Source organism: Phyllostomus hastatus, unplaced genomic scaffold (assembly GCF_019186645.2).
Source record: "Phyllostomus hastatus isolate PE091 unplaced genomic scaffold, TTU_PhHast_1.1 phas_scaffold_442, whole genome shotgun sequence".
Taxonomy (NCBI): domain Eukaryota; kingdom Metazoa; phylum Chordata; class Mammalia; order Chiroptera; family Phyllostomidae; genus Phyllostomus; species Phyllostomus hastatus.
In genome coordinates, this window is record NW_025334030.1 from 5,677,118 (window position 1) to 5,793,965 (window position 116,848).

Below are 116,848 nucleotides of genomic sequence, written 5' to 3' on the forward strand. Positions count from 1 at the left end.
AGTAGACACCTAGGCCCTACCTGGATGCAGAGAGGCTGCGCTCCATCCACTCCTGCATTGCAGAGGCTGTCCACAGGTACTGAGAGGTACCCCAACACCAAAGTTAGAGTTAGACTGCTCACCCCACCCCACCCCACCCCACCCCACAGCTGAGACCAGCAGGCCAAGTGTGTGATGCCCCACCCTCCAGACACAAGGCTCCATTCCCTGAATCCTGGCTCAGGCCTGACCCCAAACTCCAGAATGTTCAAGCTCCTGAAGCCCATTTCCCTTCCCTGATGGAGGGCAGGGCACTCTGGAGACCCTGCATGAGAGGGGGTTCAGGGTAGGTGGGCCTAGAGGCTGCCACAGAAGCAGCCATAAGGCAGAGGTCCAGGCCCCCCACCGTCCCGGGAGAGTCAAGCAGCCAGGAGGCAGAGGCAGGATAATGCTGGGCCCTGGAGTGCCCACCTGATGGACCAACATGGTCTGGGTGTCAAGCAGGCAGGGGAAGGGGCTGAAGCTGCGGGGTCAGGCCTTCCTTCCACAACACACGTTGCTGCCGAGACCCCATTCCTGGGGCCTGGCCCACAACCCACAGGTGCTGGCTTCAGATGCCTCTGAGGTTGGAGAAGCTCCCAGTTGACTGGCTACATAAGGCACAAGGGAAGGGAAGGGGTCTGGGGGACAGGCCAGGACAGTTCAGCCCCAGTCCACACCTCTGCATGACCTGAGGCTTTCCCAGCACACTATTCACTTGCTCTGCATCCAGCTTTTGCCAGGCCCCATCCTGTTGCCTGTGACTGCCCGAAGGCAGATAGCTCAGGAGTCACTATCTTTGAGCTTTCTGTGAAAGCTCCTGGGGTGGAAACAAACACGGGCTTTGGGCACTAAAACTAGTACAGACACCCAAACCCACTGCTCAGCTGACCTGGCCCTGAAGCCCCTGGAGAGGGCAGCCTGCCACACCTCCTGGGAGAGTCCAGAGGTGCCTGCTGCAGGTGTAGATGGGAAGGGGACACCCAGGAGATGGCCCAGGACCTGATGCCCCACACCTTGGAGGCACTAAATGGAGAGGCCTCACTACAACTCCAGACTCTCATTGGCCAGCTGGCCCTTTCGGACCCAGCCTGGCCACCCAGTTCCAGCCAGTACCAGCTGGGCTCCTTCATGAGCTGCAGGTACCCACCCCCACCGACAGGGGCCAGGCTTTGGTGACCTGCCTCTTCTAAGGCCTCCCCCAAAGTCACTAAGTTATCACAACCTCCTGACCCTACCGGAACCCCTCTTCCACCTGGCTGGGCCATATGTGTACATGGCACAGAGACTGCTAGCAGTGAGAAGAGCTTCCTGACGTGGCTTACAAGGAGTCAAAATGCCTGCTCAAAGCTCCTGGGGAGCCCACATGACCTCCAGCGCAACCCTAGCTATCTCTGACCCCTTTGGTGTGCGGGATCACCAGTCTCCAAGGGCAGGCACTGCAGAGGTTATCAGGCCCACAGAGGAAGAAGGCATAGGGAACATTCTACTGTGACACGAGTATGCTCTCAAAATGAGAGCAGCCCCACACCGTCAACAGGTGGCCCTCAGCACTGGGAGGAAAGGGAGGGGGGCTCAGGACACTGGCCAGAGCCCACCAGATACCTATGGGCTCTGCCAAAAGCCCTGCCAGAGGAGCCCTGCCCCACCCCTTCTATCAAACCTGGACCGAAGACCTCCTGAGGTCTCCCAAAGCCCCTGCTCCCACCCCTAAGTCCCCATGGCCGCAGCAGGTTTGCTTCAGGGGCTGGGAAGGAGAGAAGGCCGGAAGCCTCCAGAGTTTTATTTTCTCATGTTTCTTCCAAACACATTCTGCTGATCTCCAAAATGGCAAAAGCCAAGATGCTTAAATGTTGAAGCTCAGAGCTGATAACCAAAGTCAATAATATTTAGAAACAAATTTGATTAAATTCATAAGTGAATAAATCAGCTTTTAGATTCTACATAAAATGTGTTACACAATACAACATATAGATGATGTATTGTAGAATTGTACAGCTGAAGCCTATATAACTTTATTAACCAATGTCACCCCAATAAATTCAATAAAAGGTACTAATTTTTTAAAAAAAGATAAAAGACAGTGTGTTAAAATTTATATACATACCAAATTATATTTAGAGCATTAAAAAAAAGCGGAGGAGGCTGTCAGTCCAGCTGGTTATTTCCCCACCCTCCTCTCTTCATGGTAAGGACACTGGCTTGACCCCTCCCAACAAGAGTATGAGTGCTGCCCTGGGCAAATGCTTTGGATTCAGGGCCTCTGATAGTTGGCCCAGGATGTATGGGGCTCCAACACGCTGCCAGAGCCTTCTCACAGATATCCATGTGCTATGGGCCTGGACCACCAAAGCCACACCATCCCCAATGCCAACCCTCTCAGCCTCTTCACTGCTGCAGAACCAAGGCTGCCCTTCTGTTCTGCTTACTCCTCCATGCCTGGCCTTGGCAGATGTGACAGTGATACAGAGAATTTAACTTGCTCTAAAAGTCCCACAATGCCTGCCATCAAATCTAAATCCAAAGGGAGGACCCAAACCCAGTGTGACTTAGCCTGCTGTCACTCCCCCCGCCACCCCAACAAGGTGGTGCTTCAGTGGAAGAGAACCAGGGGGCAGGCTACTCTTCCCAGGCCTCATTTGTCCCAGACTCCTCAGATACCCTTCAGCACAGGGTGAGGTGGTAGGGGCACATTTGACATTGCTGGGACCAGCCAAAGGGACTGAAGGGAAAAGAGTCGCCATCATTGGATGGGAACACCAAATGGAACAGAGAGTGATGACTTGCAGAGCACGCCCACAGCACCATTCATCAACTTCGAGTCACCAAGGCTGTCTTTTCCACTGACATCTAATCTGTCTTCAAATCACATTGGTTCCTTCCTCCAAATACACCACTTCGGATCTCTTCTTCTCTTCCTTTGCTGAACCTACTTGTACAGACAATGTCTGGGGTTGGGTGTACATTCCTTCCTCCCGCTATAATCAGGGAGCAAGGGTTGCTTGCCTGATACGGGGTGGGGCTTGGGGATTGAAGGGAGGGGATGGAGGGGAGGGGCCGTATGCAGTAGGCACAGAGGTGAACACAACCCAAAAACCCGTCCCTCTCAGCGCTGAGATTTACTCCGACAGCCTGCTGGCTGGATAGGAGCCTCTAGACTCTCGTCCCTACTCCTGACTTTTCCAGGAGGTTCTGACAGTGCCTCCCAGCCTACACCATCCATTGACGGTGGGGGGAGGAATGAAGCCTCGGCCTGTATGTTGTACTTCTTCAATGTCCCCCGCCTCTCACCAGCACCGCTGAACTCCACCTTCCTAGCCCCAGCTTGCAAGCTTCCCTTCACTTCTTCCAAGGAGCCTCTGCGCCTTTGCATCTGCTGTTCCCTCGGCCGGCGCGTCCTTCCACTCTGTTCTCAACTGCATTCACCTCCTCAGAAACGCCTTTTCTTCTGCACCTGACTTCCACCTTGCCTTTCGCCCTCCGTTCTGGACGCAATGCCTCCTGTCTTGTGCACTCCGCCAGTGCAGGAGCCGCATCATCTATCTACACGGTCAACACCCACACCACGCGCGATTTTTTAAAATCCTCACCGGAGGTTAAGGTCATTGATTCTAGAGAGAGGAAAGGAGGAAGGGAGGAGGGAAATGGGAGGGAGGGAGTGAGAGGGCGGCGAAGGGAGAGTGAGAAGTCCTGGGCTGCGTTAACCCCATCGGCGCCGGCCCATCATCTGCCCATGTGGCGCGGCCCTCTGACCCTAACAAGCATTTTATCTGTAGGCCCCACGAAGCGTGTAGCCAGCCCGGGGCGGCCCAAGACACCACTCCAGGGAGGGTGACAGAGGAAGTACCACCGCCAAGGCGTTCCACAAACGGCCCTGGCCTTTTAACACTCTGAGCGCTCGTGCCCATTGGCTAAAGCGCTTGCGTCATCGCTGCTCGCCGAACGGCGGCGTCTTCCCGCTCCCTAATCCTGACGACTGAGCAGCGCCGACCTCAGCGGCTGAGGAGAGCGGGAGGAGGTCGCGGTGGCGGGAAGATGTAAGTGAGGGAATCCGACACCATCCGAGCTTCGGGGGGCGCACTACGGAATCGGCTGGGCGCATGGTAGGGCTGGCGCGCTCTCTGGCCCCGCGGTGAGGACAGCGGCCTGGTTGCGCAGCGCGGGAACTGAGAAGAAAGAGTGTGGCCCGGGGTGGGCAGAGTGGGAGGATCCGAGGCCGCGGCCCGGAAGTAGTCGGGGCTGCGGCGGGCGGAAGGGCGGCCTCGCTTCGCCCGCTCTGCGGCAGGCCCAGCTAGGCCCGCGGAACTTGGAACAGCCGTGAGCGCGGCCCCTTCCTTCAGGACCCTCTCACCGGGCTGGAGACCCAGGCCTGCAACCCTGGGCCCTGCCCTGGAAGCGCTCGCGGTCCGGCGCCTGGACTGAGGAGTTGTGAGTGGACGGGGACGACGAGGTTGCGTGCGGGGCCTGTGCCCCTGTGGGTGCAGAATTGCTTTGTGGGATACCCTGGAAGACCGACTAATCCTCTCCTCGGGGCCATTAATTCAAAACATTAACTTCACGAACGTTTACCGGGCTCCTATGTGCCGTTCTCGGTGCTAGCTAGCCCTTGGGTATACGACCACTGAGAAATGGAGTTCAGTTTGACGGGTTACCCGAGAAGGGAAGGGTAAAGGCGAGGAGAGACTTGGCTTTTTCTATCTTTGTTATTTTTGCATGAATTTTTGCCTAAAATGTACTTTTAAATGGGGAAGGTGCTCTGAAGATTTGAGCTGAACGCCATCTACTCGAGATTTAACTAATTGTTTTCTCCTCTCTCTGGCTGTTGGACGCGCACTTTCCGGAGGATGGGGGAGGTAACCAAAGTCCTGTGCTGTTACCTGAACTTGTGTGAGCAGAGAACCTCAACCTTTGCTTTTTAGCATTTGGCCACACCCAACAAAGTGTTTGTTTATTCTGTGACTTTTAATTTTTAGTGTTGAAGAATAACTGTTGGTACTTCTTTTCACAAAGTACACTCAGGTAGATCTTTAGAACTGGGATGGGGTCCAGGAATCTGCACTCTAGGTCAATAAGGTAGCCATTGGCCACATCCTGCTATTTAACACTTGAAATACACCTAGCCCAAATTTGAGGTGTTTGAAAGACTCAGTGGGGTGGAGGTAAATATTTTACTCATCAGTTTTATGCTGATTGTTGAAAAGGTAATACTTGGGATGTAATGTGTTAAATACATTACTAAAAGTTAACTTCGCTGTTAACTTCTACTTTCTGTAATGTGGCTACTAGAAAATTTTAGGATATGTTTGGAGCTGGGACTCTGAATTGGGCAGTGTTGCTCCTGGTGATCCTGATGGGGGCTGTCGAGAGACCTCATTTGAGCATTCCAGAATAGATGGATGACTGGGTACAAGAGTATATGGGAAAAAAATCTCTAAACGTGGAGAAACAGCCTTTTCTTGTAACACGAGCACACATTTACTGAGCGTTAACTAGGTGCCAAGTCTTTCATGGGTTAATTTGATTGGTGTCCTTGATAACCATGAGGGATAGGAACTATAACTGTCACCATAGTACTGGTGAGAAATTGAGGTTCAGAAAGGTTAAGTGGCTTATCAAAGGTCACATAGCAAAGCTAACTCCCGCATACTGACTCCACAGTTCTTAACCATGATCAGTGGTTGTCCAAGGATGCTAAACTTATCCAGTATTGCCAGCTCGGTGTTTATAATAACCTTGTTTTAAGGCAAAACATCTTAAAGGTTTTACAGCCCTGGAAAACAGGAGCATAGGTGATATTCTGCTCTCTTCCATTCTGATTTGATTGTCCAGGGCCAAGCAGTATTTCTTGAGCCGGGACATTATTTGCCTTTTGCATACCTGCACACACATGGAAACGATCTCAATTGGTATGCTGTGTCCAAGTTACTTACAGGCTATCAGAAAAGGTGGAATACAGGTAGTTAAGACTAACAGCTTGAGATCTTTGCTTACAATTCAAGCAAATTGTATAAAATCTCACTGAAATTACTGAGGCAGCAGTCCCCAGGAAACAGGGCACATAATGAATTAGTAGTTTGTTCTTGAGTAATATTTTCTAATGACTACTTACTGAGCACATGCTGCAGTCCAAGCACTTTGCTAAACCGTTACCTGCAGTATCTCATCCAATTCCAGTGTCTACTTCCCACCCTATCCCCCAGCATTTTATTTTTGAAAGAATATAAAAATACGGAAAAGGTGAAGGAATTGTACAGTGAATACTCACATTACTACCACCTAGATTTTATAAGTCACATTTCTGCTTTATCTTGTATGTAGCCCCACCCATCAATCTTATTTTTCCTTGTATTTCAGAGTAATTTGAATGTTTTGGTATACTTCCCCATAACACTGCCATATGCATATCATTAACTAAAGTCCAGTATTTAAGGAAATGACTACTTTTTAATATATTTTGCTGCTTTTAAAATGTTCATATGAGATATTTTTATCTGTTTATGGTCGGGTAGTAAACATTTGATGCTGGTACCAGTCACTTTTAAAGTAGTTTTTGCTTCTTGTCACATATTGTCAAAGTATCATATTAGGAAATTACAGCAGTAAAACAAGATTTAAACCTATCAGGACAGCCACATTTATTTTGGTTTTTCTCTGTTCTGCATGCACGTGCTGCTGTAGTATTTCTAAGGGACCATAGAGGGCTCAGCATCGTATTTATAAGTGAAAAATGGGTACTATGCCACCCGTAAAATACCAGTGACAAGCACCACCATCATTTCCTTAAGAAAAAGACAAGCTGAGGTGACGAGTCTACTGTGTGTCCTGTGGAGACGGTATCCTCCCTGAGGAAGTGGTGAAGATCCCTAAGTGTTCCTGGCTTTGTGGATGCTCACTCGCTGCTGTGACCCTTGTCGCCATCTTATCTGCTCAGCTTTTGCATATAAAGTAGCTTTGTTGCCTTGCCAATTTGTTCATTCTTTAAATCTTTTTATCTTGTTATTAGGCTGCACTTTGGCGTAAATTGCAATCGATTAGGGATCGTTTCTCAGACTCAAGTTAGAAGTGAGAGTTCAGATAAGTGAGGCCACCATTGCTGCTTTGAACACCTCAGAAGGGGAGAATGGATTTATCAGGAGTGAAAAAGAAGAGCTTGCTAGGAGTCAAAGAAAATAATAAAAAGTCCAGCACTAGGTAATCCTGTCAGATTCTTCTAGTGCTATTTTGGGGGTGCTTGTTGCTAGGGACCCTCAGAAAGGGGAAGATTGGAAATGTCTTACGTTCTACAGTGAAAGTATCCCAAGCCACAGATCATTTTGCTCTGTAATGGTCTGGGATCACTGTAGCTACTTGAATCCCCTTTTTTGAGTTGTGCTATTGTTTCAGGGTTCAGTCAAAGGGGCATGTGATCTCATACTCTTCCTTACCGTCCAGGGCTCCTTCTCCTTCCAAACGCAAAGACCGCTCTGATGAGAAGTCCAAGGATCGCTCTAAAGATAAAGGGGTCACCAAGGAGTCGAGCGAGAAGGATCGTGGCAGGGATAAAACTCGCAAGAGGCGCAGCGCTTCCAGTGGTAGCAGCAGCACCAGGTGGGGCTGGCAGGATAGAGTGTTGAGAGGCCTCACGTCCCTTTTGCAGAGCCCAGAAAGTGCTCTGTCGTCTTAATTATGTAAGAAGGAAACACTCTCAGATTGTTAATCAGGATTCTAATTGCGGCAGACTGGTTTGGGTTTGCTGTGGTTATATTATAGAAGCTGGTGTTTGTGTTGTTTTCTTTCTTTGAGATGTTGAGGAATGGGACATCTTGGGGTATATTTTTCTCTAAAATACTTTTTATTCAGAATTGTATTTGGATTGCCCTAGCCCAGAACTTGTTTGTTCTTCCATTGAAAACCAGTCTCAATCAGTCAGTCAGTAGTCACCTTTCAAGCTGAGTTGGTGGCTCTGACTTGCCAGGCTCCTCTCTACCTTTCTGTAGGCAGTGCTTCTGTGTCTGTAGGAAGCAGCTCATTCTTCCTTTCCTGTCACTGCATGATGCGAGTGCTGTTTTCCTTCCTCACCTAGAGCTTTGGCTTGAGGGTGTGGTGGTAAATGTTTCCCCACTGAAGCAAGTAGTGCCGCTCGGAAATACGAGGACAGCTGTTTTCTCTTGGGAGCATGTGCAAGCTTGTCTGTGCTGTGAAGAAATGCTGCTCCCACTGGTTGTTGTCTGTGACCCCTTCCATCTCACCCCCAGGTCTCGGTCCAGCTCTACCTCCAGCTCGGGCTCCAGCACCAGCACTGGCTCGAGCAGCGGCTCTAGCTCCTCGTCTGCATCAAGCCGCTCGGGAAGTTCAAGCACATCCCGTAGCTCCAGCTCCAGCAGCTCCTCTGGCTCTCCAAGTCCTTCTCGGCGCAGACATGACAATAGGCGGCGTTCCCGCTCCAAGTAAGTTCCCCTCCAGCACTGCTTCTCACCAAAACTTGTGAATTATCTGTGAACTTCAGTTTACAAACTGGTTTCCATAAAGTTGCTGTAGTTATTATAAAAGTAGGCCAAAAAAAGGAATCTCTCTGTCCCAATAGTATTTCTGAGTCAGGGATGATATGCATAAAGCAGTAGGAAAGGCTTCCTTATAGAAAACTCATATTCACAGTTAATATCCCCACTTAAAAAAATGAATCAACTAACTTGACAGAAATTAATTGGTTTTGGTGTGTGTGTGTGGTTTTTTTTGTTTTGTTTTGTTTCTAACTATCAGATCCAAACCACCCAAAAGAGATGAAAAGGAAAGGAAAAGGCGGAGCCCTTCTCCTAAACCCACCAAAGTACACATCGGGAGACTTACCAGGAATGTGACCAAGGTGAGGAGTCCCAGATCTCTCCAGGGAACCAAGTGATGGTGTCTTTGGATGTAGCTTTTTGGAGGACTTACTTGATGATGCATGATTCGAGTAGTGCACTGATTAATTCCTTTTAATGAAGTACACGTGTGTCTAGGAGATTTACCCCCAAATGCCAAAGTTGTAGTTATGTGGTGAATTCTCTTTGACTCTTACAAGTGACTGGTGCTTAAGCATAAGAGTGACCCTTCTTTTTCTTTAGGATCACATCATGGAGATATTCTCCACCTATGGGAAAATTAAAATGATTGACATGCCTGTAGAAAGAATGCACCCCCATCTATCTAAAGGCTACGCGTATGTGGAGTTTGAGAATCCAGATGAAGCCGAGAAGGCACTGAAGCACATGGATGGAGGTGGGTGGCCCTGCCAGCACTCCTCTATACTCCCTTTGTCCCCTCTCCAAGACCAGGTACCAACCACATGTCAGGACGCTTTTTTAAAAGATTTTATTTCTTTTTATTTTTAGAGGAGAAAGAAGAAAGAAACGTCAATGTGTGATTGCCTCTCGTGCGCCCCCCTACTAGGGACCTGGCCCACACAAAGGCATGTGCCCTGACTTGGAATTGAACCAGTGATCTCTTGCTTCTCAGCCCAGAATTCAGTCCACTGAGTCACACCAGCCAGACATGTAGCAACCTTTAGAATGGATTTCCAACCTGGCTACACATCAAAATCTCCTTGAGGCTGATTCAGGATTATAATTATTCAGTGGTGTGTTTACCAAAAACACGTTTTATGGAACATTTATTTATTTATTTATTTTTAATTCAGCCCTGGCTGGGGTGGCTCAGGGGATTGAGTGCCAGCCTGTCAGGAGTTGCTGGTTCTATTCCTGGTCAGGGCACATGCCTGGGTTGTAGCCTGGGCCCTAGCTGGGAGCATGTGGGAGGCAGCCAATTGATGTATCTCCCACACATTGTTGTTTCTCTCCCTACTTTCTCCCTCCCTTCCTCTCTCTAAAAATAAGTAAAATCCTTTTAAAAAAAATTCTTGGGAAAAAATTCAGTAGATACGAATATATTAGCATATTAAGAATTTTCAGCCCTAGCTGGTGTGGCTCAGTAAATTGAGCATGGGCCTGTGAACGAACTAATTGGTCGCCAGTTGGATTCCTGGTTGGGGTACATGCCTGGGTTGCAGGCCAGGTCCCTGGTTTTAGGGGTGTGTGAGAGGCAACCACACACTGATGTTTCTCCCTCTTTTCCTCCTTTCCTTCCCCTCTCTCTAAAAATAAATAATTTTTTTTTAAGAATTTTCAATCTGTTTAAAGTTTTTAAGGATCGAATTTTTTTAACAGGATATTATGAATATAATGGAGCCATTTGGCTTTTATATGGGAATGTTTCCTTTAATCCTCTCTGAGAGTCAGTTTCTGTTTTTGCTGACATTTTAGCATTTTTAGGATTCCTTTGCTGAATTCACAAATTTTACCCGTTTCCTAAAAGCTGCTTATGGTGACATTTGTAGCTGTTTAGTATTGGGCAGAATGGTTTGAGTGTTTGTGAATGGTTTCAGGTGGTGATTTATTTATTTTTTTTCCATATTGTAAGCAGTATTTTACATAGTTATTCTTTTAATTTTTATTGACTATTTTAGAAATTATGCATTCATTTGGTGTGTGTTTTTTTTTTAATTGATTTGAGAGGAACATCAGTTCTATTTATGCATTCATTGGTTGCTTGTATTCTTTAATAGTTACTTTAATTTTATGTATTTTAGAGAGAGAAACATTACTTATGCAATCATTGGTTTTTGTTTTTTGTTGTTTTTTTTGTTTTGTTTTGTTTTTATCAATTTGTGAGAAACATTGATTTATTCTACTTATTTATGCATTCATTGGTTGTGGGGATCAAACCCACAACCTCAGCAAATCAGGACAATGCTCAAACCCAGTGAACCCGGCCAGGGCCAGATGGCCAATATTTGTTTTGTCTTTAAGTCAGTATTTGAAGGAACATGTAAGTTGTTCTTGCCCCAGCTCACTGCTGCTGTAGTCCAGGCACCTGGGGCCAAGAGCCAGGACTGCCCACAGCACTGTGTGGACTGCCAGGCTGATTAGGGAGGAAAATTTGAGCACCCCAGAACCTCAGCATCTTCGAAGGCCTCATTATACGCTTGATAAATAGCCTAACAGTATATAGTTGCCCTTGGGCCTTGGTAGAATTTAGATACTACAAAATTTTCCTTAATATTTAGCTAACTCTGTTTTAATCTATTAATATCCATCTGAACTGTTTTGGGGAAGTTTAGGATAAACTCCAGTTCATCACTGTGAAACACATCAGCTTTTGGCTTTGTTGAATCACATTTTTTTATTAGGAGTAGAGATCATCAATCATGTTTGACAGAGTCTGAGCACTTGCTAAAAATTTAGAAGACTTGGACACATTCCAGGTGTACCCAATTATAAACATTCCACATTTTCTTGAGATTCTGGTGGGCTTGTGTGTGTCCCCATATTGTGCTATGCACCATCAAATGGAGCAAGTCCACATTATCTCCAGAGGGAAAATAAAAAGGCCTGGCCTTTACTGGCAGCTGGCCGGAAGGTGGATTCATCTCTGTTGTTTTATAACTGGTGCCATGAGTTCCCTAACTGGGGTGGGCTTTGGCAGTGATCCAGGGTCAGCTTCGGCTACAGATATTTTGGCCTTTTGAGTCTCTTCTGAACACGTGCCCTCATGTCTCAGTTATCCCTTCAGTAAGTACCTTTGAAATTTCCTTGAACATAGGAGCTAAAAAGATCAAAGAGCCCTCTGCTCTTTGGGGAAACACAGGGGGCTGTGCTTGGTCCCCAGAGCAGTCCCTAGGCTAAAGTTGGCACATATGCTTCCCTGGGGTTCCTGGGTCTGCGTCTCAGTTTTCTTTGGTCTTGTTTCACTGAAGTCCTGCAGGCTTCTCTGGCCTTCTTCCTGAGCTCTCTCTGGGACACTTTTCCAGAGACAAACTCATAAGATAAACTTGACATCTCATGAACCTCATCTCATTTTGTCCACCCATCCTTGAGATGTTCTGCCTCCTAAACTCCGCATCTCAGGAGATCATGGCTTATCCAAGATCTGGTGCTGATCATCTTCCCTTCCCCACCCCCTACCCGATCCGTCACCTAGTTCTGCTGATTTGACATCCCATCCCTTGAGATGGGTTTTACCCTATCTTTGTTCTTGTGAACCCCTCTCTAATGGGTCTCCCTGCTCTTGCCTGTTTCCTTCCCATTATTCTTGAGAAGGAAGCTTAAGTGTTAGTGCCACAGTCCAGCTCAGGGCTAGGGCACAAATCTTCCCCTCACCTTAGCAGACACTAACGCGTTCTTTGGGTGTTGACTTGGATGGCACTTTCTCTGAGAGGCAATCCCAGTGCATCAAGGTTGAGGTGACTTGATCTTTTTTCAACAGGACAAATTGATGGCCAGGAAATCACTGCCACCGCTGTGCTGGCCCCCTGGCCTAGGCCACCCCCCAGGCGATTCAGCCCTCCCAGGAGAATGCTGCCACCACCTCCCATGTGGCGCCGGTCTCCCCCACGGATGAGGAGAAGGTGAGTCAGTTTGGAGTCTCACAGGGGGCTTGCTGATTGGGGCTAGTTTGGGTTTGTTTTATTTACAACACAATGTGACAGTGATGGCTTTGGGATCTTAATTCAGCCCCACGTGCTCTCATGCGCACGCATGCCATGATGGCAGTGTTGGCATGGGGAGGCCTTCAGAGTTCATGTTCATTACAGTTGGGGAAAGGAAGAGAAAGGCAACTGCTGGAGTGGGGGACCAGCAGAAGGTGTGGCCCTGCTGGTTGTAGCAGAACTCCAGAATATCAGTTTCTTTTTCAAGGGTTCTATGTCAGTCCCATCCAAAGGGAGCTACCCTGACAGAGTGCTGAACCAGGAAACTACAGAATTGTTCTAGGAAGAAGCCAGCCTTAACCCTGTGATCCATGATGTAGAGCTGCTTCCATGGCATGTGCTTCAGTGTCTGATGTATTTTTTTCCTCTTCCCACAGGTCACGCTCCCCACGGCGCAGGTCCCCCGTGCGTCGGCGATCCCGCTCCCCCGGCCGGCGCCGCCACCGGAGCCGCTCCAGCTCCAATTCCTCCCGATAAGCAAGCCACTGAAGCTCTGCCCCATAACTTATATCCCATCCAATTCAGTTCTGTCACTTTTCTAGCCGAAGGAGAGTCAGTAGGAAACAAATTCTCACTCAGGGGCAGGCTTCAAAGGCAGCATTGAGACGTTTTCCTCTGAAGGCCAAGTTCAGCTGCAGAACTGTTATTGGGTTGGGGTTGTGCCTATGAAGATGCCCTCCAGTTTCCTGGCTAGAAAGTTCCCATGTTTCCAGTCCCTGAGAGTCAGTTCAGTGGCTAAGCCAGCAGGAACAAGCAGGATTCCAGCTGGCAGTATCACCCCAGGCTGGGAGCACAATTTTTCATTCCGCTGATGACCCAGGGTCAGTCTGGTAGCCTGAGGATCCTTTAGGAAAGGGCATGCTTTTGTGCAGCTGCCATTCCTATTGACCTGGCTCTGCTCGAGTCTTGACCTCTAGGGTCACACAACCCATTAGTTGCTGTAAATGGTTCTGTTCTCATACACTCATGTACTGATACACTCACACCCCACATCTCCTTTCTCTGAAATTGGTGAGCAAGTTGAAAACTGACTCTGTAGGGTCATTGTACCCCACCTCCACCTTCTTTGTAGTGGTCTTTGGGGTTACCTTGGGAACATGTACATTGCTTTTTTGGCTTTTATTGTACAGTCAGTACTATAAATTTTCTGTTTTGAGTTTTTTTGTAACTTTGTAGCATTTTGTTGTGTAGAGTAAAAGAATTGTGTTGAATAAACCTAGGATTAGAATGCAGAGTGTGGGCTCACTGCCTCCTTCCTATCCATTGGCCTTAAAGATAGCTATTGTGCGGGAACTAACATATGGCTGCCTGAGAGCTGAGTTTTTGTTTCATTTTCAAAGTCACACCTCCAAAATCAACCAAGAGACCACCAAGTGTTGGGTTGCTCCTGCATATAGACAAATAGAAGAAAGATGTTTTATCACCTTTATTTTTCCTCCTTAAAATTTGGTTTGTTGCATGAGGAAGACTTGGAAACACTTAGGGTGTTAAAAGTTGAATTTGTCTAACATTGTGCTTGGTGGTACTGTGCCCAGTGTTCAAAACAAAGACCAGGTGCACCCTGGCTGGTGTGGCTCAGTGGATTGAGTACCAGCTTGCAAACCAAAGGATCACTGGTTCAATTCCCAGTCAGGGCACATGCCTGGGTTGTAGGCCAGGTCCCCAGTAGGGGGCATGCAAAAGGCAACCACATACTGCTCTTTCTCTCCCTTTATCTCTTGCCCTCTCTAAAAATAAAAAATATTTTAAACAAAAAGACCTTGTGCTTTCAGGCAATACAAAGACTGCCTATGCCTCCACCTCATTCCCTCTGTCCGGGTGGGTGACCACCTTTATTTGTTTCTATCTTTTCAGTGTTTCTCCTTTCCCTTGAGGTAGCAACTGTGGTCATGTCCGTAGTGACTGCCTTTTGCCATCTGCAGCAAGTGTGCTGATGCACGGGGCTTTCGGGGAAGGCTGATACTCTGTTTAGTCACCTAGCTATGCTGGGCCCCATACCTGTCATTCAACTACCAGCCTCAATTTATTTTCCCACCACAGGCAGGAGGAAGAGCTCACACTTGCAGCACCTAGCCCCCATCTGCATTTCCTCTATAGTATCCTTTTCATTAGGGATGGCAGAATTTGAGAAATAGCAAAAAAAAAAAAGGCATGGAAAGCTTGCCAACCTGTGGGCGCTGCTGTGGGTGAAGGGATGAAGTGCGAGTCTGTCCTGGGCAGGCTGCCCACTGCCATGCCTTACTACCCTTCACCTCGCAGCCCCAGTGTCCTCCGCGAAGTCCATTGCACTTGGTAAGCTCCGACCTCCAGGAGGAGTGGCCTGAGAATTTGCACCCCGATTGACCTCGTGGGAGGTGGGGCGGGACCTTGGCCAACAAGCCCAGCTAATACTGAGGCAGGGGGCGTGGCCACCTACCCCCGCCCCTACAAGGAGGCCGCACCCTAGCGCGGCACCGGAACGGGTCTGGTCAAGATGGCGCTGATGGCTGGAATGCGCGTCCCGGCGCGAGCTGTGTTCCGCCCTTGTGCGTGACCTCAGGCGGGCGGACTGGGTGGGGGCACTCTGGGGGTGAGCAAGGGTAGCGAACTAAGGGACCCCATGCTGCCGTTTCTCAGGGACCTGGCTCCCGGGTCGGGCCTTCGGGCGGACAGAGGCGGCGGCCAGAGGTGGTGTAGGCGCACGAAGCTTTGGAAGTCAGCGGGTGCTGGTGGAACCTGACCCGGCCGCCGGTAAGCATACCCCCTGGCCTCGCCCTCTGGAGCACTGGCCTCCCACACACCGAGCCTCGCCCCCTACGTGAATCCGGAACGGATTCAGAGGTTCAGCGAAGGTGCCGCCACCTGGCCAGTCAGAATTACCAAACATCCTGAGCTCACCTGTGCCCACTGCCTTGGACTAGGAAAGGCGAAATTAAATAATGCCCCGTGGTACTGGCAACAGAGCGCGTTCTGTAATGCAGTAAGTTGTATTATTTGTTCTTCCCTAGACCTGGAATCCAGCCTCATGTAAAAGCTATTTTGCGTTTCCAAAGACCACGAGAAAAAGTTTTAAAAGTCAGTTTCTGTTGCTTTGACTGGTGTGGCTCAGGTGGTTGGGCATGGGACTTGCAAAGCGAAAGATCTCGAGTACTATTCCCGATCAGGTCACATGCCGGGGCCGCCCGTTAGGTCTCCTGCTAGAGCGCGTGGCAGTGTCAACTGATTGCTGTTTCTCTCTGTCCCTCCTTCCCTTTCCCTGTCTCTAAAGAAATAAAATCTTTAAAGTCAGTTTCTGTTGAGTTCAGAACTTAATGGTCATCAATCTAGGTGTTAGTTTAAATGGGTTTTCCCACCAGTTCATTATAAAGATAAAAATGTTTGTTCAACCCTGGCTGGTGTAGTTCAGTGGACTGAGCGTAGGCCTGCGAACCATAGGGTGGAGGTTCGATTTCCAGTCAGGGCAAGTGCCTGGGTTGTTGCTCGGGGGTCTCTGGCCAGCAGTGACCACGGAACGCTGTGGATGGCTCGATGATAAACACGCGAGAAAAAACATGCACAGAGACAAACTAGTTTCTGTGGGGAAGTAGGGACGAAATGGCTACCCCCCCTAGTGGGGAGCGCGCCGATTTACCATCCATACCTGCTTTTATTGGGCTCATTTTGCATAATAATTCAGGTAAAATACAGTACTCATTAGGGGAAAGTAAGGAACTATAGAAAACAAAGAACTCTGCCAGTCTATTTTGAGTTGGGGTCAAAAAGCTGTAAGACTTTGAGAAACAAACTAACTTCCTCCTTGGACCCCTCTCATTCAACTGAGAGCATTCTAAACAAAGAAGGTTTCACAGTAATTTACATGTCCTTTCTTGGCCTGATCACCCCGGGGAATCCGCCCTTTTCAGCACAAAGCTGCACCACCCTGTCATTGTTTCAGGCTTAGGTGGAGCAAGGGAACTAAGGCAACCGGGAGACAAGGAGGTTTTCTCCCAGACGCTGAGAACTCAGGCTATGTCAAAGCCGAGGAGAAAGGGTCCATCACCCCCTTTTGCTGCAGCCCCCCCAAGTCCTTCTTTTGGGGGGCCTCCCAAAGTGATCGTGCCTGTCTCAGGTCATTCCCCCGTGGGGAATCTTACCCGTCTTTGGCTAACCGACCAAGCTTTTTGGGGTTCAGTTATGAATAAAGCAGCAGAAGCAGCATTCCTGCCAGGGAGATAAGCTTTTGTCTCCTTGCTGGCTTACGGTTCTACACATTGATGTTTCTCTCCCTCTCTTTCTCCCTTTTACCCCTCTCTCTAGAAATAAATAAATAAAATAAAAAATCAACCAACAAATGCATAAATAAGTAGAACAACAAATAGATGTTTCTCTTCTCCCTCTCTAAAATCAATAAATTTTAAAAAATGTTTTAATGGTAAATTTTATGTTATACAAGTAAGTTTTAAAAAGTATCATTGAGACAATTTTTTTACCAAAGTGCTTTCCCACCCTGCCACAGAAGAACTCGCTAGCTTCGTTGGCTTGGTCAAGTTGGTCAAGAAAGTCAAGTTTGGGGTCAGAAAGCCAGATCTGGTTCTGTCCTCACTGTCAGACCCAGTTAGTGTTCAGGAATCTTGATGCCTGAGTGAAGTAACAGAGTAAAAGTACTTTAAAAATGTTTCTTATGTAAATGCTGTTAGTGAAGCTGATTTTAGATTTCATTCAACTAACATTTATTTTAGTACTCATCGTGTGCCAGGGGTGTTGTTACTTAGCTCCGATAACTGATTACTTACTGTTAACCTCAGACACTGATTGCCTCCAGTTCCACATTCCTGCAATTCCTTTTTGTTGACTCATGGTAGCCTTCAGGCTCTTAACCTTTCCCCCAGTGTCCCCAATTCTGCCCCTCCAGGCTCCACTGAAATCCAAGGTCACTTCTTAAACTTCCTTCCAAACTTCTGGAAGATTCTTTTTTTAGATTTTATGTACTTATTTTTAGAGAGAGGAGAAGGGAGGGAGAGAAACATCAATATGTGAGATACATGAATCAGTTGCTTCTCATGCTCAACCCACTGAGCAAACCACCCAGGGCCCTGTGTTTGTTTCTACCTAATACAGGGCCCTGTATTAGGTAGAGCTGCTTGTCTCCCAGATTAGGTAGAGTGACCTGATGTAGTAGGTGTCCTGTAGGGTCCAGTGGCACAGCCAAGCTAGGTGTCCAAGACGTGCCCACCATGTGGGCTGTGTATTCCCTCCTGTTGTAGTTGAGCCTTGATCATTGTTGGCACATCCACGGTCAGCCACTGACGGTGTTCTGTCCAGGGTTGTACAGCATAAGCTGCAAAGAGATCTGCAGATGGCTGCTACTTGTACAGCGCTTGGAGGTGCCCAGGTGAGACTAAACTGTGAACCAAGGCCAGCTGCTGCTAGTGTTAGGCCTGGGGCTACTTAGCAAGATGTACAGGACTTGGTCAAGACAGATGCTACTTGTTTGAGAGAATTTAAGAAAATCAGAAGCATGGACCAAGAACAGCCATTCATATGGAAAAGCCCCTGGAAACAGCTTGGGTGGGCTCAATTGTTGGGTGGGGCAGGACCTCAGGGCATCAAGTGGGTGGACAAACAGTGTAAGTCAGGTTAATGGAGTCTCAGATATTGACCCTGCATGTAAGCTTTTTGGCCCTATTGAGGGAGAGCTCAGAAAAGGAAAAAAGGCCTCTGCCAGCACATTTGTCTAGGAAAATGCCACCCCCCAGCACTTGCTCCGATGCTGAACAATTCAGTTCGTCCCCTTATGTTTCTGATGCCTTTCAGTTGCTGCTCCCACGCCAGAGCTCAGGGAGTGAGTCCAAGTAAGTCTGTGCTTGAGCCCTTTAAGAGGAACTGTCGGAGACTCCAATAATACCTGTTTTCCATGGCCTCCATCCCAACTGGTTTTTACAGCCAGAAGTTGTAGGGACTTCTCTTCCTGGGCTGGGGAGCCTAGTTTGGGGCTAGGATCCCCTGCTCCTGAGATTTCCTTCCTTATTTTTATCTGCCACATATGGGTGGAGGACCAGTCCCTCCTACTAGTCTCAATTTGGTTTCCTCTTTAATTCTGTAGTTGGTTTCTACTTTAAATCTGTAGTTCTAAGACTCTCATTCAGCTTGATTTCTGATAGTTCTGAATGATGGTTGTTTTATAGTTTAGTTGTAATTTTGATGTGGTGTGCAAGGAGGCAAGCTGTGTTTACTTATGCTTTCATCTTAACCCAAAGTCTCTACCCAAACTTCTGGAAGTTTTGATTGCTTTTTATGTGTACATGTACGTACCTGTAGCCAGGTAATAATTACTTCTTCCTCCTAAATTAAAGGCCTCAAAATAGCCCATCGCCTTCAGGACTTAGTTTTCCTAGAGAATGTTGTTTTGTTTTTTAGTATATTTTATTAATTATGTTATTACCGTTGCCCCAATTTTACCCCCCTTTGCTCCCCTCCACCTGGTACCTTCTTTCCTTTCAGCAGTGCCCCCTTAACTCATGCCCATCAGTCATGCATATAAGTTCTTTGGCTTCTCCATTTCCTATACTATTCTTAACCTCCCCCCATCTATTTTGTACCTACCATTTATGCTTTTTAATTCCTGCACCTCTTCCCCCATCCTCCCCCTTCCCTCTCCCAGCTGATAACCAATGGTTCTGTTCCTGTTCTGTTTGCTTACTTTGTTGGGTTTTGTTGTTGTTGTTGTTGTTGTTGTTGTTGTTGTTTTATTCAGTTGTGGATAGTTTTGAATTTATTGCCTTTTTAATGTTCATAGTTTTGATTATCTTCTTTTTCTTAAATAAGTTCTGTTAACATTTCCTATAATAATGGCTTGGTGAGGATGAACTCCTTTTCTTTATGTTGTCTGGGAAACACTTTATCTGCCCTTCCACTCTAAGTGATAGCTTTGCTCGATAGAGGAATCTAGGTTGTAGGACCTTGCTTTTCATCACTTTGAATACTTCTTGCCAGTCCCTTCTTGCCTGTAAAGTTTCTTTTGAGAAATCAGTTGATACTCTTATGGGCACTCCTTTGTAGGTGTAACTCTCTTGCTTTTCTCTTGTTGCTTTTAAGATTCTCTTGAACCTTTGGCATTTTAATTATGATGCATCTTGGTGGGGTCCTCTTTGGGTCCATCTTGTTTGGGACTCTCTGCTTTCTGGACTTGTATGTCTGTTTCCTTCACCAAATTAGGGAAGTTTCCTTTCATTATTTTTTCAAATGGATTTCCAATTCCTTGCTCTTCCTCTTCTTCTGGCACCCCTATGGTTTGGATATTGGCATGTTTGGAGATGTCCCAGAGTCGTCTTATACTATCCTCAGGGTTTTGTTTGTTTGTTTGTTTTTGTTTTGTTTTTGAATTCTTGTTTCTTCTTTCTGTTCTGGTTGAATGTTTATTTCTTCCTTATGTTCGAAATCATTGATTTGAATCCTGGCTTCCTTCCCTTCACTGTTGGTTCCCTGTATATTTTTCTTTATTTCACTTAGTATAACTAACCTTCATTTCTTCCTTTCCATTGTCGCTGTACTCAATGAGTTCTTAGAGCACCCTAATCAGGAGTGTTTTAAACTCAGCATCTGACAGGTTGCTTATCTCCCTTTAATTTAGTTCTTTTTCTGGGGTTTTGTTCTGTTCTTTCATTTGGGCCATATTTCTTTGTCTCCTTGATTTGGCAGCCTCCCTGTGTTTGTTTCTGTGTATTCGGTAGAGCTCCTTTGACTTCCTGTAAAAGGCACCTATAAATTGTGTGCGGTGGAGCCTTAGATAATCGTCAGGGTAGGGCAACCACTTCACCGCTTTGTGCTCTGTGGGGGGAGGGCTCAGAAAGGGGACTGTGCCTGCCTTCTGGGGGTTTGCCCAGCACTCACCCCATTTCCAGTCACTTCACCACTCTCTGTGCCACTGACGCCTTTCCATCTGCTGCCTTGGTGTTAAATCCCAGAGTGTGTGGGTTTGCATATGTTTTGAGACCATGCACGTCCTTAAGTGGAGTTTCCTGAAAATCCAGCAGTTTCTTCCACCACCCCAACCCCCACTGTTTTGTTTTTTTTTTTTTTTTTTCAGTCAGAAGTTCTGGTGATTTATCTTCCAGGCACTGGAACCCTGGGATGTGCAGTCTGGCCTGGGGCTGGAATTGCTGGCTCCCGTGGAACCCCTCCTGATTTTTGCCCACCACATGTGAATGTGGGACCACCTATGCCTATTCTGCCACTGCTGCTGCCGCCTCTCCATGTCTCTTCCTCTCCTACCCATGTGGATGAATGTGGCTTCTTTAAATCCTTGATTGTCAGACTTCCATACAGTTCGATTTTCTCATAGTTCTGGGTGTCATTTGTTCTGAGATTTAGTTGTAATTCTCTTTGTGGTTGCAAAAGGAGGTGAAGCATGTCTACCTACGCCTCCATCTTGGCCATAATTTTTTCCTAGAAAATGGTTTGTGTTGACAGTCCAGAGATTTCCAGGGTCCTGACCAGGGAAATGCACCCTAAATGCATAGTGACTTATCTGGAGTCCTTGGACTCTGCCCTGACCAAGCAGTGAAAACGGATTGCCCCAGCTGGCCCAGGCCAGCAGCTTCACTGTCAACAAGGGCAGGCCCTGTCCCTCCTGCTTTCCCTGCTGCTGGCGTAAGGAGTGAATGGGAACATCCAACACCCCTCTCCCAATATTTGTCTCCTCGGTCTTTCTTTTTCTCACCCTCACCTGAGGACATTTTCATTGCTTTTTATAGAGAGAGGAAGGCAGAGAGAGAAACATTGATCTTTTGCCTCCCAAACATGCCCCAACCAGGGACCAAACCCACAAGCTAGGTATGTGCCCTGACTGGGAATCAAACCCAAAACCTTTCAGCTGTTGGGATGACATTCCAACAACTGAGCCAGTGTGGCCAGGACCTCCTCAATCCTCAAACAAGCAAGAACTAGAGTACCTCACTGGATCCCTCCTTGCAGGAATCTCAGAGTTGGCTCACTTACTCCTCAAGAAACTAAGGCCATTTCTTACTCCCATGCAGGTGATGGGCTTGTGTCTGAGAGAAAAAGAAGAAAAATTTGTACATGAATGTTCACAGTATTATTCACAGTAGCCAAGAGGTGGAACCAACACAAGTGTTCCCCAGCACGTAAATGCGCAGACACAGTGCAGTGTACAGCAGGGTATTACTCTACCTTAAAAAGCAGCAAGGCAGCCCTGGCCAATGTGGCTTGGTAGGGCATTGCCCCGCAAAGCAAAAGATCACTGGTTCGATTCCTGCTCAAGGGCACACCCCTGGGTTGTGAGTTTGGTCTCTGGTTGGAGCGTGTGCAAGAAGCAGCCAGTCAGTGTTTCTCTCCCCTTCTCTTTCCCTCCCTTCCTCTCTCTCTAAAAATAAATAATTAAAATTAAAAAAAAAAAACAAAAAGGTAATGAGGCATTGATATATGTTACAACATGGGTGGACTTTTTTTAATTCCCACCCGAGAATATATTCATTGATTCCAGAAAGGAAGGGAAAGAGAAAAACATCAATGTGAGAGAAACATTGATTAGTTGCCTCCTGTACACGCCCTGACCAGAGATCAAACCCACATCCTAGGTATGTGCTTTGACTAAGAATCGAACCACAACCTTTTGATGTATGGGACAGTGCTCCGACCAACCGAGCCACGTGGCCAGTGCCTGGGTTGTTCGCTTTTAAATGGTTAATTTATGTTATGCAAATCTCACCTCAGCTGAAAAAACCATGTGACTTCCCATGGCCAGATTGAGGGTACAGAGGGCCTGGGGTCACTTTCCCAATCCTGGGCATGAACTTTCTCTTCATTTTCACACTAGGGATCGCCGTGATGAAGTTGAAGAATCCCCCAGTGAACAGCCTCAGCCTAGAGTTGCTGACGGAGCTAGTCATCAACCTGGAGAAGCTGGAGAATGACAAAACCTTCCGAGGCATCATCTTAACTTCAGTGAGTGCTCGTTAGCACCCCAAGGTCCCGAGTCCCCTGATCAAAGTATGAACCTGTGACCAGATCAAAATCCACACTCGGAGACCATGTGCTGGTCACATGTGGTGGAATAACTAGGCAGCCCTGGATGCAGATGTCCTCAAGAGACTTTTAGGGTTTGTGGTCCTGCACAGGTGACATTTTTGCAGGGGCAGCCTTGATTCATGAAGGACAGACTCAGTACAAACTGGGCAGTAGGTTCCTGGGGTGCCTTCCTTGGGTGGTCCTCAGAGCCTGGGCTGGTTTTAAAACCCAGACCCTCAGGACTGGGGGCCTCGTGTTCCTGCCCCCTCCAGTGGGCATCAGGCCTACCTGCTCTGCCAGGCACCACAGGTGCCAGGAGAGGGCACAGATAAGACCAAGCTGGGGAGATGAAGTGTGAACCCAACATAATAGGCCTTTTGTTGCATTAGAAAGAGCACTAGGGTCACCTTTCAATTTAGGAGCCACAGACTGCATGAGTGTCCCCCAAAGCTAAATGCCACCACATGGCAGAGACCATTGGGGATGTCATCCTGCCGTCAGTAAAGGTGCAGGAAGCAGACCACCAGCCTCTTTCAGCCAAGATTTAGAGCATCCACTGTGGGAATGCGTCTGCTTTCTCATCCCTCAGGTTGTCTCAGGGGCAGCCTGGCGTTGCCACAGCTCTGAATAGCCTGGCTGCTTCTGACCTGGGGCAACGCAGCACTGTGCCAGAGACAAAGAGCAGCAGGGGACTCCCAGGCACGGGCCAATGCGTACACCTGGTAGGTCTTGTAGGAGAGGGAGTATTCCATGTTTCTCCAAGGGTGGGGCTGATAACTCATGGGTGCAGATTGTCGAGGGCTTGGGGACAGAACCCCAGGGAACTTTTTGACAATCATAGCAACACTTCCTGGAGATGCTAAAATTGCCTTGTGGCCTAGGTGCCTGTGGCACTGGGTGCTGCACAGCAAAGGTTCCTGCTGCCTCCAGGCCTCAAAGTCACATGGCCCCGGAGGAAGAGAGCCAGCATGTGCCCCTCTAAAACCCATATTCTTCCCACTACAGTGTGGTCTCCCCCCAGTCGTACCAGTGTCGTGTTCTGTACTGAGCGCCTACTGTGTGTGTAGTGCAAGGCCTGTCCAGTGGGTCCTCTGCAGGTGAGTGTGGAAGAATACCATTAGCATTGCGTGACCACCATCACAAAGCACACGGATGGGGTGGTGTAAATGACAGGAATATACTCTTGTAGTTCTGGAGGCCAAAAGGTCAAACCAAGGTCTCGACAGGGCTGACTCCTGCCGGCCCCAGGGGAGAACCCTCCTGGCCTCCTCCAGTTCTGGGGGGCTTGTGCTGCTCCACAGTGTCTCCAGCACTCCACCCTCCTTTATCGTCACAAACGTCTGCCCTGGGTCTCTGCGTCCAAGTGTCCTTCTCCTTAGAATGACACCAGTCCTGGGATGTAGGGGTCCCCTACCCCCGTATGACTTCATCTTGATCACATCTGCAAAGACCCTATTCTGAATAAGGTCACATTCGCAGATCCTGGGAGTGAGGACTTGACCTTGTCTTCTTCAGGGACACAGTTTGGCCCACTAAAAACATGTTGCTGAATCACAGAAACAGGCCACTCCACACCCCTTCTAGTTTGTCTCACAGAGATCACCCCAGTTAGGACCGAGCCATTTATTCTCTCATGTCCTGAATATAATGCTTTGCCTTTGAGTTCCTGAAGCAGAACCACAGGCAAGTGCTGTAATCCTGCCCAACATCTGTGCTGATCAAATGCACTGGATCCTGGGCTGGGGAGGGCCCAGGGGATTATGGCGGGAAAGGGCGGAGAAGCTAAACGTCAAGTCCTGCCCTGTCCCTGAAGCAAGAGCAACTCTGTCCCTGCTGCCATCCCTGCGCCACAGTCGGGCTGGTTTCCAGGTCCCTGTTTGGCCCATGAGGAATGGTGGACTAGGTGTAACAATTGCATGTCTTTCTCTGTTCGGTCTTTTTTAAGTTACAGGAGTGGAGCACATTCCATGGAAACAAGAGGTCAGCCTCCAAGCACTGTGCACACAAGCGTATGTGCAGCTCCTTGCACGCAGCTGCTTGTATAGCTTATATAAAGATGTAGGGGACACAGAGTGTGACCATCCCATACTTTATTTATCTGCCTGCTTCTCACAGATACTCGGTGGTTGTCATTCTCACTGGCAGTATGGTAGCCATTGTCAGTTCTAGCTAGTGAGAGGATGATCACACCGGCCTCAGGTGCCTCAGCCCCCAGCCCTGGGGGGCTCCTTTGCTCAGAGGTGCTGTGACCACATGGGAACCCCAGGGGCCAGTGTTTTCAAGTGAAGACTGCTGATCTGCTCCTCCCTGTCTGTGTTCTTGGCCAACAGTCCTTTGAACACCCAGAACTGAATGCCTACTGCTAGAAAGCCCTGCCATGCTGGCAGCCCTTTAGTCTAGCCTGTCACTCCTCTTCTGTTTGCTCCCCCATCCCAGCCTTGGCAGCTGTCTCAGGACCTGGGGCCTCCGCACCGGACACATGAGCCTTCAGGATCATTCCCCAGGCTTCTGTCTCACACTTGCAACTCAGAGGAGCGGTTTTGCTTCCCTCCCTCTCTCTCTCTCTCTCTCTCGAGAATTTTATTTTTAGAGAGAGGTAAAGGGAGGGAGAAACACAGGGAGAGAAACGTTAATGTGAGAGAAGAACATCGGTCGCTTGCTTCTTTTACATGCCCTGACTGGGGATTGAACCAGTGACTTTTTGCTTTGCGGGATGACGCCCAACTGAGCCGCACCAACCAGGGCAAGGTCTGTCTTGACTGGTCAGTGCCCCTTTCCCGATCAGACAGAAGCACCTCCCTGTCTGTATCTGAGTTTCCTGCCTGGGATGCCACATAGGTGTGCATGGAGCCCACAGGAGTACCTCATCCTGCCTGCCTGTTTTGCCTATTTCGGTTTGAACTTGAAAAGGGAAGAGCACCCCAGCACGTAAAAGGAACTGAGTCTGAGGGAGGTTGATGCCGAGTCCTGGAGCCCCAGCTCAGTGCTCTTGGGGGCAGCATCCTGCCACCCTGAGCATGACCTCAGCCTTGCTGCCCCTTGAGCACCTCTGCCTTAAGGGCACGTTGCCCTGGAAGGTAGACTCTGATGGGGCCCTGGCTCCCTCACTCATCCAGGACTGTCCCGGGGTCTTCTCAGCTGGCCTGGACCTGACGGAAATGTGCGGGAAGAACCCCGCACACTATGCTGAGTACTGGAAGGCCATGCAGGAGCTGTGGTTGCGGCTGTACCTGTCGAACCTGGTGCTGATTGCTGCCATCAATGTGAGTGTCTCCACTCCCAAGTGGTCGTGCTGACTGTTTAGAAGCTGTGGGGGTGGGGAGGAGAGTGCAGATGTGGCCCTGACCTCAGGAAGCCCTCAGAGGGAAAGGGTGTCTTGGGGAGACCCTTAGACATGCACAGGTGAGCATGCCATTACAGATCACTGTGACGTGGTAACAGACAGGTGGGGGCCTCAGGCGTCAGCTCACTCACAGGTAGGGGCAGGGCCCAGGATCCAAGGGCCCATAGTTAACTTGGCCCAGTGACAGGGCTATACAGAGAGCAAGAATGGGGAATTGGATCCACATTTTGAAAATGTCACTTTGGCCTGACCTGGGGAAGGCAGGGACAGGTTGCTGAGGCAAGGTGCCGGAGCTAAGGCTCAGGAACTGGTGTGCCCTGAAGAGATGCAGTGACAACCTAAGAAAGGTGCAGGGAGGGCGGAGCCTGTTGGCAGGGAGGGGCAGTGGGGCTAGGTCACTCAGAGCTCACTCCTGCCATCAGGCCATTCCTCGGAACCCTTGCTCTCTGGAGTACTGTCGGGACCAGCACTAGCAGCCCCCAAAGGCTAGTGGTCTTACTTTCCCCGCAGGGAGCCAGCCCTGCCGGAGGCTGCCTGATCTCCCTTACCTGTGACTACCGGGTGCTGGCCGACAACCCCAAATATGTCATTGGGCTGAATGAGACCCTGCTGGGCATCGTTGCCCCTTTCTGGTAAGGCCAGGGACTGCACCCATACTCCACTTGGCCCAGGGATGAGCCAACCCACCTGGAAGCCCCCAGCCCCAGGTGAGTGGATGTTTGCATTCCAGGTTCCAAGATACCCTTATGAACACCATTGGGCACCGTGCCTCAGAGCACGCTCTGCAGCTGGGGAGTCTCTTCCCGCCGGCAGAGGCCCTTCAGGTGGGCATGGTGGACAAGGTGGTGCCTGAGGACCAGGTGCAGAGCACAGCACTGTCAGTGATGGCCCAGTGGTTGTCCATTCCAGGTGAGGAGCACAGGGAGGGACAGCCGCTCTGGGTAGTGGTGGGCGAGCAAAGCCTCCTTCCCTCCTCTGGGACCAGAACGTTCTGTAAAAATGCACTGTACAAGCTGAGAACATGCGCACTGAGTGTGCTGGGGACTGCTTAAAACAACAGGAATGCATTCTCTCAGTGTGGAGACCAGAAGTCCAAAATCAAGTTGTAGGTAGGGCCAAGCTCACTCTAGAGACTCTGGAGGAGGCTCATTTCTGCCTCTCCCACTTTCTGGTGGCTCCAGGCCTCCTTTGGCTTGTCGTCTCATCTCTGATTTCATTTCACATGGTCTCCTTCATCTCAGATCTCCTCCTTTCTCCTACATGGACACTTGTCATTAGATTTGGGGCCCACCCTGAATCCAGGGTGACCTCATTTTAATTATATCTGCCGAGACCCTCTTCCAAATAAGGCCACATGCACTGGTTCTAGGAGGTGGTTAAGATTTTCACATACCTTTTTGGGATACACTGTTCAACCCACTACACAGACCACTGGAAACAGCCTACATGTCTGTGTATAGAAATAGGGGTGACTATATAGAGACGTGGATCAGCAGAGCATCTATGAAAAGCCAGGTGGATTTCTGGCTTTGTAGTTACACGGTCTCTGCCACAACCATGGCAGGAAGGCAGCCACAGAGTACGTGAACTAACGAGTGCGTCAGTGTTCTGATAAAACATCACACATCACAACATGTTATCCTTTTTTCAATTTTTTATTCAACTAAACTGTATAAAAATGTAAAAAGCATTCTCAGCTCATGGACCATGGGATGACCAAATACCATGCAGCCATTTATTATAAGAGGATATTGAGTGACTTGGAAAATATTCTTGATAATACAGTTGAGTGAAAATGACAGGTTAAAAAGGCAGTCCTTACAGTATTAATTTGAAAGAAAGAAAGTGGGCACCCTGGCTGGTGTGGCTCAGTGGATTGAGCTCGGGCCTGCGAACCAAATGGTCGCTGGTTGATTCCCAGTCAGGGCACATGAGAGATAACCACACATTGATGTTTCTCTCCCTCTCCCCTTCCCCTCTGAAAATAAATTTTTTAAAATTATCTTTAAAAAAACTAAAAATCAGTAGGCAGTGAGAAGTAGGTGATTTTCATTTTCTTCTCTTTGCTTATTTGTATCTTCTAAGTTTTCTCCCAGCAATTCTGTTTGGGGATGTTGAGGATGATGCCACTGTCCCAGAGTGTGGGTTTTCACACGTGGGCCCCTTTTTCTTTAGACCATGCTCGACAGCTGACCAAGAACATGATGCGAAAGCCCACAGCAGACCGCTTGGTGAAACAACGTGACTCGGACATCCAGAACTTTGTCAGCTTTATCTCCAGAGACTCTATCCAGAAGTCCCTGCAGGTGTACCTAGGAAAGCTCAGAGAAAAGAAAGGCTAACAGCTAGGCTGCCGACACAGGGTTTAGCCATCTGCACCCTTCTGGAGGGGCCCCTCTGGTCCCAAAAGGTTTTACTTTAAACAGGCTATTTCCTAATTTCAAAATCCTTTCAGCTCTTTGATTTGCTGGTCTTCCCAGGAGGCCCTGTTTCTTGTAGCCAGGGTCCCAAGGATCCCTCCACATGTGAGTGCCTTTACTGCCTGGCCGGTGGGCAGAATGGGATTGGCAGGCAGCTTCTGGATTTGGGAATTATGAACTGGCAGGTGGACCCAATCTGAGCTTTGGGAGGTTACCACTGAGTGTCTCCTTTCCCAAAGAACTGTGAATAAAGTCCTTGGGTCACCCCATTCCTGGCCCCATGCTACCTGGTTGCTGACGGTCATGGGCCCTGCTGGTCCACACAAGACCCCTCTGCACTCACCCCCATTAGGGAAAAACACTTTGGCCACCACATCTATTCATTCAGATGGAGTTGTGACAATTTAGAGAAATCGGGGGGACTTGAGGGATGAAGGAAGCATTACTTGAGAGGGATTCTATGTTATGAGTGGCCTAGATCTTCTTTTAGGAAGATTTGTTGGGAAAAACGCGTTCACACTTTTGATACAAAGGCTTCTCCCATACAATTCAGGGCAGTTACCAAATCCTGCCAAGATGTTTCAAAAACTGAAAACCTCATCAGGCCTCTGTCAGTTATGCTGTGTATCCTACCTCTGCTTGTTCCTGATCCTCAGATCATGGGTTACTTGGGACACAGGCCACTGCCCTGCGAGACAAGTCCTACCCAGGAAGGCACCATTGAGAGGCTGTACCACCAACAGTTGTGCAGGTCCTGTGGGCAGGACCCTAAGCCAACCCTGCAGTGATGGACAGGACACCTGACATAGACCGGTGCCTGAGGATGACTGCAGGAGGGAGGTTGGCCTTTCAAGACAACACTATTCTTGTGTGAGTGCTGATCCCCACTCACTCAGTACAACAGCCTGGAGGTGGTAGTTCCCAGCGGGACGTAAAATGTTCAGGCTAGGCTATAGGACCAAGGTTGTGCCACAGGGAGATAGTCGTAAGAAAGGAAGGACATGGAGGCCTCTGAACCAGCCTGTCTGTGGTCCTGGACAAGTACTCATTTATTGAGTAGAGCTGTGCCCAGTGTTTCAGGGTACTCCTCACACCCCGGTGAGGTAGGTGGTGGTAGGCCCTTTTACAGATGGGGACACGGGCTCAGAGTGGTCCTATAACATGTCAATGGCCACCTGTCCGGGCCCAGTTGACCCTGCCCTGCAGACTTCCTGGGGGCAGGCCAGCTACCCTGAAGGGGCCTTGTGGGGCTGTACCTCGTGGCCACTCTGCAGGCAGCATGCCCTGGCCAGTTCTCAGGACTGTCAGTGGCATTTGAGAGTCACCTCCACAGGAAAATGGTCACTGATGGCAAGGGCCTGGAAGGAAAGAGGGCCCAGTCTCAGAGGACCTGCTGGGCTTCACCTCAGAGAACTGCCCCCCATCTGGGATAAAGCCCACTGGGTTTCTACAAACCACGATCTGCAGAAGCAGGTCAATGAGGCCTGAGATGTCCACCCCTACTGCTGCCCACAGGTAGGGTAGGAGCACAGACTTAGGAGAGGCAAAGAACAGACTCGAGGGGCCTTTTCTAAAACGGGCAGGGAGGGGAGTGCCAGGTGCACTGAAGCTGAGCCTGGCCCTGGGCAGGGGGCAGCAGGCTCCTCCCGTCTGCCAGCGCAGAGTGGCCTGGGGACCCCCCCGCCCCTCTGGGGCTCAGCACTCACCTCAGTCTGGTCCAGGCCGTATACCTCCTGGAAATCGTGCACAGCAGCTGACTGGGGCTTCAGGCTCCTGCGCAGGCGGGCGCCACAGACGACAATACGATCGTAGGCACAGTCTGAGTTGCCCACCGTGGTGTCCGCACTGTCTGGAATGAGCCACTTGAAGACCTCGCTGCTGCGCAGACGAATGGCCGCCCAGTCCTGTTCCCGCACATAGCTGCAGTCGGCGTTGAAGTCGCCCAGGAACAGCATGTCCTGCGGAGTATCCGGATCTGAGCCAACCCAGCGAGTCCATGCCTCTATGGCTGCCCCCACCCCCCACCGGGGCACGTCTGCTGGACCCAGGACTGTGTGGGCGCAGGGCTTACATCAGTGCCCCACTTGTCGATCACGTCCAGGTACACATCGTAGAGCGCGTCGATCTCTGCTACTGCGTGGTGTGGCGCAGCGTGCAGTGGAACCAGCACCAACTCCTTAGCAGCTGCTGGAGAGGTTAGATGTCAGAGGCGGGGTGGGGCCTGAAGGAGGGGCGGAGTCTGCGAGGGATGGGGGCCGGGGTGAGGGGCGTCTCACCGGAGCCAGGGATTGAGAATTTGACCACGAAAGGTTCTCGACTGAAGGTGTCCTCTGGGTCCGGGTACTGGTACGTGTCTACGATCGACACCGCATCCTTTCTAGATGTAGAGGGTGGGTGGGTATGCTGAGCCGGCCACCTCCTACCCAGCACGCCGCATCCCCGCCCCTCACCTATAAACGAACAGGTACATTTCCTTGTACTGGTCCCGCCCCAGGGGCTCACTGCTCACGAAGCTGTATTCGTGACTGGACACACTGCGGAGACACGGGCCAAGTCCTGGGTCAAGGCAGCGCACAGAGGCCTGGGATGCCAGATGAAGCTCCCGGCGCTGGGCCCTGCCCGCCACACCTGTTAACCTGCTCCATGAGCGCAGAGACTGCGCTCAGATCCGGGTCTCGCACCTCCTGCACGAGCATGATGTCATAGCCAGCCAGGATCTGGGGAGGGGACCAGAGAGGCGGGGTCACGCACCACAAGTTCTCTGGCGGATCCCAGTGGCAGCCCCGGGCCCCCCCCCCACCCCCCCCCCACCCCCACCCCGCGGCCTCACTTGCGCAATGATGCTGCCACAAGCCGAATCTGACACTTTGCTGTCTCCGAAACTCTGGATGTTAAAGGCTCCAATGCGCAGCGCCACTGCCGTGGTGGCCCCCAGAGCCCAGAGCACGGATAGTAGGGCCCAGGGCCGGTCCATTTCACAGAGCAAGTAGGCTGGGAGGGGCAGACAAGAGCGTGGACCCGGAGTCAGACACACGCAGCCACCTCTCCCTTTCCCCTATGCCAGGGCCTGGCAGGGTATGCTGCCCAGTGATGGCTGGTGCCAAGGCGCAACCTCCCCACTGCGTTCTCCAGGTCTCTCAGGGTTGTGCGCTGGGCTCACAGACCTCCTCCTAAGCTGTCAGGAACTGAAGTCCAAATAGACCCCATTAATCCAGCCCCAGACTCAGCCCAGCTCCCAGACTCACCTGAGATGTGAATGGCGTTGTATCAGAGGCTCAGGATTTGGGCCCAGGTAGGGTTCTGAGGTCCAGGATGGGAGTGTGTCTGTGGTTCCAGGCAGACTTCAAGGGCTTTGTCTGACAACAGGTCTGATGCCTGCCCACAGGCAGGTATTTGAGGCCCTGGTCCAGGGAGGGGCCAGACTGCACTGGGTCCCGCCCCCTCCAGAGTTGGTGCCAGAACTCCTGGCTCCCATTTCCACAGAGCCCCAGAGGGCAAGGCAACAGGTTATCTACCCTGAAGACTGCTCCAGCCCTGGGGTCTGTCAGAATCGGGACTCTGAAGCCCTTGACACCACTCCAAGAGCTGTGTGAGAGGCATGGGGAAGACAGCCAGCCATGACCATGGTCCAGGCCTTGTTCTTGTCCCCACTCCCCAGAAACTAGGTCACCCAGAACCTCCCTCCTGGAGTTGTGCCCCCTCAGGAAAACTAAGGCAGCACAATCAAGAAAGACCAGCCCCCCCTGGAAAGAAGTATTCCAAGTCATAAAAGGCAAGGACCTACATCCAAGATTGCTCTATCTAGCAAAGCTTTCATTTAGAATGGAAGGGCAGATAAAGTGCTTCTCAGATAAGGTCAAGTTAAAGGAGTTCATCACCAAGCCTTTATTTTATGAAATGTTAAAGGGACTTATCTAAGAAAAAGATAAACATGTACAGTAAAATGACAGCAAACTCACAATTATTAACCACCACACCTAAAACAAAAACAAACAACTGGAACAGGAACAGAACCACAGAAATGGAGATCACATGGAGGGTTAGCAACAGGGGAGTGGGAGAGGGAGAGAGGGGGAGAAGGTACAGAGAATAAGTACCATAGATGGTAGGTAGAAAATAGGGGGAGGGCAAGAATGGTATAGGAAATGTAGAAGCTAAAGAACTTATGGCACATGGACATGAATTAAAGGGGGGATTGTGGGTGGAAGAGGGTGTGCAGGGTGGAGGGGAGTGAATGGGGGGGATGGGACAACTGTAATAACATAATAAATAAAATATATTAAAAAAAAGACCAGCCCCCTTCTTAAGCCCACATCTGCTGCTGCTCATAAACATCATCAGAGGCTCCTGGTCTCCTGGCCTCAGTCCCCTGCCCCAGGGCACCACATCAGGCCTCAGGAAACTGGGGCACAGATCCAGTGGGCAGGGCAGCAGCAGGGGCTGCCTGTCCACATGCCAGTGACACCCACATGCTGCCAAGGTGTCACCAGCCCCATCAGGAGCACTGGGCAGGGTGGCCTGGGCAGGCAGTTGCTGCCAGCGGGGAGGCGCCCAGGGCAGTGGCACCAGTGTCCAAGGATCACTACTACATCAGAGTGGGTTTTCATGTTTTATTGTAAAGCAACAAAAAATATGTATTTACACTCCCACATATCTGAATTCTGTGCCCCATGTTTTCCATACTAGACCAGGCAGAAGTGGCTAGGGCACTCAGGGTCCTTGCCCCAGACCCACCCCAGTCCAGCAGGACCCCACAGGTGCCCATGTTAAACGATGACGGTCTGCACCTCGAGCTGGCCCTCTGGCGAGGCAATGACCAGCTCACCCGCGTGCTCCAGGATCTCAATGTCCTCTGACGAAACCATGGTCACAGTAGCCTGCTCCGCACCATCTGTTCCCGCACGGGCAGTGAGTACAGTGCCCTCACTGATGGCTGAGGCCAGCGTCATGGCCACCTGCTCTGTCAGACTCTCAGGGGTGGCGATGGTAATGGTGTCAGCAGCAGCCACTTCTGGACCCAGCCCCGCCTCCTGGTCCATGGTCACATTCTGCACGATGATTTGGTGTCCTGCGCTGGCCTGGTGCACGATCTGCTGCACCACCTTCATGATGTGGCTGTCCACCTGTGGGTGGCTCACAGCTCAGCCCACGAGTCTGGGCGAGGGCACCAGGCCACCCCTTCCCCCAGTCCCTCACCTCTGTCTGGGTGCCCTCGATGATCTCTGTGGCTTCACTGGTCTCTGCATCATCCGAGGTGGCCTGTACAGAGGATCAGAGATCAGCCTTGCCTGCCCTCGGGCCCCAGCCCAGCCCAGCCCAGCCCAACACTCACCTCAATGATGTACTCCTGGGTGTCAGCCACCACGGATGAGAACTCGACCAACACAGTGTGCGGGTCCTCGCCAAGGACAGTGGCAGCTGAGGTGGGGCTCTCCTCAGACACCAGCAGCTCCTCCACCTCCAGCAGGCAGCCACCTGAGATGAGGAGCTCAGTCAGGGCTGGGCAGGACTGGCCAGGGCTGCCCTCCTGCCTCCCCTCACTCCTGCCTGCCAGCCCCCAACCTTTTGTGCGCAGGTGCCGGTTCAGCGTGCCATGCTCAGCGAAGCCACGGCCACACTTGTAGCACTTGAAAGGCTTCTCGCCTGTGTGGTGCCTAACGTGCCGCACCAGCGAGCCCTTCTCCCGGAAGCCTCGGCTGCAAAACGGGCACACATGCGGCTTCTCCTCCAGGTGTGTCCGAAAGTGCACCTGCTGGGCATTCTGAGGAGACCCACTGTTAGGATTGACCTGGCCTCAGCCACAGCTCAGACTGAGGCTTTCCCCACTGACCTCTAGGGTCAAGGAAGAGGTGGGAGTCATAGGCCAGTGGGGAGGGGCCAGGCCAACACTGAGCAGGCTGGGGGGGAAAGCAAGACAATGGAGAGCTAGGGAAGGAACAAGGGATGGATCTGGCCCAGGGAGTGGAGAGCTCAAGGATGGGAACAAAGGTCAAAGGTCAGGGCTGGAAGATCCACCTTGGTCTTGTAGCGCTTGCCACACTCGGGACAAGGATAGGGTCGCTCATCTGAATGAACACGCCGGTGGCCCCGAACATGAGCAATGGTCTTGTAGAGTTTCCCACAGTCCCCACAGCGGAAACGGCGCTCGTGCACGTGCACCTCCTGGTGCTTCTTGAGCAGGTAGGCCTTGAGGAAGACCTTGCCACACTGCACACATGTGAACAGCTTCGGCCCTGGGGCCACACGCAATGTCAGACCAGGTCCAACCCCTGATGGCCCCACCCTGTCTGCTGCCTGTCCACCCACTGCCCAAGGGACCATCCTGGTCACCCACAGGCTATCCACTGCCCAGTGCCCCACCCTCCTGCCACCCACCTTCATGGTCCCTTTTGTGGGCCTCTAGGGTGGCTGCTGTTGGGAAGGTTTCACTGCACTGAGGGCACAGGTGGGTCCTGGGTACAGCTGAGGCCTCGTTGGCCACCTCCTGGGGGACCACAGCACGCCTTCAGTACCCACTGCAGGCTGGGCACCAGCAGTACCAAGGGCAGACCCATAGCACCCTCACCCTGATGGGCTGCATCACGGGCCCGGGGTAAACAGATCAGGGGACCAGGTCACTGCAGAAGCAGGGAGAACAGCAGGGAGGCTAGCAGCCAGGCCAGTGTGATAAAACAGCTTCATCTAAGGTGCAGCCCCCAGGAACAAGCTCAATGGCAGCGCAGGTACCTACTGTCTCCACCTGCTCCACCTCCAGCAGCGGCAGCTCTGGGGGACCATCTCCCAGGGCCTGGGGACTGGACATGGCGGGAGGGACTGGCTCCAGGGACCCCTCCTCCCCAGTGACCCGCTCAAGAACGATGCCAGAGTTCTGCATGGCCTGGTGCAGCAGGTTCTCCTGACTGTTGTCGCTGGAACAGGGAAGCTCCTTGGGAGCTGGGGGCTGCAGGGGAGGCGGAGGGAGGAAAGTTGGCCAGGAAGCTTGGCATGTGGCACCCACCCAAACCCACCACACAGGGCAGACCCAAGGGGCTGAGAGACCACTGTGCACAACCAATATATTCTCAGAAATGCCCCCGGGAGCTCCACAGCCCACTCCACCTAGCCTGGACTGCCCATCTTGCCCCTCCCTGCCCTTTGGTAGCCATTGGTCTCCCATCACCCATGCAACCAGTCAAAGCCAGGAAGGCAGGCCCAGGGCAGTCCTATTCCCACTGGAGCTAGTGCTCAGAGCAAAGCCTGGCACCGAGAAGACAGCGGCCATCCTCCCAGAAGACGCCCACCTCTGGGGCCAGGGCTTTCACGCCCAGAGGAAGCTCTTGCATCTGGACATGAACTTCGTGGATAACAGTGCCCTTGGCATCTGTCACTAAATGAATCACAGGCGATGTCTCCATGGTTTCACCTATCACTGATGATGACGTAATGGTCTCCACGGTGGAGGCGCCAGACCCTTTAAGGCAGAACCACAAAACTCCTTGAAGAAACCCCCCCTAACAAAGGCAGCTCCAGGGTGGGGACATGGAGCCCTCACCATGCTGACCTGCAGGTGCGTCCTCTTTGCCAACAATCACATCCTTGCTCATGCTGAATCGGATTTTTTCCGTGCACGGAGTGAGAGACTTGAGGTGCCGGGTCAGCGCACCTGACTCCCGGAAGCTCTTTCCACACTTGGCACATTTATAGGGGCGCTCATCTGTGGAATGGAGTCAGCTTTGGGTGGGGAAAGCAGGCCTGGAGCCACAGCCCCACCCCCCACCGGGATGCAGGGGTGCTCTATGCATCAAGCTAGCTCACCTGTGTGCCGCCGGTGGTGCCGAATGAGCGAGCCCTTGGTCCGGAAGGAGGCCCCGCACAGCTTGCACTCATGGTCCTTACGGCTGCTGTGGGTGACCATGTGGGCCTTGAGGATGCTACCCTGGGGGGAAGGGGCAGCGAGGCTCAGGCACTTCCCTGAGCAGGAGGCCTGGCCCCTGCTAGCTGGCACTGCCCTAGACCCGGGGCTCACCGTCTTGAAGGTCTTGTGACACAGCGCGCAGACGTAGCGGCCATCCTCATTCACCAGCAGCTTGACCTGGGCCTGCTCACCCTGCCCGGCCAGTTTGGGCCCCTGATGGTCAGGGCTGCCTGAGGCCTCTGCCATCTCGCTGTCACCCGGATCTGCCTCAGCAGCTACAATGACCTCTTTGATGTGACCACTGCCTGAAGAGAAGGGGGTTGGCCTGAGCCTCGGAATGCCATGGACCATACCACCTCCTGGGATCCCGGCCCAGAAGCACTGCTGGGATACGTTGAAGCTGCCTGGAGAAGCTCCAGGGCCCCACAATGTCCAGCAGGGAGACCATGGTGAGCAGACAGACACCCCTCCCTTAAGCCAAGAGGAGCATAGCACTAGATGTGCACAGGGGTCCTGCCACCTCTGAGGGCAATGGAGTGCCTGGTACAGAGACAGTGGACAGGCCGACAGAGCTCCCATTAAGAAGAAAATGCCTCCGGAGTTGCCCACTGGCATCTGCTTTGCAGCAGGCAGGTGAGGGACCCGGGCTGGAGTGAGTGCTCATGAGACACCTGGGACAGCCTGAGGTGTTCACGCCTCTTGTGAGTGTTGAAGAAATCTGACAATGTGTAAAGCTAAGCTGTAAACATTTCACAGCGTCTGTTCATAAAAATGACCGTGGGAAATGGCTGTGAAACCACTTCTTTGAAGCCTTCTCAATCAGGCTGGCACTGTGTTTTGACAAGCCATTCTCTCCAAACAGAAGGGAAGCACCCGACTCGGAAACAAAATGGGCATGTCTCGCCTGTGTGCTGGCGGGAACGCCTGATGCTTTATTTTTCCTTTACCCCAGAAGGAAACTTCCAAAAGAACAGGGACTTGAATTTAGATGTGGTACAGTAGACTGAAGAGTCAGAGAAGGGGGAACAAGCAAAACACAAGATTGTTTTCCAGAAAGAGGCAGGAGTGGGTATGCAACCCCCACGCAGCCCTGGCTGACCATGTGCCTGGCCCAGCAAGGACCAAGAACCCAGCCCTGGGATGCCAGCAGCTGGTGCTCTACGACTCTGGCCAACCCTAGGCTGTGGACCACTGAGCAGCTAACACCAAGGGGATGTTTGGGATACCCAGGATGGCTGCAAAGAGGGAAACTCCCAAGTGTGCAAGTCAGGAAGGGTGTACCCAGTGAGAAGCCCCCAGAACTGCCAGGCTGCAGGCAATGGGCAGGGTGGCAGGAAGGGACCTGACTGGACAGGCATCTAGAGACTGTAGATGCTGCCCACACTCAAGGAACTCGTTTTTCTTTTTCCTTGTTGTTTTTTTTTTAAGATTTTATTTATTTATTTTGAGAGAGAGAAGGGGGGGAGGGAGAGAGAGAGAGAGAGAGAGAGAGAAACATCAATGTGCGGTTGCTGGGGGTTCTGGCCTGCAACCCAGGAATGTACCCTGGCTGGGAATCGAACCTGGGACACTTTGGTTCCCAGCCCGCGCTCAATCCACTGAGCTACGCCAGCCAGGGTTTTTCTTTGTTTTTAATGTTGACACTATTACAGTTGTCCCCCATTTCCCTGCTTCTGCCCCCCCAACCCAGCTCCCACCACACCCCTGGCCTCCACCGCATTATTGTCTGTATCCATGGGCTATACACGTACGCATGCATGTCCTTTGGCTAATCTCTTCCAGCACTCTCCCCCATCTGAGATCTGTCAGTCCAGTAACTTGTTTTTCATGTGACACCACCCACCCCAGAAACCAAATCTAACACCAAGCCGGAGCACGGCCCCACCTCCCACACGCCAACATTCCTACCCCAGAGTAGCACCAGGTGCATATCCTTGTCCACAGGAATGCCAAGGGAAAAAATAGCAAGGAGACAAGGACAGGTCTCCCATCACCTCCCTGAGGCGGGGCCTTGACTGAACAGCCTGCTCTGAGGTTCCCCGCCCCCAGGTCTCCTCCACCACACCTTCTTCCTACCCCAGATGGTCTCAAGGGCTTCCCAAGGCCAAGTTCCACCTGTTTCCCAAACCTGATTCCTATCTAGTTGCTCACCCACTCATGCACCTGCCAAGGTCACTGCCTAGCACCAGACAACCACCATTTCCTTCCCAACTTCCCAATACATCAGGCCCAACCCAGCCTCCCTCCACTGCTGTGCACACACCCAGTCCCCAGCTCCCTCCACCTTCCCCAGCCCTGGGCTACCCTTTGCATGGTTCCCCCTGCGTGCTGGCCTGTCTCCAATTAATGAATGTGTGAGCCAACCCAGACCTCTCAACAATCCCTCCCCTATTGCATATTGGGAAGCAGGCAGTTTAACTTAAAATAAGCCATCAAAGAGACTGACTTGGCGTTGTATGCTCATAAAAGCCTTGTGAGAACCAAGGCAGGAATCGCTACCCCACGCGGGAGGGGGTGAGCACTGGGGAGGTGAAGGCCAGGGTCAGGCAGCAGGCCAGGGCCAAGCTGGAGCAGCAGGTGCATCCCGTGCACACCCCACCCCGCACCTCCAGAGCCAACAATCACAGGAACCAACCAAAGAAAGGAAGCAGGAACCAAGGGGGTGGCAGAAAAGTGGGGAAGATTCTGGAAGGACAAAGGCAGAAACCGTCTAGGGAAGTAGCCAGAGAGCAGTAGACACTTCAGGCTGAAAGCCATGAGTAGACAGCCCCGGTGGGGCCAGCTTACCAACAATATCAGGCGTGTGGCTGATGTCCGCTGTCAGAGCAGCTGCCTCCACAACAATGTGGGCCAATGTGATGGGCTCCTCTGGGCTTGCAGCTGCTGGGACCACCTACCAATGGGGAACAGGGGACATAGGGGACTCATCTGCAGGGCTCCAGAGCTCCCTTGGTTTGGTGAGTGAGGGATTGGGTTTATGTCCATGTAGGATGGCTAGGGTGGAAGCTTTCATCTCCTGCAAGAGGACTACTGCTCTGAGCCCGACTCCCAGCCTGGCCCAGGGTGTCAGCCCCATCACTCTAACTCCTCTGGCCACTGAGGAGCGTGGAGCACCAAGGACCCTCAGGGAGGACACCAGAAGGAAGTGATCACAGTTTCAGCTCAAAGCTCAGCTGGCTGTGCAGGAATAAAGGGGATGAAGGTAAGTACCCTATACCCACCAGCCCAGTCTCCGCCATGGGTCAAAGGGCAGGTAGAGCACGGGGTCAGAGTGAGACAACTCTGAGCCTACTGTCCTCTAGGCTACTCCCCATGGTGATCTGAGGCAAATGACTTCTCTCGGAGTCTCCTTTCCCACCTCCCTATGAGGGTGACAACAGTGCCCACCATGCAGGGGCGCTATGGACCTTAACTGTGTGTGTATAGCCCCATGGGGCACAACACAGTTGACCATTTTTGTGATGGGCTGGTGAAATGCACTAAGTCACACTTCATTTGTAAGATCCCCAGGACCTATGTGTACAGGACAGCAGACTAACCAAAAGTACAAAAGCCACCATGATACCCCTAAGCCAAGACAGACCCTTGGGCTACAAGAAAGGAAGGACCCCAGGCCCCAACTACCCATGCTTCGGCCAGAGGTGGCTGGGCCATCCAGGAAGCCCCAGAGCACCACCAGGCTCTTGATGGTAGTAGGGTCCAGATCCTTCCTCACCCAAAATCAGATGCCTGCCCACCCCAGTGTCATAGGGAACCAGATGCAAAGGTCTGTCCCAGCATACCACCTCCTCCTCCTGCAGCTGCCAGGGGAGCCCAAACAGGAGGGGAGCACACCCATGCATGTACACGGGTGCCGGGCTCACCTCCTGGTCCAGCAGCGCAGCGGCCACAGGGGTGGCAGGCAGGGCCTCCTGGGAAACCCGCTGGCAGACCTTCTGGAGCTTGTGCTGAACAAAGTCCTCCAGGGCGGTGAACTCCGCCTGGCAGCGGCCGCATCTGTGCACATCATCCTCATCTGTAACAAGCCTGAGGTCAGTGGGGCTGGGGAGGGCCTCCAGCCCCAGGCCAAATAATACCCAAGGGTAGCATCAAAACCAGAGGCACCTGCCCTGGCCCTCCTAGAGGTGCTGAGAACACTCTCAGGGGCCCAAGGTGCAAGCCCCCATCCCTTGGAGGTGTGCACAAGCAGCACCTACCAAGGGAGCAGCACTGAATAGAGGTGAGCCCCGACTGTACACTTAGGCTGCAGGGATCCACTGAGGCTGCTGTGCCCAACGGCCCCACCTCAGAGATGAGGCAGGGAAGGCCCAGAGAGTAGTTAGAAGGCAGAGGGATTTGTCGAACAGTTTGGGGACAGTGGCTTATAGGGTTTGCATGTGCCCTTGGGCACCTCAGTGACTATAGCTGGGTCTGTTTCCTTGTCTGTAAAATGGGCAAACCCAATGCAGGGTATAGTGGAGGAGGAAGGGGTGCTGGTGCCCACAGAGCCCTGGCTAAGAGGCAGACCCTTGGGAAACGCAGAAGAGAGAGTGCCTTGACCCATAACCACTCTTCTCTCACTCTGACTTCGTGCTTCCTTGGTTCCAACAGGGAGCATCTCCCTGCTCTGGCAAAGATGCCCATGATGGACCTTCTCAGAGGGGCTCCACGCTTTAGGGTCATAGTAACTGAGCCCTTCACCACCTGGGCTGACCAGCCAGTGCCTGCCCCTCCTGCTTACTGAGTCCCTACCATGTTCCAGGCACCTCACTGGGGATGTCACCGAATCTAGACAGCACCCTGGGAAAATGGAGATGACTATTTCCACTCTCGGAAAACAACTTGAGGTTCAAGGCCACCCAGCTGGTAACTGTTGGGGCCAGAAACCTGAACCTGAGAGCCTACTCCAGACACCCCACTGTTTATTCAAAGGGATGGAGAGATATTCCTTCTGCTTCTATAAAGTCCGCCAGTTCCCACCACCTCACATGCAGTCCCACATTAAGATCAAAGCCAGGCCTGGCTCACAGGAGAGCAGTCAATGTCTGTTGAATTAATGGGCAAACAAAGGGCCAAACCATAGCCAAGACTCGCCTACAGGCCCCCTGATAAGGAGGGCAGTCCCAACCAGATGGCTCACCGTCACAAGTCAAGCACTGAAGTGACTGACACCCTTTTAAACTTCCCAGCCCACTCACTGAGTTTGACTCAGCACCAGGGGGTTGCTGTTGAAGGAACTCTGCCCCAGAAGGGGATACACCCAACTGCTACACTGAGACAAGGCCATGGGCAAGCCCAGCAGGGAACAGCAACCTCCTAAGAGATCCCCCTTGAAGCCTACCCTATCCCCAGTGGTACTGCCCCTTCCCAAGCTGGAATAAGGAGTAAGAAAAAACTGTACAGAGAATATGAATGCTATGGGGACTAAGACCACCAACCCAGTATCACTAGCTAACCGCCTCCTGTCTGGCCCAGTCTACAGCCTCATGGGACAAGCTCAGTGGGCAGAGACCATAGTTCAATTTCCAAAACCTACGTCCCTGTGAATGAGCCCTCGGTGTGACCCAGCACTGTTCAGAGTGATTTACAGGCTCTACTTATTCTCACTCTGTCCTAAGAGAAGAAAGGACACAGAGGTTAAGGGAGCGTGTTGAGCTGTCACATAGTCCTGACATCCAATCCAGCTCTTGCTACTTACTAGCTGGGCACCTGGTCACTTTCACATTTTTGAATCTAGATATTCCTCACCTACAAAATGGGAATAATAATAATAGGGTCCAGGTTTGGTTTGAGGAGAAAAAAACTAATTCAGGTTAAGCGCTTGATACAATTTATCAGCAGCAGCATCTCCATTTTTTTTTTTTTAAACAGGAAACAGAGACTCAGAGAGGTGTGTGGTCACCTGCCCAGGATCAAATAGCTAGAGAGTGGCCGGTCTGGGACCGTGCCCGCAGGCTGGCTGCAGTGCGCCGACTCTCCTCCCCGGCAGCCTGGACAGAACCCAAATCCTAGAGAAACCCGAGGCCCTGTCCTCCTGGAGCCTCCAGCCACACTCTAGCCGGGGACCTAGCAGCCCGTCAGGTCCCGTAGAAGTGGACCCCCAAAGGAAAGCACAGCCATGCCCAGACAGCAAGACAGAGAGAGGCCAGACTAGGGGCCTAAGAGGACAGGGTTGGCGGTGGAGGCGTTCGCGGAGGTCTCTACACAGACAGCCCCAGAGGCTGGGGCAAATGAGTATCCATGAGTGGGCATCGACCGGGTCCCACGGGGCTGACTGGAGCCCCGCAAGTGAGGCCCGAAGAGTCTGAGGAAACCAGAGGCTCGTGGAGGGCTCTGAGGGGTCCCATAAAGAGCCGGGAGATCCGTAAAGAATCCGGGTCTGGGCAAGTCAGTAGCGTCCGCAGCTCAGGTCATCGGAGCCTCCGCCTGCCCTGGGATGAGCAGCCACCATCCCGGCCGCGCCCCGCCCCATCCGGCCCTGTTACCTTCCTCGTTAAAGGGCGCCGGGAGGCCGAGGAAGCCGGCAGGGGCCAAGGCCGCCGACGCCGACGCCGTCGCGACCCCGCCCTCGCCCGCTTCCCGCCTGGCTTCGGCCGGAGCTTCTGCCGTATGGGCGGCCGTCACCCGCACTGCCATCGCGCCCTCCATGTCGCAACGCGCCGCAGGAAGATGGCGGATTTACGACCGTGTCGTCATAACAACGGGCCGCGCCAGAGCGAGAGAGAACGTAGTAGGACGGCGAGGTGAGGGCGGGGTGAGTTTGATGGACAGGTGGTGGGGCGGAACTTATACCGAAAGGTGATGGGCGAAGCTTCTTACAGGGGCGTGGTTACGGTGGAGCGGACTGACAAGTGGCGGGGCGGGTCCAGAGGAGGGCATTGGGACTTGGCTTAGCTGGGCGGTGCAAAAGAAACGGAAGGCTGGGGCGAGGCCGGGAGAGGCCGGGCTGGGTTCCGGAAGTTGCATCAAGGAGCGAGAGCTGGAGGACGGGTCTGAGGCGGAACAGTGGCGCCACTCAGCCATCTTTGAGAGGGTACCTTAGGCATCAGGCGAGCCGCCGGATTCCGAGCTGGAGTAGACCGCTGCTGCGACACCGCTGCAGCTCGGACCGGCAGTGTGGTACCCTCCGTCTATCGACCCCCCTCAGATGTCAGAACCTCTCTTGGTGGTTTCCCGGGTCATGGGAGAAAAATCGAGTTTGGGATGGCTCACGCATAGGTAGCTTCACTAAGCCTTTTATTTTGTATATTTTTAAAGTTTGGTAAATACACATAAAATTTATCATTAGTGACATTTAGAACATTCACAATGTTGTGCACCCATCACCACCATCAAGTTTCAGAACTTCGTGGTCATTTTAAAAGAAAACCTGTACCCAATTAGCAGTCACTCCCCATTCTCCCCTCACCCCAGCCCCTGGTAACCACTTTCTGTTTGGATGGACTTACCATGTCTGGACATTTCATATAAATAGAATTACACGTGGTCTTTTGCATCTGGGTTCTTTTGCTTAGCATGTCTTCGAGGTTCATCTAGGTTTTAGCATGTATCAGTACTTCATTCCTGAAGCAGGATAGTAAAAAGTTAGGAAAATTCCTTGGTAAGTGGAATGGGGAGACTGAGACAGGTGAACAAACTGAAAGCAATTTACAGTCAGATACAGAAGGTCACCTCCCTAGAGATAACATCTAGGCCTCAGTTATATTTCAGCTCCAGTCCCATAAAAGCAACAAAAACAGGCTGGCAACTCCAGGCCCAGCTGCAGTAGCTAATGGAGCTGGGCCTGGCCCTGGTGCTGACCAATCAGGGGAGACCACAACCCTAAAAGGGCACACCTGGAAAAGCTGATGAACATTTTATTGAGATAGCTCCTAAACTCAAAAACCCAAGACCCAGCTAGCCCTCGATCTCCCTCGGGGCAACACACCCACACCTTTCCCTTTCCCCTCTTCTGCCCCTACAGGCACGCATCTCCTAAACTCTAAGAGAATCTACGAGACATGCAGCCAGGAGAGCAAACAGCAATGGCAATTCATCTGGGCTAACCCTCTGAACTTGTCTGCAGGACCCCCTTATTCTCTGACTTCTCAGTGAGCGAAAGTAGCCCTTCCTAGTCTATCTCCTGTTGCTCCTTCTATCCTAGGCCCTTCCTTGTTTCATTGTCCCCAGCTTTAATAAAAGTGCTCTCATAGTCACCTGGACTCGTGAAATCTTTCTTGCACTTGTGAAGTCATGAATCCACATAATACAGGCTAGCCGTAGGCAGACCAGTCTGGGCCCAGTCCCCTTTCTGATAACAACTCCTTTTTGTGGCTAAATAATAATCCATTATATGGTTACATCACTTTATTCATTCATTACATTTGAGTTGTTTCCACCTTTTCTACTATGCCAGGGTAACGACGAAGTAGCTTTCTGCAAGGATCATGCTCACCATTGTAGGGTTTTAAGCAGAGCGGGTGACAGTCAGCCTTTCAGAAGTATCCCTCTGACTGCTGTGCACAAAAAGGACCTCGGGGCCACAACAGATACAGGAAGATTCTTGATGGATGGTTTCTGAGGAACAAACAGGAGAAGCAGGTGGTGGCTTGTGGAGCACATAGGATCTGGGAGGCTTCTGGGAAGGGAGGATCAGGAGGGCACCTCACTTGATCATGTGCTGAGGAGTAATAAGGAAGCTAGCTAGCATCAGAGAGGTATGGGGAAGCCTGAAACACACACCCCCACTCCGAAAACTGGTGTGGGGAAGAATTTCAAGGTCAGGACAGCTGGGTGTAGATGGACACGAGGAAGAGCTGGCCCAGGTAGACAGAGCGCTAGCCCTGCTATGTATTCCCAAGTCTGTGGAAATGAGTTGTCATGGGGCAGGCCAGAGCTCCTGACTGGTTACTCCCTGGGGATCAGGAAAGTTTATCCTGATGGCTGAGCCCTGGGCCCTGCCTCAGCTGGAGCCCAGGCAGACCAGCAGACACAGGAACAGACAGGCCTGAGCTCACCGAAAGCAGACTGGCCATGGAAAGGTAGGGAAGCCAGAGTTATGCTTCCCCCAGATAGCCTCTTTTTCACTCTGCCCTCAGCATGGGCTCCTATTGCACACTGTGTTCTACAGTCAATATTGTGTTGACTTTTTGTGGCCAGAGCCTGAGGGGAATGCCATCATCCTTTATGGTGGCTGTTCAGTCTCCATTCCCTGGATGTACTTTTATTTAACCAGTCCCATGTTGAATATTTAGGTTGCATACAATTTTTTTTTTTTGCCACTGGAGTCTTTTTTCAATGACCTCTTTTTTGGCTTGGCTCCTCAGAAGTGGTAATTTCTGTGAAAATTCAGATTCCATAGCTACTTCGATTTTCTAATACTATTCAAATCCAGCCCTGGCTGGTGTGGTTCAGTGGATTGAGTAATGACCTGTGAACCAAAGGGTCACTAGTTCAATTGCCAGTCAGGGCACGTGCCTGGATTGTGGGCTAGGTCCCCAGCAGGGGCTGTGTGAGAAGCAACAACACATTGATGTTCCTCTCCCTCTCTTTCTCCCTCCCTTCCCCTTCTCTAAAAATAAATAAATAAAATCTTTAAAAATAAAAAAGAAAGTTACAAAGATAGTAGAAAGGCCCTTGGACCTTAGGAGAGAGAGGGAGAGAGCTGCTGCCTAGAAAGACAAAGAGGGAGGAGAGGCACTGGCTGATGTGCTCCGGAAGAAAAGAGCAAACCCTGGAGAAAAGAAGGGGTGGGGAAAGCCGATGGCATGCTCCATAGAGAGAGGAGTCAGGGAGAATCTCAACAGAATATCAGCTTTCCTGTTGCGTCTCCTAAGTGTTGTGGTCTGCACTGATTGGCGCCAGGGAACGGAGTCATCAGTCATTGCAGTGGTCCTTGATCAGCCTTGGCATCGTTCTGCCTGGATTTACTGCTTTTCTGGGCCTGGAGCTGAAACACAGCTGAGGCCTAGATGACATCTCGAGGGGTTAATGCTTAACGTGGTGATCCTGCAAGGGCTTATATTGAATAGCTTTGTCATTGCTAGGCACTCAGGGTCATCCTGGTGACCCTTTGCATCTGGCCCATAGTTCCTGCTCTGCTCATGCCTACCTGTCTACTACAATAAGGAGAAACATACACCTACCCTGTGAACTAGCAATTCACTCCTAAGTATACACCCAAAAGAAGTATCTATGTCCACAAAAGCATGTGTAGGAACAAGAACGTTCATAATGGGCATTATTTACAGTAGCACCAAAGTGGAAACTACCCAAGTGTCCATCAACTGGAGAATACATCAACAGGGGTATAGTTTTCCGATGGCCCTCGTGGCAATTAAAACAGAACAAAAACACTTGGAAGCACTTCCAGACATTATATTGATCCAAAAAAGCAAGACCCAGAAGAGTACACGCAGTAAGACCTGTTTTAAAGATGGTCTAGAACAGGCAAAAGAGTCTATGATAGAAGTCGGAAGAGGTTGGGGACAGGATATCTACTATTGGCTGGATGGGGATGTGAGTGGCCTTTGTGGAGTGACGGGAATATTCTACATCTTGATCTGGGTTGTGTTTACACAGGTATACAGGTATGTAAAAATTCTATCAAGCTACACACTTAAGATTTATGTACTTTGCTGTACATTACAGCTCAATAAAAGATAATAACCTAACAATAACGATGATGGTTGAAACCAATTATTAAGTGCTGTGTTTTGGTCAGTGTCCTTCTCTTAGTCCCTAATCCCACTGCCTTGTATTATAGTTAATCATTCATAAAACCACTAAGGCAAAGGGAAAGCATTTTTGCAAAGGACTGGAAATAACGCAAGCATTGTTCGGAAGGACCCTCGAGCTGGCTCTCAGGACTGGCCATAATCTGTCCGCGCGCTGACACCGAGTCCAGTGCGGAGGGCACTGTCTGGCACAGCCCAAGCAAAGGTGAGGATGTGACTATCTCCCAAACGCGAGACCGCCTCGACCCTACAGCGTTCCTGCGGCGAGCCCCGCAATAGGGTAGAAAAACCAGCCAACCAATAGCATGCCCGGCCCATGGTCACTCGATTAAGGATTTCCGTCACCTAGGCTGACCGCGCGTCTCCAATGAGCGAGCTGTCCAAAGAGCTGTCCAATAAGCAGCGGCCTTACGTCCTGCGCCAGCTCTGCGGCCTCCCAGCGTTTCCGCAGTGAATGCTCCACTCTGAATGCCGGTTGGCTCAGTACCAGCCAATCATCGGAGCGTCCCTGGCCCCGCAGCCAATGGCCATCAGTTTCCCTGAGCCCGGCCGTGAAGGTTGGCGATGAGCTCCCGCAACCCGTGGTAGGCAAGGGTGGATTGGCGCAGTCAGTGCCCAATGGGTGGTGCGCGTGAGGTGGAGGGGGCCAATGAGCACGGCGTGGGCGGAGCGAGCACGGCGGCGGGCGTCTGTGAGGAGCGGCCGGTGACTGCCGGTGGCGGTGACGGTAGAGGGCGGCCATGGCACAGCCGGAGGCCGGCGGCGATGACCCTCGTTGCGTGCGGCTGAGCGCCGAGCGGGCCCAAGCGCTGCTGGCCGACGTGGACACGCTGCTGTTCGACTGCGACGGCGTGCTGTGGCGAGGTGAGACGGCCGTGCCTGGGGCGCCTGAGGCCCTAACGGCGCTGCGGGCCTGTGGCAAGCGCCTCGGCTTCATCACCAACAACAGCAGCAAGACCCGTGAGGCCTACACCGAGAAGCTGCGGCGCCTGGGCTTCGGTGGCCCCGCGGGACCCGGCGCCAATCTCGAGGTCTTTGGCACGGCCTACTGCACCGCGCTCTATCTGCGCCAGCGCCTGACCGGCGCCCCGGCTCCCAAGGCCTACGTGCTGGGCAGTGCGGCCCTGGCCGCGGAGCTGGAAGCCGTGGGCGTCGCCTGCGTGGGCGTGGGGCCGGATCCCCTGGAGGGCGACGGCCCTGGCGCCTGGCTGGACGCGCCACTGGAGCCCGACGTGCGTGCTGTCGTGGTGGGCTTCGACCCGCACTTCAGCTACATGAAGCTCACCAAAGCCGTGCGCTACCTGCAGCAGCCTAGCTGTCTCCTGGTGGGCACCAACATGGACAACCGGCTCCCGCTTGAGAACGGCCGCTTCATCGCGGGTCCGTGCGCCCTGGGGGCGGGAGGTTGGAGGTTGGGCGGCGGGCCCCTCCGGTCCTCTGACCCCGGGCGCTGTCCTCCCCTTCCCTCTCCGCCCCGCAGGTACAGGTTGTCTGGTCCGAGCCGTGGAGATGGCTGCCCAGCGCCAGGCCGACATCATAGGGAAGCCCAGCCGTTTCATCTTCGACTGCGTGTCCCAAGAGTACGGCATCAACCCTGAGCGCACCGTCATGGTGGGAGATCGCCTGGACACAGACATCCTTCTGGGTGTCAGCTGTGGCCTGAAGACCATCCTGACCCTCACCGGAGTGTCCACTCTGGAAGATGTGAAGAGTAATCAGGAAAGTGACTGCATGTCCAAGAGGAAAATGGTTCCTGACTTCTATGTTGACAGCATAGCCGACCTTTTGCCTGCCCTTCAAGGTTAAAGATTTAGCGTCTTTAAGCTACAGAATAAAAAAAAATTGAAAACCACTTAACCAAATTAATAGGTGAGGCTTAAGCTCTTGATTAGCTACGTGGCTTCAAAGAGTATACTTGGAGTTAAGCAAAAGCACTAGTTAACCTTGTAAGTAAATGTTTGGTGGGCGATTTTGTTAAAGACCTTTAAAATTTTAAGATGCACTTTTAAACTTGGAGGGCATTGTGGGGGCCCTGGGCCTTGGTTGCTGGTAGCAAAAGCAGGCTTTGCATCTGTCCTCGATTCAGATAACCTAAGGGCCTGCTGATGGGACTGAGATGTCACGTATTTTATTGAAAATTTCATTCAGGGATCAAGCCTCCTTGCAGGGCAAAGGGGAGAAGGGGCTGATTATTTTGACTGTCACAGGAAGCTTGTACACACCAACGCGTGGCCCCATTGGTGTGGTCATCAGTAGAGGAACCTGCTGATGTATTGCAGCTCCTGCCTTGCCTGCAGGGTGGGAGTGGAGGAGGGGGCTGCCCCTCGGTAGTGTCTCCCTGTTCTTGAGATGTGGGGTGCAGCCCTCACCATTACCCCACACTTCCTTAAAAACCACTCTGATTTCATAATTGAGTGTTGTGTTTCAAGTGCTCAGGGCTGCCACTCCTCATACATGATTGTGCAGCTCTGTGAACTCAGTCCAGATAAAGCTCGGCTTTCTCAAATGTGCATTTAAACCCAAATGACATGGACTGAGCATACTGGCTGAGAGGCCAGAAGGGCATGGATGCCTTTGCTGAACTTTGGCCTGCTGTTTAGGAAGCTCAGAGCAGCTTTATTACCAAAAATTATTTTTTTAAACCTTTGAACAACTTTATCAAGGGGTGGAATTTAATCTTAAGTGTGTTAATAGCTGTGCTCTGTCCTTAGGGCATAAATCCTACTGAAGAAATCTCAATACCCTGCAGCCAAGCCAGAAGCAGGGTTAAAGTCTTGTGCAGGCCAAGGAATGCCTCCTACCCAGGCTGCCCTCTGGGGAAGAAAAAGTCCCCAAGAACAGGAAAATGGTTCCTGCAAAGCATCCAATCTCTTCCTGTCCTGTACCCTTGGTTGGGTGGGGGTTAGGTACCAATCATCAATGAGGCCAACTGTGTTGGCCCTGTAGTCCTTTGTCAGTGGCTTTGTCAGTTGGAGGACTGGCCTTTTATGCCTGTTCCTTAAATTGCTGACCTTTGGCAACAGGCCTTATAAGCAGACTCTCCAGCTGCACTTGTAGGGTAGAGCCTGGGAAGCTGTTCCTTTGTGCCAGCTCCTTTCTGGTGCCTTGCCCTACAGCCAGTGGCGTCTGCTTACAGCCTGTGGCTTTTCGCCTAGCCCCAGAGTCACAGCACTCTTGCTCGTTCTCTAAGAGTTCTCAGAAATAGAGTATCCCAAGCCTTTAGCTCCTCTCAGGCCTGGAGTGTCTGGGGTTTGGACTTTGCCATGGGGAAACAGCAGCACCGACGGTGCCTATGAGGTTAGTGGTGCTGATGTTGACTCTGTGAGGTTAGCTCAAGGTGGGTCTTGAGATTGAGCAGGCCTGTCAGGGTGTTGTTGCACACAGCAGGTGCAGCAGCCAGCAACACCTTCCTCTTCTACGCCCCATCTCTGCCCTTATTGCACTGTGTGAACCCAAATGCATATTAAACTCTCAAACCCATGCTGACTAGCGTTCCTTGCTCTCGCCTTGACAGTAGCCTTCACACAAGAGGCTGCAGCTGTCTAGCCTTAGTGCGGGTGCGGGGTGGGAGGATTTAGTTGAAGGCCATTCTGGGATTTCAGTTCCAGAGCTAGAAACCAAAGCCCATCTCAGGCTCATTACAGAGGGACAGCTTCTGAAGATCCAGGAAAAATGAGGCACAAAGCAAAACCACAGTAGGAAAGGCCTCTTGGTTATGACACCCATATTTCGAAAGCTACCAGTCAGGGGAGCCCTGTTGCAGTCGAGTGGCCAGAGATGCAAGCTAGGAGCACAGTTCGGTTAGAGAAAACCATGCTGGATGGGGCAGGGGCCCGTGGGCACAAAGGCTGACCTAACCATCCCAGGGCATGAGGGAGGTTCAAGTAGGCTACCTTTGCCATCCTGGTCTCACACATGCTCTGTGGGATGCTAGGCAACCCATGCTGTATTGCGGGGGCTGGGAAATGGCCGGGGTACATGTGGAGGGAAGTACGGTGGCAGAGCAGAGTCCAATACCAATCTCATAGAACAAGCATTTATTGATGGTTTGCTGTGCCAGACCCTGTGCCCAGCCTTAGGAATCTGGAGATAACATTGTAGAAGACTAGAAACAGGCCTCTTTAGGAGAAATTAATCTATCTCCAACCAGACTAGAAAGTTACTCTTGCCAGGTCTGGGCTGCTCTCCCTGACATTCAGCAGGTTTTGATTTCCATGATGGCCAAGCTCTACACCCTCCCAGGCTAATGTGCTGTCTGGCTAGCACAGGCCAGGCATCAGGAGAGCCCAACACAGTGACAAGCACCACCCCACTCCCCAGATGGAGTTGGGGAGGGCGGTCCTGGCTCAGGTAGCTGGGCTGGGAAGGAGGGTCAGGAGGGGAGGGGGCCAGGACGGTTGCTTGGCTCATCAGCAGCTCCTGAAGTTTCCCTGGCTGACTCCAAGGGGCTGTAGACAATCACTGCATTGTCACCAGGGCTGCATCATGGAGCAGGGAAGCTGCTGTGCAGAGGACCCCAGGCCTGGGCCTGTCAGGGTGAGTGCCTCCCACCACCTAGTCCCCTCTCCTGCGACAAGACCTAGGGCATGCCCTGGACAGGGGATAAGAAGGCAGCACCCATCACCCACACCTCCTCAGCCCCTACTTTCCCTGAGCCAGTCTGCTCCCTGGTCTGTGGTCCAGGCCTCACTAACTGCAATGTGCCCCCAGGTGAAGACCAGGCCATGCCATGGGGGCTGGAGGGCCCTGGGCCTGCTGCTGCTGTTGCTGGCATTGGCCACTGCTGGGGCTGTGACTGGAGGGCTTCTTGGTTTCTCTCACAGCCCTCCCAAGGTGAGCCTCCTCAGGACCCAGGCAGGTGCAGGGGTGCAGGTGGGAAGGCGGAGGAGAGACCAGCAAACCCGGCCCTACAGTGGAACCAGGGCTCAGCTGAGCTGACAAGGGGAGGACAGTGGTGGAGAGGGTAGAAGCCTTGAAACAAAGCTGGAGGAAGAGGGTTGAAGGCTGCCTTAGCCTGCCCAGCTGAGCTCTGGCTTCCCACTCAGCCACTGCTGCAGATGTTCCATCTGACCCACCCGAGCTCCAGGGTGTACTGGTCCAACCAAACTGCGCAAGTGGACGTGGCCCAGAATGTGGCAACCATCAGGGTAACCCCAGCTCAGAGCAACCGCAGCTGGACAGTGCTGTTCGATGGGCAGAGCGTGAGTTGGCTAGTGGGGAGAAAGAGGGTCGCTGCCCAAAGGCATTCAGGTGGACCTGTCTTACCTGCCTGCCTGCCTGCCTCCCCAGGGCTGTGTCTGTTACCGCCCTGCGGAGCACCGGGCCTGCTTCCTCCACCCCATGGAACCCAGAGATCGCAAGACCCTGCAGCTTCTGGTGAACACCTCAAGGGTGAGCAGCCCCCGTACTCCCATGGCCAGGCTTCCCAGACCAGGGGCCAGACAAAGGGTCCTGTGTATAGCCTGGGCCCAGGGTGGGCTGAGGCTCTGGTTTCAGGGGAACAGAAGTTCTCTCTTCCCTTTGCTGAGGCTGCTGACAAGAGCTGAGGGCGGGGCTGGCACAGTACTGGCATGTCCAGGGATTCATTAGCCCTGCCCAGCCAAAGGCAGTGCAAGTGTCCCTGGCCCATGGCCCAATAGAGCCTTCTCTGCAGGCCCAGGGGTCTCACAGCCCAACCCAGGACACCTACTATGCCCAGGAGCTGCTGGCAGTTCTCGGGAGCCGTGAGGTGGACCCTGCCCAGGTGGGGGCTTCAGTGCGGCACTTTTGCACAAAGACCCCCATTTATTGGGCCCATCGAACAGAGGGTGAGTCGGGGTGGCTATATGGGGAGGCCTGGGCTCCCACGGATAGTCTGGGAGACGGGGAGGAGCTCTTTGGGGTTCACGGAGGCCCCTCCCTCCAGGGCCCCAGAGGCAGCGACTCATCTACCTATGCATCGACATCTGCTTCCCAAGCAACATCTGTGTGTCAGTCTGCTTTTATTACCTCCCAGATTGAGCCCCCATCCTGCCCAGCTCCATAGGCCAGCCAGCTGGCTGGCCCTGTCATCAGTACCATGGAAGGCAGCCACTGGTGGGGGCTAATAAACCCCTCCACCTGGTCATGATTGTGTTCTCTGTAGCCTTGGGACACGTAACGGGTGGGGAGGGGGTGGGAAGCACTGGCTTGGGGGTGGGCAGCAACCGGGCTGGGTTGGGTCAGCTCCCTGAGCCCTGTGCATCCAGATAAGTAACTAGGGGCTAAAAGAGCCCCCAGGTAGATCAGCCTGGCCAGTCTAGGCTGGCCAAGGGTATCAGGGAAAGTCAGTCAGGTGCAGCTAGCCTAGGCTGGTAGAGGTTAACCTGTGGGGGTTCTCTCTGACTCGGCAGCTGAACAGTCATATCTAGCCAGTGCCACCGGACAGCTGCCTGCAATCCCAAGGGGGCACAGGTTAGCCCAACACACTGTCATTGAAGGCCAAGCAGACCACGGCTTTCTGGTGGCCGCCGTACTCTCTCTTGATCTCTCCCGTCTCCACGCACCAGAGCCGGGCCAGGTTGTCAGAGGAAGCTGCAGGGAGGGAGGACATAGGCAGCAGCTCAGAATTTGGCCCCAGGCTGGGCCACTCTGGAGGCTGGCTTCCAAGTAGCAGGGAAGCTGAGCTAGTGGGGCAGAGAGGCAGGGTGGGTGGGACTCACCAGTGACAATGTACTGGGAATCCCCTGAGAAGGCGCAGCCCCACATCCAGCCTCGGGATGACTCTCCAGGGTTGCTGCTCTTGATGCTCAGCTCTGTCATCAGGGAGAAATTGGATGTCCTCCAAATCTTGCACGTCTGGTCAGCCGAGCAGGTGGCGAGGAGCCTAGGAGTGGGTATGAGCAGGTGGGGGTGTCATCAGCAGCCTCTCCAACCTGCACCCCCTGCTGTCCACCAAACAGGTCCCGACCCATCAAGCCCCCAGTCCCAAGGAGGTTCCTTCCTCCCCGAAGCCATCTGAGGGCTCCTAGCTCCCCAAGCCCCCCACACACGTGGAGTCTGGACTGAAGCGGCACTGTAGGGCATAGCGGGTGTGTGCTGGAATCTTGGTCTTGGGGATGAGCTGGGTCACCTCATCACCAATGCCCCCCGTCAGATTCCAGACGTAGCAGTTCCCCTGTTGGGTAGAAGGAAAGTCACGGGAGGACCAGAGCTTCCAGTATGACACGTGGGGAAAGATGCCCCAGCAGGCAGACTCAGGTGCAGGGGCCGCCATCCAACACTGTGGCTGTACACAGGGAGTCTGGGGGCTGGGGACATATAGCAGGCACATCTGGTCTTGCCTGCAGGGAGCACCAGGGAGGCCTGTCCCTAACCAAGGTCTGTACCTGGGGGGCCGAGAGCAGGAGGCTGTGTCTAACCTTCCTGGAGGGTGCTGCTGGCCAACAGGAATGTTAAGAATGAGATGAGAGGAGGGCAGCCCAGAAAGGGAACAGCAGCACAAAGGCTCAGAGGAGAGCAGTCTGGGGATGTTGTGAGACCAGTGATTTACTATACATTAAAGAGAGAAAATGAGTTCAGACAGGAGATCAGGAGCCAAACCACAGCATCTTGAGGCCATGGTAAGGAGCCATGATGCTAGGCCATAGCAGCATGGGATGTATGCAAGGGGACAATGGGATCAGGCTGGTACTGCTAAAAAATGCTCTGGTGGCAGAAAGAGAATGGATTGGAGGGGAGATCAGAGAGGAAGAAGGGAAGCCACAGAGGGGAGGAGACAAGGAAAACTTGGAGCCAGAAATGATGAGGTGGTAGGGACAGACTTGAAAAGTTCAGGAGATGGAATCTGCTGAGGGGGCTACAACAGGCAATGGCAGACATCAGCTTGGCTTTGGTGGCTGAGTTGGAGCAGGAGCCCAGGAGAGGGAAGTAGGACTGTGGGGGAGGGGGAGGGGCCCGGGGGACATCTGGGGAATAAGCCGACCTGTAGAGATTAAGGGAGATGAGGGAGCTGGTCTTCCCCACTGCACCCACCCCAGGACTCACAGTGCTATTGACTGCTGCCATGTAGCTGGCATCTGGGTCAATGTGGGCAGATGTGATGGAGACCTCAGGCTCAGGAATCAGCTGCTCATTGTGGTCAGTTTTCAAGTCCCAGATATGGATAGCGCCGCTCTGGTCACCTACAATTAGCTCTGCCTGGAGGGCAGGGGAGGTGAGGTAAGGCAGGATCCCTGCCTCCATAGCCCCAGGGTGTCCAGCCCTATGCCTACCCCTCACCTGGTTGGGATGTAGGCACACACAGTTAATGGGCGCATTCACCTGGAAGATCCGCTGACACTGCAGGTTGCGGGACCTTTGGGGTGGGAGACATACACTGCCTGCAGGGATATGCTGTTGGTGTCCTACCCAGATGCCCTTTCCCTGGGCATTTAGCCTGGTCCCTCTGCTGATAGGAGCTGCCCCACAGGAAATACTTGGGAGGTTTGGCACTCACAGGTAGCAACCTGAAGCCAATGACTGACAGAAGGGGCATAAAGGCCAGTCCCTTGCCTCAAGGCAGGACTTACTCTTTGATACTTTGTGTGGCTTTGTCCCTTCCCTAACCTGCTTTCCTCACTGCCCTCAATAAATCACCCACATAGGAAACCCTGTCTCAGCCTCTGCTGAGAGGAAACCCAGCTTAAGTCACTCTCCAGCCTGGCCCTCACCCCCACACATCCAGCACCCCCACAGATCCAGGCAGTAGGCCCCTCCTGCCTGGCACCCACACCTGAGGTCCCAGATTCGAGCAGTGCAGTCCTCCCCACCCGTGTACATCCAGCGGCCGTCCTCATGGAAGCCCACAGACGCAATGTTCTTATTGACCCCGTCATAGCTGATGATGGGGTTGGGGTTATTGGAGTTGAGGTCATACATGCGGATGTGCTGGTAACCTGTGGGCACAGGCCAAACTGAAGTTAGGCTGTGCCTAGATCAACCCATCAGAGATTAGGGATCAGGTTGAGGGTACAGGTACCTGCAGCAGCAATCATGCTGCGGTCAGGCGTGATCTCCAGCGCATTCACCTGCTATGTCTATTAAGGAGGATGACCAGCAGACTCCTGGGGTCAGGGGCCCTCAAGGCCACCACCGTATGGCTCAGCTGCTGTTATATGTTCCCGACCCAAGGCAAGACCTTTGTCCAAGCTGTAATCCCACCAGGGATCCTGTCCAGCACCACCCTGCCCACCTTCCCAGCAGAGGATACAGAATCCTGGTGCTGCACTGTGCGGGTGCAGATCCCACTGTGGGCCTGCCAAAACCGCACGGTGTGGTCATAGCCGGCAGTGGCCAAGATGACAGGGTCACTGCCCACTGTGCCTGGGGATGTGTTCATGTTGTGGCTTCTTGGAAGACTCAGCAGGGGTCAAAGTTCAGAGCATCTGAAAAAGAGAAAAGCGACTATACTCTTCATGTCCTGAATCAGCAATTTTCAACCTTTTTTTAAAAAAGATTTTATTTATTTTTAGAGAGGGGAAGAGGGGTAAAGAGATGGAGAGAAACATCGATGTGCAAGAGATACATTGACCAGTTGCCTCTCACATGCCCCCAACTGGGGACTTGGGCTATAACCCAGGCATGTGCCCTGACTGGGAATGGACCTGGCAGCGTTTCAGTTCACAGGCCAGCACTCAACCCACTGAGCCACACCGGCCAAAGCTTCAACCTTTTTCATCTCATGGCAAATATAAACTAATTATTAAAAGTCTGTGGTACACCGAAAAATGTATTTTTTGATTATCTGACAAACAATAGGTATAATTTTGATTCATTCACACTGGATGGCTATTTGTGTTGGTTCTTGTCATTTTTTTAAAATTTGACAATCTAAAGGAAAAAAGATCAGTGCACCTGACTAAATAGGTATTGCATGTTTTAGAAATTCTTGTGGCACACCAGTTGAAAATCCATGTCCTAAACAGATTATAGTTCTACTCGGGGAGCTGATATGTAAAATTCCCATTTTAGAGATGCAGAAAGTGAGGCTCAATGAGATTCAGGGACACACGTGGCGACCATCCAGCGACAGCCTCCCAGCTACAAGGCGTGTGCTACTTTCCGGCCGGCCCCAGACACCACTTCACCCGCCGCCAGGGGGCAGTCACACCCGGGATGTCACCCTGCCGCAGGGGCGGGCTACGCGTGCGCAAGGAGGCAGAAAGGCCAAAAGGGAAGCCGAGTGCGGCGGCTGCGCATGCGTAGCAGGCCGGCGGCTAGACCTGAAGTGAAGGGGCGTTCTGTGGCTAGACCCTGGTGCTCCCCGGTGCTCCGCCGACAGTCCTGGCTGCGTCCCACTGAGCCAGCTTCCTCCGGTCGCGCTCTCCCGACCACACAGTAGCAGCCCTCTAGCTCTCGTCCCGCGACCTCGGTACCTTACGGGCGACTCTGCGCTCTGCTGTAGCCCAGGACGGCGAGCGGAGCCGGAATGAGTCGATAGTCTGAGGCCGAGCGTAGAGTTATCGATGGGCCTTTAGGACGACACCACGAGAGTACGGGGGGTGGGTGGGACGAGACCAAAGTTATGGTGCGGGGGGCCCCTCCCGCACCATTTCCTCCGGAAAAACCTGTAGAGGCATTGGTGATCCCTAGTGCCGCGGGGTAGATGAACAAAAGCAGTGGTTCCAGCCTTCTCACTCTCCCACCCCACCCTCGTGAAAGGGCTATTTATTTTTCAGGCTTGGGTCTCGAGGCCAGGTTGCAGCACCCCCTCCATTCCCCCAGTCCCCTTCTCCCCATTCCGGCTAGGGATTCCCAGGTAAATTACCTAACGCTTAGTTACATTTGAATTCCAGACAAACAGCAATAACTTTTAAAATATATAAGTATGTCCCAAATACTGCATGAAATAAACTAAAGAGTTACTCATTTGCCTACGTTAATTCAAATGTAACTAGACTTTCTATAGTTTTATTCGCTAATTCTGGCAACCCTAGTCTGGGCCCTTACAAGCCTTTCTAGCTTTTTCCTGATCCTTCATTCCTCCGACTCAGCCCAATGACCCCTCCAAAACTGGGTCCTTCATACTTTATTTCCCATTCCAGCTCTACCACACTCCACACACGTCGCCTTACCCTCTTTCACAGAAAAAAAGTCCTTAAGACAGGCTCTCCCACTGTTCTCACCACGCTTAACATGCAGCTCCACCCCAACCCATATCTGGCCCTTTGACCAACGCCACACCCCCTGCCCATCCACCTGGGCCCTGGGTCCCAGGAACCTTCCTTCCTGTGCCCTCCCCAAATCCCCTCCTTCCTTCTCCTCAGCCTTTAAACTTCACAAAAGAACCCAAAACTTTCCTTCCAGCCAGCACTCTGTCCTTCAAAGAGCTGTCTTTAACTGCCTTGCTGGCTCCACATCCTCACTTCCCACTTCTCTTGATGTCAGGTCTTTTCTCCCAGCTCACCAGTGAAAATGTCAAAAAGTCACTGCCCTTCTCACCCTGCCAGTCTCAGCTGATACTTTTCATTCCGCATCTGGACACGGCTGCACAGTGTTTGACAGCCCTGCTCCTGAAAAGCTCCTGTTGCCTAACTTCCTATCAGACACTCAGGTCTCTCTCTGCCCCTAAAGGCTGGTACCCTTCAGAGGTCTTGTCTCCTTTCAAACCCACATTGTTCCTGGGATGGGGGGGGGGGTGTCCATTCTCCAGAGCTTCCAATACTACCACATCTGTGACAGCACCTTTCCATCCCTTCTCCAGCTCAGATCTGGCTCCCTGTGATACACTGTCCCTGGAAGTCCCCATGGACACCTCCACTTTTCACAACCAAGACAATTCACCATAGACCTACCTCACTGTGTACCACTGGCCACTTGGGTGTTACACCTGGGTGTGATCCAGCCACATCCACCACCGTCTACCATAGCAGCCTCCTGACCCGCCCGCCCCGCCCCCCCCACCACTCTGGCCCTCCTTCAAGCTATTCTACACATTGCAAAGTGGTCTTTTAAAAACCTAAGTCTGAGCCCTGTTAGAAGCCTTCAGGGGTTTTCTGTCCCCCTCGAGACTTCCGGACTTGGCTGCTGCAGAACCTGCAGCTTTCTCCCTTTCTCCGTTCCATAGGCCACTGGCTCCATTCTCCACCTGGCCAGAGTAGAAGGTTCCCTACCAGACACTCCCTTCTGAACCAATGCCCGCACCTTGGAGGCTTTTCCCTCCACGTCTTTACCTCTTGAACTCCTGGTTTTCAGCAACTTTCATAGCATTTTGAGGGCTTATTCTGTAAGAGGCATTGTTTTAATTGAAATTCACACAATATGAAATTAACTGTTTTCAAAATTTGTTTCACTTAGTACATTCACAAGGTCAGGCAACCACCACCTCTGCCTAGTCCCAGAACATTGTCATTACCACAGAAGAAAAACCTGCCCATTGTGCAGTCACTCCTCATTTCCCTCCCTTCTCAACTTCCCCTCTCAGACCCTCCCTCCCTAGCTCCTAGCAGCCATCAATCTACTTTCTGTCTCTAAGGATTTGCCCATTTTTTTTTTAATTCCCATTTCCCCCACCCCTTCCCATTCCACATCAGCTCATTTTCAGTCTGCTTCTGTTTTGTTTATTCATTTTTTAGATTAACATATAAGTAAAATCAGGATATTTATTTTTCTTTTTCTGCCTTATTTCATTTAGCATATACCCTCTAGGTCCAAACGTGTTGTTGCAAATGACAAGATTTCACTATTTTTATGGCTGAATAATATTCCATTGTATATATACCACATTTTCTTTATCTATTTGTCTATTAATGGACATCTAGGTTACTTACATATCTTGGCTATTATTAGTAATGCTGCAACGAACATTGGGGAGCATATGTCTTTTCAAATTAGTGCTTTTGTTTTCGGTGCATAAATACCCAAAAGTGGAATTGCTAGGTCATATGGCAACTCTATTTTTAGTTTTTTGAGGAATCCCCATACTGTTTTCCATAATGGCTAAACTAATTTACAATCCCACCAACAGTGTAGAAGGGTTCCCTTTTCTCCACAAGTTGTCTATTGATTTATTGATGATAACTATTCTGCCAGGTGTGAGGTTATATATCATTGTGGTTTTAATTTGAACTTCCCAAATCATTAGTGATGTTGAGCATCTTTTCATATGTCTGTTGGCCATCTGTATGTCCTGTTGGTAGAAATGTTTATTCATATCCTTTGCCCATTTTTAAAAAATATTTATTTATTTATTCTTAAAGATTTTATTTATTTTCAGAGAGAGGGGAGGGAGGGAGAAAGAGAGGGAGAGAAACATCAGTGAACAAGAGAAACATCAATTGTTTGCCTCTTGCACAACCCCAACTGGGGACATGACCAGAGACCCAGGCTTGTGCCCTGACTGGGAATGGAATCCGTGACCTTTCAGTTCACAGGCCTGCAGTTAATCTACTAAGCCACACCAGCCAGGGCTAAAAATTTTTTTTTTATTATAGTTGACATTCAATATGATTTTGTATTAGTTTCAGGTGTTAGCATAGTGGTTAGATAATCATATACTTTACAAAGTGATCCGCCCCCTGAAATCTCAGGTACCCACCTGGCACCACAATAGTTATTACAATATTATTGACTGTATTCCCTATGCTGTACTTTCATACCCCCGTGACTATTTTGTAACTATCATTTGTACTTCTTAATTCTTTTACCTTTTTCACCCACCTCTGCCCTATTTTAAATTGGATTGTTTACTTTTTTGGTGTTAAGTTGTTTGAGTTCCTTATATATTTAGGATACTAATGTTTTATCAGATGTACCATTTATGAATATCTTCTCCCATTCAGTAGGTTGTCTTTTCATTTTTTTTAAAGATTTCATTTATTTAGTTTTAGAGAGAGGGAGGGAGAAAGAGAGGGAGAGAAACATCAATGTGTGGTTGCCTCTCACACGCCACCTACTGGGGTCCCGGCCTGCAACCCAGGCATGTGCCCTGACTGGGAATTGAACCGACCAGAGAGCCTTTGGTTAGGTCGGCACTCAATCCACTGAGCCACACCAGACAGGGCTGTCTTTTCATGTTGTTGATGGTTTCCTTCACTGTCCAAAACTTTTTAGTGTTATATTTCCATTTGTTTTTCTTTTTAGGAGACATATCCAAAAAGATACTGGTAAGAGTTTGTCCAAGAGATTACTGTCTGTGTTTTGTCCTAGGAGATTTTGATTTCAGGTCTTACATTTGAGTCTTTAATCCAGTTTGAGTTTATTTTATATATGCTGTAAGAAAGTGCTCGAGTTTTCATTTTTTGTGTGTGTATCTGTCCAGTTTTCTCAACACTACTTATTGAAGAGACTGTCTTTACTTTGTTGTAGCTTTTTAGTGTACCTTGATATCAGGGAATATGACACCTTCCACTTTGTTTTTTTCCCAAGATTTTTTGGGCTATTCTGGATCTTCTGTGGTTCCATGAAAGCTTTAGAATTAGTTCAATTCTGAGAAGAATGACATTGGTATTTTAATAGGGATTGCATTGCATCTGTATCATCTGTATATTGCTTTAGATAGTAAGGACATTTTAACAATATTAATTCTTCCAATTCATGAGCAAGGTATATCCTTCCATTTATTTGTATTTTCTTCAATTTCTTTTTTGAGTGTCTTAGTAGTTTTCAGAGTACAGCTCTTTTACCTTCGTGTTAAAATTTATTCTTAGGTATGTCATACTTGTTGATGCAGTTGAAAATGGGATTGTTTTCTTTTTATGAACTCTATTGGTGTATAGAAACACAGCAAATTTGTATATATTGATTCTGTATCCTACAACTTTACTAAATTCATTTATTAGTTCTAATAGTTTTTTAAAGATTTTATTTATTTATTTTTAGAAAGAGGGGAAGGGAGGAAGAGGAGGAATGAAACATCAATGTATGGTTGCCTCTCATACAGCCCCTATGGGGGACCTGGCCCACAACCCAGGCATGTGCCCTGACTGGGAATCAAACTACCTTAGGTTCACAGGCCAGCACTCAGTCCACTAAGCCACACCAGCCAGGGTGAAACATCAATTTTTTTGTTCCACTTTCATATTCTTTGGTTGATTCTTGTATGTGCCCTGGCCGGGGATCGAACCACCACTTTGGCTTATTGGGACAAGGCTCTAATCAACTTCCTGGCCAGGGATTATGTAACTTCTCGAGGAACCACCAAATTGTGCTGAGCATTTTACTTACATTATGCATGAAGTCTTCACAGTGGCTCTGCCAAGGAGAACCCCTTCCCCGCATTTTGAAGACAAGAATAATGAAGCTCAGAGATGAAGAGTCATGTGCCAAGGGGCACACCTCTGGAACATGACAGAACCCATCCGGCTGGGCTCAGCTCTGGCTGAGATGACTACTCTCTGGGTAGCCCCCACATCTCATATATCCTCCTCATCTTCCTCTGTAAGTACAGGAGCTGTACTGCTCCTGTGGGGCAGCTCTGGAAGTGGCAGATGAATATGCAGGCTCCAAAGACTGAAAGACGAAGAATCCTGTGAACCTGAGCACCTGAAAGATGTCCAGAGCAAATCGGCAAAGGAATCTGAGAGCAGGAGAGAGGGGTGGGGCTGAGGGAAGGTTGAAAGACTTGGCTAGGTGTCTGTGGGGCTCCGCCATGGGGCCAGGAGCTATTTGCCTTTTCTCTGGGGGCTCTGGGTAGAGTGTGGCAGCCTTTTATGTCTCATGCCTGGGAGTGACTGATAGACCAGGCCATTCTCCTGGCCTGAGCAGCTTCAGCATCCCCCGCTGGGCAGGAAGGTGGGACAGGACACATGGGTGGATCCCCTCTTATGTACCAAGCACCAGCTGAGTGCTTTACAAAGGTGGCAACTAGGAGAATGATAGAAACCATGGCAGCTAACACATGCTGTATGCTCCCAGCAGGCCATGGGGAGGGTACATTTCGTTATCCCCATTTTATACATAAGGAGCAGGGCACCAGATAGCACCTGAGCAGTCACACAGCTGGTGGGCAGGAGCAGGGCTGGGCTTGCAGGTGGAGGCTGCTGTGCAGCTGGGAAGGGGGCCAGCCCAGGCTGCAGTGGAGTGGCCGCCAGCTCTACTCCAGGCCAAGCCTCAGCAATTCTGCTGGCTCAGTAGCCCCTCCTCCCAGGGATGAGATCGGAGGCCTGACTTCCTGGAAGGCTGCCCAAATCCTGCATCTCTGAATCCTAATCCCTCTACTGGATCAGCTAGCCTGCCCTGCAGCCCCCATCCCCAGGCTTGCGGAACCCCGGGCAGACATACATCTCTGTATTCATATACATCTTCCCATCAGCCCTGGGCTGCAGGCAGAGCTGCTGGCCCATTTTACAGATGAGGCACCTGAGTGTCAGGAGCTTGTCCAAGGTCACTGGGCTGGCCAGCAGCAGATCTAGGACTTCCTGACCCTTCCTAGGGGGTTAGCCTTACCAGGCAGTGTGAATCTGCACAGCTCTCTTCCCAGATCTGTCCTGAAAGTAGACCACACAGCAAAGTGCCCATCCCTACGTGCGAGGAAGGCTAAGGGGTATAGATGGAGCTGGAGCTAGGCAAAGAGCAACAGCAACAACAAAAAAGCTGCAGGCAGGGGCCAGTTCATTGCCCAGAGGAATCTGAGAATTCCAAATTGGTACTTGGCCTTTCAGGTCATAATGAAGGTCTATTTGTCAAGGTAGGATGATAGAATGTATTTAAATTAAATCAGGTTATTAGCATGATTTATAACATTTAAATATTTGGACATTCAGTGTGTGGGCCTCTGTTTGTACTCTGGCCCCAGGCCCTGCAAATGTTAGGCTCAGGCCAGAGTGGTTTACCTTAGTCAGCCAAAACAGAAATACTGGTAAGGATGATTGCTCTCTCTTTTTTTTTGTTTCTTTTTAGTGTTTCCTGTGTACCACACTGCTAGGGTCTGCAGATACAAAGATGAATAAAATACACTTGTTTCTTGGATAGCCCAGGTAGAAAGACCCAGGAATATCACAATATTCACAGCAGCCATTTCATGAGCACTTACTACGTTCTACTGCAAAGTGCTTTATTGATTGCATCAAAATATATCCTCAGCCCTAGCTGGTGTGGTTCAGTGCATTCAGCGCTGGCCTGCAAAACAAAAGGTCACTGGTTTGATTCCCAGTCAGGGCACATGCCTGGGTTGCAGGCCAGGTCCCCAGTTGGCTATGTGCAAGAGGCAACACACATTGATGTTTCTCTCCCTGTCTCCCCTTCCTTCTCCTTCTATCTAAGTAAGTAAGTAAGTAAACAACAAACTGTCTATATCTATATCTATCTATCTATCCATCCTCAAATAATCTAAGGGGAATATCATTCTTACCATATTTTAGAGAGGGGAAACTAAGCCTCAGAAAGTCAGAGTGACTGGAAAAACAAACCCAGTAGGAGGCAGAACTAGAATAAGTGCAGAGGCTAATCCACATTAGGCTTTTTTAAAAAAAGATTTAATTTATTTTTTTTTAGAGAAAGGGAGGGAGAAAGATCAATGTGTAGTTGCCTCTCACATACCTCCAACTGGGGACCTGGCCTGCAGCCCAGGCATGTATCTTGACTGGGAATTGAACCGGCAACCCTTTGGTTTGCAGAGCCAGTGCTCCATCCACTGAGCCATAACAGCTATGGCTAATATGGTTTCTAAGCAAAGACTAATGACCTGGAGACACTGGGACCTCAGGTGAGTCAATTGGCTTCTCTGAGCTTTAGTTTCTTCATCTGTAAAATGGGCACATTAAGTCCAAGCTCATCTCTGAAGTGACTAGCACACATCCTGACCCAGGAGGTGCCCAGGAATTGGTCACCATAAAGGATGGGGGAAAGGGCCCTGTATTTAAGGGACACTCTGGCAGCCCAGACCCAGGCTTGCTTCCCAAATTTCATGGGACCCCTCATGATAGTGGTGGGAAAATGACCAACTGCTGAGATCAGGGGACCTCAGTGCCTGCTACTACCCCTCCCTTACCCTCCGGTAACCTTCCCTCTAGAGGTGCTCCATGGCCTGGGCTGTAAGAAGAGGGGCATCAGACCTATCATATGTGTGAACTCACCTAACAGCCTTGCTCCATTGGGGTGATGATCCTCTCTTCCCTAAAGTGAGAGAACATCCTGTGCTAGGAGACACATTCCAACACTGCTTTCTCTGGAATGCAGCAGCCATTACAAGGTGAGGGCCTGAGGCCCAAGAGGTCAGAAGGGTAAAGCTTTTATGTGTGATTTGGGTGTGTGGGGTCTTAGCATCTGTCAAGCAGGTCTGCCCTGTCTCGTGCTACCAGAGCCTGTGGCTGGAGGCTGGAGGGTAAGCAGGCTTTGGTGGGGGCTCAGAGTGCTGCAGGGCAGGACTGTGACCCCATCTGGGCTGGGGATGAGGGGATTAAGGACCCCATGGTGGCAAGTGGAAGTTGCACCCCAGCTGGGGATGCTGCACTGGGGTTGGGGTTCAGATTGAGGCTAGGGAGACTGCTGCCTTGCGTTGTTTATGGACAGAGCCAGAGGATTCAGGGGAAGAAGGTGCAGTTGGGGCGGGGGTGGGGGGGAGTGGGTGCGGGTTCCCTGACACCGAATTCATTATTGGGAGATTCCTCTTCACAGTCCTTCGACACCTCCCACGGGAACCACGGGCCAGAAATGTCTGACAGCCTCTGGCGCGCTGACTCCCATGCCACAGCTGGTGCCCGGGTTCTCTCCTTGCCCGGGTCCCCGCCCGCCCACTGCCGCCGAGTTATTCCCCCGCTTGGGTCCCGCAGCCTCTGGAAGCCTCTCTCAGGCTCAGCTTCGAGGCGCCGCCGCCCTCTCGGGGTTTAGGGTCCATCCCCCTGGCCGATGCTGTCCCCAGCCTCCCGCGCTCCGCGGGCAACGGGGTGTCCTCAAAAGCGGGGCCTGACTCCCGCGGCCTGCACGTGGGGAGGGGGCGTCTTGGGACGAGGCAGCCTGAGGTAGGGGCGGAGCCAAGGAGCCAGGCGCGCGACTGGCGCGGGCGGACGGAGGTCAGCGGCCACAAGAGGGGGACCCAGGCGTCCAGGAGGCGGTGCCAGGTGCCGCGCCCCCGCCTCGCGCCCGCCGCCGGCCCCCGCTCCCGGGCCGCCCCCCACCCGTGACGCGCTCCCCGCCCCATCCGCGCTGGGAGCCCGAGCGGGAGCCGGAGGACGGCGAGGGGCGCGGGCGGCGGGGGAAGGAAAAGGATGCGGCCGGCGCCGCGGGGCAGCCACCGCCGCCTCCACTGAGCCGCGCGGAGAGCACGGAGCGCTGCCGCGTCGCTGCGGCCCTGGCCGCGCCATGGGGAAGGAGCAGGAGCTGGTGCAGGCGGTGAAGGCGGAGGACGTCGGGACCGCGCAGAGGCTGCTGCAGAGGCCGCGGCCGGGGAAAGCCAGTGAGTGCAGGGGGCGCGGGTGGGGGTGGGGTGCGACGGGAGCCGCGACACGCTCGGGGGGGCCACCTCCAGCGTCTGGCCCCTAAACCCTCCCAGCGCAGGGCGGGGAGGGGGATGCTGTAGGTCCCTGGGGGCGGGGCGGGGCCGGGCCAACAGCGCCTAGAGCCTCGGTGCGAGCCCTTGTCCCCAGCCCTGAAGGAGGGGCGGCACCGAGCGCTGGGCTGTCACCCCGAGCCCCCCAGCAGGCACCTGGCGGCACCCACCTCCCTGGTCCCAGGCGTTCGCACCCCTCCTGCTCCTCCTCGGTCTTCCTCCTTCCCGGGCTGCGGGTGGACAGCTGGAGGTCTCTGCTGGGCCTTTAAAGGGCAAGGCGATGCCCTCCCCTTGGAGAGAAGGAGGGGCCCCTTGCGGTTGGGACATCAAGGGGGCCGATGGTCCCTGTCAGACCCCTTTCCCGCCCCATGTTTAATAACACGCTTTGCAGGGAAGGGGGGACAGGACCATGCTGGGGGTGTGGCTGCCCAGGCATGGCTGGCTTTGGGCCATTTACTGTTAGGGGAGCAGTGGTCCAAGGTCGCCCAGCCCAGACCAGGCTGAGCTCCAAGCAGGTGCAGACCCTGAAACAGACCCTGGTTCTTTCTGGCCTCACTGCTGGGAAAGGGGGCTGTGGGAGAGGGAGGGGTCTCCCACTAGCCATCCTGAGCTTGTGCTGTTAGGGCCCCAGGGAAGGGTTGGGAGCTTGGAGCCCTGATCCCAGCACTCATCCCAGCTCAACCGGGAGGCTCCCTCAGGGCTCTTAGATGGATGGATGGGTGTGTGGACCAGCCACATGTGCGGCTGCGCACATGACTGTGTCAGTGTGTCAGGGTACCTGTAGGGGCACACATAGGGCTGTGCAGGACGGCACGTGGAGTGTGGGTACCTCACTCCCTACCGCACCCCCAGGGGCTGTATGTAAGTCAGGGAGGAGCCCACTCCCCTCTCTCCTTGAAGGATGCTGAGGATTGAGACTGCTTCGGGGAAGGTGGGAGGTGCATCCTTGAGCCCTAGAGGGGCCCTCCTGTTTCAATACCTACTTCCCAGGTCCTGTGTGCTCTGTGCCAACTAGAGAGCCACACTTCTGTGCCCTGGAGGCATACATACATGGGTTGGCCTTGCCTTCCACACCCAGTTGGGGCTAGCGTCAGGATCTCAGGGCTTGGGAAGGGAGGGCTTCCAGGCAGGCACAGTCTCTGCTGAGCCTCAAAAGCAAGTGAAGGCACTGAGAAGTAGAAGGCAAGGTCAAGACTTCCACCTAGTGGCCATGCCACCTTGGGCATAAACAACTCCAGCTCCCCAGGCCTCAGTCTCCTCATCTGTAGGATGCAGATATTTGTGGTCCCCCGTCTCCTAGCTTTGCTGTAAGAACAGTAAGAGAGCGCACATGAAGCCCAGGCTCTTACTAAGTGCTCAATAAGCACTAACTGGGACCATTTCCTCAACCCGGAGCAGGCAGGCCTGGGGAATAGGAGCATCAGATTTGGGGGTTTCTCCTCCCTTCGACTCTGGCCCCCCTGGGAAGGTATGGGGAGTTGTACCTTTACCTGGGTCTCACCTGGATCTCTACATACACCCTTGCCTAGACTGGTCTCTGGGCTCTGACTCACAGGAGCTGGCTTAATAAGTCAGACAGAGAAATCCCTCCATGAATTAGCTCCGTCGTCATGGCAACACTGGCCTGCTTTGGAGTAAGATGTATTTTGATTCAGCATAGTACAGCTGGAGTTTGGGCCATGGGGTGGGGGGCACCCAGCAGTGCTCCCTAGGGCCCCCTAGATTCAGGGGCATCCCATAATCCTCATTCCCATGATCTCCTTGTGCTGGCACCTCCCCGTGGCCCCAGCCCTCCAGCGTGGCACCAGACTCTGTCAGTCCTCCCTCCCACCTCAAAGGGAGCCTCTTTACACACACCGGCACTAGCACCCTCAGTAGTTGTCACTGAGGGGGAGGAGGGGAGGTGCTGGCTTTCTGCTGGCAGGGGTGGGGTACCCTGCCCTTCCTTCTGGCCCAACCTCCCCTTTCTGAATTCCCTGAAGACTACAGGCCAGGACTCTTGCACTCTCTCGCCTTGATTCTTGCTCCATCATCTGGCCCAGAGCTACCTGCCTAGGGGAGCTGGGAAGAGACTGCACTGGCCCTACTTCCCTGGAAGAGCTGGGAGGGTGCCTTGCCTCCTGGAGGCCACAGGGCTCAGCCACTCTGAGATGGGCCTAGAGAAGACCAGAGCCATGTCCCTGTGGGGGAAGAAGAGCTCTGTGGGGTGGCCTACAAATGGCTTCCGTGGTTGGAGGAGCATCTGGGCGGAGTGGTCAAGGGAGGTCATGAGGGTGGGCTGGGAGAGGCTCTGGGGCCTCTGCAGCCTAGAGTTTGAAGCCACCTTCAAAGGTAGAGATGGTCCCAGGAGAACAGTTTAGAGAGGCTGGGGTGACCAGAGATAGGAGACCCCAAGTTGTGGGATGGGTTGGGGGGCAAAGTTTATGTGCTGTTACTGATGTGGAATCCATAGGACTTCGTGCCCTTGTGGGAAGGGAAAGGGAGCTCCTAAGACCTTCAGCTTGGTGCCCACTTGCCCCCTTCTCTCCCGCCTGCTCAGGCCCCTCCAGCTTCATTCGGAGCACCTGTCTCCACCTGGTTCAGCCTCCCCAGTCCCATGCAGAGTTCATTCCTCAGTGGCTGGTGTCTCCCACAGGTGTCGGGGAAGTGCTCCAAGACCTCAAGCTTTCCTCCATCCAATTCCAGCTATTTTCCTCTTTGAGGAGATCAGTGGCAGGGAGAGGGTGAGATGCTCTTAGCATGATGCTCCTCCTCGTGTAGGAGTTGTCCCCTTTGGAGTGGAGGCTCCTCCTCCTCTGGTGTCTGTGTCTCTTCCTGGGCCTTGACCTCCAGCCCCTCTGAAATTTTAGCAAGTACGGCCAGGTGAGCAGGTGGGCCTGGCTATGTGTTCCCCTCAGAGCACCAGGCTTAGCAGCTGCATGGGAGGCGTTGACTGTGGGAGGGAGGAAAAGGGTCTAGACTGGGAAGTCTGCAGGAGAAGCTGAGAACTGTCTACTGAGAACTGGAACTAAGAAAAGAGGCGGGCAGCAAACACTAGACTTGGGCAGACTGTTGTGTGTGCGTGTGTGGGGGGTGTTGAGAATGTCCTGGATGTGGCCCTAGACAGGATAGGGGTGCTACAGGGCAGCCATGTCTTGCTCTCTTCACCTTAATAAGGGACTGTGGCAGGCCAGGCTGCATACTTCACAGGGCCCAGTGCAACGTGAAAACATGGGTGTCTCATCAAGAATTTAAGATGGTGACAGCAGAGCATCTAACTAGATGAGGGGCCCTTCTAAGTGACTGCACATGCCTGAAAGGCCACATGCCTGACACTGGCCCTGGCAGGTGGACACAGTGTGTGGGACTAGGATATGACTCCAGTCTCTAATTTACTGGGCGCCTTGTATGTAGCTGGCACTGATTCAGCCTCCAAGGATACGGCAGTGGGCAAAGTAGATAAAAACCCTTGTCCTCTTGGAGCAAGCAGTTCAGTGATGGAGGCGGGTGCAGACGAGATCAAAGGTGGTGATGGAGGCCAAAGAGAAAAATACAGCAGACATGGCATGCGGGGGTGGGGGTGGGGTACCATTTTCTTTTATTTTTGAGATTTTATTGATTTATTTTTAGAGAGAGGGAAAGGGAGGGAGAAAGAGAGGGAGAGAAACTTCGATGGGAGAGAGAAACATTGATCGGTTGCCTCTTGCACGTGGTGTGACTGGGCCCCCAACCCAGGAATGTGGCCTGACCTGGAATTGAACAGGTGACCTTTCATTTTGCAGAATGATGCCCAATCAACTGAGCCACACCAGTCAGGGCAGGTTTATCATTTTAGATGGGGAGACCAGGGAGGCTTCACCAAGCTGGTGACATTGGATAAAGACCTGAAAGAAACAAGGGAAAGAATCATGGGAATAACTGGGGAAAGAAAAACCCACACATGTATATTGGGTTGGCCAAAAAGTCCATTTAGTTTTTTCCATAAAATAAAAGACACATTTTTCATCTTCACCAATAACTTTATTGATTTGGATATTTTGAGTGTGCTGGCTATCTCCCACTATTGGCTTCTAGTGGGGAGAGGCCAGGGGTGCTGCTAATCATTTTCCAATGCATAAGACAGCCCCACAGCAAAGAATTATTTGGCCAAAATGTCAGTAGTACCAAGAAACTTTGCAAACCATTTTTGACATATTCGATCAGTCACAGCACCTTCTCCATACACTGCACAAATCATTTTTTTGTGTGCTTCAGTTGTGTTTTTACCTTTCTTAAAATAATAAAGCATAATATACCAAAGATATTGTGAATTTTCTTCCATCTTCAATGTTAAAATGGCTGTATAAAAATCCACCAATTTTGATGTTCTTTTTAAGATTTATTCAATTATTTATAGACAGAGGGAAAGTGAAAGAGGAAGAGAGGGAGAGAAACATCAATGCGTGGTTGCCTCTCACACTCCCCCTACTGGGAACCTAGCCCACAACCCAGGCATGTGTCCTGACCGGGAATTGAACCAGCGACCCTTCGGTTCGTAGGCCAGCACTCAATCCACTGAGCCACACCAGCCAGGGCAAGTTTTTTTTAGTGCACACTGATATGACAGCTGTCATGATACAATCTAACAAAATTGTTTTGAATGAAATTAAAGACAACTAAACACTACTAGAGCCGTGGTACAGAAAAAACTAAACAAACTTTGTGTCAGCCCACTATAATATGTGCTAGATCCCTGTGGCAAGGTGGCCAGAATGCTAGAGCAGCATCGTGTGGCTGGAACAGGGGTGCTGAGGAAGTCAAGGGCTGCATCATGCAGAGCCATTGTTCAGTGAGACAGGCGCTTTTGAAGAGTCTGTTGGAGAGGAGCAAAGGGGTTGGATTCATGCTCTAACAGGGATCCCCTGACCTCAGTGTGTTGGGGGGGATAGGCTGAACGCGGCAAGGAGGAAGCGAGGACACTAGTGGGGAGGTATTGGCAGTGATCCTTCCAGAGATGCTGGCCCTGCCCAGGGGGGGTGACAATGGTGGTGGTGAGAAGTGGTAAAATTCTGAGTGTGCTTTGAGAGTGTCTTAAAGGTAGAGCCAATGGGGTTTACCAATGGAGAAGATTTAAGGTGTCAAGAGGGGACCCGGGGCTGACTTCAGGGTTTTGGCCTGGACCACGGAGGGAAGGGTGGCATTGCTGCCACTGGAGATGGACTTCAGCGCCAGTAAAGCGTCTGAGCAGAGGGGGAGGGGCAGGGGGTAGCAGTGCCTCTCTTTCTGGAGCCTCTGCTCTACACCGGAGAAGCCACTGTGGCGGGAGGGTGTGGATGGGGTTCCCATAGAGCTAGTATTAGTCATTGCTACTTAATGAGCCGACTCCTTACCAGACCCTTCATGCTTTATGTCTGGAAAGGTCCTCAGGTCTGTAAGGCCAGCCCTGTTAGTCCCCTTCAAGCTCAGGGCCAAGGCCATAGGGGTAGTGAGGGGCAGAGGGAGCATTCAAATTCGGGCCTGTCTGACTCTGCAGGCTTTGTGGCCACTGGGGACCCGCACTCTGCACTGCGCTGCCCTGCAGCAGCCCCTCTGTGACTCAACTCCTTCGCTTCCCCCAGTTCCTCTCCCTGGCCCCCTGCCCCCAGCTCTGTCCGGGGCCTGACAAAGGGGCTTCTGTCTTGCCAGTACCTCCTTCCCTCACGGAACAACTGACCCACAAATGGGTTATGTAACCATGGCCTAGACAGGCAGGGGTTTGGCCTGAGCCTGGCTGGACCTGAGCCTGTGGGGAGGATGTCAGTGGGCCCCCTCCTCTGGCAGGCAGTTTCTGGGGTCCAGGACCTGGGAGGCCTCAGGAGGAAACTAGAGTTCTGAAGGGAGGGCTTGGGCCCCTCGGGCTTCAGGCTGTTAATCCTGGGACCTGAGCGTGCCCCTGTACATGAGGTGGCCATTGTCATGTGGTCAGTCAGAGCCGTTGGCCCAGCTGCCTGCCTCCCCTTCCTGCCCTGCTGAGTGGGGCTCATCTATAGTGGCCAGGCCCGGGGCTGGGAGTGGGGGAAGGCTGTATCCTGGAAATGCAGATTTTCCCTCGGAGATACCCTCATTTCTGGGTGTCCAAGCCTTCCCGGGCCACCCCCGGCCCATCTGGGTCCTTCTGAGAGACAGATTGGGCTGGCTCTCTCCCTCCCACTATCAGCAGGGGATATATGTGCACATGTGTGTGACTGTGTGGGTGCACAACCCTGGCTTCTGTTCCCAGCAGCAACAGGCCTGGAGACTTTGGCCCTGTGAAGCTCCCAACATCTCAGTTTAGTGGGAAACTAACGTCCAAAAGCTGGTACCTGGAGCTGAGTGCAGGGAACAGAGCTGGATGAATGAGTGAATAAATAAATGTTTCTAGACTAAACACTTAGATAGTTTTGGCTCTGAGCCTGCCAGGGAGCCAGCTAGCACCCTCTGCCTGCTCTTAAGCTGCTGGAGAGGGCTCGTAAGCTGCTGGAGGACCCAGGCAGGCTGCAGGAGGGGCTGACAGAGCCTCCCTACTGTGTCTCCTTCCCACTCCCAGAGCTCTTGGGCTCCACCAAGAAGATCAATGTCAACTTTCAGGACCCAGATGGGTGAGTTCTCAGCCTGGGGGATATGAGTCTGGGATGAGGGCTAGGGGGGTCCTGGGGAAGGCCAGATGCCCGAGTAGTTGCCTATATGTATTTGTCACCTGCCCCAGCTTCTCTGCCCTGCACCACGCGGCCCTGAATGGCAACACGGAATTGATTACCCTGCTGCTGGAGGCCCAGGCTGCTGTGGACATCAAGGACAACAAAGGCAAGGCCTGACAAGAACCTCAGAGCCAGGGGTGCCAGGGTTGAGGTCAGGGGTCCCTTGAGGACTGGATGGTCCCTCAACTGAGGTCACCACCAGGGTCTCAGGCTGGGTCTAGGAAGATCCTCATGGGATCTGCATTCTAGAGGTCAGGGGTGGGCTCAGGGTCAGAGGCCAGCTCCCAACGGCCCCTGTCTGCCCCCAGGCATGCGGCCACTGCACTATGCTGCCTGGCAGGGCCGGAAGGAGCCCATGAAGCTGGTGCTAAAGGCAGGCTCAGCAGTGAACGTCCCATCGGATGAGGGCCACATCCCCCTCCACCTAGCAGCCCAGCACGGTCACTATGATGTGGTGAGGACCACCTCAGGGATGGGAGGGTGCCGGGGAGGCACAAGCCCGATGGACACCCTGGGGCTGACTGTGCTCCGTGGCCCCGCAGTCCGAGATGCTGCTGCAGCACCAGTCCAACCCGTGCATGGTGGACAACTCAGGCAAGACGCCTCTGGACTTGGCCTGTGAGTTCGGCCGTGTTGGGGTAAGTTTCCCAGGAGCCGAGAGGCACTCCCTCTGCTCTGTTTTCCTCTCCTGAGCCGGGAGTCTGGGATAGACCTGCAACCTCCGGCCCGTTTCTGGGCCGCCCCCTACTCTGATCCCTTCTTCAAGGTGGTCCAGCTGCTCCTGAGCAGCAACATGTGCACGGCCTTGCTGGAGCCCCGGCCAGGGGACACCACCGACCCTAATGGCACCAGCCCCTTGCACCTGGCGGCCAAGAATGGCCACATCGACATCATCAGGTACGGTTGTGTGTGGGCAGGGTGGGGGTTCCCAGCTCGAGGGCTCTGCTCCTGGCTTGGTGATAAGATAGGAGCAGTCTGCCAAGGACACCTCCAGCTGCCCACCTGAAGGACGTGCTGGAGGAAGGAGTATGGGGAATGGGCATCCACAGCCATATAGCTTGGGCTCCAGGGCAGTCCCACCACTTGCTGGGTGACTTCGTGAACCCATGTAACTTCTCTGAGTCTGTTTCCCCATGGACATCACAGCAGTGCCTGTGTGGGGGTGAGACAAGATAACCACTGTGAAGGGTTAGCATAGGGCAGGCACCTCCACAGGTGCTCAGTCACCTCCAGGTACCATATTGTCAGAGAGGTGGGTAGGGCTGGTTAATCCTGAGGCGCTTGGAAATCAAGGCTCAGCTTTGGGGTGCTGAGGCAGAGGGCTCCTGCTATAGGTCCTGCCTGTTCCCCCTGCTTTCCCACCAGACTCCTCCTCCAAGCTGGCATTGACATTAACCGCCAGACCAAGTCCGGCACAGCCCTGCACGAAGCTGCACTCTGTGGAAAGACGGAAGTGGTTCGGCTGCTGCTGGACGTGAGTTGGAGGTCCAGAGGGAGCTGGGTGCAGCCAGGGGCAGGGGAGTGGGGGCTCTTGACAGAACTCCCCCTTCGGCATGTGCAGAATGGGATCAATGCCCACGTGAGGAACACGTACAGCCAGACCGCCCTGGACATTGTGCACCAGTTCACCACGTCCCAGGCCAGCAAGGAGATCAAGCAGCTGCTGCGAGGTGGGCCCAGGCAGGGCAGGGGGTCTGCAGCAGGGCCTGGGCCGGGCTGGTTCAAAGGACTGGGGAGTCTACCTCCTGTGTCTCCAGAGGCCTCGGCAGCTCTGCAGGTCCGGGCAACCCAAGATTATTGTAACAATTATGACCTGACCAGCCTCAACGTGAAAGCTGGGGATATCATCACAGTAAGGATGGCCTCGGGCCACTGGAGCAGGGATGGGTGGGACTTGGGTGCTCACCCCACGGCATCTTTCCCTCAGCAGTTGGGAAGTCTGGGGTCTGGGCAGGAGGCCCAGGCCACCCATCCACTCAACCCAGAAGTCTCCCTGAGTGTTCTCTCCCCACCTCATCTGGCCAGGTCCTTGAGCAGCATCCAGATGGCCGGTGGAAGGGCTGTATCCATGACAACCGGACAGGCAATGACCGGGTGGGCTACTTCCCATCCTCCCTGGGCGAGGCCATTGTAAAGCGAGCAGGCAAGTCCTACTCCAGGTCTGGGCTGGGGGCCTGAAGGAAGTAGGTGCGCGTGTGTGTTGGATGGCAGGGCGACGACCGAGCTCTGGCCATCGCCAGGTGCAGGGTCCACCGTGGTGTCCAGATGTGTGTCCTGCCAGCTGTCTCCTCATCGGTGTCCTCATGCCCATTTCTTCATTTATTCAACAGACACTGCACACCAGCTACTAGGAACAGATGATGACTCAGATGGACATCATTCCTGCTTTCAAGGAGCTTGCTCCCAGGGAGGGAAGGGAGTAGGGGACAGTGAAGTAAACATGGAAGGAAACATACCAGACAATGACAGAAAATGTGGCTGAGGCCTGCTTTAGATAGGGCGGTCAGAGAAGGCCCTGAGAGGTGGGAGGGACCGGCTATAGGCGGAGCAATCCTGGCTGCGGGGACCACATGTACAAAGGAACTGAGGCAAGAAAGAGCGTGATATGTCTAAGGGTCCAAAGGAGGCCCGCGTGGCTGGCTCAGAGTGAGGGAGAGGGATGCAGGACACGGCCACAGGGCTGTGGAGTGGCGTCAGGCAGGGGACTGGTGCAATTGCAGAGAGGGACAGGTGGGATGAAAGAGCAGAGTGGTCCCGTTAGGAGATGTAGCCAGCCCTCCCACAGAAACCTAGTTTCTGGGGGTGGGCAGCCTGGCTGCAGGCTCCTGTGTGCCTCTTCCTTCCCCACTGCTGCCCGGGCACAGAGGAGGTTGCACCCTCTGGCAAACCACACCACCCCACAGAACCACAGGGCCACTGGCAGGATAGCCTGTCTTGGGCCTTTCTCTGCCACATTCTCCTGCTGTCAAATGTCTGGGGTGGGAGAGGTCTTCTCAGGTTCTCTCAGGGCAGGAGGAGACTGTAGTGCTGACCCCTGAAGCATGCATGTGTTGGGCCTAGGCTCAGGGTCAGGCCAGGGGGCAACCTTTTCTCAGTGTCAGGCTCCCAGACCTGAGCTCAGGGAGGCTATGCTTGGCTCACAGGTTCTCGAGCAGGCGCTGAACCAAGCCCACCCCAAGGAGGCAGCTTGTCAGGACCCTCTGCACCTCCTGAAGAGATCTGGGTGCTAAGGAAGCCTTTTGCAGGTAGGGGGCCTCTGGAGGGCAGCAGCAACCTCACTTGCAAGGCTCCCCCCAGGCTAGGCAGGGCCAGCAGCAGCTGATATTCCCTTGTGCTGGCAGGCGGCGACCGAAGTGGCAGCTTGAGCAGTGTGGCTGTTGGCCGGAGCAGTGGGGCCCACGCCCTGCATGCAGGCTCCGAAGGGGTCAAGGTAGGTGGGGTGGTGGCAGGGCCAGGGCGGCCTGCGCCCAGAGCAGCACCGGCCAGCCAGTCTGTCTGGGTTGCAGCTCCTGGCAACAGTGCTCTCCCAGAAGTCCATCTCAGAGCCCATTCCCGGAGACAGCCCCGTGAAGCCCCTGGAGGGCTCCGCAGGTAAGTACGCAACACTACTGTCCTGGCAGAGAGGTGGCCCCTGAGCAGCCCTTGCCCCCGCTCATGCCCTCTCATCCCCAGGTGCAGCCCGGTCTCAGCCTCCAGTGGCCCATGGCGGGCAGGTCTATGCGGAGCAGCCACCCAAGAAGCTGGAGCCGGCATCGGAGGGCAAGGTACAGGGCCTGGGCTGGCAGCAGGGAGGGGCGCCCGGGGCAGCCTTCCTGGCCTGGCCACAGTACCACTGGGGGCTCTTGACAGGCTAGCCCCCTCCTTCTGTCTGTCTCAGTCTGTGTGTGTAGGTGTTGTCTATTGTGTGAGCTGATACGTCTAAGTGTGACACGGGTGTGAGATGAACGAGGCTGTGCATGGATGTGCAGTGTGACTGTGAGGCGGGCACGTGTGTGTGTGTGTGTGTGTGTGTGTGTGTGTGTGTGCGCGCCTGTGCAATGGCACGGGTGTGAGACTGGACACGATGAGCGTATGGCTGCGATGGATCCTGTGTGTGTGACCTGCGTGCTGGGGAAGGTGTGAGCTGCTGGCTGAGTCCTGCATTCCTCTGGGCAAAGCTCACCTCCCAGGGAGTGAAGGGCTGTGCGGAGGCCCCATTCCCAGGGCCCTTCATATGGGGCCACACTGTGGGGTGCAGGAACAGGGGTGGGGGGCTGGTCAGGGAGCAGCTGGACCCTCCTGGTGGAAATCACAGACTGAGGCTGCAGTGCTGCGCAATGCTCAAGATGGCGGCATCCGGGAACACAGAGTGAGGAGGGAGCACCGGTGCCAGACTGACTGGGGCCCAGCTGCACATGGACCAGCGGACAGCAGACTGAGCTTACAGAGGAGGCACCACGGTGGCTGGGGTGTGCACCTGGCGGGTGGGCGGGTGGGCGGGCCTGCAGCGGGTGCCTTGTGTCTTCCAGAGCGCTGAGGCTGTCAGCCAGTGGCTCGCCACGTTCCAGCTGCAGCTGTATGCCCCCAATTTCCTCAGCGCTGGCTACGACCTGCCCACCATCAGCCGCATGACCCCCGAGGTGAGCTGCCCGAAGGCTGGCCACCAGCCGTGACCCAGAAATAGGCCTGCAGTCTCCAGCTAACAGGCCTCTCCCCTACCTAGGACCTCACGGCCATCGGGGTCACCAAGCCAGGCCACAGGAAGAAGATCACGGCCGAGATCAGCAGCCTCAGCATCCCTGACTGGCTGCCCGAGCACAAACCTGTAAGGCTCCCTGCACCTTATGGCTGGGCTCAGGATGGGCAAACAGACAGACAGACTGTCTCCCTGGTTACAGCCCTCGCCTGCCCTCTGGGGCTCCAGGGAGAGGAGACCAGAGGACGGCCACCCAGCAGTGACCCACCTGGACAGACTTGGTTCATCACAGGCAATGGGGCCAGCCTTCCTGAGGCAGGGGCAGGGGTGACAACCTGTGAGGGCCCGCAGGGCAGGGGGACAGTCCCCCTCTCCACTACCTGCTCCTGCAAGGGCCTCTGCCGTACTCAGGTGGTCACACCGGGATACCTGGCATGCTCACCACGCCACCCGTTGCACACCTACCCAGATAGCATAGAGGGGCCTGCGTTGATGGGGTGTGCTTGCACATACCCAGGCATACTCGTGGGGCAGATGTGTGTGTGAGTGTGCTTCACATACACGGACAGCACACGCACACTGAATATACTCAAGGTGCTCATTGGGGACTGCATGCATACACCCACGCCCACACACTTGACTACATGTGCCAGCTGTGCCGGTGGCTACATCCACACTGGCCACAGGCTGCGCTGTTACTATCAGGCACCCATGATGTGGGACAGGTTCTGGGCCAGGAAAAGTTAGGCCCGGGGCCTGTCGCATCGATGCCGCCTCTCTGGTCCTCATGCAGAGCTGTGATTCCCCATCCACCGATGGGGCAGAAATACCATGACCACCAAAAGCCCCCAGGGCTGTGGGTCAGGGACAGGTAGGTTCATGCCCATCCACCTTGCCCCACTCGGTCAGCAGCTCAGGGGTCCTCTCGGTGAGCATGTCTGGGTCCCCAGGGCCTACCTGTGCAGGTGTGCTGTGTGCTGGTGCGTGACTGATGTCCTGACTGGAGTGTGGACAGGTGGATGCTGCTCAGGAAGCCAGTGTGTAAAGACTGTCATGGCTGTTTTCAAACATGTGTGAGGTGGCTGTGTGACCGACCGTGCCTGATGTGGGTAGGGAAAGGGCGAGAGGACATGAGCGTGACGCAGAGGGTTGCCAGTGCCCGTGTATGGCTGGGATCTAGTGTGTGCGCGTACACGTGTCTGGTTGGTGGTGCTGTGCGTCTGCGTCCACGATGTGTGGCGTGTGTCCGCCAAGTGCTGCCCCCAGGATTGCCTGGGTGGGTGAGGAAGTGCATTCTTCCCCCAGTTGGAGGCCTGAGGGGAGGGTCGAGCTGTGTGCGTTTGCATGTGCACATGAGCTGGCCGTGGGCTCCTGCTGAGGCTGCGCTATATCCGAAGCTGACACCTGTTTGTTCGTCCTCTTGTCTGTCTGTGCCGGGCTGGCCCGGTGCCCCTCCCCTGGCAGCTCCAGGTAGCCAGCAGACTGTGGGTAGCCAGCTCGGGCTGCCTTCTGTGTCTCCTGCTCTGTAGGCTAACCTGGCCGTGTGGCTGTCCATGATCGGCCTGGCCCAGTACTACAAAGTGCTGGTGGACAACGGCTATGAGAACATCGACTTTATCACCGACATCACCTGGGAGGACCTCCAGGAGATTGGGATCACCAAGCTGGGTGAGGCCCCGGCCCCCACCACTTTCTGGTCATTGCCACCCTCCCTGGCCTGACTTGCCCCATGCCCCACTCAGGACACCAGAAGAAGCTGATGCTGGCAGTGAGGAAACTAGCGGAGCTGCAGAAGGCAGAGTACGCCAAGTATGAAGGCGGACCCCTGTGCCAGAAGGCGCCCCAGTCACTTGAAGTGATGGCCATTGAGTCACCGCCCCCTCCTGAGGCTGCTCCAGCTGACTGCCAGTCTCCGAAGATGACGACCTTCCAGGACAGCGAGCTCAGTGGTGAGCTGCAGGCTGCTATGACTGGCCCAGCGGAGGTGGCCACCACCCCTGCCACTACTGAGAAGCCTTCCAACCACCTGCCACCCACCCCAAGGGCCCCCATGCGCCAGGAGCCCAGCCTGGGTGGGCGGGCACGGCACATGAGCAGCTCTCAGGAGCTTCTGGGTGATGAGTTCCCTGGGCCTGGCAGCCCAATGTCAAAGAGCCAGGAGTACCTGCTGGATGAGGGACCAGCCCCTGGTTCTCTGCCTAAGGAGGCTCGGCCCAGCCGCCACGGCCACAGCATCAAGCGGGCCAGTGTGCCCCCAGTGCCTGGCAAGCCTCGGCAGGTCCTTCCAACAGGAGCCAGCCCCTTCACACCCCCCCAGACTCCCACTAAAGCCCGTCCAGGTTCCCCCCAGGCCCTGGGGGTACCTCATGGTCCAGCCCCTGCCACAGCCAAGGTCAAGCCCACCCCACAGCTGCTGCCACCAATGGAGCGACCTATGTCGCCCCGCTCGCTGCCTCAGTCACCCACACACCGTGGCTTTGCCTATGTGCTGCCCCAGCCCGTGGAGAGTGAGGCAGGGCCAGCTGCTCCTGGGCCTGCCCCTGCCCCTGTGCCTGCACCTGCACCTGTGCCCGTGCTGTGTCTACCCCCCGAGGCCGATGTGGAGCCCGGGAGGCCCAAGAAGCGTGCCCACAGCCTGAATCGGTATGCCGCATCTGACAGTGAGCCAGAGCGGGACGAGCTGCTGGTGCCGGCTGCTGCGGGGCCCTACGCCACAGTCCAGCGACGTGTAGGCCGCAGCCACTCAGTGCGGGCACCTGCTGGTGCTGACAAGAACGTCAACCGCAGCCAGTCCTTTGCTGTTCGGCCCCGAAAGAAGGGGCCCCCACCACCTCCACCCAAGCGCTCCAGCTCAGCCATGGCTAGCGCCAACCTAACTGATGAGTCGGTACCAGATGCTGAGACCAAGGGGGCTGGGACTGAGGATGGCCATCTGGGGGTCCGGGCACAGCGCCGGCGGGCTAGTGACCTGGCCGGCAGTGTGGACACCGGCAGCGCTGGCAGTGTGAAGAGCATTGCAGCCATGCTTGAGCTATCATCCATTGGGGGTGGGGGCCGGGCAGCCCGTAGGCCCCCTGAGGGCCACCCTACACCTCACCCTGACAGCCTGGAGCCAGGCCGGGTGGCCACAGTGTTGGCCTCAGTGAAGCACAAGGAGGCCATTGGGCCTGATGGAGAGGTGGTGAACCGGCGCCGCACACTCAGTGGGCCTGTCACAGGACTGCTGGCCGCTGCCCGCCGGGGGCCTGGGGAGCCAGTGGGGCCTGCAGATCATGGCCACTTTGTGGAAGATGGCACGACCCGGCAGCGGCTTCGAGGTCCAGCCAAGGGAGAGGCAAGTGGGGAGGGCCCTCCCTTGGCCAGAGTGGAGGCTAGTGCCACACTCAAGAGGCGCATCCGAGCCAAGCAGAGCCAGCAGGAGAATGTCAAGTTCATCCTGACTGAGTCTGACACAGTCAAACGCCGGCCCAAGGCCAAGGAGCGGGAGACAGGTCCAGAGCCACCCCCATCACTGTCCGTGTACCAGAATGGCACAGGCACTGTGCGCCGCCGACTGGGCTCTGAGCAGGCTGGACCCCTGGAGCTGCCCCCGCCACCTCCACCCGCCGAGCCACCGCCCTCTGACCGGATGCATTTGCCCCCGCTGCCCCCACCAGACAGTGATGCCCGGAAGCCAGCTAAGCCACCTGTCTCTCCCAAGCCTGTCCTGGCTCAGCCAGTGCCCAAGATCCAGGGGTCACCCACGCCTGCCTCCAAGAAGGTGCCACTACCAGGTCCTGGCAGCCCAGGTAGGTGAGGGAGCCAGCTCAAGAAGGGCCTCCACCCCACCTTCCCACTCCGTGGTCTGAGGGGATTTTCTATTCTTGGGGTTGATGGCAACCAGGTAGAGTGGGGTTGGAATGTGTCAGACTCTCATCCATCCATCTATCGGACAACTATGCCAGCCCAGAGCTGGGAGGAGGGTGGCTGGTCCTCAGGTTGCTCAGTGAAGGAGGATTACAGAAACTCATTAATAGTAGCACCTGTGGAGGAAGAACAGGTGCAGGATGCTAGAAGGGTTAGGAAGGAGTCTGACCCTGACCAGCTGGAGAGTGGGGCCCAACACAGGAGAGAAGGGAGAGGCTTCCAGGCATAAGTGTTAGAGTTGCAAAGGCCCTTTAGGCAATGAAGCAACCCAAGGGCCACACCAGAAGGGGCATGAAGTTAGGGGAGGACTGGGAGGGATCTGGAAGCAGTAATACGACCAGGTTTGCATGGGGAATCACACCCCATAGAAGGGCAGCGAAGGGCTGCTGTCGGAACCTGGCCTTAGTTCTGAGGGCCGCATCTCCGCTCCCCGGGCGTGAAGCAGGGTTCTGCGGTAGGGCTAGTGCCGGGATGGCCAGCTTTCGCACAGCGCGACCTCCCGCAGCGGTGCGAGTTTCCTCCTCCCCGCAGAGGTGAAGGGTGCCCACGGCACGCCGCCGCCCGTGTCTCCCAAGCCGCCGCCGCCGCCCACGGCGCCCAAGCCCGCCAAGGCCGCCGCGGCGCTGCCATCGGGCAGCGCCAACCCGTCGCCCACGCCCTCGCCAGCGCGCCAGCCGCCCTCTGCCCTAGCCAAGCCAGCCAGCACGCCTCCCTCGCTGAGCGCTAGCCCCGCCAAGCCCCCGTCTCCCGGCACTCCCGGGCTGCACGTGCCCGCCAAGCCGCCGCGCGCAGCTGCCGCCGCAGCCGCCGCGGCTGCCACTGGGCCCCCAGCCGCGTCCGCGTCGGATGGTGCCTCGCCTGGGGACAGTGCCCGGCAGAAGCTGGAGGAGACCAGTGCGTGCCTGGCGGCGGCTCTGCAAGCAGTAGAAGAAAAGATCCGGCAGGAGGACGCACAGGGCCTGCGGTAGGTGCGGGACGGCGTCTGGTGTGGGTATGGAAGGCATCTGCGTGCCGCCTGGGTCAGTGCATGGGCTGAGTGGTGCACAGGGTGGGGTGTGACCGACTCCTTAAGGACTTGGTTTCAGACCCACACCTTACACAGTGGGTGGGGTCCGGCGTGGGCGGGGTTTGCGCGCCACCTCCAGTCATTTATATTCTGAGGCTGGAATCGAAGGTGGGGCGTGGTCTTCAGCTGGCTCCGCCCATGCACTGAAGGTATGAACGGAGCAAAGTCTGTGTAGGGGAGGGGCACTTTTCGCTGGTCCCACCCTGCTTCACTCTACTCACGGTGTGCCCACCCCCCAGTCCCTCGACCACGGAGAAGAGCACGGGTAGCATCCTGGATGACATCGGCAGCATGTTCGATGACCTGGCGGACCAACTGGACGCCATGCTGGAGTGACGCGGCCCACGTTGGGCCCGCCCATGCTGTCCGGGCTCCGCCTGCACACTGACCTTTACCTCAGGATGGGTACCTCTGGGCGCGGCCCAAGTGGGCAGGGTGGAGGGCTGAGTGGAGCAGGGTGCAGGGGACGCCTGCCAGGGCCAGGAGGTGGGGCGGCCGTGCTACCCAGCCCCTGCACAAGCACAACTCCTGCCCCCTGGGCTCAGGCAGGACGCCCAGCTTGGAAGACTGCCTGGCCTAGGGACCCAAGGGCTCTGGACAGATGCTGCTGCCCTGCGGGTGCCCATCCCTGTCTGCTGCTCCCTGTGCAATAACTGCTGGGCCACCTGCCCACCCACCACCAGGCTCTGCCCACTGTGTAGAGAAGGGGTGGCCCCAGGCACCGCTGCCCTGAGTCCAGGCTAGGCCCACCCTGGGAGGTAGTGGGAGGGAGGAAGCCACTGTAGCCCCCTCCCCAATCTGTGGCAGAGCACAGGCCTATGCCCAGCACAGAACTGCCCATTGGGGACCTCTGCCAGCTGCTCTGGCACAGCACAAGGGGCTGGGGTCAGGACCCCTGCCCCACTGTACCCACAGAATATAAGCTATCAAGAGTATTAATTTATTGGGAATGAGCTGAGGCAGATTTCCCCAGAGAAACAAAAAGGTATAACTTTAATGAATATATATTTAAAGAAAAAAATATTATTGATCCTATAGAAAACCATTTACCAACCGCAAAGACACTGGAGTGTAGCTCAAGACAAAAGTTATTAGAGGCCCTGGCCACTGTCTGTCTGTCCTTCCTTGCCTCTATCCAGGAGTGGCCAGACCCCTGGCCCAGTAGCACAACAGGAGGCTTCGGTCTAGGGAAGGGTCTGTGCCCCGCCAGGGCCTTCCTCTGCTCTCTCCCCTCACTTCTCTGCATCCGAAGAACTCGAAGGATGTGCCTTGCTGCTGGGCTGTGTCCTTCACGCCGTGGAGATGATGCAGCGGGCTCCCTCCTCTGCGGGGTGCTGCTCGAAGGTCTGCCTGGGTTTTGGGGAATTGTACGCAGTGTGAAGCGGTGGGTCAGCCAGATGACAGCAGTGGGTGCAGGGCATGCATGCCAGGCCACGTGTGGCGCGTGTGAAGGTGTGCCTGACCCTCCCTCTCCAGGCAGCCAGCCCACCCCACCTGAACTCCCACAGATGCTTCTGCTCATGGTCCAAGGCTGTATCGTGTGGTTGTCCTCACCCTTTGTCCCCTCTCCCCGCACCCCTCCAAAAAGTACTGACCGGCCTCTTCTGTTGTGTTTGCTGATCCACGTGTGTTGGACACAACTTTGACATCTCTTAAAAAAATTTAAAATGCCAAAAACCAGCGATTGTGATACAGGTGGGAGGGGATCAGCCAAGGTGGCATCTGGGAATGGGAGGCCCCTTCCAGTCGTCATGCTGTGATGCTTCTCCTGTGGACGCACCTGGCCTCCCCTTAGCAGGAGGCCCGGGCTGGGGCTCCAGCAGGTGGGAAGTGGGGGTCTGGGCAGGGAGGTCCTGTCAGCTGTCAATAAACAGCAGAAAACGTCCTGGCGCACTTTCTGGTGGTGTGTGTTGGGAAAATGGGGGGCTAGTTTGCTCCTGACAGGGAGGGGAAGTCACTGAGAGGGCTACATCCTGGGGTGAGAGAGACAATGGGAACTCCCCCTCCCTGTCCCCAGCTACTGGCTGCTGGTGCCTGGGCACACCAGTATCCTCAGGCAGCCTCTCCTTCACCCCAGGACCATCCCCACTTACAGCCACAGTCTATAGCTTTTATTTTCTTCTTAAAAAAAAAAAGACTTATTTTTAGAGAGAGGGGAAGGGAGGGAGAAAGAGAGGGAGAGAATCATCAATCGGTTGCTTCTCAAACGGAGAACAAACCCCCAACCCAGGCATGTGCCCTGACTGGGAATTGAACCCACGACCTTTCACTTTGCAGGATGCCCACCCAACCAACTGAGCCACACTGGTCAGAGCTGTGCAGCTTTTATTTCAATCAGAAAGTAATCAAATTTATGTACAGTCTAAAAACAATAGAAAAGTCGAGTACAAAGGCCCTGCAGTCCATCAGGAACGGGGATGGAGGGCGGGCCAGACAAGCATGATAGCTGGAGTGTAGAAAGAGGGGCTGGGCACTGTCCTAGCAGCGATGATGACAGAACCAGGCAGAGAGGGACGCTCACCAGATGCAGGATCAGGAGGGCACTGCCTGGCCAGCGGAGCCTGCCTATCCCCAAATGGGCAGGCAGAGACCCTGATACCACCCATGTGGCCAGCTTGGCATGGAGAGGCCTAGGGTGGGCCCAGAAGAAGCCAAGAGCTGGCCTGTACTGTCAGCAAGTCCAGACCTGCAAGAGGAAGGCTCTGTTTCAGGTGCCCGCTTGGCCAGTCTGCCCCAACACCAGCTGCTGTTCACACCTGTCCTCTACCGTCACCTGCTCAGGGCTCCTGGCTCTTCACCCCCAACCCCTTGCTCCACAAGTGCAGCCAGCCCCTTTGCATGACTCAAGCCAAGGTGCTAACCTTCACAGTGCTGTCCACAGCCCCTGAGAAGAGCCGGCCCCGGGACACAGCCAGCGCAGTTACGCTGCCCTGGTGCCGCAGCAGGGTCTGCGTGCATATCATGTTGTCCATACTCCAGACCTGGGGGCACATGAGACGTGAGGACACGCCCAGGCCGGGCAACCCGCCCTGAGCCTCCCACTGCCACCAGGCCGGCACCGACCCTGAGAGACCGATCATAGGACGCGCTGAAGACTTTGGTCTGGTCTGGCGTCGAGATGACCGCCAAGGCATACACAGTGCCGACATGGCCTGTCAGGGTTCGCACTTGCTCCTTGGACTCGATGTCCCACACCTGGGGTGACGGCACAGGCAGGTCAGAGACACCAATGGTGTGGACAGGAGCCCAGAGCCAGGCCCTACCCCTAGGTGTCCACCCTTACGTGGATGAGGTTCTCGTAGGTGCCACAAACAATGTGGTGATTTGTCACAGCGATCGAGTATACACTGCCACCAGACGTCTGCAGGACATGGATGCAGTCGAGGGTCCGGATGTCCCAGATCTATAGGGAAGTGCAGGCCACTAGGTCACTTGGTCCCAGGCCAGGTGCCTTACCCCCAAGGCCTCAGGGGTTTCAGACACCATGGGCAGCCCACCAACCACCCGGGGGGTGTGAGGGTCTCCCAGCCAGGGTGGGAAGGAAGCAGGGCAGTGCTGGTACAGGGAGGGGACCTGCCACTGGGAGTGTGGCACAGGGGTACCTTGATTGTCTGGTAGGAGCCACTGTACAGGTAGCTCTGGGCAGCCACAAGGGCCCGCACCCAGTGGTTGAGGCCCGTTAGCTCCTTCTTCAGCTTCAGCTCGGTGCCTACGATGTCCCAGACCTGTGGGGATGGCTGTGAGTGTGGGCTGGGTGGCCAGGTATCCAGCACCCCGATGCCTGGCACGTGCACACACGCCACCTTGCCTGACCTTGATGGCCTTCAGGGAGCCACTGAAGAGCATGTTGTGCGAGGAGACCAGCGTGCACACGGGGTTGTCATGGGCCCGGATTGTGTTCACTTTCTGCAGGTTCTGGATATCCCACACCTGGCAGGTGGGAGCACAGGATGCCTCAGGTGCCAGCCCTGCTGCCACGAGCCCAGGCCCTAGTGGCACAGTGTGCCCGGGGCTCCCAGACACTGGCACGGCCTGGCCCTCCCACAGGCCCCCACTCACAATGATGGTACAGTCTGCTGAGCCGCTGTAGAGCTTGCACCTGGGGAAGCAAAGCTGAAGTGTCAGGGCAAGAGAAGCCACCTTCCTCACTGACCCCGCCCTGCAGGCCAAGGTAGCACTGGCCACCAGCAGTCAGCAGTATGGGGCAGTGCCAAGGCCACTGCTGCTTTTTCAAGCCCAGCCTCAGTGTTCCTGTCTCAGTGAGGGGACACTGGAAGTGGAGGCCCAACCCCGGTGCTGGTGTGGCAAGAGTCCGGCAGGTGAGCTGGGCGCTGATTACCTACCTAGTTAGCAAGCTGACAGTCAGGCTGCTGCTTCCTGTGACCCAGAACCCCTCTCTCCCCCTCACACTCATTCATGCCCACAACATAACACCTCATGACGTAAGACAGGAGAGAAGGTCTAGGAGGGGCCACCATGGGGGCAGGGAGGTAGGTGGGCCGGCTGCTCTGTGGTCCTGTCCCCAAGCTATGCCCAGGCCAGCCACAGCTGAGCTCCTGCCTCCACTCTGTGACATCCCATCTCTGTCCCCTGGCTGCCTGAGGCACTCCAGGGCCCAGCCCATGCTTTGTGAACGTACGACGTCAGAGATGGAGGGCTCACACACTGCCGCCTGAGAGCTCATCCCACTCAAGGTCGTAAGTGCCTCACAGGAGGGATGGATACAGCCACATTTTGGCATGTGGCTGCACAGGCTTGAGCTCACAACCCATGGGGCAGCAGCACGGGCTCTCATGTCCCCAGTTCTAGGTGGGCCCCTGTGGTCAGTGGGCACACACACGCTGGCACTCACCCCTGGATGCACAGTGCCAGCACAATGCCGTCATGGCCCTCCAGCGTCTTCTGGCACTTGTAGGTGGTACATGTGTCCCACACCTGCAGAGACCAGAGTCAGGTGGGTCCCAGCAAGATCAGCCAGGTGCCAGGGCTGGAAGGGTGGGAATCAGGAAGCAAGCCATCCTCAGGGAGAAAGCCCTGCCTAGGAGGGGAAGACCCGCCCGTGGGCAGTACCCACCCTCCACCTTGCTAGGCCCACCTAGGCAGGCCTCACCCACCTTGATGGTCTTGTCAGAGGAGCCACTGAAGAGCAGGTCCCCCATGGAATAGACACAGAGACACCAGACAGGGCCCTGGTGGCCCACGAAGGTTCCTTTGCACTTGAAGATCTGCTGTGGGTCATAGGCTACAGAGACAGGAGGAGCTGGTAAGGGATGGGGAGTCCTTGGGGAGCGTGGTGGGAGCAGCAGTGGGCCCATACTCACATCCTAGAATGCCCATGTTCAGCCGTGCATTGATGTGGGACAGCTCATCCTGCAAGGCCAAGAGCGGAGGGCATGGTGGGTGTGGCTTCATAATCCCCCTGCCCACCAGCCTGAGCTTGGGTGGGGGAGCGGGGGGGCCAGCGGTGGGGGGCGGGCAGGTGCAGCAGCAGCCCTTCCCAGTACAGACACCTAATCCTGAGCAGGGCAAGCTTCCTGCTGGGCCCCAACCAGAGGGACAGTCCTGTGTCCCCCACCCCGCCCAACTTCCCCGCATCTGTCCTTCGCCTGCTCACGTTCAACATGGATGCATCCCTGCGGAACTCCATGAGGTCCTCGCTCAGCTTGCTCTGGTTTTCATCCAGGACATCTGAGTGGCAGGGGAGACGGTGTCAGGGACCAGAGAGAGCAGCTGATCCCCACCCCCTCTGGACAGGGCTCTCACCAAACTTGAGCTCTAGACTCTTCTCCAGCTGGTCAATCTTCTCTGAGAGCTTGCCTAGCATGGAGCGCAGGAAGGCGATCTCCTGGTCCTTCTGAGCCAACGCCACGTGCATCTCGTGGAAGCGGTCATCTGTCTGCTGCAGGAACTCCTTCAGGCCCTCAAAGCGGCAGGTCTCCAGGTGTGTCTCATATGTGTCCTGGTTCCCAATGAATGTGCACCTGGAGGGACAGGACAGCTGCCTGCCCCGTTGCTCACCAGCCTGCACAGCGGGGCCTTCTTCTGCCTCCTCAAGCCCAGGAATCTCTCTCGAATCCCACTTTTGGGCCCACAGCACCCCAGATGGGCCACCATCTTCTCCACACCAGCAAGCCCGCCCATCTATCCTGCTCCCACCAGCATGCAACAGGCCACTCTGCAAGGGATACCCAGTCATTTCACTCTTGCTCAAAACTCTTCAAGGGCCCCTCCACACCCCTCATCAGCTTGCCTCTCTCCCCCCTCCCATCCGCTCTCAACTCTGGCCAGTTGCTCGAGTCCACCCCTGTTGGCCCGGCTGTCGGACGCCCCTGCCCTGGCGGTTCCCTGGCTCATGCTCACACGCTCGTTAGTTCCCATCTCACGCCCTCCCTGGCCACCCCCGGCTCCCCAGCCGCTCTGGCCCCTCAATGTCCCCACAGGGCTCAGGTCTCTCCTTCGCAGCACCTGTACCTCGGTTTATAATTACATAGTCGACGGTGTGGCTCCCGCTAAGGTCCATCTCCCCAGGGACCCTGGCTGTCTCCCCAGTGCCCGGCACACAGGTGGATCTCAACAAAGGTTTGCTGAAGGAGGGATGGTGAATGCCAGCCCAGGCCCCCCGCCCCCCTGCCCGCCCACCCCTGCCCCAGGGCAGCCCCCCGGAGCCCACCCCCGCCCACTCACCCGTACTTGGAGTGGGGACACTTGATGTGCTCGCACTCCTTGAGATGGGCCTCCAGGTTCATCTTGAGAAGGGGTGGGCAGTTTGGGTTGTTGGGGCACCGCACGGGCCTGTAGTCGCAGCTGCTCTCGTGGTCCCTGGGAGAGGCAAGACACGGAACAGGTTGAGTCCCCAGAGGCACCGTTTTTAGCACCCCTGATTGGTGGAGAGCTGGGGGCTCAGGCGAGCACTTACTTTCGGGCACTGAGCTTAATGGTGAAGGGGCACCCTCGGGGGTCCACCTCAAAGACAGTGGGCTTCCCGACCCCTGCTGGCCGACAGCCGTGCCTGCAGTGGATGGAGAGCTCCCCAATCTGCTCGGCCACGGCAATGTTGTTCACCACCACCGTCAGCTTGGCGTTGTCCACGGGGCACTTCTCTGGAGAGGAGGGCATGCTGACCCCATGATCTGCCCAGCTGGCCCCTCCCCTGGCAGCTCTGCTCCCTGGTGAGCGGCCTGGGACCTGCTCCCCACCCCCGGTGGGCTGAGCCCCTGTCAGGGCCTTGATTCACCTGTCTATCTGCCCCTCTGAGGCGCCAAGAATAGAAGGGGCACACGACTGGGTCACCCAGAATGACTGCCGGACGAGGCCTCTCAGCTGACCCAAGATGGCAGGACAGGGCCCAGAGGGCTGGGACAGAGAGGAGGGGACCCAGCCCAGGGCCCTGCAGGGGTGCCTGGATGGTACTAAGGCTTGAGACTGCACGAGGCAGCAGCCAGGACGGTGAGGGCAGTCTCCACCACGGAGAGTGGGTGCAGAGCCCAGGGAGCCCCGAGCTGCGGGTCTTACTGCTCTGCTCGTCAACATCTCAGGCCTGGCCTAAGCGTACCTAGGAGCCGCCGCCACCTGCCGCACGGACACTCTGCACAGGACTAGGGAGAAGCCACCGTGCAGCCAGGAGCGTGATCAGTGCTGGGCCTGGCTAGGACCCCCTGGAGGGGCTGCCCCACCAGCTGGGAAACAAGGTGGCCAGGCCTGGGTCTGAAAGGGCCCTACCTGACTTTAAGGCGCATCTTCGACAGAATGTATGCTGTGGAGACAACAGATAAAGTTGGAGTGCAGCCACAGCCACCAACCCCTGTGCCCAGTGCAGAGGGCCTCTGCTGGTGACCAGACCAGGCCTGTGACCAAGGTCCGGGCTCCACATGAATGGGGCTGGCAGCACACCCGGCCCCGAGGTGGTGCAGTGGTCAGGGAGGGGACAGGTGGCCTCACCCCACACGTGGTGATCACAGGGTCCTTGAACACACTGCAGCAGAGCTGGCAGCACAGCTTCACCGAGAGCTGCTCCGCAAACACCAGTGGCTCCTAGAACCAGGCAGGGCAAATGAGGATGGGCCAGGGGTGCTGATGTGGGAGTAGGGGGAGACCCAGACCTCCCTCTACAGGCCTGGGCTGCCCTCTCAGGGTGGGGGCCCCTCAGCTGGGGTGTGTCCCAAGAGGAACCTGCTGAGGCCTAGTGCTGGGCCGGAACTTGAGGGGGCCCAAGTATGCAGGACCCCTCCAGGTGTGCCCTCGGCCTGCCAGCACCTCCCCTCTGCCTGGTGTGGCAATAAGAAAGGGCCCCACACAGGTCCCTGAAGTCGGTCCCTGGGAAGCCCCTGGGGTGGGGAGTAGGAAGAACATGCACAGGGGACCTGGCCTGGGGTCCTGGTGGGGACCAGAGAAGATGGGGGGCTCTCACCAGGCCCTTCCACTCCCTCACCAAGCCCGGGGGAAAGTGCCTCCCATGACGACCACAGCACAGCGAGGGTCCCTTGGAGTTATCTGTGTTGAGCCCACCCCGTGGCCACCACACCTACCGGCTCCTCCTCCTCCTCGGGCAGCGAGAACGTGGAGCGCAGGGACATGCTGGACTCGGAGTGCAGGGAGCGGACAGAGATGGCCGAGTCAGAGCGGCGTGGGGTGCTGATGGGGGGCTGCATCATGGAGACAGGCGCCCATCAGTGGGGAGGAGAGTGGGGCCAAGCCCCTGTGCACACTGAGGGCAGTGGGCCCCCAGGGCCACCCCATCCTAGCGGATGCTCACTCAGGCAGCAGGGGCCCTGGTGTGTGTATGAGGAGCGGGTACAATGCCCAGGCCCGCTCCTGTCCAGAGATCCAGGCCCTATTGGGCCACCCACTCACGCCTGCCAACTTTCTTTGTGTAAATGGAGAGACTTCCTGCTATTCAATTCTGCGAGGACACGCTAGGCCTGCTTCCTGCTTCCCGTGAGGGAATGTGGCTGCAGAGGGGGCATCTCCAGCAGCCAATCCCAGGGCAGCCACAGCCCCAGACTGCCAGAGTGAAGGGAGTGAAGGCTGGCCGGAAGAGGCTCCAGGTACCCGCCAGGCTCAGCTGCCTGCCTGGCCTCTCGGGCCGGGGAGACTGAGCCAGGCCAGTGAGGCTCGCAGGGAAGGCGGAAACACACCCACTGAACCCTGGCCAGGCTTCTGAGTGCAGGAGGGGCGGCCATGGGCGCCTGCTTCTGCCAGAGCCACCAAAGATGAGATTTGGGGGAATCCTGGGGTGGGGAACCGTGCCTTCCTCCTCTCTAGGCTTGGAATGCCCCAGAAGAGACCCTTCAAGAGCCACTGCTCCCAAACTCCTCCCCTCATGCTCAGAAGCCTCATTCAAAAGCCACAAACCTCCTGCCTCCATAGGGCCCTCTTGGTCCCAGCTGCTCCGGGGCCCAACTGCCTGAGTCTCTATGGGTGTGGGGGCAGTTGGAACCATCCCCTCCCCACCAGCTCTGGACGTTGGGCCCACCAGAGGGCAGAGGGAGGCGTGGCTGAGTGGTGCCAGCTCTGCACAAAAGCCCGGCCAGTTCCAGGGCCCAGCTTTCCCAAGCGAGGGCAGCAGAGACCATGTCCCTAGTGTGCCCGCAGAGAGCACTTCCCTCCCCAGTGCTGTGCCCACCTCCATTCGCAGCATTCCAAGTAGTGAGTCTGCACAGAAACGCTACATGAGAAACGAGGTCAGCAGAGGAAGTGAGTCAAACCAAGCCACGGGCAGCAGTGGGAACCAGAGGGCAAGAGCAGTCCAGACGGGAGCTGGGCTAAGCACGCCGGGCCGGGCCTGGCTCTTCTCTCCCCTGCCTGCCTGCCCTCCTGAGTGAGGGGCTGGCCCTGTTGGCCACCCAGGGCAGATCGAGGGGCAGCTTCCAGGGGCCCAGCAGCCAACAGAGACAATGCCCAGGCAGCACGGCCCCAGGGCCTTCGTGGCACAGTTCCACTTCCTTCAAGCCACCAAGGCCAGGACCACAACCACACACGCAGAATTCGCTTCCTGGGAGGCCCCCACGGGAGGGTGGGCCTCCTGATTCCAGTCACACCCCATGGGCCAGCCAGAGACTGTGGAGACTGAGGCAGGAAGAGCTGGAGAGAATGAGGCAAATTGTGTGACTTGTCCTTACGGGGGGCCTAGTGCCGTGCCTGGCACACGAGCGTGTGTGTTCAAGTAACTGAAAAACTTTTCTTCCTATTTAATAGGAAATACAGGCCTGGCAGCCCAGCATAAGGAGAAGCCTTTGATTTGGAGAGGCTGGGAGGGCAGGGGACCCAGGAGAGTTTGTCAGGGCCACCACCAAGGGAAAACAGAAAGCAGGGCACAGGACAGGTCAGCGACGGGCGGGCTCAAGTGTGCTCATGTGCCCCGCCCCCACTGAACGAGTCCTTGCTTCCCCAGGCAGGCCCAGAGCCCAGCAACAAGTGCCAGTGGACAGGCAGGGCATGTCCACTGTGACCCCGGCCACACGGCCTGGGCCCTGACAGCCAGCCCCCACTCTGCCTTGAACCCTTTCCTCACTCTGCAGGCCTGTCCTCCTTTCCCCATCTGCCGGGGCCCATCTCCCTCATCAGGAGCCCCTTCCCAGGCCTCTTGCCTCTACCTGGCAACTCACCCCTCATCCTCTTCTAGGGCAGCACAGGGCCTCAAATAATGGGGACTCTCGTGACTGAACTTTCTGTGGCTCCTACCCACTCAAGAGGAGCCAAATGCACCACACCCCCCGGCCCAGCAGTCCCTGATGGCCACCTCTCCATGCAGTCCAGCCTTGGTGCTCAGGCCTCAGAGTGTCCGCATGTGCCAGGCCTCTGTCTGTCCCACCAGCTCACTTCCCACTACAGACTACAGAGCTCAAGGCTCCTCCAGGTTAAGTATCCCACCTCCATCCTCTCCTGGGGCCTGGCCCTTGCAGTCAAGGCATGGTGGGAGGCTCCTGTGAGGAGGGGAGCAGGGAGCGTGACCCAGACCTACCATGCTGTCCTCCTCATCCCGAGGGGAGTAGGCAAGGGTGCTGGAAGAGGAGGGTGTCCTGCGGTGCTGTTTGTATGTGCTGGTCCCATCCGCTGCCAAGAAAAGAGGGCCAGGGTGCTGTGACTGGGGGCTACAGGGAAGCCCGACTCACCGTGGTGAGCAGTGGGTCAGAGACCGGGCTGAACGTCTGGTTAGTCCTGTCTAGGAAGCCTCCTTACCCATGCTGGCTCCCACTGTCTCCTTCTGGGTTTGATGGCAACTCGGCTGGGGCTGGGCTGGGGGCAACTGGAAAACGCCTCATCCTCAGCAGGTGCCTAAGCAGGGCACAGCATGACTGGCCCCACGCCTCCAGCGAGAGCCCCGTGCTGCTCTGCGGGCTGTCACTAGCTCTCAGCCCTCCCCGGCGCTGAGGCAGGTGGGAAGGGTGCAGGCTGCGGTGGCCTCCCCAGGTCTAATCACTAGAACTCTGCCACGGGGCTCGGCTTGCCCTGGACAGTCCTAGCGCTGAGCCCTGCAGCCCCTAGACAGGCTGGGGGTGGTGGTGGAGGGGTCTTCTCTCAGCCTCTACAACCAGCTCCCAGCACCCAGCCTGACCCTGGGGCCACTTTGCCCGGCTGAGGCTCGAGGCCAACACCAGAGTGATTACACCTAAGGTCACCTGGCAGGAGCTAGGACATCATCTTATCTAATCCTCAAGGTGACCCTGCCAGGTGCGTTCTCTGATAGCCTCAGTCCACGGAGGAAACAGACATGGAGAGGTGTGAAGCCCCTCCGTGGGCATACGGAGGCCAGGATGGCAGCCTGGTGCTCCCGTGCCACTGTTTCCCACCTCCCGCCCTGGCTCCTCCACAACCCCAGAACCAGCCACTGGCCTTCTTGCTTCCTCCAGGGAAGGCTGCTGGAGGCTCATACCCTTCTCCTACTGCCTGCCCATCAGCCTGGCTGCCGGAAGCTAGGGGTGGTTTCTCCTGGCCTCAGGCCCCAGCTGGGGCCAGATGTCACAAAAACCAGCTCCAAAGGCCTGGATTTATGGTACGGGCTTCAGTGGGCTATCCTGAGAAGAGCCAATGTGGCAACTGTCCAGACGTGGCTCTGACCCATCCCTCCCACCAAAGGCGTCACTGAGTGGGACAAGGGCAAGATGGGCCCATCATTCTCTGCCTTTGAGCTTTCAACTGCCATGACAAGGTTCTGCCGTCTCCACAGGTAGATGAGAAATTAAGAAAGGTGCTTGGGCCCTGGCCAGGTGGCTTAGTTGGTTGGAGCATCATCCCATACACCAAAAGATTGTGGGTTCGATTCCCAGTCAGGGCACATACCTAGATTGTGGGTTCGATCCTCACTGGGGCATATACAGGAAACAACTGATCAACATTTCTCTCTCATGCTGATGTGTGTCTCTCTCTCCCCCTTCCTCCCTCTAAAATCAATAAACATGCCCTGGCTGGTATAGCTCAGTGGATTGAGCTCGGGCCTGTGAACCAAAGGGTTGTTGGTTCAATTCCCAGTCAGGGCACATGCCTGGGTTACGGGCCAGGTCCCCAATTGGGGACACGTGAGGGGCAACCACCTATGGATGTTCCTCTGCCTCTCTTTCTCCTTCCCCTCCCCTCTCTCTATATAAATAAATAAAATCTCAAAAAAAAAAAAATAAAATCAATAAACATATTCTCAGGTGAGGATTAAAACAAAAAGAAAGTTACTTGGATGATGAGATTAAAAGTGATATTTATTTACTTTTTCCTCAGGAAAAAATATCTAAGAAAAAAAGAGGGCTCTTTCTGAGCCCCCGAGGGTATCACCCAGCAACAAAGAAGAGCTGGTGCAAACAGGAGCGCAGTGGCCCTACGACTGTACCGCCACGTGCATGCAGAGGAAACCAAGGAAAAGCAATGTAAAAACCAATGAGCAGCTGGCATGCTCCCGCGAAGAGCCAGAAGCCAAAAAGGCAAATGCACACACCACCCCCAGGCCCTGGCCCTGACAGGACAGGCCCCTGCCCCTGTGACTCTGGGAAGGAGGCCGAGCCCTCATGTGCCAACTCCTCGTGACCTCCTTGAATACACATCAGTGGAGCGGCAGCTGTGGGACCAGGCTTGAGAAAGTATCCCAAGAACACTTCTTTTTCCCCACCTATGCCCACACAGTCCCCAAACCCGGACTTGGAGGCCGCTAGAAACCAGGGGTAGGGATGAGCAGGGGTCGCTGTGACAAGGGACAGGTGTACACGGGGTGCTGGGAAAGTTGGGACAGCCCCCGCTAGAGAGGTGATGAGCAAGGTACCACAAAGAAGGGGAAGGGGGTGCTGGGGTGGGGGAGAAGGACTGAGTGGCAAGAGCAGAACCACAGGGAGCAGGGCTGCAGACCCCTTCCTAGCTGGCAGGGCGGGGGGCTGGCGGAACTGCTGAACTGAGCTGTCCTCTTTCCAATGCCAGCTCCCACTCCCCATGCCACCGAGAAGTGTCCCACGGGCACTGGCAGAGTTAAGGCTGCCCAGATTCTAGCTGGGCTGGCCTGAGCTCACAGGCTCACCTTTGGTGATAGTGGTGACAGCCGAAAAGGCGGGCCCGAAGGTCGTTTCCATCCTGGTCTGGAAAGAGAACTGATGAGACCTGGCTTTGACTCCAGAGAGGATGTGGACACACGCGAACATGCACTGACATGCTTTCACACCAACACACTGTGTATGTGCATCACAGCCCACCCACAGGACCTCCAGGCGGAAACAGGACGGCTCTAGAAGCTCTGCGGGGGCCCTGGACCTGTGGGGTGTGCACAAAGGGCAGACCCTCACCACAGGGCGCCCCTTACCCCAGTGGTGATGTCTGGGGTGGGAAGACTGGAAGGTCCACCAGAGAAACGGTTGTACCAGGCGCTTTTGCCCGAGCTCATGCTCTAGAGAGGCATCTAGGGTCCTTCGGCAGCGTCTCCTGCGGGTGGAACACAAAGCGGAGCTTTAGCCCTGGTGGCCAGGCCTGTCGACTGGCCAGGGCCGCTCCACATGGCAACCCGCTCCGGCCGGCCCACCACAGGGCATGCCATGCTTCCACCTCCTTCCTTCCATCAGCAGCACCAACAAGGGCAGGTCCACTGGGGCAAAGTCTCTGCCCCTCCCTGCCCACAGGTGTGCCGCCTGAGGACGGGAGGAGGCCCTGGCGAGGGCAGGAAACCGACACTCAGTTTTACCTTCCTTTAAGGCTTAAGCCTTTGGCAATGCCCACCCAGCTCAAACCCAGGGGTGGAGAGCCATCCCCCCACCCCACATCAAATGTCCCTGGGGCCAAGGCTGCACACACACGGAGTCACAAGCCTATTTCCTGCCACAATGGCAGAGACACTGGCCACACCTTAGACAACCTGTTGGGTGGTGTACCTGGAGCCCTCCTCCTCACAAGCCTCATCACAGAGAGAAAGCCCATTGTGGGCAGGAGGAGGGGCCAAGAGAGAGGAGCTGACTCTTCACCTTCTGCAGGTCACCCACCCCAGAAACAAAGGCTGCCTCCCTGCCCCCCAACTGTGTGACTCAGGTCTCAGGCGGATGGCAGGGAGAAGGCGTAGTGTGAATCATCCCGGGCCTCCCTGCTCCAGCCCTCAGAAGAGAGGGGAGGGGCGGCCCAGGAGCACTGAGCAGACCAGGGATGTGGGGAAGTGAGGAAAGGGATTAGAGACACTGAGGACAGCAGGAAGAGCTGCTCTATTGCCTGACAGTGCCCACCCTCCAGTTGTCTTCCCACCGCCAAGACTCACAGCAGTCTGCTGTCACGAGCCCCACCTGCCCCTTCTGTGGTGGAGTTGGCCGTGTTGAACCACAAGGCCCAGGCTTGAAGCTGGGCTCCCCACAGAGAGGGAGGCCAGGCTCATCTTACTCCCAGTGGTGTCATGGGAGGTCGGGTGGGGGGGCCCTGTGGTCTGGAAGCCCCGCAGGACTAAGGAAGGCTCCAGATGGAAGGCTGCTGAGCCCCCCACACTGTGGGAGAAGGCAGGAGACACTGTCAGCCCCATTCCAAGGTGAGTATAGCATGGAGGGCAACAGCACAGTCCAACCAGTTCTGGCACCTTCTCCATCAGTCTCTCCTGACCTGGCCCATCTGGCAGTGCTCCCCCCGCCCTCCCACACACACCACAGTAATGCAGTATGCTGGGGTCTACCCAGTGGTCCCACACCCTGGCCCACAGGTCTTCAGGAAGGGGATGGCTCCTGAGCCCTGTGTCTCCACACCGTGCCCATGAGTTCCCTGTTGTCCCTGATGTCTCTACGTCCCTCTCTCCCCACCTGCTCCTTCAAATGCCACCTGCAATACCACCCTCCTAGCCTTCACAACTCAGTCCTCATCAGGAGGGCTCTCGGGCCTTGCAGTTGGCACTGCTACCAGGCACCACCCAATCCTGTTCTCTGACTGCCCTTTGGGTTCAGCTAATAGGGGTGCCCGAGAGCTTGGCCAAAGCCTCCCCATCCTATCCACTGCTCCTCCTACTGTGACTTGAGGGGCCTGGCTGTGTGCCCCAGACCAGACCCCCTGGTGGCTTGTCCTTTGGAGGAAAGGAAGAGTCTCCAGAGAATGGGCAATCCCAGGCCCTCAGGCAGAGGTGTGAGTGTAGCCTGTTTGGAAGCCTCACCTCCAGCACCACTGCTGGTCTCCATACTAAGCAGGAAGTCTCCGGGCCACCCTGCTTGGGGGTAAGGACACCTGGCCAGGGTAAGGCCCGGACAGCCCAAAACAGGAGCTCCAGGACTCGACCAGCAGCAAGAAAGGCTCTGCCCTCTCAGGAAGCTCTCGGTTGGCTGCTGTCTCAGCACCACAGGGCAGGGAGGAGGCTGGGGACTCACAGGGAGGCCACTGCTGACACTGACCTGCATCTTACAATCCAGCTGCTCCCTCCACTGCAAGCTCCTAAGGCTGAGGCGCCAGATGCTGGCCCCAGGAACAGTGCCCAAGGGCCAGGGCCAGGACCAGGACCCCAACAGGCACCCCACCCCCGGACCACAGCCAGCCACCAGTCCCTGAGTCCAGCGTGCCCATGTGCCTGTCACTGTAGCCTGGGAGAGCAGGCATCTGGCCATCCCTCACTATGAAGTGAAGTAAACAGAAAGGCATGCAGGGCTCGCAGGGCAATCGCCTGGAAAGTCCTGGGAGGCCAACAACGACCAGGTCCATAGCCCTGACACACAACCTGCTGGGGGGACCTACAAGATTGGCCCACACGTCAAGCTGAGCCAGAAAGGAGGGAGGGAACCATTTCAGGATTCACACTGGTTCAGCCAGGGATGGGGTAGGCAGGACCTGGGGCTGCAATCCAGCACCCCCCATCTGTGCGCCCCGCCCAGCTCCCAACAATGATTGCTTGCTAAGCATCTCAGAATTGAGCAAGATGCTCTCAGCCCAGTCCCCTAAGGACTGCATTTTGCAATAACGGCCTTCCTGTTACGGTATCTTCTCATCCTGCAAGCCAAAACCCCAACTATAAGGATGCTCTGGCCCAGCTGTCCTGGAGATATATCCTGGACCCCCAGAGCAGTAGACCTCTCCCCTACCCCACAGTCAGCCTGAGGAACTCAGGCAGTCAGGAAATTGTCAACTAGAGAAAGAATGCTCACTTGCCTGAGGGCCTGGCTTCTCCCAAACTGGGAAAAGTCTTGGGCTAAGCAGGCTAAGAAGACCTGGGTGAGGGTGGGAGGATGAGAAAAGGTCCCCTCCCTCCCTGCAGCTCCCTCCAAGTCCCCACCCTGCTGTTCCCAGGGGCCTCAGGGGAGCCCAGGGGAGGGACCCAGGGATCTTTGTCTGCCCCTGTCTGTATCTAAGGGTTACAGGGCTCTGGCTTTCCAGGGCTCTAGGGTGCTCTCCCTGTCCAATGGACCTGAAGAGCCACTTGCAATGCTCTAGCCCCTCTTTAGGAAACACCCACCAGACCCCTTCTCTGAGCAGCCCACATGGGAGGGCAGGTCAGCTAGTTGGGAACCCCTCCACAGCCCACTGCCCTGGAGGGAGCCCAGGATCTACTGCTCCCCCCCTTTCCCTTGGGAAACACTCAGAGGGGTTGTGGATCAGGCCCCGCCCACTTGGGCCCTGTGGCTAGCAGCCAGTGGAGTATGTGGCCCAGGCTGGCCATGCTGAAGTCAGGGGCAGTGGGTTGGCCAGATGCAGGTCCCCATTAGAGCCAAGCCCTTCTTTGAGGCAGCTCTTCCAGCACCTCCAGGCCTTTGCACATCTTGCTCCCTCTGCCTGGCACGCTCTTCCAGCAACTCCTAGGACAGTCTGCTTGCTGTAGGACCCCCCACCCCACCCAAAGCCAATCAGGAGCCTCCAATACTTTCTTTCTCAGCGCCTGCTTTTTTCATAGCACCTACCACAATTCCTCACGATTTTGTCTGTATATTGTCAGTACTCCCTCCCTCTAGATCACGGGTTCTCAAGGTGGGGGAGGATTTTGTCCTCCAGGAGACGTTTGGCAATGTCTGGAGGCTTTTTTTTTTTTTTGGTTGTCACAGCGGAGGGTGGGGAAGGTTACTGGTACCTACTAGGTACAGACCAGAAATGCTGCTCAATATCCTACAAGGCACAGCAGGGAATGATTAGCCTTCAGTGTCAACAGTAGCGAGGCTGAGAAATCCCACACCATAAGAGTCTATAAGAACTAGGATCGTGCTCTCTGCAGTCTCCTGGAGCCTACAACAGTGTCGACCACCCCGGCTGCGCTCAATAAACACAAGAAGAACGAATGAATAAAAAGAAAGAGAAAGAAAGAATGAAGCGAGCAAGAAGTCAGCTGACACGCAAAGAGAGGGACTGGAGCGGAGACCCCGTTTCGACTCAGCCCCGCCCCTCAAGGCTCAACCCCTTGCCGGACCCCAAAGCACCCAGCCCCCGCCCCACCTCGTGGCCCCGAGGCGCGAGGGCCCAGCGCGACGCGCGGACACTCACCCGCCCACGGCCGCCCGGGAGTGGCAGGACCACCCTCCCTTTTCATCGTGCCCCTAAGGCCGCCGGCTGAGAAAGGGACGTGAGAGCGAGCCGGAAGTGTCAGGCGCTGAGTCCATCGGGATTTGTAGTCCTTCGGCTCTCTAGTGGCCGGGAGGCTGTCCCAAGCGCGACTCTTCGGAAACTACGACTTCCGGCGGCGCCGCTGTCGCGAGGCTGGAGTGGCGGCTTCAGGGTCACTCTATGCGGAAGATAGGAGTCTAATTGGCTCTGTGCATCCGTCGCTCACAGGTTTAATGGCCTGTACAAAAGGTAAGACCGCCCCCAAAAGAAATGCCATGGTGCTATTGGTGAAATCAGGAAGAGTAGAGGGCGGAGCGTGTCAGCGGCGGGGGCGGATACTCTGCTGGGATTATCCAATCGCAGAGGTGGGGCAGTTTCTATAAAAGCTTGAACCTCGCGTGTTCTCGTTCTTTCGGAGTAAAGTATGAGACTGGGGTCAAGTTGATGTTTGGACTCCATGTGTCATGCCTGGAGAGGAGTTGGGCACCGAATGAAGCCGAGGAGGTCGTCAAAACCCACAGGCTGGCGTAGCCCTGAGGTCCAGCCTCGGCCTGATCGCCACCGTTGTCCTCACCGTTGTCCACGTTTCTTGCCCACCCTTCAGGCTCCCGAAGTTCCGTCGAGGAAGTCCGAACCTCCAGACCTACAGTTCCCTACAGGTAAGGCAGGGCCAAGCCTGGCTTCCCCGATGCCGCTCCGAGCCTGTGATGAATTGCTTTAATTTCTGACACCTCGTATGAAAACTGCACGTGCAGTCTGATTATTTTTGCAAGACTGAGGCTTAAGGATGCCCCCCCCCAATGGCGGTGGGTCTGGGGGGTAAAAATAAATGGAGACAATGGGCTTCTGTGTACATATCTGTACTGTCTGCCTTTCAGGACCGTCGGCGACCTGGTTGGAGACCTTGAATTGTAAATCAACGTCTTTCAGGCCAGGAACCTGGTGGTAAGGCTGGAATAATCCATATCGACAATATTTTAAGTGCTTAGCAATAAAGCAAAGATGGTGAGAATTTATTAAAGTGCAAGAGTCTTTATTTTCACACCATAGGAGTCTGGGGGGGGGGGGCTGGCTCATCCCTGGGCAGCCTTGGGAAGGGGTATAGACATAAAAATGAAAATTCATACTTCCCACCTGCTGAGACAACCTCCATTTTGCTTCTAAGGTGCCCCACCCCCCGCCAAAATATTTTTTGGTGCCTTTGCCCTAGGGTGAGTCATGAAATCTTAATTTCTCTTAATTGGCCGAGTGCTCGTTTGTGCCTTTGGAGGGAAGTTGACTTGACTGCCCAGGTTCCCATGTGCTGCTTGGACAGCATTGTGGTCCAGGCAGCCCTGCTCTAATCTCTTTGCCAACCCAGTTACAAGGGAGTGCCACCCTCAGGACCTGAGCTTTGCGGAGAACTCTAAAAGGTGATTTCAATGGACAACACAGGCACTCCAGAAAATACAACTTTATTCACTAGGACTGAAAACAATGGCTCTCAATCAAAAGACTTGAAGATTTTAGTAAAAGATGTAGTACATTACCAGCCCTCTTGGCTTGACCTTGCCAAGTATAGGCCTCAACTGTGGGCTAGTCGTGCCCAATACCATGACCTGCTGAGATGGTGCCCTGGTCAGCAGGTGACCGCTGGTAGTCCTAGTTTACCTGACATTTATGTAATCTACCACATGCTATTACTTGTGTTACAAAGCCACAGTCTTGGCATCCTCCAAGGGAAATTGAGAAGACCCTGTTGATGGAACCAGAGTATCCTGGTATGGGCTGGGAGCACATGCCCCACCCCTGGTCCTTGGCACAAACCCATGTGATTCTCAGTGAAGCCCTCAGCTTGGAGCATTGTCAGGAATTTGGCCAGTCTCTGCCTGGGAAACACGGGCAGCTGAAGACATGGCTTTTTAAGGGGTTAGGGACTGCTGCCTTAACAAAGCTGAGTTCTGTCCAGGAGGGGGCAGCAGAGAGCACCAAGGTTCCCTGCTTAGTGTATCCTTTCCTACAGTTATTTGGCTTTTCTGTGAGGGCCTTGGCTGCGGCAGGTGAAAGACACCTGCACGCCTGGTAGCTCCCTGAAGCCCATTTGTTAGGGTTGAGGCTATACAGATTGCCACCCAGACAAGAGAAGGGCTAGACTTAGCCCGAGAGTGCTGGAAAACCTGGGATTAACCATTGGGTGACAAGTCAGAGGGCCCTGTAGACCAGCTTTCCAGGGGCTGGGCTGAGCCTGGGCCTCCCAGCTGGATGCCTGGTGGCTGTTCCCAGCCAGGCTTAGGGTCTGCAGCAGGAGGCACTGCGGCCCTCCCTCCTGACATAGTCGTGCAGCTGGAAGTGGAGCTTGCTGGGGGCCTTCATGGAGCGCTGCTTCAACTCCCTGTGGGACAGGGGTGACCATGGAACAGGTGGCCTGTACCCCTAATAAGGGGATTCAGACCCTAGATCTTAATCTGGAGGTCTTCCTGGTCACTGCCAGGACTTACTTTGCTATGGCTGTGAAGGCCAAATCCACGTTGAGGCCCATCTTGGCACTGGTCTCCATAAAAGGCAGCCCGTACTCCTGCAAACAGCTGCTGCTAGCCAGGGGACATCTGGGTGGGGACAGCCCAGGCTCTACAGCCCCAGGGGACACCCCTCTAGCCACCCACCTCTCCCAGACTCACCTTGGCCAGTTTCTCCCCATCCTCCCTCTTCACCACACGTTCCTGGGCAGAATCCACCTGGCACAGGGGTCTTGGTAAGAACTGGCCTGGGGCTCACCCCCCTGTAGAGCCAGAGGGAAAGGACAGGGGCAGGTGCCCACCTTGTTCCCTAGCAGCATGAGCACCACGTCGTGCTGGGCATATTCCTGGATCTCAGTCAGCCAGGCCTGTCACGGGAGAGCTGAGACCAGGCTGGTGTTCCCCACACCCCTCCCCTATCCGGGCCATACCCCGCACAGTGCCTCTAACAGGAATGGCCCAGAAATTTACCAGTGTGCCATGCTGAGGTACCCCTGACAAGTGTCAAGGTGGTGGTTGGGCTAACGGAGCTGGAAGGTTACCCAGGCCACCTTTGGCTCATACTCAGTGTGCGCCACCAAAAGCCCAGAGGGGCCCTCTTTTCCCCTCCCTGCTCTCAACAGGGTCCTCAGATCCTGAATGCCATCTACCTGAGGGAGGTTGGGGTTTGGCTCAGGCCCCATCATGGCCCATCACTGTCACACCCATCACTGCCACCACCCCACTCACCGGCCCAGAAGGAAGCCACTGACCTGGATGTTGTCAAAGGAAGCCTTGTTGGTGACATCATAGAGCAGTAGCAGTGCTGGGGGCAGAGGGCCAGTGAGGACACCTCCAGTCACCCCCAACCCTTCTCTGAGCAGAAGCCTAGGGAACAGGGCACCCACAGACAGACCATGACCCCAACTCCCTGGGCTGGGACAGGGTCCATGAGCTCACCATGTGCATCACGATAGTAGGCATGGGTGACACTGCGGAACCGCTCCTGGCCTGCCGTGTCCCAGATCTGCAGTGACAGACACAGGCCAGTGGTCAAGGCTACCCCATCCCCCCCAGGTGCCCTCAACTCACCCTTCCCCAGTTGCCTCACCTGCAACTTCACCTTCATGCCGTCCACGTCCAGTACTTTGTTCTGAAACACAATCAGCCATCTCCAGCAATGAGCCCAGTGCCGTGTGCTGGCAGGGGCCTTCAGCTGGGGCATGGGGGCAGTGCAGGACAGGAGAGGCAGGCAGTGCCAGGCCAGGACTGAGCCTGAAATTGATGATCCCCTGGTGTGCCCCTGAATTCCATCTTAACCTGTTGGTCCCTCAGTTGGCCAGGCTCTGCCCCCAACACCCACCTCCTGGTTAACCTCACCTCCTAACTGGAGGTGACACTTCTTGAACCCAAGTCCTGGCGTCAGCCCAGCCCTCCCGTGTGTCTTTGGTGAGCCCCTGCTGATGACACATGGTCAGAGGGCACCCAGGCCTCTCTCCTCAGATGGACATAGTGATGGACTTGCAGGCTGCTGCCCTCCACGGCCATGAGTGTCTAATTCTGGGCCAGGTTGTTCTTACCAGCCCACCCTGCAGACCTGGCATACTGCCGCACCAGTTGCACTGCCCCTTGCTGTCACCCACCCTTCAGTCACTGACTCCAGTTGCTCTGGCCCTCCCCCAGCACCTCTCAAGCCTGGCCCCTTCACCCTAGCCTGCCTCCTATTCCCAGTGCCCACCAATTCAGCCTTACCCCACACACCTTTCCCCTGCACTCTCCCCAGTGTAGACCCAAGCCCCCTTACTAGCCACTGGCATCTCTCAGCTCTGACATGCTGCTCCTTTTGCTTGGAGCTATTTGCATAATAACATTTGAAGTCACCTGCCATGTGACCCCAGGTCCATTACTAATACTCTGTGCCTCAGTTTCTCCATCCACAAATGGGGATAGCAAGGGTGCCCATCACACAGCTGCTCCAATGACTTTAGCTACTATGTGCAAAGCACTGAGAACTGTGTCTGGCCCAGAGTGAGAGCTAAGAGCATTTGTTGTCATTTAAAAGCTGCTCTCCACAGGGGAGGGCAGTTCCCTGAGGACAGAGCCCAGTGCAGTAACCGGAGCGCAGAACTGCCTTGTACACAGTGGGTGCTCACTTCATGTTTGCCGCCTGGCTATGCTCTCTAGCCAGCCCTGAAGGGAGTGGCCCACCCTGGTTTCCATCTACCAGGTGGGGATGGGGGGTAGGTGGAATGTCACTGTCTCCCTTTTCTCAAGCTCTTGCTGTCAGGGTGCTTCTGGGTCTCCAGGGAACCAAGCCCAGCCATCTGTCAGGCTGGGAGGACACCCCGCCTTCCGTGTCGCCTGGAACAGGGGTGTAAACCAGCCACCTCACCTCCCTCACCACCTGCCCCAGAACCGAGAGGGAGGTGAGAAGGGGGGCTGCAGAGCCAGAACAGGCAAAAGACCACCTGCCCTGAGCCTACACAGCCCCCTTCAGGCACCTGAACCCTTAAACTCCCTTTCAGAGAACTTGAGGGGATCTGGTCCCCCCAAACAGGGTAGAGAATGGCTCCCAGGCTGGAGGGAGCCCCTTTTCCTGTCTCCAGAATAGGCCTTCCTCCCAGCCTCTAAGGAACTGGGTCTAATTAAAGGGTGAGAAAAATGCAAATTCAGGATTTGCAGAGAACACACCAGGAACTAAACAGCACCTCAGGACTGGCATGCGGAATCTGGACTCATGGACAGAGATGGGAGCTCTGATGCTGGAGCCCTGCATGCCTGAGGCCGTGTCCCCTATCATTTCCTACTGACCCCATAAGCTGCTTGACATGCTGGAAGGTCTTGGGAGCCAAGAGTCCAGGGGAACCCCAGAAGAACCTCAGGGCATAGCCCTCCATTTGGGGGCCAGTTATGGGCCTTTGGCAGAGGAGAGCAGCTGAGTAGGAGCATTTCCCATGAGCCTCCTCATCCAAGTCAGGGACCTTTCCCCCAAGCAAGCCCCTAGTCTCTAGGTAACACCCTTTCTCCAGTCGCTGGATGGGGTGTGTGCTCAAGAGCCATAGCCATCTATCTTGTGGGTCCTGGTGGCCTGCCTGGAACCTCAGGGTCCCCTTTATACAGCGGGACAGTGATGCTGGCCTCCCAAGTAGACCTGGGCCTTGAGTTGCCTCTGATGGCCCTGGAGGAACCAGTGACCACTTACCCAGAGGCACAGGATAGAGCCCCAGGGCTGTTGAACTGACCCTAGCCCCAGGGGTACCATCTCCACTTCAGTCAGAAGCAGCCATCATCTGTCTCCAGGATCCTTGGGGTGTCAAGAGGCAGGCAGTTTGACGGTTAAAGCATCTCACCTCAACCACCCTGACCCTTGGACTCAGGGGTCCATCCAGGAGCTCCACCCTGTGAGCCTGTCAGTGCCACAGGATAATGGAGAACCAGCTGCCAGGGGTGTTGTGAGAACTAAATGAGCTGATGTCGGGGGCCCAGGATGTCAACCTCCACTCTTACCCGAAAGTCGATCCCCACAGTGGAGATGAAGGTTCCTGCCAGAAAAGCTCCATCCTTGAAGCGCACGAGCAGGCAGGTCTTCCCCACGCCAGAGTCCCCCACCAGCATGACCTGGGGTGAACAGGAGGGGCAGAGGGGACCAGGGTGCTGGCCCACTTAGAGGGGTGTCTGGTCTTCCCTGAGCTGATCTGGTCAGAGAGGGGCTGTGGGTGAGGAGCAGGAGTGGAGGGAAGCACCCTAGGCCCACAGGTGGACCCCAGGACTTGGGTTCAGGACTGTCCGAGGCACAGCAGCCACGATTTCAGCTGCCCTGCACCTCCAGCTTCTACCTTTACAGGTTTCTGTCCCCTCTCTCCCCAACAGAGGCCCATCTCAATCAGTGGGGAGTAAGGGCAGCTGCCTCCATCCAGGGCTTTACCTACCCGCCCCCTCCCACTGCCCGCAGACCCTGGACACCATACTTGATCTAGAAGGGGAGCATCTGGGGCTTCATGGGGAGTGGAACCAGGAGGTTGGCAGCTAGGGACTTTCTAGAAGGCCTGTAGGGGCCTCTATGCCAGAGGGTTTCCAATCCAGCCAGACACAGAAGGAATGTGTCACAGAAGGGTCAGATTTTAGCAGGAGGAGGGACCCAAGACAGGTTCATGGACAGGGAGGGGCAGTCAGGCCTAACCCTTCCTCCACCCTTTCACAGCCTGCTGCCAAAGGCTCCAAAACCCAAAGATCGTCCTGCCAAGCCCCTACAATTTCACAAGTTTCTGCCTTGGCCTGGAGGAGGCTCCCGCGCTCCAACCCACTGGCAAACCTCTTCTTAGTCTCCCTGCCCTCTAGAAAAGAGGAGACCCACAGACCCTAGGGCTGAGGGAAAGCAGCATATGGGAAATGTTGAGACTGGGACCACAGCGGGGGCGGAGGCATTTGGGGAGCGGGGAGAGGGCACCTGGCTCTTCCGCGGGACCCCTTATCCTGTTCTGCCACCTGGGGGGTAGGGTAGGGGGCAGGCCTGTGTGGTATCCCAAACGCAGGTCTCACAGCTGTGTGTGTGTGTGTGTGTGTGTGTGTGTGTGTGTGTGCCCGCGCGCGCGCGGGCGATGCACTGTGCCAGCCGCTCCAGCCAGCTCCTTGCCAAGGGTGCGCAGGGTCCTGCACCCCTGCCCTGGAACAGCCCTCCCCCCGCCCCCATCGCCTCCTACCAGACGCCACTTGCTGCGCTTGCATGGTGGGGGTGGGGTGGGTGCCCGGCTCACCTTGAAAGCTACGTCGTAGAAGTCGCCACCACCGCCCAGCGAGGGCCGGCTGGGTTGTGGGGGCCCGTTGGGCGGCGCCTCGGAGCGGGGGCACGCAGTCCCGGGGCGCACCGGCCGGGACGCATTGGCGGCGGGCAACACTGAGGCAGCAGGAGCGCTGGCCTCCTTGCTCCTGGGAGTCTTCTTCCTGGACATGACAGGCGGGGAGGGCACTCAGTGAGTTCCCACAGCAGCCTCCTCACACGCACAGCCAGCCGCCCTGTTCTCTGCTCACACTGAGCTCCACTCGGACCCGAACCCGTCGCGCGGCAGTGGCAGCGGCAGCATCCTGGGCTCCCGGCTCTCCACAGCCCCACCCCCGCCCCACAGCCCCGCAGCCACTCAGCCTCCAGCTTCCCGCCGCAGCCACCAATGGCTGCGCTGAGGCGGGGCCATGCAAATAAGCCGGCCGCCCAGGAGACGGGTCCGGAGGCCCCTGCTCAGCCCTGGGTGAGCCAGTTAGTGCTCCTCTGCCTGGTGGACATAGCTCCGTGGCCACCTCCTGGCCTAGGTTGGAGTGTGGGGCACTGGGTCTGGGTGAGGGAGCATCCGAAATCCTGTCGTCCTCTTCGCGCTGTGCCCTACTAAGGCCCCACGCTTAGTAGGTGGGCATTGACCCCCACTGGACCATTTCTGGGTCTGTGACAAGGGGAGTGCTCTGAGGTAGGGGGCACTGAGGCAGTGGAACTGCAAGGGGGGAGTGGGCACCCTGGGATTCTGTCTCTTCTTAGCCAGAGATGCCACCTGGCCTGTTGCAGAGCCCCCTCTCCTCCAGGGCAGCTGAGTCCAGGAACTCCGGGTTGGCCAATGAACTCCGGGGAACCAAGCACTGAGACTCAGCAGACAGCTGGTTATGAGGCAGGACTTAGCAGGAACCGCTGAGCTTCAGGGCTGAGCTGGCAGGAGCTCTCTCCACACCTCCTATCCGCTAGGCTGAAGTTTTGGGAAAAGGGAAATTGGCTCCACCACAGCCAGCAGCAGGTCCTCTGCTTTCAAGCATCTCATTGGTGAAGGGGGTGGGAGGTCTCTCCCCCAGGCAGTGGCTGGCCCTTGGACTTCCAACACCAGGTTCCACACTGGTCCTTGGTAGACCCCTTTCCAGGGCCTGTCACATCCTCCCCAACTAGGCCACCTGGGACTCTGTCCCAGAACCCCTACCTAAGATGCTCTGGGTTTTGAGAACGAGGCTGAGACTGTAATGGAATCCTGGGAATGATAACCAAGATGCTCTTCTTTCGGGGTTTGGGGGTAGTAGGTGCAGACAAAAGGGCATCACCCCTGGGATCAGTCTCTGCTCCATGTTCTTCTAGGAGCTGGAGGAACGGCTTTGCTCCTGCACCAGGCAGATGTGACAGGTTCTTCAGAGGTCTTAGCCTGGACAGCTGGCAGTGCCCAGAGCTTGAGTAATTATATTGGGCAGACGTTCCACAGGCTCAGAGGTCTAGAAAAGCACAGATGGAGGGATGCTGTCCAGCAAAGCAATTCCTTGAGAGGAACTGGCGGGGACTTGCATGGGGAAGGCTGCGGAAAGCTGCCCTTCATTCAGCACCATCGTGTGCCTGGCACATGTCATTTTCAAAACTGTCCGTGAGGTGTGTGGTGCTACGACCCTCAGTGTTCATATGGGAAAACTGAGGCCCAGAGAAAGGAAGGGAGCTGTCCAAGACCACCAGGCTAGGAAGTGGCGGAGCCAGGATTTGCATGTGGAAACTCTGGCGCCAGAAGGCATAAACTGCCTCACAGCAGGGTGGGCCCACAGGTCCCCTAGAGACCCATCCTTCAGGGCCTTGTCAGAGCTGGGGTACAAACCTGAGGAAGCCCCTAGCCTCCTTTCTTATCTCGTTCCTCTGGAACCCCGCTTTTTCCAGGCCAATGAATGACCAGGTGTGAGGGTAGTAGGACCTGGGGTGGCTTCGTTGGGCTTCCACTACTGTGACCTTAGGTATTCCAGGTATCCCACCCCTCAGAACCCAACTACAGGGTGGCTGGCCTAGGGTCCTACGCAGTGGGCTCCCTGCTTCCTCCTGCCGGCCCCTGCTCAGAGCATCCGTAGGGCATGGAGTTACTGTGGAGTTTGGGTGCCCTATGAGTGGGGGCTACCGCTAGGAAAGCCTGGGTTGGGGGAAGGGGGAGCTAGTGCTGGTGGGGTGACCAGGAAGAGAGGAGGCAGGCATGCTAGAGAGGGTAGGAGACCAGTAGGGAGGGAAGCTGAGGGCAGCAGAGCAGGAAGTCTTGGCCTTGCAACCTTTAAAATTAGGAGAATATATGTGAAACTCCAAGTCTCTGGTTTCTCTTGAAAAGAGGAAGTTCTGGGCCCCTGCATCACAGCACCCGCCTTGCCCCCCTTGCTCTCCAGCAGTCCTCCTAATCTTTGATCATTAAGTCTCTTAGTTCCTCTGTTTGCCATCCATATCACCCTCTGGAATGTAAGCTGTCTGGACACAGGAAGTCTCTTGTCTTGGTCACTGTCATATCCCTGGCAGCTGGCTCTGGGCCTCAATAAATAGTTATTAAATTGGTGAAAGAAATATGAGTTAGAAACATGGGTCCCACACTTCAGGAGGACACATCAGTGCTAACAAGGATGTAAGGCAGAATGTGCTTCAAAGTACAATGACGGGACCATGTGATTGCTATGGCCCCTGGGGCTCAGTTGGTTGGAGTGTCGTCCCATACACCAAAAGGTTGTGGGTTTGATCCCTGGTCAGGGCACCTATGGGAGGTGGCCAATCGATGTTTCTCTTTTTCTCTCTCTCAGATCAATAAACATATTATATATACATATGTGTGTGTGTATATATATATATATATTTTTTTTTTTTAAAGACTAATGTGATCAAGGAGTAAGGGCAGGCTTGGTGGAGGAAGGGAATTTTCACTGGGCTTTGAGGGTTGAGCAGCAGTCCAATAAGACAGGTGGAAGAAGCAAATATATGTGGGCTCAGAGTGCCAGAAGGTGGGCACTTTGAACAGAAGAGGTCAGAGTGTGGTCCAGTTGCTTGGAAGAAATGGCAGGTAACCCAACTGGTAATATAGGAGGGGGACTAGAGTATAAGGCAAACGTAAACATTTTGCCTATAAGCTTGGAGATTGTTCAGCAAGAAGTAGGGAGCCATGCGTGGTTTCTAAGCAGAGCCACAGAGGACACTGCCACAGGAGTACTGCAGAGCAGCAGAAAGGGAATGGATGGTGCAGCCCATGGAAAGGGAAATAAGTCAGAGGAGGGTCAGTAACCTAACGGGAGGTAATAGGGACAAAGGGGACCTCCAGCAGGGATAGAATCGGTAGGCCTGCAGGTGAGGCAAAGAAGAGTCAGAGCCCATGGGGCAGAGACTGTGGAGTGTCTCGATGGATTAGAGATGGCAAATTCTTTGCTACTCCTCCCAGTCAGGAAGGAGGGTCTATGTTCCCCACCCTGGGGTCTGGATAGGAGCTGTGATTGCTTTGCTGGCAGGGGTGACCCTGTGTCCCCTTGTGGACTCAGAATTTACAGACTGGCAGCACCTCCTTCCTGTCTCCTGGAACACTCATTTTTGGAACTCAGCTACCATACCATGATAAAGCCCAAACAGCCCCTTGGAGAGGAACCTGCTTGCCAGCCACGTGAATAGAGAAGGCATCCCGGCAGATTCCATGCAGAGCGGTTACGCCATCCCACTGAGCCCTGACCAAGATGCAGATTCGTGGGCATTTGGGGGGTGTTTGTTATACAGCTGTAGATAACAAGAACAGGCTGCCAGCCAGGGGAAGGAAAGCGGCCCATTTGGTGGGAAATGTCACCAAAGCAACCTTGGCTGGATCTGGGGATGCCCAGAATCTTGGGACCTTCAAACCTAGAGAGAAGAAGACCCTCTGCAGGCCAGGTCAGGTTCCTGTGGCAGGGCATGGAGTAGTGAGCCATGGGGCTAAACAGTGGGAGTGAGGGCATGGGGGGCAGGGCGTGGCGAGGACTATATCCCACTGGGGACAGGGGCCTACAGCCCTCAACCCTGTTGACATAGGGTTGGCTCTGCTATGCAGGGGAGGGTCTACATGTGTTCATGTTCCAGCAAAGGGATGGAGCAACCCAGCTTCCTTGAGGCCTCCCTCCTGGACCCCAACCCCCAGCACCCTCTGGCCCTGATTTCTGGTTCCCTTATATCCTGGGGCTCTAGCTGCTGTACTCCTTCTGGTTGTCTGACCCCCTTGTCCTGGAGTGATATGTACCATGCATCCCAGATGCAACAACCCTCTAGGACCTGTGGTCTGGGGCCGTCTCCCTCTGGGTTCCCATTTTCCAGGCCCTCCTGCTTCACTCGCACATCTCACTCACCCACAGGACATGGCCCTCAAGTCAGGCAAGCTCAGGAAGCAATGAGAGTCCTCTTCAACCTGCTCAGAGCCCACTCTTCCAGGCAGCCTTTTCTGGATTCTCCCACTCCCGCTTCTTATTCCATGGACACTCAAATTTGCTGTCCAGTGGTCCACTGCAGGTGGGGATTGTCCTGTTTCTGCACCAGCCTATGAGCTTCCTGAGGACAGTGTGGATGCTGCTTGCTCCTGCCCACTCCTGCCCCTACGAAGCACTGAATGGGGAGCTCTGTGACTGAGCAGGACAGAGCTAGGCTAGGCTTCAGAGGTCCTTTAGCAAGGGGAATACGAAAAAGCCCCAAAGTTTGTGCCCCCAGAGTGCCTTCCAAGAAATCAGTCCTACAGAATTCAGCTGCCTGAAATCTCAGGGAAAGGAACCCTGGCTGGGAATGGCACCAGGAGGTAGAGGGCACTGCTGGGTCCTGACTTGCTGTGTGACCCTGGGCATATAGCATCCCTTCTCTGAGCCTGTTCCCCTCTCTGTGAAATGAGGAGGTGGAAGGAAATGATTTCTGAGGTTCCTTCCAGCTCAAACACCTTATGTTCTATGAAATCTGCATGAATGTTGCCATGGAGACGTCAGAGAAGAACTGCAGCAGCGCTAAATGTGACTTCCACCCCAAACAGAGAAGAACCCAATCACCCCAGAAGCAGCTGATGTCAAAGGTGCACCTCCCCACTGTGCTCGATGCCCAGGTGCAGACCTCTTGCCTTGGTGACACTGAGGCCCTACCTGGCAGGTGAGAAGGTAGGGGTGTTTATCCCTGTTTGAACAAGGAAAGGACTGTTCCACAGAGGGCTGGGGCAGAGGGGGCAGATCCACCCTCTGCCGTCACTCCCCAGAGCACCTCAGGTTCTCACACGTGAGTACTCTTGGAAGTTTCAAGATGAAAAATGTGCCAACTGCAGAACGGGGGATTAGGAGGGGCCCGCTCTGCTCCAGACCCTGCACTGAGGCCCCATGGGACCTCTGGGCTTGGGCAAAACAGAACATCTCCAGTTGCCTCACAGCCCAGGCTCTCCAGGCAGCCTCTGAGCGCCATACCTGATTTTTTTTTAAATTTATCCACTGACTGATTTTTAGAGAGAAAGGAAAGGAGAGAGAGAGAGAGAGGGAGAGAGAGAGAGAGAGAGAGAGAGAGAGAAGCATCAATTTATTGTTCCACTTATTTATGGATTCATTGGCTGATTCTTTTCTTTAAAGATTTCAGTTATTTATTTTTAGAGAGAAGGAAGGGAGGAAGAAAGAGAAGAATTGATGTGTGAGAGATATATTGATCAATTGCCTCTCACACACCCTCACCTGGGGACCTGGCCCACAAGCCAGGCATGTTCCCTGACTGGGAATTGAACCAGGGACCTTTGGGTTTGCAGGCCGCCACTCAATCCACTGAGCCACACCAGCCAGGTCTGTCCATACCTGGTCTTATGGTGGTGGGGCATAGGTGTATAAAGAAATAAAACGGACCCCTGTGTAGCCATGACAACCACTAAAGTCTGAGCAATGGCTGCCTCTGGGATGGACCAAGTGCTTCACTTGCATGGTTTTTTCTTTTTCTAAATTGTAAAAGTAATATATAATGTTTTCTGGCATGTCAACAATTAAAAGGTAAAGGCAAGAATAAAAGTTCTCATCTTCCCCAGATCCTATCCTCCACAGGTAACCACTATTAGGTTTGGTAAGGGCACCAGTACCAGTTTCCTATTGCTGCTGTAACAAATTTCCACAAACAGTGGCACAAAACAACTCAAATTCATTATCCCACACTTGGGAGGCCAGAAGTGCAAAATGAGTCTTATGAGGCTGACGTCAAGTTGCCAACACAGCTGGTGCCTTCTGAAGGCTCTAGGGGAGAATCCTTGCCTCTCAGCTTCTGACAGCTTCCAGCTTTCTTTGACTCTCGGCCACATCACTCCAATTTTCATTTCCATAGTCACCTACCTGGTCTTCTCTTCTTCCGCTCTCAAATCTCCCTTTTCTCTCTGGCTAGTGTGGCTCAGCGGATCGATTGCCAGCCTGAGAACTGAAAGGTCACCAGTTCAATTCCCAGTCAGGGCATGTGCCTGGGTTGCTGGCCAGGTCCCCAGTGCAAGAGGCATCTGATTGCTGTATCTCTCACATATGAATATTTCTCTCTTTCTCTTTCCCTCCCTTCCCCCTCTCTAAAAATAAACAAAATCTTTTTTTAAAATTCCCTTTTATAAGGACACTTGTGATTACACTTAGCCCCGACCTGGATAACACCCTCTACCTCAAGGCCATTTATTTAATCGCAGCTATGAGAACCCTTTTGCCATATAAGGTAACATTCACAGGTTATGGGGAATTGGACCCAGATATCTTTGGGATCCATTATTCAGCATATGAAGTGACATTTGAGTTTCTGTTTTGGGATTTTGTTTGCAACAAGGATTCTGTGCCTGAGACAGAAACCACTGGGCTATGTTGTTGTTGTTTTTAATTTATTTTAGATAGAGAGGGGAAGGGAAAGAGAGAAATAGAGATTCATTGCTCCACTTATTTATGAATTCATTGGTTGATTATTGTATGTGCCCTGACCAGGCATTGAACCTGCAACCTTGGCGTATCAGGGTGACACTAACCAACTAAGCTGCCCAACCAGGGCTGGACTATGTTTTCTATGTACTATCGTTTTCCAGTTTGTTTAGGTATCCACTAAGTACATTGCATATTTATGCATAAATATACATAAAATACATTGAGATGTGACTGTTCTTTAAGAGTATAAATAAAATCATAATTACTTGGTCTTTCCACATTTGATAGGACTTGTCCATAAAAAAATCTGAATTCAGTATCTTTTCCTGGCATGGTTCTGACATGTTCTCAATTTCTCTCTTTAGTCGTCTTCTATTCAGGTTTTTAAAAATTTCTTCTTGAGTCAGTTTTTATAGTTTTGTTCTAACATACAATGATCTTACCTAGATTTCAAAAGTTAGACAATTGAACATAATTTTCTCTTGTAATTTTAACTATTTCTGTGAACAAACCTTTGTTCCCAATCTTAACATTCTGTACTGTCTTTTTATCTCTCTCTTCAGCCACAATTGCCAGCAGTTTTTTTTTAATCTTAATAGCCTTATATATTAAAAATAGCTCTTGACTTTATTAATAGCTCTACCCTTTCTTTTAAAATGACCCATTTATGGTTAGTTTTCTAATTTCTTCCCTTCTACTTTGCTTTGGTTTATTTTATAGTTGTGTATCTAGAATGTTGGCATGCAAGTTTATATACTAGTTTGATTTTTCATGCTTAATAATAAAAAGTGATGTTATAGTTTCTTTCCATGTATATCTATTGCCTCCCACAGATTTAATAAAAGGCATGCTTATTATTATTCATTTCTATATAATCTGACTTGAATTTTGATTTTTTTGGTCCATTATTTAAAAGAAGGCATTTTAGTTTTCATGTTGTTAGGTTTTTACAAATTAGCTTTATTGAGGCATCATTTATGTAAAATAACATTTGCCAATTTTAAATGTACAATTTGGTGAGTTTTGACAGATATATGGTCATTTAAACATCATAATACTAATTATATGAAACTTTTTTTTCACCCTCAAAATTCCCTCCTGTCCCTTCGCAGTAATTCTCTTCACCTAGTCTCTAGTTCCTGGCTACCACTGATCCGCTTTTTTTTGTCACTATAAATGGTTAGATGTTTAAGAAACAGTTTTATTGAGGTCTGATTGATATCCAGTAAATGCACATATTTAAATCGTACAATATAAGTTTTGACATATGTATATACCCATGAAACAATCACTGTAAACAAGATAATGAAGATATTCATCACCTGCACATTTACCTTTCAATTACCTGGGTTGCCAGGCTGTCCAGGCCTGTCTCCCAAGGTCCTCTGGAGACAGCTTTCTACTCTGGTAGACAACCCTGAGCGAGGGAGGGGTCAGCTGTGGGCCAGACTCAACAAGCGGTGCTGGGAGCAGGTGAATGGACCCAGAGCACCTCTAGGGGGAGGTGTTGCCTAAGGCCACTTTCTTGCCTAATCATTTCCCCTGATCCAGCCAACACATTGTTACATAAAATAGAACTTGTTAACTGTGCTGTTAACAAATTGCTTAAGTGGTTTTCAAGCAATGTGCCTCAACAGGCATACTGGTGTACTGCAAGAATTTTCAAAACATGCAAAAATGACAACCGCGGGCACAAGGATAGCTGTCCACTGTGAATGAATCAAGAGTATGACTTTTTTGGGGGTCAGATCAGCAAGTATGTGTGTGTGTTCGTGGACACGCTCTGCATAATTTTAGTAATTGGTTTGCATGTGCCATGAGATGAAAAAGGCTGAAAAATCACTGCTCCATTTCTGTACTGACTTTAACAATTGCTTATTACAGTTCAAAGGAAGGTGTAATAAAGTCTCTCACATTGATTTTGTCAATTTCTAATAGTTTAGCTTTGCATGTTGATTTCTATTTTTGAGACCATAATGGTTTATTATGTATTCTACACAGATTGTACCTTTAAATTTTTATTTATTTAGTTAAAAAATATTTATTTATCTATTTTTAGAGAGAGGGGAAGGGAGAAAGGAAAACATCGATGTGTGAGAGAAACATCAGTTGGTTGCCTCTCACATGCCCCCAACCAGGGACTCAGCTTCTGCCCCTACCGGGAACCAAACTGGTGACCTTTCAGTTTGCAG

The 116,848-nt window shown here is 54.1% G+C and overlaps 10 protein-coding genes, 1 long non-coding RNA gene and 1 other non-coding gene across 28 annotated transcripts; 7 read left to right on the plus strand and 5 right to left on the minus strand.

The window, feature by feature from the left end:
- The first annotated feature begins 3,912 nt into the window (after positions 1 to 3,912).
- On the plus strand, positions 3,913 to 13,752 carry RNPS1 (RNA binding protein with serine rich domain 1). Of its 6 annotated transcripts, none has more exons than XM_045820798.1 (8): positions 3,913 to 4,055; positions 7,022 to 7,209; positions 7,450 to 7,605; positions 8,253 to 8,444; positions 8,758 to 8,860; positions 9,102 to 9,255; positions 12,298 to 12,439; positions 12,898 to 13,752. In XM_045820798.1, exons 2-8 carry the CDS (start codon positions 7,139 to 7,141, stop codon positions 12,995 to 12,997), a joined length of 918 nt encoding a protein of 305 aa, XP_045676754.1. In that variant the 5' UTR covers positions 3,913 to 4,055; positions 7,022 to 7,138; the 3' UTR covers positions 12,998 to 13,752. The 6 variants fall into 6 exon arrangements, with proteins under 6 accessions (XP_045676754.1, XP_045676759.1, XP_045676756.1 ...); XM_045820800.1 differs by lacking the exon at positions 3,913 to 4,055 and adding an exon at positions 4,102 to 4,121; XM_045820799.1 differs by lacking the exon at positions 3,913 to 4,055 and adding an exon at positions 4,184 to 4,446.
- A 1,156-nt stretch (positions 13,753 to 14,908) lies between these two features.
- On the plus strand, positions 14,909 to 28,536 carry ECI1 (enoyl-CoA delta isomerase 1). Its single transcript, XM_045820706.1, has 7 exons — positions 14,909 to 15,045; positions 15,137 to 15,250; positions 22,314 to 22,441; positions 25,621 to 25,767; positions 26,358 to 26,479; positions 26,578 to 26,756; positions 28,023 to 28,536. Exons 1-7 carry the CDS (start codon positions 14,994 to 14,996, stop codon positions 28,187 to 28,189), a joined length of 909 nt encoding a protein of 302 aa, XP_045676662.1. The 5' UTR covers positions 14,909 to 14,993; the 3' UTR covers positions 28,190 to 28,536.
- Positions 28,537 to 28,679: 143 nt separating this feature from the next.
- Positions 28,680 to 32,115, minus strand: DNASE1L2 (deoxyribonuclease 1 like 2). Of its 6 annotated transcripts, none has more exons than XM_045820699.1 (7): positions 31,513 to 32,115; positions 31,098 to 31,258; positions 30,896 to 30,984; positions 30,718 to 30,801; positions 30,544 to 30,644; positions 30,339 to 30,454; positions 28,680 to 30,225 (listed from the first exon to the last, which is right to left on the minus strand). In XM_045820699.1, the coding sequence occupies exons 2-7, from the start codon at positions 31,239 to 31,241 to the stop codon at positions 29,767 to 29,769; spliced, it is 993 nt and encodes a 330-aa protein (XP_045676655.1). In that variant the 5' UTR covers positions 31,242 to 31,258; positions 31,513 to 32,115; the 3' UTR covers positions 28,680 to 29,766. The 6 variants fall into 6 exon arrangements, with proteins under 6 accessions (XP_045676655.1, XP_045676658.1, XP_045676657.1 ...); XM_045820702.1 differs by having other exon boundaries at positions 28,680 to 29,625; positions 29,974 to 30,225; positions 30,339 to 30,451; positions 31,098 to 32,115; XM_045820701.1 differs by having other exon boundaries at positions 28,680 to 29,625; positions 29,974 to 30,225; positions 31,098 to 32,115.
- A 748-nt stretch (positions 32,116 to 32,863) lies between these two features.
- On the minus strand, positions 32,864 to 42,871 carry E4F1 (E4F transcription factor 1). Its single transcript, XM_045820898.1, has 14 exons — positions 42,626 to 42,871; positions 40,025 to 40,176; positions 38,949 to 39,054; positions 36,273 to 36,466; positions 36,062 to 36,182; positions 35,808 to 35,960; positions 35,548 to 35,717; positions 34,998 to 35,207; positions 34,643 to 34,751; positions 34,283 to 34,500; positions 33,830 to 34,028; positions 33,600 to 33,742; positions 33,464 to 33,526; positions 32,864 to 33,390 (listed from the first exon to the last, which is right to left on the minus strand). Exons 1-14 carry the CDS (start codon positions 42,786 to 42,788, stop codon positions 33,034 to 33,036), a joined length of 2,358 nt encoding a protein of 785 aa, XP_045676854.1. The 5' UTR covers positions 42,789 to 42,871; the 3' UTR covers positions 32,864 to 33,033.
- Positions 42,872 to 47,504: 4,633 nt separating this feature from the next.
- Positions 47,505 to 50,335, plus strand: LOC123807135 (phosphoglycolate phosphatase). The gene is made up of 2 exons (XM_045820683.1): positions 47,505 to 48,235; positions 48,336 to 50,335. The coding sequence occupies exons 1-2, from the start codon at positions 47,596 to 47,598 to the stop codon at positions 48,659 to 48,661; spliced, it is 966 nt and encodes a 321-aa protein (XP_045676639.1). The 5' UTR covers positions 47,505 to 47,595; the 3' UTR covers positions 48,662 to 50,335.
- Positions 50,336 to 50,449: 114 nt separating this feature from the next.
- BRICD5 (BRICHOS domain containing 5) lies at positions 50,450 to 52,959 on the plus strand. Its single transcript, XM_045820679.1, has 5 exons — positions 50,450 to 51,688; positions 51,901 to 52,056; positions 52,145 to 52,246; positions 52,509 to 52,662; positions 52,761 to 52,959. The coding sequence occupies exons 1-5, from the start codon at positions 51,176 to 51,178 to the stop codon at positions 52,853 to 52,855; spliced, it is 1,020 nt and encodes a 339-aa protein (XP_045676635.1). The 5' UTR covers positions 50,450 to 51,175; the 3' UTR covers positions 52,856 to 52,959.
- MLST8 (MTOR associated protein, LST8 homolog) lies at positions 52,820 to 57,351 on the minus strand. 3 transcript variants are annotated; one of them, XM_045820681.1, is made up of 9 exons: positions 57,229 to 57,351; positions 56,064 to 56,238; positions 55,833 to 55,884; positions 55,587 to 55,749; positions 55,094 to 55,169; positions 54,860 to 55,012; positions 53,866 to 53,990; positions 53,536 to 53,699; positions 52,820 to 53,407 (listed from the first exon to the last, which is right to left on the minus strand). In XM_045820681.1, exons 2-9 carry the CDS (start codon positions 56,190 to 56,192, stop codon positions 53,289 to 53,291), a joined length of 981 nt encoding a protein of 326 aa, XP_045676637.1. In that variant the 5' UTR covers positions 56,193 to 56,238; positions 57,229 to 57,351; the 3' UTR covers positions 52,820 to 53,288. The 3 variants fall into 3 exon arrangements, with proteins under 3 accessions (XP_045676637.1, XP_045676636.1, XP_045676638.1); XM_045820680.1 differs by having other exon boundaries at positions 57,076 to 57,268; XM_045820682.1 differs by having other exon boundaries at positions 57,234 to 57,255.
- An 8,650-nt stretch (positions 57,352 to 66,001) lies between these two features.
- Positions 66,002 to 84,718, plus strand: CASKIN1 (CASK interacting protein 1). 3 transcript variants are annotated; one of them, XM_045820899.1, is made up of 20 exons: positions 66,002 to 66,185; positions 72,802 to 72,853; positions 72,961 to 73,058; positions 73,261 to 73,406; positions 73,495 to 73,590; positions 73,719 to 73,849; positions 74,318 to 74,426; positions 74,514 to 74,622; positions 74,710 to 74,804; positions 74,978 to 75,095; positions 76,096 to 76,197; positions 76,294 to 76,382; positions 76,459 to 76,543; positions 76,625 to 76,716; positions 77,461 to 77,571; positions 77,655 to 77,756; positions 79,157 to 79,295; positions 79,370 to 81,415; positions 82,065 to 82,497; positions 82,839 to 84,718. In XM_045820899.1, the coding sequence occupies exons 1-20, from the start codon at positions 66,092 to 66,094 to the stop codon at positions 82,933 to 82,935; spliced, it is 4,344 nt and encodes a 1,447-aa protein (XP_045676855.1). In that variant the 5' UTR covers positions 66,002 to 66,091; the 3' UTR covers positions 82,936 to 84,718. The 3 variants fall into 3 exon arrangements, with proteins under 3 accessions (XP_045676855.1, XP_045676856.1, XP_045676857.1); XM_045820900.1 differs by having other exon boundaries at positions 79,397 to 81,415; XM_045820901.1 differs by lacking the exons at positions 77,461 to 77,571; positions 77,655 to 77,756.
- Positions 84,719 to 84,907: 189 nt separating this feature from the next.
- TRAF7 (TNF receptor associated factor 7) lies at positions 84,908 to 100,632 on the minus strand. 3 transcript variants are annotated; one of them, XM_045820865.1, is made up of 21 exons: positions 100,480 to 100,632; positions 96,371 to 96,489; positions 96,092 to 96,149; positions 93,560 to 93,651; positions 91,125 to 91,241; positions 90,538 to 90,630; positions 90,319 to 90,352; positions 89,516 to 89,699; positions 89,290 to 89,418; positions 88,363 to 88,580; positions 88,214 to 88,287; positions 87,921 to 87,969; positions 87,714 to 87,841; positions 87,452 to 87,534; positions 86,659 to 86,698; positions 86,413 to 86,529; positions 86,202 to 86,324; positions 85,883 to 86,002; positions 85,663 to 85,794; positions 85,461 to 85,580; positions 84,908 to 85,285 (listed from the first exon to the last, which is right to left on the minus strand). In XM_045820865.1, the coding sequence occupies exons 2-21, from the start codon at positions 96,449 to 96,451 to the stop codon at positions 85,271 to 85,273; spliced, it is 2,007 nt and encodes a 668-aa protein (XP_045676821.1). In that variant the 5' UTR covers positions 96,452 to 96,489; positions 100,480 to 100,632; the 3' UTR covers positions 84,908 to 85,270. The 3 variants fall into 3 exon arrangements, with proteins under 3 accessions (XP_045676821.1, XP_045676820.1, XP_045676822.1); XM_045820864.1 differs by having other exon boundaries at positions 89,284 to 89,418; XM_045820866.1 differs by lacking the exon at positions 100,480 to 100,632 and adding an exon at positions 93,778 to 93,873 and having other exon boundaries at positions 89,284 to 89,418; positions 96,371 to 96,446.
- A 322-nt stretch (positions 100,633 to 100,954) lies between these two features.
- Positions 100,955 to 101,555, plus strand: LOC123807232. The gene is made up of 2 exons (XR_006783603.1): positions 100,955 to 101,198; positions 101,418 to 101,555. It is a non-coding gene; the product is annotated as an uncharacterized LOC123807232 (long non-coding RNA).
- On the plus strand, positions 101,239 to 101,322 carry LOC123807271. Its single transcript, XR_006783613.1, has one exon. It is a non-coding gene; the product is annotated as a small nucleolar RNA SNORD60 (small nucleolar RNA).
- Positions 101,556 to 101,977: 422 nt separating the features above from the next.
- On the minus strand, positions 101,978 to 108,118 carry RAB26 (RAB26, member RAS oncogene family). The gene is made up of 10 exons (XM_045820788.1): positions 108,042 to 108,118; positions 107,768 to 107,954; positions 106,521 to 106,631; positions 104,125 to 104,166; positions 103,974 to 104,040; positions 103,787 to 103,839; positions 103,337 to 103,402; positions 103,197 to 103,253; positions 103,017 to 103,093; positions 101,978 to 102,910 (listed from the first exon to the last, which is right to left on the minus strand). Exons 1-10 carry the CDS (start codon positions 108,092 to 108,094, stop codon positions 102,808 to 102,810), a joined length of 816 nt encoding a protein of 271 aa, XP_045676744.1. The 5' UTR covers positions 108,095 to 108,118; the 3' UTR covers positions 101,978 to 102,807.
- Positions 108,119 to 116,848: the final 8,730 nt, after the last annotated feature.

Coding starts and splice junctions, on each gene's coding strand:
- RNPS1 (XM_045820798.1), top strand. CDS start 7,139: ATGGATTTATCAGGAGTGAAAAAGAAGAGCTTGCTAGGAGTCAAAGAA. Junction 7,606..8,252: donor AGTGGTAGCAGCAGCACCAG/GTGGGGCTGGCA, acceptor TCTCACCCCCAG/GTCTCGGTCCAGCTCTACCT. Junction 8,445..8,757: donor AGGCGGCGTTCCCGCTCCAA/GTAAGTTCCCCT, acceptor TCTAACTATCAG/ATCCAAACCACCCAAAAGAG.
- LOC123807135 (XM_045820683.1), top strand. CDS start 47,596: ATGGCACAGCCGGAGGCCGGCGGCGATGACCCTCGTTGCGTGCGGCTG. Junction 48,236..48,335: donor GAACGGCCGCTTCATCGCGG/GTCCGTGCGCCC, acceptor TCCGCCCCGCAG/GTACAGGTTGTCTGGTCCGA.
- RAB26 (XM_045820788.1), bottom strand. CDS start 108,094: ATGCTGCCGCTGCCACTGCCGCGCGACGGGTTCGGGTCCGAGTGGAGC. Junction 103,403..103,786: donor CTTCCTTTGACAACATCCAG/GTCAGTGGCTTC, acceptor CTCCCGTGACAG/GCCTGGCTGACTGAGATCCA. Junction 103,094..103,196: donor ATGGGGAGAAACTGGCCAAG/GTGAGTCTGGGA, acceptor AGCTGTTTGCAG/GAGTACGGGCTGCCTTTTAT.
- E4F1 (XM_045820898.1), bottom strand. CDS start 42,788: ATGGAGGGCGCGATGGCAGTGCGGGTGACGGCCGCCCATACGGCAGAA. Junction 39,055..40,024: donor CTGCGCTGCTGGACCAGGAG/GTGAGCCCGGCA, acceptor CCCCATTGGTAG/GTGGTCCCAGCAGCTGCAAG. Junction 33,391..33,463: donor TCGAGGGCACCCAGACAGAG/GTGAGGGACTGG, acceptor AGCCACCCACAG/GTGGACAGCCACATCATGAA.
- BRICD5 (XM_045820679.1), top strand. CDS start 51,176: ATGGAGTTGGGGAGGGCGGTCCTGGCTCAGGTAGCTGGGCTGGGAAGG. Junction 52,247..52,508: donor TTCTGGTGAACACCTCAAGG/GTGAGCAGCCCC, acceptor CCTTCTCTGCAG/GCCCAGGGGTCTCACAGCCC. Junction 52,663..52,760: donor TTGGGCCCATCGAACAGAGG/GTGAGTCGGGGT, acceptor CCCTCCCTCCAG/GGCCCCAGAGGCAGCGACTC.
- DNASE1L2 (XM_045820699.1), bottom strand. CDS start 31,241: ATGGACCGGCCCTGGGCCCTACTATCCGTGCTCTGGGCTCTGGGGGCC. Junction 30,802..30,895: donor CTCATGGAGCAGGTTAACAG/GTGTGGCGGGCA, acceptor GTGTCTCCGCAG/TGTGTCCAGTCACGAATACA. Junction 30,645..30,717: donor ATGTACCTGTTCGTTTATAG/GTGAGGGGCGGG, acceptor CTCTACATCTAG/AAAGGATGCGGTGTCGATCG.
- MLST8 (XM_045820681.1), bottom strand. CDS start 56,192: ATGAACACATCCCCAGGCACAGTGGGCAGTGACCCTGTCATCTTGGCC. Junction 55,013..55,093: donor TGTGCCTACATCCCAACCAG/GTGAGGGGTAGG, acceptor CCTGCCCTCCAG/GCAGAGCTAATTGTAGGTGA. Junction 53,700..53,865: donor CGCTTCAGTCCAGACTCCAC/GTGTGTGGGGGG, acceptor ACCCACTCCTAG/GCTCCTCGCCACCTGCTCGG.
- CASKIN1 (XM_045820899.1), top strand. CDS start 66,092: ATGGGGAAGGAGCAGGAGCTGGTGCAGGCGGTGAAGGCGGAGGACGTC. Junction 73,591..73,718: donor GTGAGTTCGGCCGTGTTGGG/GTAAGTTTCCCA, acceptor CCCTTCTTCAAG/GTGGTCCAGCTGCTCCTGAG. Junction 74,623..74,709: donor GATCAAGCAGCTGCTGCGAG/GTGGGCCCAGGC, acceptor CTGTGTCTCCAG/AGGCCTCGGCAGCTCTGCAG.
- ECI1 (XM_045820706.1), top strand. CDS start 14,994: ATGGCGCTGATGGCTGGAATGCGCGTCCCGGCGCGAGCTGTGTTCCGC. Junction 15,251..22,313: donor GGAACCTGACCCGGCCGCCG/GTAAGCATACCC, acceptor TTTTCACACTAG/GGATCGCCGTGATGAAGTTG. Junction 26,480..26,577: donor GGCATCGTTGCCCCTTTCTG/GTAAGGCCAGGG, acceptor TTTGCATTCCAG/GTTCCAAGATACCCTTATGA.
- TRAF7 (XM_045820864.1), bottom strand. CDS start 96,451: ATGAGCTCGGGCAAAAGCGCCTGGTACAACCGTTTCTCTGGTGGACCT. Junction 90,631..91,124: donor CCGAGGAGGAGGAGGAGCCG/GTAGGTGTGGTG, acceptor GCCTGGTTCTAG/GAGCCACTGGTGTTTGCGGA. Junction 90,353..90,537: donor CTGTGATCACCACGTGTGGG/GTGAGGCCACCT, acceptor TTGTCTCCACAG/CATACATTCTGTCGAAGATG.